Source organism: Haemaphysalis longicornis, unplaced genomic scaffold, assembly GCF_048455015.1.
Source record: "Haemaphysalis longicornis isolate Haplotype H1 unplaced genomic scaffold, Haemaphysalis longicornis Haplotype H1 scaffold_3, whole genome shotgun sequence".
NCBI lineage: Eukaryota > Metazoa > Arthropoda > Arachnida > Ixodida > Ixodidae > Haemaphysalis > Haemaphysalis longicornis.
In genome coordinates, this window is record NW_027526335.1 from 223,664,562 (window position 1) to 223,808,740 (window position 144,179).

A 144,179-nucleotide genomic window follows, 5' to 3' on the forward strand; every position below is an offset into this window, starting at 1 on the left:
TCACAGCATCAACCGGCATCATGAAATTACGGGGCCCTGGTTCAATGCTCAAGATGAGGATGGGAGCTCACCTCATCTCCCGGGGCAAACGCAGAAGAGTCCCTTGACAATCCACACCTGCAGCTCAGGTGTCAGTGAACATTCTAACAAACGTGTGCACTGTAATGCTCTCTTAGGCCACACATCTGAAGCCTCTGACTGTGAGTATATTGGAAAAAAGAAGATCTCGCAATTTATGCCAAAAAAAATGGGCCCTGATGGCTCAAACAGTTACAGTCTTTGCCAGATTTATCTAGGCCAAACCTAAGCCTTCCGGACCAGAAAGATATCAAACAATAAGCTTCAACCAAAGGATTTGGTAACAGCAAGAAAAAAAGGTGCTCTAGCTTTCCAGCAGAAAACGTTTCAGCCTCGCTCAAGACGCCAGCTTGTGCACTGAATTTCTTGCAGCCTGTGCACTTTATTCTTGGCAAAGACTGTACCTAGAAATGCCAAGATTGATTTGATTGATATTGGGGGTTTAACGTGCCGACGCAACGCAGGCAACGAGGCGCGCCGTAGTGGAGGGCTCCGGATTAATTTCGATTAATTCCGGATTAATTCCCTGCCCTTATCGTGTGATACAGCCAATGGTCACGGCCGTAGCGGCGGTGACGGCTGGGAAGGTGATAACTCAACAAGGCTTGCATTGAAGCAGAGAGCTCAACTAAAGGCAACTGAAAGAAATGTAAATACGTAGGTACGGTAAAAAAGACTGTGTGATGTTTTTTTTAGCTCCACACCTGCTTTTGCTCGCTTTCGACCAACGTTACTTGATCGCCTTGTGGTGTTGGCACCAATTTTAACCTGAAGAATTGTGTTTCTCTTGCCAACCTAAAACCTAAGCTGCTGCCCTAATTTTTATAATTCATACGGTGTTCTTATATCTTTTATGCGGAATATTTGATAGCTTGGTTGTGACCTTATTAAGCTAAGCGTCAAATTACACTGCATGTCGTCACAGCTATACGTCACTGATTGCTCACGTGTTTTTTACACAAAAAACATGCCGAATTTACCGTGAATTTATGAAGTCAAGAATAGGGCCCCTGAAACTCAAATGGGCAACGCCATTGTTTGGTAGTGATAACGATAAAATTTGCAAAGCCAATCCATATCCATTTGAAATCACGCTTATATATGCTGCTGGCGCTGCGACGTCATGTATGCTGTCGCGACTGCAACGCCTTTGTTAAAGGAAAAGAACTGTATTTAGATCACATCACATAAAGACCACTTCTGACCGCCGCCATCATTCTTCATCGTTCTCTTCTACTCACAGCTGAGATCACTTCTTTCTCATCTAGGGAATAAAGTTCCAACATATGCGTTGTGAGTGGCTGTCATTGCAGTTTTCTTTCTGCCATTCATCAAAGTCAAAAGCAAAAGTAATGTTTTCCCATTCAGTCTAGAACCCGCATCATCCCATCTTTATTCCGTGCGCACACTCACGATAAAAGCGCTTCCCTTCCCACGCCAGTGAAAGGATAAGACAACAGGTGCCGCTCCTGCCACAAGCGACACGAGTGCTCCTGATGACTTAGCAGCTATCTGCAAGTAATCTTCTCAGTTGTTGCGCAGCAATATGTTTTGACTGAATTTTGCCCCCTGCAACACTGACAGTTATCAAAAAACAGTTTGCTAATTGCTGGTACATTTGTTATCTGAACAAACACATCGTAATTTGGTCACTTCATGCCAAGCGTCCCAGAGAGTTCGCTCGACCATCTCTGATTAAACTATAAAAATTCATGGTTGAGCACTTCCGTCCACTATTTATTCCCCTAGCCAATTTTTGGTGGGGAAGAAATTTTTCTGCCTCGTACAGTCATTTGAAAACCACGGCTGTGATGAAAACCTACGTTGCGAAAAAAACTCGCAAAAATAGTAGAGTAATATGAGGAACACAGTGAAATAATTAAAGGTTGATTGATTGATTGTGGGGTTTAACGCGCCGACGCAACGCAGCTGATGAGGTGCGCCGTAGTGGAGGCCTATGGATTAATTTTGACCACTTGGGGATCTTAAACGTGTGCCGAAATCTCGTACACACGGGTGTTTTTGCTTTTTGCCTCCATCAGAAAAGCGACCGCCGCGGCCGGGAATCGAACCCGTGACCTCGTGCTCAGCAGCGCAATAAAAAAAGGTGATAGACTAATTAAACCATAATTAAAAGTGCGCTTCCTCGCTACAATGCATTGACAGTTGCTAGTGCATCTCAAAATGGGCTTTGCAGTGAAGCAAAGTGGCGTTTTGGAGCAACATTTACACTTAGCTATTGAAATTTTTCTAGAGACAATGCAGCTGCATATATTGTTTAAATGCCTCGACTTTAATGCCTTAGCTTCGAATATCGCCACCGCCACTGTCGTGTGGTCAAGACAGTCCTAAATGACGGCAAGCGATTTTACGCAGAGGTCCCGAGAATCCTGAACGATGGTATGCCATGAATAGGAGTATCGTGGCTTGCGTATACACCCATGGTACGATTTTGGAGCGTCTTGCACGAGGAAGCTCTGCGCGGTATACAACAACATCCTCCCGCTCATTTCTCGGCTGGTTTTTATCTCTTGCAGGAACTTTGGAAAAACTTAGAACTATTTCCTCCGGTATGCAGAAAACACCCGTGATCCAGGTTTCAACGTGGAAATCCTAAACTTTGTCCACATCTAGAGCGCTCTCCAAAATGCTCAGAAGGGCATCTTTGCTGGGACACGTCGGGCAGCAACTGCACACTGCGTTTTCGTTGTCGATGTTGCACACAACTGCCGACAGCAGCAGTCCTGCTGTAGTTTGCCTGAAGCCTGCGACACGAAGCACAGGGTTGAAGTTTTGCGCTCTGTGCCCACGCAAACTGTGTGTGTGCCACCATTCCGGCCGGGCGCAGAACTGTGACCCAAGAGAATGCGCACACTCAAAAGCACGTTTTTTCCCACTCCTCGTACAGTTCTCTCAAGTTTAGCACGAGAAATCGCTTTTGGTGACCGCGTCTTACCCTCTGGGCAGACAGTGCGAGACGGGATCGTCCGCAAAATCTTACTGAAAATTTCACTTCTTCGCTAATGGGGCATCCCGATTTCATTTTAGGTGCACCAATAACCCTGTCCTTGCTTCTAAACTGCATAGCTTCACGCGTCTGTTGCATAAAAGTGCGCAGCAAAGTCGTAGATCGTTTGCAAAAAAAGAAGTATTCCCCAAGCAACTTATGCTTTTGCTCGTAATTCAAGTTTCAAGTTTGTTTATTGTGTCTTTTTCATTTTTACCTAACGCATGCACGAATGTCTCGATCCTTAGCCTATCGGCTAGTAATCGATCCATTAAAAACATATCACAAAGGAATCAGGGATTCTACGTACAGGATGCTACGTACAATCACAAGTTTGAAGGAAATGCAGTATGCACACTGTCAACAAAAAGCATGGGTAGGAATAGAAAAGACGCATTTAAGATTATTGCAGTGCCGAGAACTAACAACTAAGTGGAAAAACTACACAAGGTTAACACAACCCTCTGTTTCCGGCACCGTGGAAGGCCCGAGGATGCATGTGGAGACACATTGGCCAAGCTGGCAGCATCGCACGAAGTCAATGAAACACGCGGTGAATTGACCTGCACTGACGCCCCAATTCTCCGCTGCCGCGCAGGAAGTGTTGTTGCAGTGAAGTGGACTTACAACCCACCGTCTGGAGCCTTGGTGGGTGCTCAATATAAGAATTATTTTCTCGCCCAAAACAAAAAGTACTCAGATTACGCTTTCTGAAATAAATCCCTTTTGTATAATGTTTCAAATGAGCCTAAGCTTGTATTGTGACGACCACCACACCGCCCGAGAATTGTCTGAACACAGACAATTCTGCAAATTTCTCAAAGTTCTTGTCTTTATCGTGCTGAGACTACCAGTTTCCCGGCTCCCATATTTTTCTTTCACACTTACTATCAACAACATAAACAATATATGCAGCTGCATTGCCTTCACAAAAGTTTCAATAGCTGTAAAAAATGTGCAAATATTGCTCTGAAAGGCCACAAAGCCCATTCTGAAACACTAGCAACTGTAAATGCATTGTAGCAAAGGAGTGCACTGTTTTGTTTATCAACTGCAATTATTTCACTGTGCTCTGCATATTACTTTATTTTTGTGCATTTTTTTGCATTGTCACCGCCGCGGTTTTCAAATAGCTGTACGAGGCAGAAAAATTTTCCCCGCCAAAAATAGGCTTAAGAGAATGAATCGTGTAGGGAAGTGATCGACCGTGAATTTTTATAGCGTAGCTGGAGATGGTCGAGCGAACTCTCCGAGACGTTTGGCCCAATTTCGACCCAACGAATGACCCCATTTTATGTCATTCCTTTTAGGAGCGAAACCCCTTAGGGGCTGAGGCTGTTGGCATCTCCTGTCGTCATCATCGTAATCGTCATAGTAACCGTCGTCTCACGTAGTCACGGTACTGAAACACCGGGAAACTGGTTTATGCCTTGTGCCAGAACGTAACGCGTACTAAAAAACACCGGGACACTCGTTTACGCCTCGCACTAGAGAGCTTCATGCTTCAAAGACACGAGACTTTTACAGCAAAGCCGTATAATGGTTTCATCTGCATTGGCAAAAACGAAAAACGCCAAGGCGCCAAGAATACACTTACACACTGCATGCTTCGCCCGTTGTAAAAGCCAATCTATCATTGCATAAAAATAAAATCACAACCATTCCGCCCGCAGGTGTCAGGGTGTGCACCGAAACAAAGGTTCACGACGAGCGAACGGTGAGAACGCTGGAAATGTGAAGTGCCAGCGCACAACCGATTGCAGCACAGCACAGTTGAAGAGCCCATGCCCTCCAGCGGTTCACAATGCTCGATTTGGGGAACGTGCTCGCTGCTGGTGCGACGACTCCTTGGCCCCAGAGCCACAAGGGAGAAGTCGGCATGGATGTGGACACCCAGGACTCATGATCCCAGCACAGCACCCACAAAGGCACCAGGCGACTGCACCCTGGCCACATGGCACAGTAACACACGCATGTTCGGCAGTATCCCAGGAAACATGAGCGGCGGACGTCAGCCGCACCAACCATCGTGCAGGAGGCTGCACGACGCCGCCTGCACGACGGCTGCTCGAGTACAGCAGACGGATGAAAGCGGCCGAGTGCGCGGGAATTTCTGCAAAAGGGTCGAAAGGTGGGCAAGTTGGTAGTGGGTCATCTTAAAAATAAACAGCAGCGCGCAAACGAACGGCGACAACACTGAACAGTTCATGAACACATGGACAACACTGCGCTTGTGTTGTCTTCATGACTTGTAGCCCCGTTTGGGCGCAGTTGTGTATTTTTAAGACGGGAATTTTTAAGACGTGACGTGAGAAGATGTCAAAGGACGGATCTGGGTGAGATACTGAGGCAGGGCGGGGTCTGGCTGTGGCGAAATGTATACTATGTACTACCAATGTGGAATGTACAGTGCAGTTGCAGCCGGCAATTGCAACTCGCGTATCATCAACACTGGCCTGCAGGAAACGGAGCGATGCCAGGTGGGGCAGTGTTCACCAGAGACGGAGGGCATAGCCTTGGGCAGAGTGCATCTCAAGACTGGCGACACGCACAGACACAGCAGGGCGTGTTACAGCTGTGCCCTAGTTCCCCCGCCAACAGTGTCGGCAGGCAGCGCTGTTCTTGTGCCCCCCGAATCCCCTCTGCCTGCCGACCGACAGCTCCCCACCTGGTGCCCCCAGTGCAGAGTGGGTGGGCCTCCCTGTCCCTGGCTCCTCAGCGGCTTCTCGCGCACTTCACAGCTCACCAGCTGGCCCTGGCTGCAGCCTGCTCCAACTGCCCATACTGCTAGCCCCTGCGGACTACCTCATGGGTGGGCGAACGAGAAAGGAAAGAACTGCCAACACACACGCAGTGCCAGACAGCCGAACAACGCATTCGGGAAACACACCGTGCCAGCTTAGGCCCAAATGATTCAACTGCAGGCGTGTTAGCAACCACAAAGGTGCCCATTCGGATACAGCTTTCACACAAGATCTGAAGGCGTCAAGACATGGCTCGTAGGACACAAATCACTGCACTAGTTGTACTTGAAGGGGTGCAAGTACAACTAACGTTTGGCTTTGGGCTGCTTGGTTCATCACAAGACAGTGAAACAGTGCTTGAACCACGACAGTAAAAGTCCGTGTCCTCTTGTGTCCGTGTCCTCTCCTCTTACTGTCTTCGTTTAAGCGCTGTTTCACTCTGTTATGGTGGAAGTACAGTGTGCCTGCCCTGCACGCCTCCCCCTCACAGTGCTGTGATGTGGCTGGAAGGCACAGCCATATCTGCCTGGGAGGTGCCCGGCTCGCACAATGAGTGCACGTGGGCAAAAAAGTGCGCTCAATACGCGGGCCAGTATGCGGCGGCACACAGCTGGGAACGAGGGGCAGAGGCACACCGCCCCTTTCCGGGACCCCTTGGGCTGTGGGTGCCCTGCGGTGCTGGGTGGTGCCGAGGAGGACTCCTCTTCTCCCGGTGCTCTTGCCACGAGAAGCAGCAGGGCCTGCTCAGTCTCGCTGGAAGGCCCTCAGGTTCCAGAAGCGCTCCCCTGCACGGAAGACAGAGGGGGCGTCCCTCAAGGGGCCACAGGAAACAGCCTTCCAAGGATGCCCGGCTTGCCACACCTGCCACAGAGGGCTGTGAGACGGGCCAAAAGTGCCCCGTTCTACTGATCCGCATGGGGAGGCGAAAGGAGCCTGCCACACAGCTCAGGGTGGCAGAGCCACTAAATAACGGCACCCAGGGGAAGAAGAGCCTAAGGCTGCATTTCATGGTGGTGGTAATCACAGCGTGCAACCGTTGTCTGCCCCCTCAAGCTTGTTCATGCAAACTCACGGCGGCATTCTACAAACCAAGGTGTTTGCTTGCATTTTTTCTCTCAAACTGCAGTTTCAGTGTGCGCGAAGCTGAACATAACTTTGTCGTCGCCAGTCACAGGGTTGCGAAAGTCGACGAACCTACGCTGTAGACTACATAACTAGAGCATGTTAGAAGGCATGTTCAACGTTGGACCATCCTCCACTAAGCAAAGATCGCAGGCGAATACGAGTAATCACTTCGCAACAAAAGCGAACCGAATTAACAAGCGAGGGCTAAGCGTCCGAGTCCCTGTCTGTTCAATACAAGCAACTATGGAAGGGTGCTGGCACCAAAGCTACGATTGCCAAAAATGGACGACTAAATTGATGCTCAGCGCCAATAAACTACGACCTTGCCTGCAAATAGTATTACTATATGTGTTTGCAGTGAGACACAAAAACATTTTACTTTTGGTCATTTTCTGTTCATTGTGGCGCAGCTGCCTACACTGGCAAAGAGAAGGCGGAGAAGGCGCATAATGCCAGCAGCCCATGGAAGAAAAAGCTTTTCTTGCCTTCATGCTATGGCCGTACGGCTAAGCCAAACCAACTGCCATAGCCGCTCATAGCCTTGGAGAAACCGAAACCATAAATGCCTTGATAAAACCGAAAGCACGAAGTTCAGTTAGGGTTCTGGGTGCTGGGCATCAAGGCGGTCGTATCTCGCGGCTCAATTCAGGCGCTACGACGCAGGACGGCGATGATAAATGAGTTTGGTGGAACAGGGGCAGCTCGGTGCAGGACGGAGCGGGTAAACAGGTTTGGCGCTCAATGGCGCAGCTGTTCCACCCGTCACAGGTGGAGCGGCTGAAGGAAGCAGGGTTTCCTTGCGACCTTATCTTGGCAGTTGGCGAGAAGCTTCTTGTCGAGTCGCACACCAAGAAGAAGACATGCGAACGGGGCACGTGTTTCCAAACGCTTCGCTCTACAGAGCACCCACGTGACATGTGTGATGTCACTGCGCGCGCTATTCTTCTGAGTGCCTGCTAAAACGAGCACACTGTTCGGGCTCTGTAGCCCTGACGTAGAGTACCGAGTATTGGCGCTTGGCGGCTTGGGTTCGAGTCCTGTCAGGGCTCTCTCAATTTCTATTTCCTTGGCTAATTTTGTTCTGATTCATATTCTTTCTAAACCCAAATCGGCGTGTTTTTCTTTTTTTGTGAGTAATAACGGTGATTTGGTACATTTTAGGTCACTTTAGGTTTGCGGCCAATAATCACCTTTAATTACCGTTCTCCACCAGTGCTCTGTGCAGCGAAGCGTTTGTAAATACGCGAACGGGGCAAGGGTGACAAGATGGCCGTTCTACTTACGTCCACACTGTTTGGCACAAGATCAAGAAAGTTATGAAATGAGGGGGGGGGGGGCGTTCATGTTGTTTTTTTTGGCACCTAACAAGCTACACAAGTTGTGCAAGTGTGTAAACTCTGAAGAAAATAGACATGCGGGGTGCTGGAAAAGACACGAGAAGCACTTTGTTGACTGCCAAGCGTGCATCGTCTACAAAATCCCCTTGTCCTGTGGGCAATCATACATTGGCCAAACGGGCCAATGCATTAATGATCGACTAAGGGAACACGCCAACAGCCTCCGCACTTTTACCGGCAGGAACCTGGCCACCCACTGCAAAGACTGCAAAGGCACGCCTTGAAGCATGCAAACTGATAAGGTGCTACAGGAGTGCGCGCAAAGGGAGATTTTCGAAGCATATGCGATCCTCAAAAAAGGTGAGGATTGCGTCAGTTCACCGTCGGTGTCTCTAGTAAGCACCGAGATTGCGTATCTTGACAGGACTCTTGGGGGTGATTTTTAGTGCCCTTGGACTTCCCCGGCCCTCGCCTTGTTTTGTTTATGAACGAAACGATTGCGCATGCCTAGTGTCAAGTTTCTTGCCCCTCCCGTTCAGTTTTTTGGCTGTGGTTTCAGTTGTTTCTTGGCTGTTTATCTTCCATCCTAAACAGCGCTTAACAAAACAACGACGAGAAAAAAGGGACACAGGACGGCGCCGTCTTGTGTCCCTTCTTCCTCGTCGTTGTTTTGTTAATTAAGTGCTGTTTAGGATGGACGGGTACCAACTAGCCCAGCTGTCGATTCTGTTTATCTTCATTCTGTGCCCTAGGTTATCACACATGCATAGTTTACAGTTTCCTTCATTATCTGTTTTTCACTCAAATAAAAAATAAGTTGCTAGTCTGTGCCCGGGTTGCCTAGTTGCCTCCTCTTGTGTCCTCGTTTTCGTAAGATTGTTAGTAGTTTGGACGACAGAGTTCTGTACCTGCTCTGTTGTAACTAACTAAAAGTGCATGTGAAATATACCACTGAGTTCCTTGCTCAGATCTCCCTAATGCCATCCCGGCGAAACCTGGCAGGTATGCCCGTGGCTGCCCCCCCAGGCAGGAGAAGGAGCAGACGACAACGGAGCAGGGGCTGAGCGATGCAGGATTCCCACATAAAAGCAGCGGACAGGAGGCAGGGACAACCAGGCTTGCTGTGCCGAGGTGGGTGTGGGCCACTTTTAGCCGAGCGTCACTGGAGGCGAGGGTGAGCCCTGGTCCCGCCAGCTGCCTGCTTAGTGCCACCTGTGTCCTGGGCCCCGCAGCCCCCCCTTGCGGCCCCCAGTGGCTCACCGATGGTGCGCACTCTGCGGCCCAGCTGCCGCAGCCCTCGGCCCGACTGCTCCAGGTCCAGCAGGTACTCGGCTGCCCGCCGCTCGAACAGCCCTGCACGGGGGACAAGGGCACGGCTCTGCATGCACGCCACGTCTCGGCTGGCACAGGATCGCCGCTCAACAACGCTGGCCAGGCATTGGAACGCCTCGCCAAATGTGTTCGCCATTCGACTCAGTGCGCAGCGCAGCTTTACCATTCCGAGTACTCCAAATTTACAAACACCACCGCAGTCCCAGCTGGCTCTGCCGCACGACTCGCCAACTACCAAGCTTCACCACACCGCCGCGGGTCCCCGTGGGTTGGCTTTCTCGCACGGCACCGAAGACGCGCAAAAGAGCCTAGCGCGTGCACACCTGCCAGCAAGTGCAAACGCATGCAAATGCGTGTTTTAGAAGCTCTGTCATATACAGTAGACTCACCATGATCGAAACTCGGGTAAATCAAAGTTTTGGTAAATTCAAACAAATTTTAAAATTTTGGTTGACCCGCTACGTTTTCAATCCATTCTAAAGCTGCTTAATTCAAACTGCTTCACGACGTAAATTTGGTTAATTCCTACTTTTGCTTGTCCTCGTCGGAAAATATTTGCTGAATTCGCTGCTTCTGGCTTCGCATTTGCACCCTTGTATCACTAACCGTCACAAATGAAGCTGATTCCCTGCAAGTCAAAGGAATACACTGGCTCCTCTTGCTAGCACCACAAACTCTTTTTTGTACTCTCATGCAAAGACAAACCAGTCATCAATTCGTTGTTGTTTTCCAAGTGTGAATAGCACTTCCGTACTGCGTGTAAGTGTCGTATTGGTAAATATGTGAATGTTTCATTACAAAACAAGCTGAAGTCGTATTTATGAGAACTTCCGATAATTCAAACAAAATCCTGGGGTCCCTCTGTGTCTGCATTATCGCAAGTCTACTGTATACTGAAGCAAAAGGCATTTGTATTGCAGAGCGTTTGATCATGTCACAGTAAGTTTTTACTACTGGATTCGCTGCAGTGCCTAGTGTGACATTACCGGCCATCTTTTCAACAGCGCCAGAACAGGACAAAACAAGTGGAGACCAGACGAACTCTGGCCCACAGCTGGTCCAGTGGCGTGCAAAAAACCCTGCTGCTGCACAGCCCATAACAATCAGCAGCCACCTTGTGCTGTCCTCCAGTGCAGGTCCTGGCGAGCATCTGCCACAGAACGTCCTGTGCGCACTGACAGCAGCCCCTTTCGCAAGACCATGGGGAGAAGGAAGGTTCCTCCCTCTTCCAACCCAAATCACAAAGCACCTTTTCTGTTCACCCAAGCTGCTTTCACCTGCACTGCAAATAGGGTACAAAGCTTTGGTGTTTTTTTTTTTCTTTGCCATGTTTCTCGTACATAGCTAAAGGAGATAATGGGACAATTTTCACTCATGGGAATTCTCGTCAAATGCCAAGCACAAGTTGAGGAAAGGATAAGAACAGGAAAGAGGCCTCAACTGAGCTTTATTTTTTTCCGAACGCAAATATATGGCAACAAAAAGCACCCCTCGGCACTACTGTATTTACTCGAATTTGGGCCAGCCTCGATTCCAGGCTCACTCCCAAAATTCGGAAGGCCCGGAAATTGAAAAAAATTGAAGGAAGCAACGCATAAGACATGGAGGTAGCGAAGCTGAATGCAACCTTCCCGAGCGTCACGACTGCGGCCCACCTGCTGCTTCTTGGCATGCAGCAACAACCTATACTTTATCATTGTTCCTATAACTGTGAGCTTCTTTCATTTGTTTGAGAAGTGATAATTATTGGACATTACCTTGCAGACGTGTACACTATCTCGTTCCGAGCAAGTGTTGCCATGATAACGGCAAGTGCTGGAGTTTTACCCGCCACGGTGGCTCAGTGGCTAAGGCGTTGCGCTGCTGAGCACGAGGTCGCGGGTTCGATTCCCGGCCGCGGCGGCCGCTTTTCTGATGGAGGTGAAAAGCAAAAACACCCGTGTGTACGAGAGTTCGGCGCATGTTAAAGATCCCCAGGTGGTCAAAATTAATCCGGAGCCCTCCACTACGGCGCACCTCATCGCCCGCATTGCGTCGGCGCATTAAAGCCTACAATCAACCAATCAAGTGCTGGAGTTTTTTTTTTGCCAATCTTGGCCAAACTCCCCAAGTGGGTATGCTTGGCTTGACAAAAGTGCGCCGGGGCCGATGTGCGGTTGCCGAAAGACACGCACACATGAGCACTAGGCATTTTCTTGGTTTTGTTACAATTAAGATTTGCTAAATAGTTTCACTGTTAAAAATATTCCCTCGAATGTAAGCCAAATGAGAAAGGCATTTGACTGGGCATTTGAACATGCTCTTTACTACACTTGCAGTGCTTGTCACAGCATGTTCATTGCTCACTTGTCATCGTGGTTCACATTGCTGTCCTCTTCCCACAGCACACTGTCGTCACTTCCATGCAGCGAGTTTGAAATGCTGCCCACACAATTAGCTTGGACGGAATTTCGTTCCACGATTTAGTTCGCCACTTGGCTGCTGCGAAGCGCGCTTGAGGAGCCAGTCAGTGCGACTTGGTAGTCTTGCAACATCAGCCCGTCGCTGTGATGCTTCCACAGCCTGTCCTTCACTCTTTCATGACTGTGCCTATTTAAAATCGTTCAATTTAAACGATACCTTGGGAGCCCCTTTTCATAGCATTCCAGGCATTGGTGGAACAAGTAAAGCTATTTGGAGTTAGCTCAGAAAATGCCCTTTCAAAATCAGTTTGATTTTCATTTTTGCAACAAAAACGTGATTTCTGACACGCATTTGCATCACCTTAGTGTGTAAAAGGGGCGTGGTCATCGCGCATCACTGCTACCAATGAAGAATGTGTGCCACTCATAATCAGGTACTCTGCTTCAGCATTTGGTTTTTGTTATCAGGGCACCAATGTTGAATCGACAAGCGATTTTCAATCGTCAGGTTTTCACTGTGACAGTAATAATCCCTGAAATCTGAAAATGTCAAGCAGTGCCTGTATTCAAAGCTACGTTATGATTTTAGGCAGTTTTATTGCCTTTGCACACATTGTTCTAAGGACCATTTGCGAACAGTTAACAACAGTTTCGGTTTCATTTCTGCATTGTGAAATTCATATTTGGCACTACTACGCAGTTACCCAACTTCAAGCCTACCAGCCATGGCGCCTTGAGCGTCAACAACTGATCCTCAAAAAAAGCACACCGCTCCTGATTTAACCCCACCCTAACCAGATTTCTGCAATAAGAACTTCCGATGCAAGTCAGAAGATAACATCCAGTCACCAGATATCAGTTCCGACGAGGAGAGCGCTTCAAACCAGCCTTACACACCGCCAGCTGTTCACCTGCCAGTTTTGTTTCCATACGAGGGTATCTCCGGGGGTCTAGTGTTGCTACTTACTTGAACTGTCTATTCGGACAGAGTCTCCAATACGTTTTGTACTGTTTCATTTCAAAAGTGTTTAGTTGCGCTGCAATGCAGGAGGCTACTCGGCCAAAGTTTGCAGAGCACGATTCTAGCACATCGCACCTTATTCCTGCAAGCAAAGCTATAATAGCTAGTCAGAAGGCGATAATAAAGCGCAACTTTATGTTTGAGAGATAACTGACACTGAACGTCATCAAGCATCAACCACGGAGTTCCGTTTTCAACTTCATGCATGTTTTTTACACATCGCGTGCTTGTCCCAAATACTGTGCTGGCCATAAATGCAAAGCCAGTCATTGACAAGATGTTTTTAACGTGACATGGGGACAGACTGGTGCATCTGATAATGTCAATCCGCCAGATTTCTTCCAGGGAACCACCTGAAATTGCCCATTTTGAAATGGAGGCTGGGCTTCACCACATGGCACGAACACCACACAAACTAACATTTCTTTTATATCTGGCAAACTGATTCGTGCAAGTCGGCCTTTTTTCTAGGGCGTGTTTTTGAAATGTTTCCCTACAAAATGTATATTATCCTCCTCAGTTCCAAGAATGCACAAATACAAAAATCTTTTGTAACACATTCATTCGGTTCATTATCCATAGAAATAAACGCAAAAAAATTACAATAGCAAAAAAGCAAACGAAAGTTATAGAATTTGATGGTACCCATTTGGGTACTCTGGGTCTCAGTGCATGTGGAATGCAAGGACAAATACTTTCAAAAATGCTACAGTGCTTCAAAAATGCTACAAAAATGCTACAACACACTTTTACTCCGTTCATTATCCATAGAATTAAATGCAAAAAAAAAATTACAATAGCAAAAAAGCAAACAAAAGTAATGAAATTTGGTGGTACCCATTTGGGTACTCTGGGTTTTTCTTACCCTGTGGACGCATTCGAGCGCGCGCCCGTTGAAAGCCAATTTTGCCGCCTGGCTTTTCAGAAATGCCTGAACACATCGCGCCACCTGGGGGGGCTTAGTGAAAGCTAGACATGCTTTTTGCGGGGAAACAACTTTGGACGCGCTAATTTTGAATGGGGGCAAGCTTTTGCCTTTATTGTTATGGTACCCATTTGGGTACCCCGGGACTGAGAAGGTTAAAATTTTTTTCTACTACTGGTGGTTTGTTATACACAACTCCTTTTTTATTATTGTCTTCGACAACTTGACAAAAATTTTGATTTTGATATTTTTTTTCGCAACTATGATGTATGAAAACATTTGAAAAACTGGTGTTATTGGAAAGGCCGTTAAATATTCTGCATTTTGTGTTCCTGTAATTAGTGCCTAACCAATTTTTTTTGGCAGAAAAGAAATCTTTTCTCGGACCCCTAAAAATCAGTCAATTTTCCCACAGTCGCAAAAGATTCAAATGGCTTGTTGATGGACCTATCGAGCGGTTGTAGCTGGCCCGTCATACCGCCGGGTATTACCACAATGTCCGTACCGCTTTCTGAAAGCACAAACTTCCCGGCATCTCTCGCGCAGCCACGGTGGGAGTCAAGAACCAGGAGTGACTTCAAAAAATCACCTCCAAAAATAAATAAATAAATAAAAAACGTCTTGTTGATGATTCCAACTTTCTAATTGCGACACACTGCGCCCAGTGCTTCCACACACTCGGCCGTGGCCACAGCACTGTTGGGGATGGCAATACAAATGGAAATATTGTGGCGTACCACAAATATTGATTGTGGGGGTTTAACGCGCCGACGCAACGCAGGCGATGAGGCGCGCCGTAGTGGAGGGCTCTGGATTAATTTTGACCACCTGGGGATTTTTAACTTGCGCCGAAATCTCGCACACACGGGCGTTTTTGCTTTTCGCCGTACCACAAATATGCGGCTGTTGACGTCTGAAGGTGAGCAGATGGGTGAGCCTTTCTGGCTGTTCCAAAGGAGCTCAGGCGTTGGGTTCCAGTAGAGTGCCAGTCAGTGAGGCGTTGCATGTGCGCTTGTGTGGAGCTACTTTTACTTCATAAGCTTGATACAGTCCACAAACTAACAAACTAAAGGCACATTCTTTCAGGCACGACTCGTGCCGTGCCGTTCAGTTTCAACAAAACAAACGAACTGTGACGACTTTCCAGCAGCTGGCTGACTCACTCTGTCAGAAGGTCGGCGAGCCGTGCAGTAGCGCAGTCAAGCTAAGCCTGCTCGAAACGTCATACGGACAGCACTTTGGGATTAATTTATATGCCAAATAAAGCCACATAAATGCACTGAAGGTGGTCAATACATGGCCGAGGGACTCCAGAGTACAATTTGCACACGTAATCCCACACTGTTTACAAATCACCTCAGTGTCCCTTTAAACAGCTGAGCCCTGGCCTGGCGTTGCCAAATGGTTTTCGCCCCATCATCGGCGACAGCACCACTCATGCACCCATTCTCATGAGTTTGCATGACGACGTTTTTAGGAAAAACTTCTTCAGCTGGAAGTGTCTCCCGCTTAAAAATAACTGTGCTACAACATCACGGTGGTGTGCTACTTTTCGTAGCCTGCAGTTTTCATTTTCACTTGTTTTGCACCCTTCCCATTCACTGTGTCGAAATACACTGCTTTCTGATCAGCGTTACTGATCTGGCCCAGTCTGTACTCCTTTGCGAGCTCCTCCATAATCACACAACGCTGGAATGCGACTAGCCTCTCCTCAAAGTCAGGGGGCGGCTTTTGGCACACACACGTCCACCGTCGCAGGCTGAACCCGATCTGCTTCCTAAAATGAGTGACCCAGCCCCTCCTGGCCTTGCAAATGTTTGCGATCTCCCTCTCCACCATCACGGACATTCTACTTCCCCTTTGCTTCCGCATAAAGTCAGCAACATCCTTCTCCACCTTGTGGTGTTTCTTGGGTGCTGTGAAAGCCATTCGCTTAGCAGCGCAATTGCTTCCTCCACGGGCGCATGTTCTTCTCGTGCCCACCAAAGTGGCTCTGTGCTTGGAGTTCTCTCCAGCCCCAAAAGAACCCCCTGCTTAGAAGCCACCGCTTGGTGGGTGCCACTCTGCACGAACTTCTCCTCTCAAGGTCAGCGATCACAGAACATTGCGTTCACAACATTGGAACAAGCAAGATAAAGCTTGCAAGCTGCAAGCTTGTGGACGCGAGATGGCACGCAGTGTTTATTGGTGACAGAAAAGCCGCATCCTCGAATCCACAAACGACGTTTTAAAAAATGTACTGCCCTAGATTCGAATAAATACAATTAGGCGTGGCATTGACAGTTGTTTTACGGGGGGGGGAAGGAATACTAATACAATGGCGACTTTGCGCGTGCATCTGCAATGTTACCGAAGTTTTTGACCTTGATATGTGAAAAACTCAACCCTTTTTCTTTCCCCAAACTTTGTTGAGGCAACACGGTCCCTAGCACGTTGTTCATTGCCTTTGTGCATCACGTGCTACAGTCGAACACAAACATATCCAACTCCAAGGGGATCGCGAAATAGTTCCGATATATTGACAATTCGATATATAAAATATGCCCATCTGAAGTTTCTCTGAAAACTCCGCACATCACTGAGAGCGTTTCAAGGTCGCGACAAGAGGTAGCTCACTGTACAGAAAATTCGAACCACAGCACAATGACTGCCGCACTTTATTTAAAATAAAAAAAGTCTGTGAGAATCACTTGCTTCTTCTTCTGCATCCCAAAGTTCTCCTTTTTTTTTTTTTTTCAAGCTGACTAACGCCGTCCCAGCGAGAGAATCCGGCGTTGCACACTGGGCCACAACAGTGGCGAATGCGAACTCTGACGCAACCTCGGCTGCAGTAGGAGATTTGGAACGCTGTCAGGGCCGCTTCTTCGGCATCGGTGATGTCTGCCCCACGTCGCCCATAGTTGTCAGCACTCGTGTGCCATTGTATCCTTTGGAATGGGAATGCTGACAGTTCCCTAAATGCACCCTCGAGGCACTCAGCACTGTCGTCTTCGGTATCCCAACACCTCCCATCTGGAGGCAAAGCCCTGTTTGCACGTGACACGCACTGGAACGCCCGGGCCGGGGCCTCCGCGGCTACAATGCCTTCACCTTGACGTCAGGCTTGATGCGCAGAATCGCGCTAAAAAATGCTGCGAGAATTTCGAATACAGTTGAACCCCACAATAACCGAACTGTTGGGGGGGGGGCAAAAATTCGCTTTTGCGGGAATTTCATTGCCGCAAGAATGAAACACGAACGACGGGAAAATCGGCCACAAGTGGAACATTTATTTCCGAAAGTCAATTATGTTATTTTGCGAGAATTACCTCGCAGCAACTTCACAGCTCAGCTCTCACACTACAAGTAATTCACTGACAGTCGTCATCATGTCAACGACGGGATCGTGTCAAATGCACCCAAAACATCCCGCGGGTTCGCCTTCCCTGCACGTTTTTCTCCTTGGCCCTCGGCACCGGGCATGTCCGAGCATGCAAGCCAAGTGCAGCTTCTTCTGTTGAACAGTGGCACCTCGTTGTTCCAACGCCGTTCACAGCACCGCTTTGTTGACGTTCAGAAAGGCCACAGCCGTCGCCGTTTTGTTTTGCGCACATGCGCCTCCTTGCTTTTCAAAATAGCAGAGCGAGCAGCAGGCGGCGTGGAGCAAGTTTCCAAACTCGTCGGCGCATCCTCCCTTTCTCCACTTGGGCCACCGACTTGTGAAATGATGGTTGCCTTATATTTGGGGTAGTTCGTTTTCGGGTAAAACACGGTTCTTGCACCCCCAACATGTTCCAGGAGAATCGGGTCCAACCCAGTTTCTTCCCTGACTGGACCTTTCCACATTGCACAATCGTGCAACGAACGTCTGCCACACCCGACCAGTACTTGCTGGAAGCAAGCTTCACAAACACACCTTTTGAGCTCGCTGCTGAGTGTTGGCATGACTCTGCCACTCGCTACAAGCCCCGGCTGGCAAATGCTGCACTGGCCCAGCAAACCGAAGCTGAGATGTGGAGAAGACTTTACCAGCTGAGATGAGTTCAACGATCGGACTGGTCTCGAATGGAGACCGACATGCCGCGCACGCAGGTGATAGTGTACGCGTAGACAAGGATGTGCAAAAAACTTTTTCTGGACAAAATGCTTCGTTTCTTAATTATCAATGTTCTATATTGTCATGATTAATGGTTCATTCACTTCCAAGCTATTTCTAAACCAACTCCAAATTTCGAAGAGTATTTGACAGGAAACCCTGATTACCAGCTTAAAAACGAGCAGCAATTTTAACGCATTCGAGTTGAGAAGCTCATGATACCTCCTGATAAAATAAACTGAGTGTATTACTCAGTAGATTTGTAAATTTAACCTTAAAAAAAAAAATGAATTTCAGAAGAAAACCTGATTTCTTCCCGGTTACCAGTTTGAAATATATCACCTGGTTTTTAACCCCCCAATATACGCCTCGAGCGCGGCCTGTAGGGGCGCCACTGAAATCCCCCTAGCGGCCCGCTTCGAAAGCAGGCGCGGGAGTCCCCGGCCCGCTCCTCACTGTCGCCGTAGCTTTTGGAGCTCGTTCAAGACAGCGATTTACCGTTTGTCCGCGTTCGAAATACCGAATAACGTGGAGCAGGCACTCTGTTTGGAAGAGTGGTATGTTCACGAGAGTATAAACGTTTATGAGGCGATCTTAGTGAGATCTATATGAGCGCCGGGCGTGTGTCACAGGCCGGCGTCCCAAAGCCAGAATTTGCATGCAGCTGATTGCAATTCCGCTGCCTTGAAATTTCGTGACTGTGTCTTCGTAAGCAGTGTTTCCTCCGATGGTCATCTAGCGGCCATACACACTATGATGTGAATCGACTTTGTGCACTTAGAAAATCTAGCGGAGCACTCATACCTGACAGCACGCAAGTTACGCCTGCCAATATCACATATCAGATATTGATCAGTACCATGAACAAGCCAATGCGGCATAAATTTCACAAACATTGTACCAAAGAAGTACGATGGATAATGCAAAATTACACTCCGGAGTCAGCACACGACGACAAATTTAATGCTGGGTCGTCTTGTCCCGAGGTGAGCGCTCGCAAAGATTCATCTGTTACATTTATCCTCCACGAGAAGCGCGAAGATGGGCTTATAGAGTAATCCGCGTCCGTGACCAAACTCTTCTTCGAAACACCGTCATATGAGTCATGACACAGGGAGACTGCAGAATCTAGCATAAACCGAAATCAGAGACCCTTATCAGATACGACACTCTTCCAACGAGCCCGTGTGTACGAGATTTCGGCGCGCGTTAAGGCTCTAGGTGGTCAAAATTAATCCGGAGCCTCCACTACGGCGTGCCTTATCGTCTCCGTTGCGTCGGCGCGTTAAACCCTGCAATCAATCAATCAACTCTTCCAACGACACCTCGTATCGCTTGTGAACTGCCTACCCTGTATTCTTCAAAAAATGAGTCCGTCGAGTGATCAGCCGTTTTTCAAGGCGAAAAACAAACGAAAAGGGAACACGCAGCTTGTGTGTGTGATTGCTAAAACGTTCATTCGTTGATTTCGCTCCGCATTTGTAAACAACGATAGTTGAGCGTCCTCCTCCTAATCCCCCCCCCCATGTCTAGCGAAATATCAGTGCATTTCGCATCTAGTTGGTCTGGTGAATACTACCTTGCTCAAACAAACGTCTTTAGCATTTCAGAAGCTGCACTCGTTTTTTTTTTATTCCCGTACGACTATTCTATTTATTCCTTTCTGCAGACCATTCATTTTCCCGTGGTTTCATTAACATATACCTTGGTTCTTACTATAAAGCATGAGTGGGCACATATCTGACTTAAGATTTTCTTTTCTGTACTTAACATTTTCGCGTGGCTTATATTCCCATAAAAGGCACAAGTTTTTGTCAGCTATTGGGTTATCACGTCCCCGAAACATATTTTTCTACGACGTACATATTCGAAGCAAAGCCGCATTTGTTGTTTGCGCTGCAACACGAACCAACCTCTTACAGTGCCAATGTCAGGTCTAAACGAGGCGACAATAAATAGAATTCACTTGTGCTGACGTGTTCGAAGGTGACAGCGGTGATATGCTGCTGCCACCGCCGACGCCCGCAAGAGCGGACAAGAAGCGCGCAGAACCGCCTCACCGGGTAGCTCTTGTTGGCGTTAGAGCGCTCTACCAAGACGCAGCTGTTTTTTTAAGTGCCCTAAACGTGCAGTTAGCTTACAGACGTCACCATAACAAGTTGTTTAGAGCGCGGAAAGGCAAAGAGAAGCGAAAGAAAACCAAAACACTGCATGACCACATATCAGCCACGCAGCGCTAATCCCGCAAACGCCGCGGAGAAGCGGCGGCAGGCGGCGCAGCGATCGCGAATCTCGAGGCGTATACAGGAAAGATAAAACCCAAAAACGAACAACCCTACTTGTACTGTAGCGATAAAAACTTTCGCTGCTGGGCTGTGGAGGTGAGAACAAACGTGCCGACTGCCGCCTACACAACAAACGTTCACGTGCCGTTCAGTGGTAGCGGGCTAGCGTAGCCCGAGCCAAAGCCGCACCATCAGTTACCATGTGTCGCCCCTAGGTGGTGTCGCTGCGAGGCTGCCTCCACCTGCTGCACGGTAAACAAATATGGCGGCTGCCTGGCGAAAGATTACGCACTTTGAGTACGAAAAAATGCGCATGAGCACTTTTGGGACAGTGTTCGCCTCAAATGTGTAGGTAAACTGCCGACTGCTTTCCAGAAACATTTCGTTGCCGATACGAAATGCATGGGCATTTATGAACATTCGCTGAGGATGCAAAAACCGAATTGCTGTGGGAATTTCGTAGTTGTGGGATTTCGTTATCACAGTGATGTGATTGGGTCAAATCATTTTGGAGCAGCAAAATCGGCTTTTGGAGCAGCCAGAATGACCATTAAGATTTGAGAAATATTGCCAGAAGGGAGGCAAAACAACCGAGAGGAGCCCCAAAAGCAGCATCCTGGGCACACAGAAATGTTTAAACAAGTAAAATGCCTTTGGTGCGTACGAGTTTCTGCCACACAGATGTCTTTTAGCAGTGACTATGAAATGCCTCGAGACAAGCACCGAAAGAGTTCGTGCGAGTGTGTACACGCATTCACTGCATGAGCCAACAGATCATGAAACAACTTGAAGTTGTATTTAAAGGAGCCATGAAGACAAAATACAAGTTTATTTAATTCTAAAGATTTTCTGTTTTATAGTGCCCCCAGCGCTTGTCCGGATGCCAACGATGCTTTATTCACTGAGAAATAATTCAATTTAAGTCAAAATTTTGATTTTCCCGCTAAATCGTGCGTTTGCGTTCTGCAATGACATCACAGGAACCGACCGCTATGCAGCCAATTGCGGCACGGCCGGACGCAACTCTCCTCCTCCCGCGCAAAGCCTCGTTTACCATTAGGCAACCTAGATGGCGCCACCATACTGTGGCTAGCCGTTTTCTGCCTTTGGTTTGTTTTTGTTCAGGTAGAAAATACTCGCTTCGTGAAACACTGCGCTCGCTCAACAGATTAGGTCACGTAAGACACCCTTGCTTGTGTCAATCGGGCAGTGTAGCCTGAGACAAACCGAAAGACTCGCAGTCCCGTACAGCTAAACCAAGCATAGTACGCGCAGTACCAACCGCAGTACGCATCGGTACTTCTATGTTTACGTGCGATTTCAAAAATTCCACGGTTTGTCCCACGATTCTTACTGCTTTAAAAAGAATGTGCCCTAAATTTAGGCGCAAATAGCTCGTATGGCAAGCTTGTAAGCTCTGCCTAATTTGCGTTTGCTTTCACCGGCCTCCGCCAATCACAGAGCTGGCTCAAATGACACCATAGGTTCTGTTGCGGGAAATGAGCTAGTGGGTCGCATGACCATTCCCTTTTAGATGCGATGCTGAGAGCATCTCTTGTCGGCGGCCCTGTCCTTCCTGCGTTCGTCCGTCGTTGTCGTCGGCGTCCGCACTCTCCTCCGCTCACCGCCTCTCCTCTCCGATAGCGAACACTCTCTCGCGAGGGGCATTGGTTTGAATTCGATTGGATTGGCTTGGCTTGGATTGGATTTGGATTGGATTAAAGTGGATTGTGTTGCGTCATAGCCGCAGCAGACGCACTGGCGCCGGCGCGTGCCCAGGTGAGAGCGAACACTCTCTCTCAATATCTGTGGTGTGCGGCCCAGCGCGCTCTCACTTCGCCGGTGGGCGGCGCTGCGCGCGGTGCTGCGCATGTGCAGTACTCTCTCTCTCCGCGGTCTCCTCTCCTTCGGGCGCGCTGCACATATAGCCGGTGTGCCGCTTTCCGGCGGCCTTTCGGTCGACGGTTGCTCTCCGCTTGCGCTTGAACCCCCCTCAGCGAGGGGAGGTGGGCGTAATTTTTTTTCCTAATTCTAACGAGGCAATCTTTCGAATGAACCAAACTTGTGTTTTCTCTTCGTGGCTCTTTTAAAAAATGACTACCGTGAGGAGTGTGTATTCATCCATCAAAGTAAAGGCACCGCAGGGTTTGATCACTTGCGGCAGCCTGGTAGCTGGTGCCCTGAAATGAGCACAAGGGGACTTCTCTTCCCTCAACTGTGGAAGCTTAAGGAGCGCAGGATCTGCAAAACGACACTGTCAAAAGGCAGCCGCGACAGAATGTACCGGGTGCATTTTATGTAAATGCTTCTAGCACCCAACCTAAATGTCTGCTTCTCTCCACGTTCCCAAGACGAAATTGCATGCTACGTGTCCTCTCCGACTTCTACACTCGCTTTCCAATTTGCAGGGGACTAGGTTTGCAACAACGGCCACTCTATGGCTTTCTTTCAGCGGTAGGACTCTGTCTTCATGAAGTGCCCACCCAGCATGTGAAAGAGGGTCACCTATTATGATCATTGAGTAGGTGGACCAACAGGTAACTTATTTAAAACGAAGACAAAGAAATCAGTGAAAACGTCGACCACATTCTTCACAAAGAGTAGCTTTGCAAGCAAAGTTTTATCAGAAAATGCTTTCCTGAAGCACTCCTGCAGCATTCCCCCTGAACGACATGTTGAGTCAAACACGATCACTTTCTTCGAAGCTCAAAACTGTTCAATGAACCGGCTTACAGCCAGTCCCAAATTAATTAAGCCATCTTGAACTGTATTCCCTTTCCCCTTTCCCGCTAGCTACCCTTGCAATGCCCTCTCCATCTCGATCCGTCGGAGCTAGTCACGTGAATACCTGCCAAGCTTTAATGCAAAGCAGATAGTAAAGCGCGAACCGCATGGCGCGTTTTTACATGCAGTTCGTGCACGTCGGCGTTGTGTGCACGATATTTTCACGGCCGCATCGACGATATCGCGCCCGCGGCACCTTCTACCTCGGTCAGAAACTGACGCGCGACGCACGCGACAGTGGGAGGAGCTTGCCGACTTGCCCCAATAGGGAGGCACGCGCCTCATGGGGGAAGTTTCGAAGCGCTCGAGATAGACGCTCAGACAGAGATGCTTAGGCTTACTACTTTGGCAGATATTGCAGGGCGCTTTCACTGGCGGCGCGGATGACGTTTTATAGTACCGTTTTCGCCCACATTATCAGCTCCTTTACAAGCACAAGCAACTTCGTGTGTGCCTTGAGCAGCATTTTAGAGAGCGGTTAGAAGCAGTCACTCAAGATCCCCACACCACTTCGCGGCCCAAGCCGCCGCCGGCCACGCCGTGCACAGCTTGCAGGTGTTCCGTGGCAGCGGCAGCGCGCCTGTGGCGTTTGCACCACGTTTTCGCAAGCAGAAAACACTCCAAGATTCCATCCTCTTCAACGCTCGTGGCATAAAGAGCACGCCACATCGAGGCAGGCTGGCGAAACGAAGCTTCGGCGTAAGATTGACGCAGATTAGTTGAAATCAGAGTCCTTGTAGCAGGATGTAGCAGGATTTACCTCTCGGCGCAGTTAGGCGCAATTGGCACAGCTATCACATCACTGTCATCATGGGGTTTGACTGTATGACTGGAGCCAATATCTTTTCACTGGCCTGTACTCGTCGAATAATGTCCGCTTTTGTTGCTAAATCGCAATTCTTCCATTTTTTCACGATCATGGGTCAGGAATGTGTGTCGCAGACAAAACAAGCACGCACCCTGCCACATAGGCCCCCTGCGCGAGTCAAGCATGCGGCAAAAGATGCCACAAACCGAGTGCTTTCGGTCGGTTTCCCGTCTTTGCACTTCGCCTTTCCCATCTTTGCCTTCCGCACCCAATCACTTCCTGTGTTCTCGCTGCCATGCTAGCGTGTGAGCAGGTGTTGACGGCCATCGTGGCGACAAGATGATGTGTCTTTTTCACCGAACGCGGCAGCGCCCGTGAGGAGTCATAATCATCACAACAACCCCATCAGAAGTGCAGGGCACTTGCGGCGTAGCACTCAATATATCGAAGTTGCCACGATTGGGAGTTCGATACACACTATACAAACAGCGCTCTACTTTTGCACGGGATTTCCAAGGGGATGTTGAGACTGTTCGATGTAGACAATTGGATATGTCCGCGTTCAACTGTGCAAGGAACTGATGGGGAGCGTGCGATGCATGGTTGTTTGACTGCCAGCAGCCACGTGCCGAGCGGGACGCACTCACCCTTGGGCAGCAGGTGGTGCTGTGGGGTGCGTGCCAGCTGGCGCAGCCGCTGGGCCCGTTCGCGCAGGAACTGCTCGAAGGCCTGCGTCTCCACAAACCACTGCAGGAACAGCTGGGTGCCCCGGGACGCCGGCGCCCGCACGAACGCCTCCCTCTGCAATGGCACGTGGGCAGGAGGGGGCATTTGGACACCGGGCGAGCAGGGGAGAGCCTCCCTCCCGAGAGGGCCGGCCTGTTTGTCGGCGGAGGCAGGCACACTGCGCGCACGAGGGCCTGCTAGCCCGTTGGCACCACACAGCCCGACACACGAGGCCCCAGAAAGTGTAGTCACCCAACACACACAATACCCGAACCTACAGGGCGCTTTCTTTCGGGGAGCTGCTGGTTGACAGCGTAGTAGCTGGTGTACTGTTCCAAAATCTACCCTCAAACGAGGAAAAGTGGCGAGGAACTGGAAAGTTTAGAAGTATCCGTGTCCATTCAGAACTGTTAGAACAAACCACTGAGCACTTTCGATTTGCTTCATGAGCACAGGCCTGCTCCCTCCACGCCGGCCGTTGCTGCCGCACGATTCTTGCACTTGCACTTGCACAGGCACTGCTTATGAGGTTGGGAAAAGCCAGCGAAAAAAAAGATGCAAACAGAAAGGGCAGAGAAAGACGCAACACACACGCTGCACTAGCGACTGACAGTGACTTGAAAATCAAAACAACCGGCAAACAACTTATGCCAATGCGTGCGTAACAAGTTGAAATCTTTTGAAAAGATGCTATCCATCTACCTAAATTTTATTTTTCCTCCCTTAGCCTCGTAGGAAGGTGAAGCCTTCTCCCTTTGTGCTTGCATCCTTTCCCCACTCAAGGCCAACAAAGGCAAAGAGCGCCATGACAATGGTAAAAGAGATGAGAAGGGTTTGTAAAGGAGGCACTAGTTTAAAAAACTTTACTCAGCGGGTTGGTGTATAGAGCCATAATTAAAGCATAGTGAGTATACTAAGATAAATGGCGTATAGGGTCATTTTAAAACAGTGAGTGCAAGCACCTAAGGTGTAAAGACTCAGGTTCCACCACCGTTTTAAAACACATAATGAACACATAAGGTTATGGGCTATATGATATGTGTTTTAAAAAGTCTACATATGCTAGGTAACTTAAAACTTTTTTGTAAGAGAACATTGGATGGTCTGATAAAAATATTGCAGGGTGGAAGGGAATGGCATATGTGTAAGCTTCATTAAAATGACGTTTCCTTTCAATGTTGCACATGCCACGCTCAATAAGCATATGAAGGACAGAAATTTGACCCCCAAATCTATGGCACATTGGCTTGTTTGTGTCGGTTAACAAGTATGAATGCGTGATGTGCGTGTGGCCAATTCTAAGCCTGCATAAGGCCACCTCTATGGATCTGGTGTGTTTCTCGGCAGGAGGCTTTTTATTTTAGGTTTAATAACATGTAATTTATTATCAATTGCTTTACCCCACTGCTGTTGCCAGTGGTTTCGAAGCTTCCTCCTCACAAATGGTTTTAGGTCTTGCTATGGAACAACGTTTATGTCTATGGTGTCACGAACGGCAGATTCTGCAGCACTTTGATCGGCAGCTTCATTTCCCGCAATGCCACAGTGGCCCAGAACCCAGCACACTGTGACAACAAGCTTGAGACTATAAGCCGAGTACAGGGCTCTTAAAACATCATTAAAAGTTGGGTTTCTACTAGACTTCAGAGATGAAAGCTTTGAAACAACACTCAGAGAGTCTATGTACAGTGGAATCTCGGTCATACGAATCTCAAGGGGCGGCAAAAATATTCGTATCACCCGAAAATTCGTATCATCAGAAAACGAGAAAAAATGGAAATGTGCTGCGCATGCGAAAGGAAGCGGCAATATGGCGTCGGCTCTTGCCGCGAAGAGGTGCAGGTAGCTTCAGCAACACCTTCTAACCTTTTGTTAAAACGAAGCTCAAGGTGTAAAGTAAATTGCTCATGCGGGAAAGGAGCTGACATCTACGCCAAATATCCACCGCGGAGGTGGCCCAGCCAGCTGCTGCTAGCGCTCCGAAATTGCCGCAATCACAATGAGGCGCGCGTCTCCCCATTGGCGCAAATCGTGAGGCTCCTCCCAATGCCGTTAGCGGTAACCGAGGCAGAGGCTGGCGCCTGGGTGCCGGGCTGAATCGTCAGCGCGGGCGTCAAAAGAACGCGCGCTCATCGCCGACGCGACGCGCGCACACGAACTCAAGCGTGAACCGCATGCGATTCGGACGCGTCGGCGTTTGCGCGCGCGTTCTTTTGACGCCCGCTCGACGATTTCGCCCCCACGTCAGATTCTACCTCGCTCGTAAAATGACGCGCGACGCGCGCGGCAGTGGGAGGAGCCTGCCGACTTGCGCCAACGGGGAGGCACGCTCTTCATGGCGGCAGTTTGAAAGCGCTCCGGACAGCCCGCTGGCCGGAGATGTTTAGGCTTACCACGGTGGCGGATATTTGATAGGCGCTTTCCCTAGCCGCGCGGACGATGCTTTACAGTGTCGTTTTCGGACTCATTATCAGCTCCCTTACTTCATAAGCAACTTCTTTTGTTCTTTAAAGAGCGGTCAGAAGCGGTCGGTCGAGCTACCCGCCCTACTTCGCGGCCGTTGGCGCCGCCATGTTGCCGCGGCTTACCGCGCCGCGCGCCGCATGCGGGTGGTATTCGCGGTGGCGTCAGCGCGCATGTGGCGTGCGCGGCGCGTTTTCGTGAGCAGAAAACGCTCCATGCGGTTCACGCTTAATGATTTTGTGCCTGCTTGCGACCAAGGCCACACGGCCGCACAAACACTCCCGCCTCCCGTCCACGCCGCAGTCATCTGCTCGCGGCTCGCGTGTTCGTATCACCCGCACCGGGTGATAAATGCGAGCGGATCATCCGAATTTTTTTACATTGCGTACAATGCATTTTGGCCGGGGAATTTCGAAAATTCGTATCACAACGAAATTCGTATCAACCGAATTCGTATCACCGAGACTCCACTGTATATGACTGAGCTCTTAATATTGTGTTGGAGAATGTGGTTCAAAGCTAGCAGGATACCATATGCCTCTGCAGTAAATATACTAGTGTTCCTGTTCATTGTTTTGGATGAAGTGAATTCGCAGCACAAGACACAGCTGCAGAAGTATTCGAGGCATCCGTGTAGAATTCATCTGCCTTGTATTTGTCCCGTAGTGACAGAAAGAAGCTGAGCAATAACAAAGTTTGGTACATTTTTCTTTTGTATTTCTCATAAAGACACGTCAGATTCAATTGGGCGAGTGTCCCACGGAGCAACCAACTCATGAATAGAAGTGCAGTAAACATCAGTAAGAGGAACTTGGAAGTCCTATACGAGGCGTGACACTGCTAGAGGAAAGGGAGGTGCTATGGATGGTCGTTTTTCAAAAGTTGAATACTAGTGTTATTCTTCATGATGGTGTTCAAAGGGTGTTCCTTCAGAGAAGTGATCTTTGCAGCATACATCACAGCTGTGTTAGTGCGCTGGTACTTTAAGGACCACTGATTGGATTCAACATGAAGGGATGGAATGGGGCTCGTTCGATATGCACCTGTGGCCAAGCGAAGCCCCAAATTGTAAACTGGGTCCTTAGGGTCGAATACTTTCGAAGCGAATTCGAATAGCTGTCAAGTATCACTAAGCTTCCTGTCACTGAGACACTGAGCTTTCGGTCCAGGCGGGACCATCCTAAAAAAGTTCTACAGTAAAATCTCGATGATACGAATCTCGCGTGACCGTGAAAAATATTCGTATCATCCGAAATTCGTATGAACCAGCACAGACCAAAAACTGAGCACTAAAAAAAATTTTCGTTTATTTTTTTTCTTACTTTCGCGTGGAGAAATCCGTGACGTTTTTTGCTTCTTTTTAACCTCCACATCGCCGAGCGGTATTTCTGGACTTTCGTCTCCTCACTCGCGGTGCCCAAGCTCATTACAGGAGCGTTTTTGCACGCGATTCATGCGCGTCGGCGATTCCGCGCTCGCGATTGCCTGTGCCTCGGTCAGAAAATGACGTGCGAAGCGCATTGCAGTGGGGGTGGCCTGACGATTTGCACCAATGGGAAGGCGTGCACTTCAGGGCAGCAGTTTCGAAGTGCTTGAGACAGCTGGCTGGGTCCGCCGGAGATATTTAGGCTTAGCACCCCGGCAGATAATTCATGAGCGCTTTCCCTAGCGGCGTGGATGATGTTTTATAGCACCGTTTTCGCCCACATTATGAGCTCATTTACCGCACAAGAAACTTCGTGTGTGTTTAGTGCGGCATTTTAAATAGCGGTTAGGAGCGGTGGCTTGAGCGCCCCGCACCACTTCACGACCGAAGCTGCCGCCTGGTTGCCGCGGCCGGCTGTGCCCCGCGCAGCGTGTGGGTGGTTTCGCGGCGGCGTCATCGCGGCGGCGTCATCGCGCCTGTGGAGTGTACGGCGCGTTTTCGCGAGCAGAAAACAACAGCCCGGCCGTTCCTGGAGGAAGAGCGACAAAGATGGGAGAAAGAGCCCGTACTTCGTCGTCGCTTGCTCGTTTGGCAGTCGGGCACCTCGCCAGCTCATTCGTATCATCCGCCGGGCTGCGCAGGCCCGTTCATGAGAGCCAAAATTTTTCCCATTGCAAACAATGGGACTTATCAGCAATTCGTATCACCCAGAATCGTATCATCGAGATTCCACTATATGTATTGGGTTCGCACCCATGGACGCATTTGCCATGTCACTTAACTGATTGAAGCAACTGATGGCCACTGAAGTTCAAGAGCAGAGTGCAATCAGCACCTGCACGCGTGTCACACGGTAACCAAACACATTGTTTCGTTACTGTTTACAGCAGCCTCGACTACCCTGACGAACATTCGCGCGTAAGAAGGCTGCGACAACGCTCTGATTGAGGCTTAGCTTGTCTTGGCTCCACATGTAGTCAAGATGTAGGACTGATGTCAATGGCACTGCGGCTTGCCTAACGAAACCACAGCTGGAACGAAGTTTTGATATTCGTTCACCCCGAACACTTTGAAATATCGGAAATTTTTAATTCGAGTCAAAGCGAATTCGAATATTCGAAGCTCCCGAATATTCGCACAATCCTAGTTAGAATAGTCTCTGGAGCTACCCGCGCCACGCTGGGTGGTCTCCCCCGCTACGTCAGCGTGCCTGTGGCTTGCAAGGCAAGTTTTTGCACGCAGAAAACGCCCCATGCGGTTCACACTGATGCCCACATAGATGGTTAAGCTTTGACAGAAAGAAAAACGGTGTGCCAGCAGTGTATGTGTACCACGTCTTCATTTGCAGGAACCGGTTCACGCGGTTAAATTTTAACTGTGAATTTCTATGCAGCGAAATTACAATGCAGCAAAGTAAATTACGAATTTTACCGACTTCATTACATCAAGATCGTCTGACTGTATACAGCTGGGCTTCCAGGGCCCCACACTGGCTGCAGCAATCTACTCAGCGCCGTGTGTTCAGTGTATGAAAAAAATTCATAGAAATAAGCAATAGGCCTTAGGGCCTCCCTATTGTTACGGGACACAGAGCTAAACACTCGGCCATAGCTCCAGAGCACCCACACCCATGGCGATTGGGTGGCACAGGTTCAGCTCGAAATGTCATGGCTGCGTTGCAGATGGATTCCTTCTCTTTGCACACAGACTGCTTCCCCCCAAACCATTGCTTGTCCCATTAGCCCCGCCGCCACGCAACGCAACAACACTCGAGGCGACGAGCCAAGAGTGGCTCCCCAGGAATGCATTCGTGTCTGGGGCTGAAGCCAACTTCAAGGAGATGCGCATAAGCTGGCTTTTCCACATCATGCATGCGCCGTGAAGCATGGCCACGTACGTATGGTTACAGCCCCTCTTTGTACGCCTCTCCACCACCAAAAGCGTGCTGCCATGCGTGGCGTCTCTCTCATCCCTGACATTGCGCAACGCCACGTGGTCTTCGACTGGCGTAGCCACGCTGTAAGGAAACGTCACAGCCGCCTCCACCCACCCATCGCGGGTGTCAGTGTGGGACACAGAGACCGGGCCACTGTCCTCGTAATTACATACAGCACACAGCCAATCCCAGCAGCTTCCCAGGGTGGAAGGGCTCTCATATCCTGCCAGTTTGGGGCTGCCGCAGGTCGTGCCTTCTTTGATGCTTTGCTCGGGCAAACATGCGATCGTGGTTTCCCTGTTGCATCACTATAATGTGCGGGGATCCGCTCGATCCCCTTTCCTCTGCTCCCGCGAGCTTCAAACGAGCACGCTTTCCTGTGCCACACGTGACGTCAGCTCACGGGACGACGCGCCGGCAGGCACCATAGAGTTTCTTAGTAAGTATACTAGAGAGGAAACTGCGCCTTGTAAGCCATGTCGTCATGGGGGTTCATGGGCTCAGCATGACAATTGGATTCTTAAGCGGTTTTTGGGATTTGCTTTCTTCACTATGCATTAACACGTTTACGAGCTAGAAGCTGAAATCCTTTCTGTTCTGTGGTAGCCGTGTTCGGTGAAACAGCAGGCAGCGCGTGATCGCACCTGATGTTGCTCATGCCGCAGTCGAAAGATGCATGACTGAGCGGGTAATATGCCGCCGCGAAATTTGTAGCCGACAAAAAGAAGAAACAAAACGTACTCCGACGAAGACAAGACACGACCACAGGGATACGACTGATACGGGTGCTTGTATGCGTCCTATCTTGTCATCGTGCATGACTCTTTAACGCCACGTTTTCTTTTTTCTTGTTAAACTAGTTGGCGGTCGGTGCACCGGTTCACCACGAAGGCAGTGTTTTAATACACACGCTCAAAAAACTTTCCAAACTCTTCAAGCAACTTATTATTTGCAATAATGGTAAAATTAATAAAATCAGAATGTCTACTGAGTTCCCCCCCCCCCAAATATTAACCTTGTTCGAAACTAAAACCTTGGCCTGCGGAATAGCAGGCACAACTGCTCTGGCAAAAATACGCTTTACTTTGGTTTTCCTCAGTTTTAAAACAGCCTGTTTTTATTTTCCACTTACATAATTGCACACTATTCTCCGCGTTTTTGTGGCACTTTGTTTAAATTTGCGGTCACTAAAACGTTTCAATCCAAGCCAATGATGAAACTAAGGGGAGCGCGATGTATAATGGCGGACCATGACGACACAGACGGCCTTGATGTGAGCTGCATAGACGCTAGCGCCAGATTCCTCTCTAGTGTATATTGTAAGAAACTCTATGGTGGGCACCAACTGTCCCGCCGCGGCTGTCGCTCCTTCTCACCTGGGAACCTGCCTCCTCTCCCCCGCGCCTTATAAGCGTGGCACGCGCGTTCCGCGGGTCTCTCTCTTGCTCTTGGTTCGAGCGCTCGGAAAGAAGATGGAGGATAGAGTGTAGGGAACGCGCGGGATCGCGGCTCGCATGCACCCTCGCTGCCACCCGTCCGGACCGGGGCCCCAGACCCCAATCGGACGCGCGAGGTAGGCTAGTCCAACCTCGGCGGCAGCCCCCGTGTTGCCTCAGTCGTCGCGGCCCGCTTGAGGCCCGGCCTTGAGGCGCACGTTGATACAGTGTAGTTCTTAGCCCTGTCAAGGCGATCAGTATGCGCTGTACCACTCGGCCAATAAAACCCCTGGTTCGTCCTGGCCCTTTGGAGCATGTCGTCGTCTCCCTCGTGGACGCCGCGAACCTCTCTGGGGAATTTTTGATGGGTCATTTCCGGGCGTGGGGAAACACCCTGAACCCCACTTAGGCCTGCTGGGGCCCATTGTGCCCACAAATGATAAGCAAGTGCTCTTTCAGCTTCAGCTGGCACTCGGCTGCAAGCGTGCATGCGACTTCGGGGTGCAGTGTCCCACAAAATAAAGGCAGTGCATTGGAACTGAGTGAATACGTGCATGCTGGGCAGAATGCGTGGCACACACATAATTTGTCACTCGCTGGAATGTTCCCCACTCTTCCAGGATATCTGCGCATTGCCAACTATTAGGAAGCTTTTGAATATGCGCGTTTTTAATTGCACACACTTGGAATGAGGAGAATGCCCAATTTTTACTCGAAGTATTCGCATATTTGCACAGCCCTCCTCTCTCTCCCTCGGGCGCACAAGGGACAACTGCCGTTTCGTGCCCAGGCCTCTGCCCTCACAGCATGCGAACTAGAACACAGAGTGGTTCAAACGAGCTGCCAAAACGAAGCAAAAACAGGGTAACCACGGGGAATGTCCTGAAGTCTTGCGATCGTCTCGTCTCGCCGCCACACAGTGGTCAGTGGCAACTTCACCTTCTGGGTGAATAATTCAAAAAAAAAATAATAATAAATAAAAAAAAAATAAATAATCATAAAATTATTTAAAGATATAAGCAGGCAAACAATTATTTAGATAAATAATTGCCATTTTTTTATTCTACTGCGAAAGTGTAGAGGAATTCCCAGTATTCTTGCGATGGCGGCGCCGCCATGCGGTGGCCACCAACAACTCTCGTGTCGTCTGCTACGTGAACTTCTGCGATGCGCAGCCGTTGCATGGAAGATAATGCACCCTGTGGCTTGAAGACAGCGCAGGGCTTACATGTCAAAAACCAGGTGTGAAGCGAGTAGTCCTCTCGGCTAAAATATGCACCAGTAGTGCATCAGTTTGTCAAATATATGTTTCATCGCCTAATCGGCCCTCGGTTTCTAACATTTGAGGAAAAGCGCCGCTGGGCTCTCACTAGAACCTCAGTGCATGAACAAACACTTATGAGGTGAAGATTCAGCAAATGTGACATTGCATAGAGCAAAAGCATGTATAGGCATAGAGTTTCATGCAATAATGATTGTATTAAACTCTATGTGTATAGGCAGGCGTTACCCCGTTTACCCCGTGTATTACAAATTCGGTGCTAAGAAAATTGCGGTGCTGTTTTTTTCTTCTAATCGCAAACCACAAAATTGCTCGTGATTGTCTGTTCCAAGGAAGCACAAATATTTATTTAACTGTCAGATTATGACCATTGCATGACGTGCCGAACAGAAAATAAGTACTAAAGGTCTATACAGTAACCCCCGAGTGTACTTACCCAAGGTTTCGCGGACATTAAAAGAACACAATGGCACTGGTGGGAATCGAACCCCAGGCTTAGGCGTGTGATATTCTACCAGTGTGCCACACTTTGAAGTCTTGCGATCACAGCGCACGAATTTTACCCGTTTTGTCCTTCACTTTCGATGTACTGAAAGTATAGACATTTGAACCACTCTGTGTTCCAAGTCCACTCTACCGGTGGGAAGAAAAAGGCTGGAGCCGTCGTCAGAGGGGGCTCACACAGACTGCGCGCATTCAGGGTTGGACACAGCGTCCGTGCGAAGGAACTGAGCGGCCAGCCGAGTTGCCGGGAGGGCCCCCACCTGGAAAGAGGAGTCCTCGGGGGACAGGTGCTGGTCGCAGTGGCCCACCAGCTCCACGAAGAGACGCACACAGGCCTCCCGGATCATCACGTCCCGCACGCGCCCCGTCGGGTCTGCAACGCACACCACAGGGGCTGCATGCACTCGCACTGGAACAGGCTTCTCGACGCCCCACAACCCCCACATTGCCAGAGGAAGCCAAAAGGGTCACCTTCAAAAGGACTGCACGGCCAAAGAGAATGACACACCAAAGACAGAGAACAAAGATTCATTTCCAAAACTCTGCTAGGTTACTCCGCCGAGCCTAAACATGCATCAAATGCACAGCGCAGCTCCTACAGTGCCAAGCGTGGCCCACTGCTCGCCCCCCTCTCTACAAGTGCTGCTCCTGGGGTCCTTGGGACTGAGCATGCCCAACCGTCTTCTGTTGGAGTAAACTGCCACACTTTGTTTGCCTGCTGTTTGCGAAACCAAGCGAGCACCGCTTTGTCCATGTCCAACACTGTTTTGTTCTGCCCACGTGCGCCATTTCCAAGTGAACCCGGAGAGGTGGCTTCGCTTTTCGAAATGGTCCAAGCGATTCCTAACTCTTCGGTGCCTCTCCCAACTTGGGCCACAAACCTTGTCGCGTGGTGATAACACCTGTCCCCTTGATGCCGGAGGAGGCATCTTGCCGACAGCAAGCGTGCCCATGGCCACACACCGTGTGCACACACCACCAGGCACAGCAACAACTGCACGTGTGCGGCCAGTGCTCACTGCAGCGGTTCAGGGGCAAGGAGGAGAACAGCAGGCCCCGGTGGTGTCGCCCCTGCCTGCGGAACCTGGCTGCTAGGTGCAAATGCCTCCGCCAATTCTCATAAACAGGAACGCCAGCAGCCACCGAGGACGTGCTGTGGCAGGAGCTTACACAATCTGAGTCTGCACAAAATGAACCTGAGCCCTTTTCGCGTGATGGCGGGTGAATTACACGTGAACCGGAGTTGCAGCAAATATTGCAGCAAATTTCAGGCAGCGGCACCGCCGTCCAAGAAATTTCATTGCAGAGAGATATGGAAGGCACAGGCCTCTATGGGCATTAGCAACAAAAGTACTTCTCCGCTGCAACACCTTCGTAGTCTCGGGATCTTGAGTGCGACTGAACTACATCAGGCCCCATGGGAGGCATACTGGAGGCCACAAAAACGTGCATTACATCTGGTTGTGCACTGCAAGCGGCCAGGCACCAAGTCCCGCACATACACCCACGTAGCCCGAGGTTTCTTGCCAGGTTTTTATGATATGGAATTTCTGCCCCATACTACTATATGCAGACCTGAAAAGTTTTCAGCCTGGACTCCCATTTGCGGATTCCGTGTTCACCAACATGAGGCTTTTGCACACTCCGCAATAGCTTCACCTGCGCTTTGCGCCACGCATTTATCCGTTGCCATTGCGACTGCACCCGCTTCATTGTGGCTACTCTCACGTCGTGTTCGGAGCCCCAAAGCTGCACTCGGCTGCTTTCAAAAGGAGAGTGGCCCTCGCTGCAGGAGGCAGTTGGGCGTGGACTTTGTGGGCTAGCATACAGGGTGACAGGGGAGCCCAACTAGCTCTGCTACCGAGCACTATTTAAAGGGACACTGAAGTGAATTTGTCAAGCTCCCGTTTTTGCTTGCACTGCGTAGACTGGCTCAAATTAGCCCACTTTTCATCGTTTATCCGGTTGACAAATCGGTAATTATTTTACAAAGCGCCAAAGAAGAAAAACTACCATGCACGGTTTGCGGCGGCCGCACCAACTAAAGCTGTGACGTTGGGAGGAGCGGGACCGTGATTGGACGATGCCCAAGGTGAGCAACCAAACAAGTTTCGGTTTCGGTTTCGGTTCTGTAAAACACAACCTGTGGCGTTGTTGGATGGGCATTCTCAATAACTCGGTAATCATCGTACCGCGCTTCTGCCATGTTGTCAGCTGTAAAAATGCATAAAGATAAGCCTCCCAGGACGGCTTGGAATCGTAGCATTCACTAGCCGAGGCCTACGCAGTGCATGGACGCCCTCCGAGTACCCGCAGACGCACAAATGTCATGCGCTTCCCCCCCCCCTCCCCCCTATTTGGAGCTTGCCTCACTCATGCCTGTACCGTAAAATGCGTGTTCGCACCAGGCCACCAGGCCAAGGGTCTGTTCATTCTGGCCTGTGCCCACTGCCCGCAAGCAGTCGGTGCTTATGGACAGCACGCCAACGAGAACTCGCTAGCGCGCCAGTGCCAGCCTGCGCGCGTTCTGTGAACTAGTTCGTGGAGCCATGAACGTTGCGGCCCAAACAAAGGTAAACTCAATGTAGAAAACATCGGCAGAAAACAAAAAAGTTAACCTACAAAAAAAAAAAAAAAACAGCACGTACCCGCGGGGACTCGAACTCGTGACTTGCAAAACACTCGGCGGCGACATAGCTGCAGCCTTAGACAACTCGGCCACGAGACGGGCTGCGCCGACAATGATAATATAAGGTATATATTGTACAATAAGTTTACATTTTTATTTAGTTTTGGCATTTCAAGCAGCTTAGGTGACTATTTGTTGTATTGTGCTCGTGCAGTAAGCGTCCCCCGAGTTTCCGCAATAGCTCACGTCTAGCAATTGCATTTCGTAGACGGAAAAGCGTTCGCAGATGCGTAGTCGTGCTGCTGACCGCTGTGCTTGTTCGCCCAGCGCAAAAAAGTGCTTCCCGCACCCTATTTTTACGCTGTACGGTAAAAAATATCAGTTGATTTTATTTCCTTAGTACCTATATTGACTTCGCTGACTCTTCTCCCGCCTTCAAGAGGCCTTATATTTTCCTACTGGCGTACCAGTCAGCGAAGCGTCGCATGTGCGCTTGTGCAGCGCGCGCTTGTGTGAAGCGACCTTGACTTGGAGCTAGATACCGTGTACAAACTAACCAAGTAAAGAAAGGCCCATTCTTCCATTCATAAACGTGTCCTGGCTTCGTTTCAACTGAGTGAACGAATTGCGACGACCCGTCGGCGTCCGGCGGACGAAACGCTGGGCCGACTGACTCTGTCTGAAGGCCGGGGAGCCGTGCAGATAGCTCAGCCAATTGAGAGCTCGGCTCCTCTCGACGTCACACGAAAACGCCGCAGAAAATGGGCGAGCGTAAAGAGAGGAGGACAGCATTTTCGAATTAAGTTTTCTACTAAATAAAAGCGCGTAAACGCGCCCAGAGTGGTCGTAACATGGCCTGGGGACCCCGGACTACAATTTGCGCAAGTAATCCCGCAATGTTTACATATCACTTCAGTGTCCCTTTAAGGGAAATCCCCAAGGTGGAGTAACTTTTTGCGAAAGAAAATTTACCTGAAATGCGGCCATACAGCCACAAAAGAAAGCTGCACAGCTTTGTCATAAACTCCACAGTGATAGACAAATTCATCCTGGCCCACGATTCCAGGGCAGTTGCTCTACTAACTTAGCCACCCAGAAGGCTAGCCATTTCAGCGCAACCAGATTTAGAAGAAATCCCCAAGGTGTGGTACATTTCTGCAAGGGAAAATTTGATTAGCACACTTTGAGTTGTTGATCAATTCACTGTCGCGCTACAAATGGCTAGCGTACTAGTCAGCTCAGTTGGTAGAGCGTCTGCCCTAGATAGGCGGTGGTCCTGGGTTCAAATCCAGGACCAGGACAAATTTTTCTTCAACTGTCAAGCCTCTGAGAAAGCTGTCTAGCTTTCCTTTGCCCAATCCGAGGACTTGCACACGGTAGACAGGCTCCAGCTTTGGCAACCAAACTGCCGCGATATTGCCTGGCAACATACAGACAGTGTGCGAAGTACCGACAACAGTGCGACCGCCGCTCCTCACGGCGGAGACTCGCTCACTCAGCGCCGCAAGGGACATCTGCCACGGGACGCCCGACTGAATCATTGGGGGGCAGGGTCTTCTCCTGACCTGCCCAACATGGACACAATCTGTGAACTGAACCCCCACCCACGTCCAGACGTGGCTCGGTGGAAAGGGGTGCTCCCCCAGGTAGGAGGGTGCCGCCGGAGCCCGACCTGACTGGCCAGTGTCGTGGGTATGGCACACCACACATGGCCAGCCGGGTAGCCAGCAGGTACACGCCTGTGACGCTCACCAAGATGGCCACTCCGAGGACCAGCGAGACATGTGCAAAGAACGCATGGGGGCCTAGGAGGCCCCCACAACGAGCACAGCCTTCGTGGTTGGTGGAAACCGAGGGAAGCCTGCTCTTGGTTTGCAGTGGCGTGGGAACTAGATTCTATGGGCCAAGAAGTGGAGCGTTTCCAAGCGAGCTGCGTACCTCACTGTCAGCATCGAGATGCTGCTGCACGCAAAGGCAAGGGAGATTGCTATATAGAGAGAAAGGCACCCAGTGGGCCAATTTAAAGGAGCCATGAAGACAAAATACAAGTTTGTGGTATTCGAAAGATTTCCTGTTTTATAGTGCCCCCAGTGCTTGTCTGAATGCAAACGATGCTTTATTCACTGAGAAATTAATAATTTCAAGTTAAAATTTTGATTTTCCCGCAAAATCGTACGTTTTCGTGATCTGCAGTGACATCACCGGAACCAACCGCTCTGCAGCCGATCGGGAAGCCTTGTTTACCTTTAGTGAACCTAGATGGCGCCACCACACCGCGGCAAGCCGTTTTCTGCCATTGGTTTGTTTGTGAACGTATTTGTACCTGGCTTGTTTTGTTCGTGGAGGCAATCGTTTCATGAAACATGGGGCTCGCTCGACAAATACGGTCATGTAAGACATCGTCGCTTGCGTCAATCGGCCAGTGTCATCTGAAACAACCCCAAAGCCCCGCAGTCCTGTGCAGCTAAACCAAGCATAGTGCGCGCAGTACCAACAGCAGCATACGCATCGGTACTTCTATGTTTACGTGTGGTTTTGTAACTCCCACTGTTTGTACCACCATTCTTACTGCTATAAAAAGAATGTGCCCTAAATTTAAGCGCAAATAGCTCGTTCGCCAAGCTGACAAGCTCTGCCTAATTTGTGTTTGCTTTTACCGCCCTCCGCCAATCGCAGAGCTGTCTGGTATGACATCATAGGTCCTGTTGCGGAAATGAGCTGGTGGGTCGCATGGCCATTCCCTTTTTTCCTAATTAGGTAGCCTATTTGAGCGAAGTTCACGTTTAAACTGGTGTCAGTATGATTCTAATGAGGCAATCTTTCGAATGAACCAAACTTGTGTTTTCTCTTCATGGCTCCTTCAACCGCTTGCCTACTGTAGACAAGCTGAGCTCGCCCATGCGGGCTGCACTGCTCCCACAACGAGCTACACTCACCCGGTGTCACCAACACAAGTGCTTGCGCAATACCACAGCCAAGCTTCCCTGAAATATTTCTAGTTTAAATGGAGTTCAACAGATGGCGCTGTAAAAATTTTAAGAACGTGCTCAAAGCTCTCACCTATGTGTTTTGGTTGAGAAACGCTTTGATGCGGGCAACTGGAATTTACAAATGGCGTCGTCCTCTGTGCGCACATACCAGCACCGTCCGCGCTCCGGAAAAAAGAAGCAAACGCGTGTTTGCAGAAGTTTCCTCGGACTTAGATAGTGAAGAGCTTCCATTCTCATCCGAGAGTGGAACCAATGACACAGAGCAGCACACCTTCTCAGCACAGCCTCTCAGGACGACGACAGCATGTCACCGTGTCGGCAGTGAACGCCGATAGATGTACACAAACCCAGACTGGCATCTCCAAGGTTTGTTTTCACGGTCAAGTCTGGCCTGAATGTACCTGTGAATGTAGCTGTGAGGATGGAAATTGTGTGCAGTATCTTGAATTGTTTTTGACTGTCCGCGAAACGAACCGCTACGCTGAACAGTTTCTCGCTCAGCACAACTTGAGCCAAGCGATTTGGAAAGAGTTGATGTTAGAAGAACTGAATGTGTTTCTGGCAATAGTTATTCTTCAGTAGATGGTTCAAAAACCAGAAATTTCGAAGAATTGGTCGAAAAGAGTGATTCCCCGAATGGCAATCTTCAATGATCCCATAAGCCGAAACCAAAACGAAAGCACTATTCCATGCTTTTAAATTTGCCATACCAAGACTTTTATCTAGAAATGCCACAAACATGTGCCTCACTTGTCATTGTGTTTTTCTGTTTTTGAAATTTTGAAGAGACATTTTCTGCACCAAAGGACCCAGGATATGGGGCAGTGCAGTGAACCTAAGTTTCTCTTCATGTTTAAAAATTTATTTTGCACGTACCTTAGAAGTGAAGTGGCTCTTACTAATTTTTTGGCTGTTTCAAGATAGTACATAGAATCGGTTAGGCAAATGAAAAAAAAAAAATCGGTATTTCTGAAATCATTTTTCACAAAAATCCTCAGTATGGAGGGAAGGGTTAAAGGCAAGCAGATGCTGGCTGTGTCGGTTTATGCACCACAGTTTTCTTAACGCTGGTGGAGTGGATCGGGTGCGGTGGGGGGCCAGGTGCGACTCGTGCCAGACGGCCGAATGGGCCTGCATCCCCGAGGAGCTCAGCCGTTGGGCGTTCAAGAAACGTTCCATTGCCACTGCCCCCGATGGCACAGAAGAGAAGGAGGACCTTGCAGGCGGCCGAAAGGGCTCCCTCACCAGTCATGCTGTTGGCGAGGCTGAGGGCGTTGCACAGGGAGCGCTGCAGCTTGTCGGGCAGCACGCCCCGGTTGTCCTCGTCCTCCCGCAGCAGCGCGCCCCGGTCCACGTCCACCACCAGCACCTGCGGCACACAGCACTCGCCCTCAGCGCGACAGGGCAAGCAAGCGTGCTGCCTCTCCCGGGGCAGTGCTCGGGAGTTTTGTCCCTTTTGCGTCCGTTTTATTGTGACAAGCATCCCACTGTAGGCAGGCTTTGGATCGATTTTTCCGCAACTGTTTTCGCAAACACATTTTAAACAACTAAACCTATTTTATGCTATACTTCATGTGTTTATTTGAATGTATTTTGGAAATCTATGCATGATAAGTCTTTCCTACGACGAAATTGAAATTTTTCACCACATGAGGACAAATGTTGAACGATGGCTGCTGCACTTCCTGTGGCAGCAGAGCATAAAGAATGCTACGGTCAGTTCTTTTGCACTTGGACCATGGTTGACTTGGACCGTGACAATGACTGTGTATCAAGATCATAAAACTCTGTTTTGCATTTTCACATTGACGCACTTGCGGCATGCTGACACGAACTTTTCGCTGCCATTTCTGTAATACTTTCAGAGTGACATTGGGATTTTCGCTTCTTACCTACGCGTCCCCCTAGCACCAAGTCTACAAACATTAGGCTGCTATGTGCATTCATCGAGTAACAATAAATTTTATAAAGTCCATGCTGAGTGCTTGTGAAAGTTTGGTCGCCTGCTCGGCAGCTATCAAGCTCGCTGACGACCGTCTATTCCACTGTGTGATGGAGATGGCGTAGTTGGTCCAGCTCATGGACGGCTGCAACAGCGATATTGTTTATTCGTTACGGACCGCTGACCGATAGCCGCCGGTAGCGAAGAAATGAAGGGCGCATATCACTCGGCCCTTGACACTGAACCCCGGTGCCACCGGCCAAGTTCGTCTCACAGCTCATCACACAGCCACCGCCCGGTCGTCTTCAAGAGGCGGAATGCTTCTGCAGGCATTTCAAACGGGCTAACATTACTTATTGCCCTCCTGTTCCGCCAGAGAGCCAACAAAAAGGCGATGACTGGTAAATTTATATTAGAACTGCCAAAATCGTCTCATATTGTTTGCTCCGAGTAGCTGTGGCTCATCACAGCAGCTCCGCCGTGCTTGCATTGCGTCACATTCGGCCAATGAGGGCTTGCTCAAAACGGACACTTCTGAAATGGATACAGAACAGACAAAACACGAGAATACCACGCCTGAGCTGCTGAACCCAGGCTGGGCCTTTCATCCTCCACCCGCACAAACCCACCCCACCAGAGTGCAGGTGCACAGAGAGGCCTCTCACCACTGCAGTTGTGGCCGTGCCTGTACGGACTCGCGGTTCACACACGGCTCAAAGACATGAAAGCTCGCATTTCGGAGGCACTGCTAGCAGAGCAATTCTCACTCGCAGGAGACGAGAGTCCCTCAAAGAGAAGCCATACAAGCAATTCTGCAACACCAAGTATCTATTTCTATGTTACCACTTCAACATATGTCAATTCAAAAGCGTTCTAAATTTCCAGGTGCTGCCATTCGATTCAGTCCTGAATGCACGCCCCAAGACCTCGGCAGGTGAACACCTCTCGACAGGGCATTCAAGGGGATCAGATAAGGAGTCCAAAGGTTGTGCACCCCGAGGAAGATGCCGGCCCCACCTCCTCCCCAGAATGCAGCAGTGTCCCCGGGTGCACTGCTCATCCAGCGGCCCCACCACTTTTCCGCCTACCACTTCTCTGCGACCAACTTTATTTATTTATTGCGAATACTGCAGGTCAGATTTCCCGGCCCAAGCAGCAGGTGCAACTGGCAATACACAAAAACAGTGTTACAAAACATGCATTCATACTAAGAAACAAATGTTTGCAAGCGAAAAAAATTATATCAAAAATACAATGCTGGTAAGTCCATGCATAGCACACCTTCCACTTACTCAACGACCAGTGAAGTGGTTGGAAAAGCTTTTATGCTATGTTGGGAAAAAAAAGCATGTTATGCTATGCATAAAACTACACTGGTAACACAGTCGTCGGCAGGCAATGGTGAGATTGTGGAGCCCAAGTTCATTTCTATTGTAACACCACATTGGCAACAAGGATGCCCAATGCGGTATCGCTGACCCCACCGTTCCTTGAGACTTTGGGCACGGCAGCGATACTTCGGCACTGAAGGTTTCGGTTGTTCCAAAACTTTCTGCTCGCATGCAGCACCAACAAGTGGTCAGCAACCCATTTTTGTACTTCCCAGAGAGTCGGCAGATTTTTGATGCCCTTCCGGCACTGCCCCCAATGGCCATTGTTCAGTTCAGGAATGGCCGACACCACGCTGCCGAAAATAGTGACGCACGGGACACAGTTTCACTACTGTAGCACGACTGTAGCAAGCCCTCTGGGCCTGCGCGATGCTGCAGTGGACACACTGACAAGGCAATCCCACAACGTTCGGGTTGAGCATCACCATATGCGTTTGCGACCCGCCGCAGTGGCTCAGTGGCTAAGGCATTGCGCTGCTGAGCACGAGGTCGCGGGTCCGAATCCCGGCCGCGGCGGCCGCTTTTCTGATGGAGGCGAAAAGCAAGAACGCCCGTGTGTACGAGATTTCGGCGCACGTTAAAGATCCCCAGGTGGTCAAAATTAATCCGGAGCCCTCCACTACGGCGCGCCTCATCGCCTGCGTTGCGTCGGCATGTGAAACCCCACAATCAATCAATCAATCAATCAAATCAATCAAATCAAATCAAAACCATTTGCGTTCGCGTCTCCTGCTGCCCAGTCGGCTCTGGCGCCCCAGGAGGCGGCAGCTTCGCCACTACCACCGATGATAGCTCTAGTTCGTCGCTGGAGTTGTATACCCACAATTAAGGAAAAAAGATTTCTGCTCGAGGGCGATGCATTAGCACACCTTTGACCATGCAGTAGAAAAAGCTGCCTTTGGCAAGCAGACCCACCAAGAATATGGAAGCTCTCGCGAACCCAGTTCACTGCATCCTGCAATGGCAACTGTGCACCGGGAACCCCATTTGGCTCCCATGTGTGTTATAAATCAGCATCGCGTTGTAAATACTGGTTCGTGAGCGTGAGGCACAAAACTTTGAACAGAAAGAGAATAATAGTTGCAGAATTCGAAAATCTTGTTTTCAGAAATTCACTTCTTTGTGATTTTTTTTTGGTGAAAATAAAACAAAAAAGACCAACTTCAGTAAACGTGGCACTATGTCAGTACACATGTGAGCTCTCTTGTCTAGCTGCTGGATAGGGCAGCTTGAGCACCACCACGGATGCGAAAGGAGAAGCACAGGAAAAGATTTTCTTTTGTATTGCGATAACGTGGTTATTATACTCAAGCCCACATGCATATGGACATAGTGTTGCTGAATTTATCTTTTTGTTTAGCCCGTTATGTTGCTCTTGTTTTTTTTTTCCAGATTATAGGGCATGTGACTTTCTCTGTACGTGACAAGCACAAGGGCGCTGTTGGCCAAGGCAATAAGAAATAAGAAGAGTGGCTCCCCAGAGGCGCCTTCCTCTTGCCATTTCATCGGACAAGTGCGGAAGGCCTGCCACAGTGAGTGGAGAGCACCAGTGCACGCATTTTTCAGCTTCAAAATACATGGAAAATGTATCACATAGTACTACATGTTCTGCATCCGAATGAACAGCTGTGCTTTGGGCGCCCCGAGCGTCCAGCAAGCAGTACTCACGGGCCCGGTGAGCAGCTCGAGCATGGTGTGCGCGAGCGAGGCGTGCACGCCCAGCAGGTAGGGCTCCGTCGAGGAGCACTGGGCCAGCAGGCTGCGCGGCACCAGCGGAACGCGCACGTGCGGCCACCGGAACGGGTACACCAGCGACTCCACCGACGACACCCAGCCCCGCACCAGGCTGCGCGGGGGGCACAACAACGGGCCACTGCAGCGCACAGGGCTCGCCCGGCCCGCCCCAGGACTGCCCGGGGGCAGTGCGAAATGGCAAACCACGCAAGCCGTCCCTCCCAAAGCTAGGCAAGCATAGGCAATTCTTCAGCTAGGCAAGCATCTATGTGGTGGCCCCTTCATGCAAGACTCCAGTGGCAGCAGCAGACCCAAGGCACATTCCCACTCGCGACTCCGCCACAGCTGTGGCGCGGCTGTGTTCAGCGGAGCTGCTGCCCCACCTGGCCGACTTCCCCAGTGCTTCCACCATCGGCACTGAACGAGGAGTGCCTTACAGCGCCACCGCAAGAAGAGGTGGAGGTCACTCTAGAACAGTGCCCAAAGCATTGCGGGTTGTGGGAGGACCAGAAAATAACCAACTCAAGCAGGCTCTTTTCGACATATTATTGCAAAAAGAAGTACACACGTTTGCAATTATGCCACAACACTCACATCCCGGCCCGCAAATTTCACATCTTTTCACAGACGCACAAGTTCTGACGCCTCTGAGCTCTACAGTGTTTACCCCTTGCCGATAGAGATAGAGCAAGCCTGCAGGTAAACCTACCGACCTGCTATCCATCTAGCTAGTACAAAGATTCCTTGCTTTTACAAGTCAAACAGGTTTCTCCGCACTGATGACTCCCACGCTGTACGCTCATTAGTACATGCATTCGCTAAGGCCACTAACCAAAGAACCAAGGTGCATGGGAAGTTGCTTGCCCGCCCGATGGGCCGCATTGCCGGACGCAAACAAACCTTTTGTTTCCAGCTATATCAGCCCACTTCGTGGCCACGATTGGCTATCCGGTTTCGTGATGCTGTGCGCAACGAGAAAATTTGGGCCGAGAACGGTCTGCTCCACCATTGCAAAGCGGCGAAAAGCAACGACGGCCGGCTCATTGCTTGGCAACGTCACGCGAGGTGCCGCATCGCAAGTGGGAATGTGCCTGTAATCGTAGATTGCCCCCATTGCCCTGAGGAATCATCAGTCCAGTAATGCAGGCAATACCGAAGGGAACGCCTTCTTCACAATAGGAGACCCTGGCCATGATGGGCGCAGGCAGTGTCTCCTCCCACCCAGCCGGCCATCGGGCCGCTTGTTCCCCGAAAGAGACGCACTCGCAGCTGTCCGAGACCAGGATGAGGCGGCGCTCGAGGACCAGGGAGGAGACCATGCGCAGCAGCACGGCCGGCTCCACTCCCAGCAGGGGCGTCAGCTGGGCCTGCAACACCCCCAACGCTCAGACACTCCGTCCCCACACGAGTACAAGGATGTCTGCACCCTTCGCCCTGGCAGTGCTTTTCCAAGTGCGCCTCAGAGCAGGTGCGAGGGCACGCTTGGCGAGGGTTAGGGGACGGACCCCTTTCTGGGGCAGCTTTGGCAGCTGCAGATGCCAGTGGACAGTTGCTCATACGTGCAGCGACGAGTTTAACAAGCTGGCCGGGAAGCAAAGGACGAGTCTCACACCCAGCTGCACTTGCGCCACAACAGGAAAGGCAGGAAGGCGCTCTTGAACAAAGGAGCTAAACACAAACTCAGCACTCAGATGGCTCTGCTAAACTCAGCCATGGCACAGCTCACAAACCACACCCTCCCTAACAAATGAGTCCTCCTAAGGCTCCCCCCAAGTAGAGCACAGTAGAGCGCAAGTTCTCAACACAATTAGTAACACAAACAGTGCACTGATCATCACACCAGTTACAGCTTTCGTCTTGCCAAAAAAAGAAGCATGCTAAATGTGATGCCAAACTGGAAAACCTTGTAGCGTATGTTAGAGCGTACGTTGGTGTTAAACTGAGGTGTCGGCCCTTTGGAGCCCCTCGGTGAGCTGTCTGTGACGCGCTGCCCACTTTTGGTGGATTTCGAGGCTGCCGTTGCCAAGCGCAGGCAGCTCTGTGGCAGGCCCTGCCTTCCACGCTCCCTGGCCAGCACGGGGGCACTGCAGGGAAGCCCAGGTGTTGTGGCCCGCCATGGCCGAGCTGTGTACCGGATTTGCTCGCGCAATGATCGCACTTTCTTTAAAAAAAAATCGGTATAAATTTAGGGGTGCCTTCATTGCGCGGGGTAAACATTTTGCAAAACATTTTTGAGCACAGAAAACGCAAGAAAGTTGTGGGTGAAAATTTTTGCGATAGTTCTTGTGAACATAATAAAAATAATAAATAAAATCACAATAAGAACTCTGCACACCGCTGCCAGCCGCTTTGCAAAGTGACACAAAACGCCGTGTTTTCATGAATTACCGAACGTGCCGGTGCGAGTTTGCTGCGAGGTGCCAACAGTCCAACGAATAAGTGGCTGCCACTGTTACAGTGTGGGACATAAAACAGACATGGCTGCCGGCTCAAAAACCTGAGAGCGTTTTTTTTTTTCCCCCTTTGTATTGCGAGTATATTTCTCCATTTAGTGAGAGTTTCTTCCTCATCAATATTGAACGCATGCTTGCCGATACCGCCAATATGGGCAAGTCTGCGGCAATAACGTAGCCATGTTCTCTTCGAAAGGGAAGGAAACAAAGGTACGCACGACCATCACCAGCTAGACTTTGCACACATACGACATATTGCTGTGGCTAGTTCAGGGTGCGTTCATTGCGCGGGAAATAAAAAAAAAAAACCCAAATTGGACGACACACTTAAGGGGGTGCGATCATTACGCAAGTGCGATCATTATGCAAGTAAATACGGTAAGCCGCGTAATCAACGGCCACCGGATGGTGCCAAGTGCCCCACAGCACTTATGGGCGCTGTCTGAGCTACTGTGACATGTCTTAGTTTGTGTGCTCCCGTGCTCTCACGTGTATTACGTTTCGATAAACAGGATGACAGCCTGCCGCTCGCTCATCGTTCCTTTTGGCTCCACAAAATCCAACCAGCTGCTGCCCTGCAGCCAGCCCCCATGGCCCCCCGGGATGCAAAGAAGGGCTCACCCAGTCAAACTGCTCGTCCAGGGGTCGGGTGAAGGCGATGGCCACGTCCCCTCGGCCCTGCACAGAAGGGGCTCTCGTGACCCCCCCACCAGTGCAGCTGGCAACTCCCCCAGGGGGCTTTGTCGCCAAACCCTAATCCTGTCTAGCGGGCACACCGGAAGACAGCATTTCATCGTAACATGTTCCGTCCCTGCATTCCCCTCACAGGGAACATAGGGAACATCGCCGCCTTCACTGACAGTTGTAGCACACCTGATACAACAACATTCTGGGGTAACACCCAAACCTTGGGGGCCGGTCTAGGATTGAGGCCAGCCTAGACTTGAGTAAATGTGGTCCAACTCTGCAATGAAGTCTTCAAACTTCAAAATACCTTGAAAATATCCTCCAGTTTTAAATAGTGGTATTCAGTTTAAAGCCAAATGGAATATTCTGTTGTTCACTTTGATATTTGAAAGTTTTGAGTAGTACTTCTGCATGCCTAGGAGCTGTGTTTTTACAATGATTGAAGTTTTTTAATAGCTCATCAGTTTGCTCATTAGCAGTGCTTTTGTCTTTTTTTACTCTTTGTTAACGGGGTTTCACAAACACTCATCATACAGCCAGCCCTTACAGCACTGAGAAATTGCGGGAACCAAAATTTATAGCATCAGCTCAGGCAATTGCACACTTATATCAATGCTCCGCTTGTACGGGGATCTGCAACCACAGTCAAGCATGGTATTCACCATTTGCAAGTGCTTCATTTAATTCCTTATTTTTAAGCTTTGTGAGATGAATGGGTAAATACTCTCAGAACACTGCACAGTTTGTTTAAAATAGAATTCTCGAGAGCAAAGACTACTTAGGTATTTATGTCCTTGTTCCCGCATTACTTGCAATTCCTTCAGTGGCGCGTGTCGGGGCAACGTGTGGCAGTGCTCCCCTGGCACCTGGTCCAAGCAAGCCTCCTGCTGAGCCTCGTCGCTATGGCATGCGAAAGTTATCGCTCCTTCTACTGCGAGCACTGGTGACCCCCTCTGGCGGGAAAGAGCCCAGCGGCCACACACAGTGAGCAGAGCTCCTCCTCCCGTGAGAGCCCCACGCACAGCCCCTCCTCACCTGGGTGGCCGGCGGCAGCCGCTGGCAGACCATGCGGCAGCCGGGCGAGGGCAGGCCCTGCTTGGCCAGCTGGGACAGCAGCTGCTCCCAGCCCTCCCGGTCCAGGCTCAGCAGGGGCCGCTCCAGCTGGCCCAGCAGCTGCAGCAGCAGCAGCAGCACACGCTGTTGGCCCTGCCCTCCTGTGCTGGCAACACTGGCTGGGAGCACAAAAATCTCGAAGGGGTCCCCAGTGCAAGGTCCCCTCGGGCAAGGGGAACACAACTGGCATGGCGGCACCAGAGCTGGTCCTCATACGTACGCATGCACACGAGTCGGGTGCCTGCGGGCATGCCGACCGTGGAAGCTGCAGTGAATTCCGGCTCCCACCAGACAGAGCAGAGACAGGACAAGCGCTATAACGGTTTATACGTACAGATTAAAAACACAGAAGCCAAAACAAACCTTGTCCTTCATCCAGTCAGCACTTGAATTTATTGTGACCAGCACGTGCCAACACACCCAACCCTTTCCCTTCTAGGAAACCAGAAAAGTAGACAACTCTTCTTTCGAGTCGCCAAAAAATTCTTGGTGGGAAGAAGCCGAGGCTCAAATCAAATTACACGATTACTAAATACAATTACAATTCACAACTCAAATGTTGGTACCCACCTGGTGCCATCCTATTTAGGCTCGCAGTGACCCCAAAAAGATAATTAGAAGGATAAGAATGCATTCGGCAGGCATTCTCAGATAATGAATGGCAGCCTACCATTGCTCCTGAAGAGGAAAGTGTATGGCAACTGCATCTTACGGTACTCACCTACGGGGCACAAACTTGGGGGCTCACTAAGAGGGTTCAGCTTAAATTGAGAACAACTCAGCACGCAATGGAACGGAAGATGATAGGTGACACACAAGAAGAGAGCAGAGTGGGTCAGGGAACAAACGCATGTTAAGGACATCTTAGTAGAAATTAAGAAGAAGAAATGGACGAGGGCAGGGCATGTAATGCAAAGGCAAAATAACCGTTGGTCATCAACGGTAACAGAGTGGATCCCTAGAGAAGGCAAGCGTGGCAGGGGGCGGCAGAAAGTTAGATGGGCAGATGAGATCAAGACGTCATGCGGGGATAAATTGGTCGCAGTTAGCACAGGACAGGGACAATTGGAGATCTATGGGAAGGGCCCTGCAGTGGGCGTAGACAGGCTGGTGATGAGGATGATGATGCACTCATGGTGGAAAAGCAGTGGAGCTGGGGGTTGACCTAGCTTATTCCGGTTTTGTTAAGGCTTGCTTGATCCAGCGCACACATAGCGGCATCGGGAGTCACACCCTTGGTGTGTTTCTACGCAGTGTGTTTCTACCACTCAAGCGAGACTTAGTGAGGAAGCCCAAGCCACCGCGTCTACCTTGGCTTCGGCACGATACTTGGGGTTGGATCGTACCCGTCTCAGATGTTCTCGAGTAGCAACACAATGGCACTTGCGCTGCGGTTGTCCTTCCTTGGAAGTGACACACTTCTTTGGCCAACCCGCATTTTGCGGGAGTGTAAGCAACATGCTCGGCGCAGAGTCACACGAAGCGCAGTGACGTCACATAGCGAGAGTCTGCCCAGGTCCTCTGATGCAGCTGCATGAAGGTTGTGCCGGGCACCTCCTGGAGGAGTTGTTTCTTAATTTAAGGAACAAGCGCAAGCTCTGCTGTTAAAATGTCCTCATTGAAACCTCATTTGCCTTTCGCAGAGGTGCCTTGTATGATCAGCCAAACAGACTTCTTGAGTTCTAGACATAAAAAAGGACATCGCAGATCCTTATGAATTCAGTCGTAGCATGTGCACCTTTAAATTGTGGATTAAAGCTTCAACGTGAGCTCGCAAAAGTTGAGTACGTGCGTCTGAACTGGAAGGTGAACTTTCATCTTTGGTGATTTAATGTCGCGTATCCACCGCAAACAGCACAAAGGCTGGAGAAGGTGAGACCAGCTCGATGCATATAAAGTTGGGCTGAGGAACTCTACACCTGAAGCTGGTTAATGGGACCTTGCATTGACAAGATTAACAAAAACTGTCGTGCTGCCGCGTAGGCATAAAGGCACATATAAAAGCACTGTTTTTACAAATGTGTTGCATCATTTTTGGCCGAGATAAGATGGCATGGTAGTTAAAACTACGCTGAAAATGCTCACTCGCCTAGAAACTCCCGTACATATGAGTTAAACGCAACGTAGAAAGTTTGAATATGGACCAACAGTCGATTCTTAGCCAACCAATCAGCAATGCATGCGGGTCACTGCATACAGATGACCTCATGCATATCCACTTAAGCAGTGCACAAACGTGGTGCGGGAACGTCGACTGGAAGGATGATAGATGGTTAAGCTGGTGGGATCCTTGCGTCAGCTGCCATTGCGCAATTGCTCGGCGCTTTCACCGTCTTCCTGAAAGGTCGGCTGGGCCACTGTGTAGAGCTGCGCAGACTTCTCGAACTCCTGCCTGAGGCTGTAACAACCGTTATGGTGATAAAAAAAGGTCACGTGGCGGTTGCTTCGTCCTGTTAGGGGGGCTAGCCTCACCTCATTGGCTCTTTTTGAACAGGACGTGAGCCCTTGCTCGCCTGTAAGTACAATGCGTGCCTCGTGCGGGAGGCGGATTGGGGAGACGCTCTCCAGGATGGCTAATGGCTGTGCTACACGCTAACTTTCAATTGACAATTAGACTCTCGCCCACAACTGCGCCCCATGTACTTACAATGGGCCAGTCGATAGACAATTGGTTCAACGGCCTTCAGAAGGCCTTTGAAACAGCCGTGTAGCACGAGCATGAGGTATGTGACACTTTCTGTACAGCCCGGCAGCACCTCTGTTTCGTTGGCAAAAGCCCACCACTGCCTCCGGCTGCTTGCTTGTGCCTTAGGCTGCTCCCTTTGTCCTGATGCTTACCTACAGGCCGCGCCTAACACTTGACGATCATGCTGTGCGGTACATGCCTGTGAGTGGACTGACTGTGAGTGGACTGACTGTGTCTTTCTCGTTCGAGCTGACCTGGCCGGCAGCGTGTGCACATCGGTGCGCCCTGCCCGCTGAACCGTCTGGCCAGTGCGGCAATGAGGCGCTCACTTCACCTAAAGGGAACTATGTACTTACGTGTAACCCGCGTATCTGGGATAAGTGCCTTCTCTGCATACCCTGGGCATATTCCCTTGCCTCCACCTGCCCAACAGGTGGTGTTGAGATGGCGTGGCGGCGTTTCCGTCTCGCGAGTGTGCTCAACTAGCTCGAACCCACGGTGGTTCCTCGCAGTGTGTATGCCTCGTGTAATGATGATGGGTTACGCCTATTGTGAGGAGAGACCACAGACGGGAAGAATGATAGATGTGCAACCTTGCCAACAGCGCCACTAGAAAGCTGCCCCAAGCGACTGTGCGGTGGCCCACCACGCTATGCCACCGTGGCAGACGATGTGCCATGGGTAGCACAAAACTCGGACCAGCTGGCGGAGGTGCAGAGCTCCGAAACTGAGTTCAGTAGAGTTGCCCTTGAGTGCACAGTTACTACACCCCCCCCCCCCCCCCCCCACCAGCAGGTGCGACAAAGCAAGTGGCCCCGCTGCTGACCTGGTGGTAGAAGGCCGGGGCAGACACCCTGGTCGCCAGGCACAGCACCACGGGCGTCTGCACGCTCCCTGCCAGGGCTCCCCCCGGGCCCTGCACAGAGGAGGGGAGGGCTGTCCACACACCACCCAGCCAAGGCACCCCTGGCTGCACCCCCGTGCCAGCCTGGCCACCGAGCCCAAGTCTCACGGGTCCCACCAACCACCACACAGCGGGATGGCCCAACCTCGTTGCTGCTCAGTCCCGTTTAAAGCACTGCACGTGAGTTTTTCCTTTCGTGCCCACTTCCCATATGTACTGCAAGTTGGGGCTTCCCTCTGGACGCGGCTGCAGAAGCAAAGTTCCTCTCCCTAGGCAGCACCCTGATAAGGTGCTCACACTTATCAGGACTCTAGGTAAGAGAGCCCAGATTGACATGTGCCCAGTTTGCTGGAAGTGGCCCTTCTTTCTTTGAACCTGTTATGTTCTCGTTCTTCTGACGTGGCTCATGAGCGAAATTGTGCACTCGTCTAGCTCTGTGCTCCTAGGCACTGGGACAATGCAATTCACTGGCAAGAAGGCGCTGACACTGCAGCGCTCTGGAAGCTGCCCACGGACCCTACACATGCACAAACCTTACACCAGGCACTTGCATCAGTTTTAGTCCCAACTCTTTCCACCTGCTCGCACGCCCTTCCTGGAGGACTGGGCCCTCCCAGCAGCCTCAGGGGCACCAGTCCGTCCCGCTAGCGTCCAGGCAGCTTGGGAAGGGACGGGGGGGACAGCGAGGGCCTGTGGCTCGGGGCCCACTCACCCTGGGCGTTTGCAGGCAGTGGAAGAAGGTCCGCTCTCCGTTCTGCACCAGGGTGAAGAAGAACAGCCGCCTGGGCGACAGCAAGGGCGAGCTCAGCACCACGGCCCCCTCCCCCAACCTGGCCCCACTGGCCTTTCCACCGCAGTTTCCTTCTGCAGTCGAACATCGCCAGCCAATGCCTCCAGCACAATGAGAGCACGACATAGTTGGGACAGAGCCACCGAAAGTTATGCCTGCCCAGCAAGGGCCACAGTAATGGGCACCAGCAGGAGCACACGCAAATAAAAGCAGCGATGGAGACAATGCAAGGACACGTAATTTCAACATGCCCCACGCTGACCCTGCCTTCATTGCCTCACCCAACGGCACAGCAGTCGGCCGCAAGCCACTGCACTTTGTTCAGCGCACCCCGAGGAATCCCAATCTGTGCACACCAGGCTGCCAGACTGAACTGCTTTTCGTTCCCGTTTCTGTTTTGTCCCATGATGTTTCATGCTTGCACACAAGAAAAACTACGTTAAAAACATTGACAATTTTGAAATTATTCTAAGGAACATTACGTGACACTTATTAATGTTTTGTAAAAATTTTCATGAAGTAGCTCAATTGCAGACAAAAAAAAAAGTCAGAGGGCACCTAGCCACTCATTGCCGCATACCTCTAGATGGCGCCGCAGCAAATGATGGTCCCAGGTCCCACCCTGGTCCCCAGAAACTACACGCTGGCAGTCCTCAACCTGGCACCCACGTTTGAGTGAGACATCGCTGTAGATGAAAAACCTTCAAGCGCCATTTCTTTTGGGGCGCCCCATAGGGCTGAAGTATACAACTGCTAGGTGCGGACACACCGAGCCTCCAATAAACCAATGTGCTGAGTGTGTCCACTCAATGCTCGAGCACGCCACCTTGGTCTGGGACCCAAACACTACAATTCCTATGAACAAATTTGAGGCAATCCAGAATCCAGGTGTGCGCTTTGTTACTAACTGGCACGGTTGTGATACTACTGCTGCAAGCTTAAAATGCTCAGTCTTATAAGCACTTTAAAAGGCCCCGCTGCACTTTTTCTCTGTGTTTATTTGTGGTGGGCGGTCCCACCCATGAACATAGCGCGCAGCAGCGAGGACACAACAGCCACCGTCAGGGGAAGTACGCACACTGGCACCACAAGACACGTGCTCTACCTTTGATTAGTGCTGCCGCCGCGGCCTCTCGTGGGTGTACATGGAAATTCATATGTTCAGTGCCACCAGCTGGTGCAAGTTACCACACTAATCTTAAAACAGACTGTGTGAGAGAAGCAGCAACAAATCAACATCAGCATACCTCCAGCAACCCTCCCCTCCTTGCTGGATAAATCCCGATGAAGAAAATTGGGTGAATATCCATGGCGCACGCATTCCACGCATTTTTCATGAAATTATTACAGACAGGAATGCCCTGCTCGACATTGTTCTTCTTTACACCCCTCATGAAATGTTTTCCGCTATGCTCTGGTAGCACTAGTGCACAAGGGCAACATGATATTTCCGTTGAGTGAGCTGCTGTATTCTGCTGCTTTTGATGTTATTGTGTATGCTGCTGAACCCAGGCGAAAAAAACAATTGGAGGCCCAATTTGACTTGTCGAAAACACAATTGGGTCAAATGGAACCATTTGCATTTTCAAATGGTTCTATTTGGCCCAATCGTGTTTTCAACAAGTCCGATTGGGCCTCCAATTGTTTTTTTCGCCTGGGAACACACCAAACACTGTATTTTTTCCTGTTTATTAGTATATGCAATGTTTGAGATTATTCATGTTTATTGCCATAGGATAAATGCAGGTATTTTATTAAGTAAATGAATTAATAAGGCCATGACATCTGCATCACAGTCAGATGCGCGCGCGGCAACCGCACGGGGAGCTTCGAACCATAGAGTTTCATATTAGCATACAATTATAGGCGTAGCACTGTCCATCGAAACAGATGGAGAAATTATGGAAACAGGCCTGCCAGAGCAGAGAGGACAGCAGCAAGACAAAAGGCGATTTTGTGCCAGCGAGCCGGTGCAGTCTCCCACCTTGCTTTCAACAATGTGGCACATGAGGCAATCCTCTGAAACTTGGCTAACACAGGATGCGAGGAGAGGGCCTACAACTACACCGTTGACTTTCTTGCCAACCTCAGAGCCATCCTCAAGATCTAAACCCCCCACCCTCGGCTGAAAAGGGACTCCCCCAAGGTTCGATCCTCTCCCCATTGCTCTTCAACACTGTGCCTCCCAGGGAAACAGGGAAAGGTACCAAATCTGAGCCATGCCCTATATGCAGACGACATGACCCTCTGGACTCGCCCCGATTCCCTAAGGAGGATTGCAGGATGTGCTCCAGCTCACCGCTGAGACTGTGAACCAATATGATAAGAACTGTGGGCTGTCGTGCTCGCCACAAAAGTCTGAGCTACTTGTGGTGAGGAGGGATACTATCGACAAAAGTCGCTCTTGAAAGGCATGACATCAGGGCGAGCAAGACTATCAAGATTCTTCTCATCTGGGCGGATGGTGAGAACAACAGAGCTGCACAATAACTCACAAAGACCACCGAGCAAATGACACGCAGGGCCACAACCGACACAGAGGTATGAAAGAGGGTGACACAGTCACACCGCTCAATTAACACACGCTGCTCCATACGTCACCCTGAGCAAAACAGAACAGGACAAGCTTGACGTGCTCATTCGGAAGTCACTAAAACAAGCACTACGAGGGCATCGGCGGACAAATTGCTCCACATGGGGCTACACAACACCGTGGCTAAACTATAAGGGCATGGCTCGGTCACATGCGAACGAGAAGTCCAGCCCCAGCCACAGGCCATCTTGTAATCTTCGCGTCAATCCATTAAACTGCAGCCCAATCTTAAAAAATAGCCACCCGAACTACCATCAGGGCAACAAAGAAACGCGCCAAAGCACTAGACAAGATTCATTCCCAAACTGTGCTACCACGGCGTACACCGACGCAGCCCACTACAACGGCAAAGAAGGGCATGGTGGCTGTGGTGACAGACGGACCGGAACACCTGACCAGTGCGTCCATTGCACGAGCACCAGCTAAAGAAAAGAAAGTACTTGCCACCGCTCTCGCCCTGACGCGAACAAGCACTACCACCACAGTCACGGATTCACAAGAGGCATGCTGCAGCTCCCCACCAGGCTGGGCGGCACCCGTGACGCTAGGCATCCCAGAAAGATGGACAGGAAGGTCGCAACGGTGCGGCCCACTCCTCCGTGACAGGCAACAAGCACACCCATCTCACGGCCCCAGATCTCGCCCACCCGGCCGCGGAGGAGACACGGGAGCCCATGCCCCTCACAGCATTCCACAAATGTACACGGTAGAACAGCACCACACCCGGGGCTCACAGAGAACCAAGAAACCACACTCCGACTGATACAGACTCGCACATTTCCCCATCGCATGAGGATGCACTTGTTACTCCCAACACAATTCGACGCCCAATGCAACCAGCCAGGCACTCTCAAGCACATTCTATGGGAGTGCAACAATAACCCAGCCCTGCCATCCCCTTTCCCCGTCTGTTGAGCAGTGGGGGATACTGCCGCCCACCTCCCTACCTCAAGATCAACTTCTGCTGGTCGAGAGGGCCAGTTGAGCCAAGATAGCGCATGGACGCCTGAAATAAGGGAGCACCCCGCACCTAATGCACAATAAACACTTTTGTCTCTCTCTCTCTCTCGCTGCATGGAAGTTGAAATGAATCCTGAAACACCTTTAAAGCAAAATGATTTTTTTTCTCTGTTTCGCTCCTGCACGAGTTAATAAATGATGTTCCGTTTTCGTCTTTGTTCCGGCCAAAAATATTGTTTCTTTTGTGTTTTATTTTTCGGTTCCGATGTTCGTTCCATTCCAACACCATGGTGCACGCAAGGAATCTGTGCATGTAGCCACACTAGCACGTACCTGCTCTAGCATAAATAATCATGTTGGGTGCATGTAATGAAACACTCGAACAAGTTAAAGAGCATAACTACCTTGGACAGGTGGTCAGTGCTGATCCCAACCACGAGAAAGAGATCCGGCCCAGAAGAGGAGTGGGCTGGCATGCACTTGGCAGTTTCTCACAAATTATGAACACTAAGCTACCTCTATCCCTCAAAAGACTAGAACGCAACAAAAGTGTGCATACAGTGATCGCATACGTAGTGGAAACAGGGCACCTTACTAAACAACTAGAAAGCAAATTTAGGTTGGCCCAACAGGCCATGGAGGGAATACTGCTTGGAGTAACACTTAGGGACAGAAAACAAGCCTACTGTATCAGGGAGCAGATTTGAGTAGAAGATATCGTAGCTCTGATTAACAAGACAAGAAATAGACTTGGGCGGCCCATGCAGCGAGACTGAATGACGACCGATGGGCCACCAGGGTGTGGATACCAAGAGACGGGACTAGGATGAGGGGAAGGCCAAAAACCCGATGTAGGGACAAAATATTCGAGGCAGAGAAGAGCGGTTGGAGGTCAATGAGAGAGGCCTTCGTCCTGCAGTGCACCCAAACAGGCTGCGCATGATGTTTTCGAAGTTCCGAGTGAACCAACAGCGGTTTCACCAGCTGATTCCTGCTCCACCAGCACCCCCCTGCCTCAGGTGCTGCTCGAACAGCCCCCCACAGGCCCTGCCAGTGCACTGACCTGTCGGGTGCGGCCGCGTCCTCCGAGTCAAACGGCTGCGGCATGCACAGGTGGGAGACGACCACGGGGTCGTAGCCGGGGCAGTCCAGCTGCGAGGGGGAACACGGGCAGAGAGGGTCATTCTGCCGTCCACAGAGCTGCTCACCGAACAATGTGCTCATCAACACGACAAAACATGAAGGAAGCTTACAGTAATGCGCAAGACTTGGAAGTAGCGAAGCTGTACGCAAACTTCCCGACCAATGTGAAAGCAGACAATTGCCGCCAATTTGCTTCTTCACTGCTGCCATAACGACCTTCACTCCATGGTTGCCGCTTTAAGTGCAAGCTTCCTTTATTTTCTGGGAAGTGATAACCCACCACCTTGGAGAGACTACGACTTGTCTCTGTCGTTCCGAGCAAGTGTTGCCATGATAACGGCCCGAGCTGGAGTGTTTCGCCAATCTCCCAAGTGGGCATGCCTGGCTTGCAAACGTGTGCCAATGACGCTGGGCAGTTGCTGCAAGGCACACACACATGAGTGCTCAGTATTTCCTTGATTTTTCGAACTGCCCGGCGATCGCCACAATTCCGGCCAATCTCTGCACGTGGGTAACGCTGGGCGGTCACTGTGAGGCACGCACGCACGAGCGCTCAGCGTTTTCTTGGTTTTGCTCAGCGGTAGCCGCGAGGCCTGTGCTCACGCTTGGCAATTTCTCGGTATTTTTCACTGTGGACATAAAAAATTACGACTTGCTAGAGAGCTTTGCTCTTAATAAAAGTTAGAACTGCTCTGTCATACCAATTACCGTGACACCAGTTTTATCGCAAACTTCAAACAAACAATCTGGGTATTAAGGAAAACATATTCGGCAGCGGCGACTCCCTAGCCACCTTCCAGTGTTTGTTGTGCGACATCGCAGAATCTTCCTCGTGCGTCTCGTGGCCCCCAACCACAGCCACATGACTGCGCAACGGCAGTGTGGCCTCTAGCTCCGTGCGATTGTGTCACTGTGACATGCAGCTCACAGACCAATACCTATTTTTAACGCAAATATTAGAGAGTTTTAGTATAGCGTTTTAGCTGTAGCGTTAACGTTTTGCGGGCCGCAATCGCGAACGGATAGCGCCTCGTTATGCTACGGTTAGCGTGCCCGCTAACGCTATGGGCGCGCTAAAGTGGTGCTTTCCGCTACACTAAAACTCCCTATTTTCAGTGCTGGCCTCTATTGTTTCACCGCCAGGGTGTTAAACCACAATAGGAACCAAACCGGAATTTTTGTCTGAAATCAAAACCGAACCGAACCCGCATTTTTTCCGCCATTCTGGAACTGAACCCAAACTGGAATAAATCGAACGAACTGTTCCGAACCGCTTCCGGGAATGGTTAGAGTGAATGTAAAAATATCAAGTTGGTTGGGCCAACTTTGATATTTGGGGTCCTTGGCATTTGTAAATTTTGCGGCCCTCTCCCTCTCAACCAATCAGAACATTTAGTTGCACACACAAAAGCTGGAAAATTTTCAGGTATAAAATGTCCTTCTTTATGCTCGTATTGTGCTGTTTCTTGCATAAAATTGACATCTCACACTGAATTTAGTAAATAGTTGCTCAGGGCATATTTTGTATTTGTATTAGGTAAGACGGTAGGAAGCAACTAAACTAAAAGAAAAAAAGGGTGATCAACTGGTTTGATGCAGAGAATATCCAATAGCATTACTCAATACCTTCTCTCCCGCTGTGCTACCTTGTAGTACCAGTGACCACTACCAATGCTTCTGCATTCACTAACCCATCCTTACTAGAAACCAACCGCTGTCACCTGTTGCTCAAGTGTCATTAGCAAGTTACTGTCGCTGCTGTTTCCCCACACTCAGCGAGTCATCACAACCGTTCCTTCCTTCAACCAGTCATCAGCAGGTGGAAGGCGGGGGGAATGAAATCCCCGTACACGCTTGCCAGGTGGAGGTCGGCACCGCTGCTGGACAGCTTTCCACTTCTTGCATGGCTAATGGTCCCGCGTCAAAATAGAATGTTGTTGAAACTATACACCATTTTTCTTGCTAGAGGTGGGCGCCGCCATTTGCTTTTCCTGACCAGACGCTGTCACCGTCCATGAAGCGACCACCAAAACCGCTGCACTGGGCTGCTAAGCGCTCCATTCTTTCCGTGCGTCTGCTCGGTACCTGTGCATTACCGAGTGAACTGTAGTGGTTTGGCGTTAAGTTGGCGGTTGCAGTGCTTGTGTGTGTCTGTGTTCTGTTTTGTTTCCACCATCTGCGGATGGATTTTAGGTCCTAATTTGCTGCCAGAGCGGAAGATGCCGACCCCGGCTGCTGCGAGCAGCACTAGCACTGTTGGTGGCGCTCCGCAGTTCCGCGATGCAAACGCACCGGTATGGCACCAACTGACATAGAAATCGATAACGGGGAGTAAATACGTGTTTTCAATGCCACCGTACTTGTTATGTTCACCGATTAGTCATGTTTACGGAGGGGGGGGAGGGAGGGGGAGAGAGAGAGAGAGAGAGAGAGAGAGAGAGAGAGAGAGAGAGAGAGAGAGAGAGAGAGAGAGAGAGAGAGAGAGAGAGAGAGAGAGAGAGAGAGAGAGAGAGAGAGAGAGAGAGAGAGAGAGAGAGAGAGAGTTTTATTATTTGCAGTAGGTTTAAGGGGTCGGGGTGGCCGCAGGCTCCAGCCTGGCGGCGACTAGAGTAGCCCTGTCCACGAGGGAGAGTTTACGGAAGTGCGGACGGCGAATGCGGAGCACACACAGCATATGTGGGTCGCGCTGATCCGCGCTCGCAATGGACTTTCGACGAGGCGATTGCTACGCTGTTGACATTGCACTGCAATATAATCTTTCTTAACTAGACTTATGACAGTTACTGACGAAACGAAATTACCTGGGTGGAAAAATAACACGACCGCACAACCAGTCAAATTACTATTCGAAGGTTAAGCCAAAGGGTCGACGTTCGGGCGAGTTAATATTGGTTGATCATGATCGTGATTATTATTGACCTAACTCTGCGCAGCACATGTGGCCTGTCGCTCGGAGCCCACCTTTGTGGAACCGCTGCTTGCACCAAATGCTTTACGTGATCAACAGTAACTGCTTTGTAATTGTAGTACTTTAGATTCCGTGACAACGCAAAAGGATTAGAAGCTTTTCCTTTGACCGTGTTGTGAACAGGTTGAGCTATTTTCCAAACGAAGCGCTCACGTATCTCGAGCTGCGTTTCCACATTCGGCTGCCTGCTTATCCTGCTATCGACCAGCAGTGTGCGATGGAGAAAGTTATCTTTTCATATCGTTTGGTAGTGTAATGCATTCGCCTGAAAAAAAGTAAACAAAACGCCGTGATTTTAAAGGTTAGATTAGATGAAAAGGGGATTGCTTAATGCCAATCGTCTATAATGACCAAACAATATATGGTATTTTAAATTGACTACAAGGAACCAGAAGTTATCGTAATGTTGTACTGTATTGGCGCTCGTGAAAGATTCTCAGGTGGTCAAAATTAATCCGGAGCCCTCCACTACGGCGCACCTCATCACCTATGAAGCGTCGGCGCGTTAAACCCCATAATCAATCAATTAATCAATCAACCAATCAATCAATGCTGTATTGTAAAGGTCAAAGTTACTTCTAACATTTCAGGGGGTTCTGTTCCCTGTCGCAGCTTTGCAAATGATAAATGGATTTTGCTCCGTCTGCTTGCCGTCGAAGTGCCCCCAACAAACCCTGGAGTTGGTCGTTGGTACAAAGTCGCAGTTGCGATTTATCAACGGCGTCCACCGATATCTCAATTCGGTGTCTGTTGGGAAGCGATGCAGCAAAAACACGTCGCAACCGCACTGCATTTTCTCCAGACAGTGCTGTGCAGATGCGTGCTGTCGGCGACTTTTTCTCGCTTTCTCTGGTTGTTCGATAACCCACCCCCGCACAGTGCTGACCAAGCGACGTTTGTGCCTTGACCGGCATCGCAGCAGAGGCTAAAACAGTTGAAAGTTCCGCAAAAACTAAGCACACGGTGCGAAACACTCCTCAACTACGCAGCAGAGCACCACGCCGAGCGATGTTAGCAGCCCAGTGCGCACAGGCAACGCTGGTTCGGCGGAAGCGGAAGGCGCGCGGGCCGCCGAGAGAACTGGTTTGCGAGTATTTTCCTCCTTTCCCGGCTGCTTATGGAAAATGGTGTATAGGTACATGAAAAGCGTAGCAGACCAACCAATTTTCTTTTCACTGTGAAAGCATTACTTCCATACCTGAGCAAAAATATGTGCATGTGCGCGCATGTTTGCGTGTAGTGTGTGCGTGCACATGCGTGTGTACGCATGCATGTGGCAAGATTTGGTGGTACCAAAAAGATGGCGCACAGGCAGGCCCTGTGGTGTCCAGAAAAGTTGCCTGCCCACCAAAGAGGCTGCCAAGAAGGCATTATTTGGAGACTAGGTGTGGCCCGTCACTGGTCGGGAATGGAGCAAAAGGTGGTGGCATGGCGGCTATGTCGAGCCTTTGTTGTTGTTTTCCTCAAGAAAGAAACTGCGGTTTATAAAACTGTGGGCTTCGAGCCAAGAACAAAATTAAACTCGAACGACTGATTCGACTAACATGACTAAATACAAACTCGCGGCCATAAAGAGTAATGCTTCCATACTCACAGACGTCCCCAGCCTTAAGTGTTCCTGCTAACCTTTAATTTTGCACCAGTTAGTGTTGCAGTGGTTGGCCTCCCATGGAAAACACTTTGCGGTGGATTGTACAGCCAAGTTGGCCTAGTCAACATTTACCCAAAAAAATCCTACATTATCAATTTGTTTATATAAATAACTGACAAAGGCACAAAGAAACAAGAATGCAGCACACTGCAAAAATAAAACACTCCCGCTTTTTTTTCTCTGAACTCGTTCAAACCAGTTGAACCAGTTTGAACCAGAATGGAATGGTGCTTACAAAGCAAACCCAAAAGGCCTGAACCCAGACCCGAACCAAAACCGAAAAAAATTCCAGTTCAATGCCGTGGTCATTGCTGGCATTGTGGAGCGAGAAGCTGAAAGCTTTTCAACAATGCCGGCCTTTTTAAGGTGTCCTTCGTGGCTGCAGGAATAGAGCTGAGTGGTTGCCAGCTGGTTCAGCCAGAAAGGCTCGTTCTTGCCAACTGAACAAGGTCGTCTTTGCAAAAAAAGCTGCGGCCAAATCTGCGACTGCGTTTAAAAACATGTGGCGCGCATTGAAGCAAGAAGTGCACACGTAGTGTGGGCCTCCCTGCTGCCACAGCCCGATGTTGAGTGCTTCCTTTTGCAGTGCCCGAACCCCAGGGCATGCCCGGCCACTTGCCCTGCCAGTGGCTGTGTCTTCCAGGCTGTGCCCACACGCGGTCCTCACTCGCACGGGAGGAGGCCAATGAAGCAGCCGACTGTTTCTCCATGCTCGGGGCGTGGGAACAGTGCTTGTGTGTCCAGCACACGTGCCCCACAAAAGGCCGCTTGGTTTGCTCGAAGAGCTTTTAATGCTGCTGCCTGCTGCGCACACTTCTTTCCAGCAGACGAGTCCCGTCCCCCCACCAGCAGCCCACCTGAGGGGGGAAGTGGTGCAGCACGTCCGGCTGTGGGGTGCCCACCCCCGCCAGGGGCCGGTATCCCACCAGCAGCGCAAACTCGAGCAGCGGGCCCGGCGCCTCCGTGCAGCACGCGGGGTCCTCCGGGGGGTACAGGGCCGCCTGCGGCCGCAGCAGCACTCCCTTCAGGGCCCCGCCCGCCCGGCCTGCCTCCCCGCACCACTCACCCGCTTGACGGAGCGCACGTACACCAGCCGCTTCTCCAGGTCCTTCGCCGACACCTCGCTGCCGCTGTCCGCTGCACAAGGAGAGGGAGGAGAAACGCGTCCACCAGGGCACGGCCACGGCCCAGCACCCCCTCCAGCAGCCAGGGAACAGGTGTGCCGGCCTGCCCGCTTACCCTGGCCGCTGGCTGCGACTCCTCTTCACAGCGCTCAACCATGTCCCACAGCACCCCCAAGATAGCATCCCTTGGTCCAGCGCAGCAAACATCACCCCACACACTGGCAACACAAGGGCAGCTAAGGCCTGCAGCGCCACTGTCCAGCAAGCAAAGGCCATACGAGCACCAGAGGAGTGTTGGGCAAGTTGCTTACAGAGAAACTACAAATGGCGAGACAGCGACTGATACGCGCAACCTGATGTTACCTTTGAACAACAAACTCGCCTCAAATAATTGACACCTTCAATTCCAGCGCCGTTGAGCACAGGGGTATCAGATAAAAACGTGTGCCTGGAATGTGCGCGGTATCCAACCTTTCTTGTGTCCTGGCTGCACACTCAATCCGCTCATGCCTGACCAAAAGGCGCTCTCAGTGGCTGTCCGCCAGGACTGCATGCCACATGTGTGGCCCATTGTGAGTCGAGGACAAAAGACCTGCTTTTGTGGTTGGAGTGCCTATCCTTGGTTGCATCAGGTGGGGTTTGGTGCAACACCCCCCATGCCATTTTGGCTGACAGAGCTGAGGTTGGTTCCCAATCCTGGACAGTATCGACGGGCAATATCGACTGGGCAATATTGACGCTGGGCAATATCGACGCTGCTTCAAACAGCCGAGCTGCCTGGTCGGCTTGCTCGTTGCCAGCCAGGCCCCAGCGGCCAGGAATCTGGTGCGCCCTGTACAGAGCTTCCAGAAGGGCCACAAACATTGCGTTCCTGCTGACCTGCCTGCTGACAGGGCCATGGGAGCAGTGAGTGAGCCATTGTATACACTTTGGTTTGGGGGGGCCCCTGCCAGGCGCTTCTGCTGTGGATACGGCAGCGCTCTGTTTGTTTGCTGTTTTTATAATGCAGATGCTCTTTCCGAGGCATCTGTGAAGGAGAACAACTGGGAGGGGCCACAAGTGCTGCTGCCATGCCGCTGGTGCGCCCTAGTGTCCATGTGCCCCATATGCCGCACGTTTGTTCGCTGTTCTTCTGCGTCACTGAAAACGGCTGGGCTATGCGAGGTCAGCGCTGAAGGAGGCACCTTTCATCGAGGAGCTACACGGGTGTGCAAGGCAACCTTCAGGACACCAACAGCACCAAGATGCGTGCGCTGGTCGGTGCTCGAAGGACAAGTGGCCTGCTTCAGCACCAGGGCTCACCACCGGGCTGGTGCGTAATGTCCTGCTGGCCAAGAAGCCGATGTCTACAGTGTGAACAGCATCAAGCACCTTCAACGCTGCATTAACTCTTTCGCTACCGCGCCTATCAAAATCGATCAATTTGATCAATACTTTCAGGAGCGCTTTTTCATAGCGTTCCAGCCGTTTCTCGAACACGTAAAGCTGTTCGGAGTTAGATCAGAAAATGGCCTTTCAAAATCAGTTTTGTTTTCATTTTTGCAACGGAAACGTGATTTTTGACACGCTTTTGAATCACCTGGGTGTGGAAAAGGGGCGTGGTCATCTCGCGTCATGGCTACCAACGAAGAATGTGTGCAACTCCTAATTACTCTGCACCAGCGCTTGTTTTTTGCTATCAGGGCGTGAATGGGGAACTAGCAAACAATTTTCAATCATCAGGTTCGCGCTCTGACAGTAATAATCCCAGAAATCGGCTGAAAATGTTAAGCAGTGCCTGGTTGCAAAGTTACTTTATGATTTTAGGCCGTTTTATTGCCTTTGCGCACGTTGTTCTAAGTACTGTGGTAGTTCTACTTACCCCAGGACCATTTGCAAACAGTTTACAACAGTTTCGGTTTCGTTTCTGCATCGTGAAATTCATATTTAGCGCTACTACGCAGTTACCCAACTTCAAGGCTACCTGCCATGGTGCCTGAAGCGTCCGCGACTGATCCTCGAACAAAGCACGGCGCTCCTGATTTTCCCCCACCCTAACCCAATTTCTGCGATAAGAACTTCAGATGCAAGTCAAAACGTCACATCCAGTCGCTAGATATCTGTTCCGCCGAGGACAGCGCTTCAAACCGGCCTTACACTGCCAGCTGTTCGCCTTCCAGTTTCGTTTCCGTGCGAGGGTATATCCGGGTGTCTAATGTTGCTGCTTAGTTGAACTGTCTATTCGGACGGAGTCTCTGATAAGTTTTTGTACTGTTTCATTTGAAAAATGTTAGGTGGCACTGCAATAGAGGAGGCTCGTTGTGCTGATCTTTTTCAGCGCGCAACCGCTACTTGGCCAAAGATCGCAGGGCACGATTCTAGCTCATCATACCTCATTTTTGCGAGCAAGGCTACAATTGCGAGTAAGAAGATGATAATAAAGCTCAGCTTTATGTTTTGAGAGATAACTGACCGTGAACAAAAACAAGCGTCAGCCACGGCGTTCCGTTTTCAACTTCATGCATGTTATTTTCCGCATCGCGTGCTTGTCCCAAATATTGTGCTCGCTGTAAATGCAAAGTCAGCCATTGACAAGATGTTTTTACATTATGTGGGGGCAAATTGGTGCCTCTGATAATGACAAACTGCCAGATTTATTCCAGGAAACCACCCGAAATTGCACATTTTGAATTGGAGGTTGGGCTTCACCACATGACACGAGCACCGTGCATGCTAACATTTTTTTTTTATATCTGACAAACTGTTCCGCGCAAGTCGACATTTTTTCTAGGGCGTGTTTTGGAAATGTTTTTCTACAAAATGTATATTCTAATTTTTTTTCTACTACCGGTGGTTTGATATACACAACTCCTTTTTCATCATTTTTTTCGACAACTTGACAAAAATTTTGGTTTGATATTTTTTTTACAACTATGATATATAAAAACCTTTAAAAAACTGGTATTATTGGAAATGCCGTTAAATAATCTGAATTTTGTGCTCCTGCAATTAGTGCCTAACCAATTTTTTAGTAGGAAAAAAATGTTTTCTTGGACCCCTAAAATTAGTCAATTTTCCGGCGGCAGCGAACGAGTTAAGGGCTGACCGGGGCACCACGCATCTACAGGGTGTCCCAGCTATCATGCACCAAGATTTAAAAAAAAAGCAATGGCGTTACGCAAAGAAGACCTAGTGCGTAATGTTTGCAGTACTGTGGATAGTAATTTTTTGTTAACGATACTTAACTAATTAAATGTAATTAATTATGTAACTCGATAAGTACTGTCCTAATCACTGAAGTGTCAATGAGGCACTTGTAGGTACCCATGAGGGGCATCTAACTGCGGTATTTTCAGCGACGAACTAATTGCGTACTCATTTATTCTGGCTGATAAAGAAAACCCGCAAAATATGAAAAATACCACAAAATGGCGCTTCCGCGCGCACTGTAAAGTAGCGTCCCCAAATAAGCTGATTGAAAGCAACTGCTTCGCCTGTCACCCGCCTGAAGAGACAGCGCATCACCTTGATAATGGCATGCATGGAAGCAGCAGCAACAGCAAGATTCGCGGGGCGCATGTGCAGATAAGGCACAAACTCGGTCGCGATTTATTCTTTCTTTCTTTTGTTTATTTCATTCTGGCTAACTTAGAGGCAGCCTGCTTGAGGGCACTGCTTTGCGGTGCGCGCTAATGTGCGCGGAGGCGCCGTCACGTGGAATTTTTCATATTTCGCGGGTTTTCTTTATCAGTCAGAATAAATGAGTACAAATTAGTTCGTCGCTGAAAATACTGCCATTAGATGCCCCTCATGGATACCTACAAGTGCCTCATTGACACCTTAGTGATTAGGACAGTACTTCTCAAGTTAGATAATTAATTACAAATAATTAGTTAGGTCTCATTAACGAAAGAAATGCTGCCCGCTTCTCCACAGTACTGCAAACATTATGCACTAGGTTTTCTTCAAGTTATGCCATTACTCTTTTTTTAAATCCTGGTGCATGATAGCTCAGACACCCTGTACACTCCAAGCGAGACAACACACTGTACAAGTGTTGTACAAGTTCACAGAAAAAGAGTTTCAAAATTTGCAGGCCGCTCCGTTACAGGCCGCTCGGAACTTGTTTGGCGACTCTTCGCCAGGTGCACAAGTCGTCTCCTCGGAGGTACTTTACGAAGTGTAGGATTTCGCCATGGTGATGTTAGCAGCATAGTCTACTTATTTAGACCAAGTTTTGGAAAGGAAAAATTTGAGTGCAGCTATGACTCGACAAGCATGGTGACGTAAGCGACCATGCTGCTTGTGTCAGTTGGTCAGTGTTGTTTCACGACGGCTCTGCTAGCGGTGTAAGCCTGCAAGTGCCGCACTGCAGTGTTTACGTGTTCGTTTGGAAGTTTACTTGTTCACCTCACCATTCTTACTGCTGTAAAAAGAATGCGCCCTACATTTAAGTGCAAATAGCTCATCAGGCAAGCTCATAAGCCCTGCTTAATTTGCATTTGCTTTTGCCGGCCTCAGCCAATCGAACAGCAGGGCCTATGACATCATGGGTTCTGTTGCGGAAAATGAGCTAGTGGGTTGCATGGCCATTCCCTTTTTTCCTAATTATGTAGCTTATTTGAGCGATGTCCATGTTAAAAGTGGTGTCAGTATGATTCTAACGAGGCACTCTGTCGAATGAACCAAACTTGTGTTTTGTCTGCATGGCCCCTTAAAAGAAGCAACAGGCTTTCCGTAGCACTTGGTGCATCACGACGCAGGTGCAAGGGTCCCAAGTTTTTACTCCTCTAACTTAATCACAGGGTGATTTCAACCGTGTCTGGCGATGGGAAGGTCGTAGGCTGGTGCACGGGACAGTGTTTGGCGTCAAGATATTGCTTTGCATTTGGTGGAGCGCAGTTTAGAACATCGAACAGCTCTCACTCTTGTCCCGCACTGTGCTCCGTCAGGCGCCAGCATGGCCAAGTACCGCCATTTCATGGAGCCCAACGTAACACACACAGCGGCCCACACATGGCAGCACAAACACAGGGTTGCCCGCACGCATGCCCCACCAGTAAATGCAACCTATACAGGTGGCATTGCAAAACACAACACAAGGAAAACGGTGGCGAATTCCAGCTCTGCACTTCCGACAGCTTTCCCATGGAGTGGAACTGCTCTCATTTCTTTTGAAGCGCACTTCCGATGCAAGTTACATGCACGAATATTAAATATGGGTTCCGCGAAGGGCTAGTCTTGAAGGGAACGGAATCTGAAGACTAATGAGCCGAGACCGAAATTAACCCAAGTTTCCGAAGTAAACAACTTCTTGTCAAGGAAGCATTGCCTCAGTCGCGAAGCTAGACATGTCATAACGTCCCATGTACCATAATGGGGGGAAACAAAAAAAAAAGTCCGACCACAAACCGCAAACTACATCTTCATGCAGCCGTGCCTTCTTATCTAGAGGGTGATGACTAGGGCAGCTTGAGTGACCACATTATCAAGATGCAAAAAGAGAAAAACTTCCTTTCACATCCTGACAACATGGTCGTGCTCAGGATGCCTAGTCAGCCCCCTCTAGATAAGAAGGCATGCTGACGTAGTTTGCGGTTTGCCAACGGTGATGTTTTTTCAACATGTTACCTTCTTTTCTTTTTTCCGTCACGGCAGCTGGCGAGGCATTGGCTCGCATGTTCAAGAGACAAGGGGTGCTCATCGTCCACAAGCCGTCACGGGCCACCTAATCCCCCGCCCTAAAGACCACGCGACAATGGACAGAGCTCCTGAAGTGGTTTACCGCATTCCCTGCGCCAAGTGCCCCTCTTCATATATCGGTGGAGTCAAAAGGAATAGGCAGCACAAAAATGACACCAGCAAACAGAACAGAGAACGCAGCGCCACGGACAAGCGCTGCAAGTCGGCCGACCACAAAACTGACTTTGCCGAAACAGCCATCCTCGAGATGGAAACGAACTGGAAGATGAGGCCTCCCCAGAGCCTAAATGGCTTGCTTGGAATGCTCCTGTCTGTGTACACACACCGGCTGCCTTCCTCAGCGAGGGGCTTTGCGAGAGACCCACAGCACTGACAGGCTACAACGACGGCACAGCAGTCGCCCCTGAAGAAGGAGCTGAGCCGACTCTGAAACGTCGGGTCTCCATACCCTGCACGATTGGTTTGTAATTATATTTCCCATTTGTAACTTCCCAAACCGACAGATTTCTGCCAAATGTTCACCTTCAACTTCCTTCAAACTCTGTTTTGTGTTGCCGCTAGCCAGGAAAAGTACCCACTGCGCATACAGTTCCCTGTCTCTGCCACCACACAACTCTTACAGCCACTGCCTCTAGTTGAGCCTGCAGTAGAATTTGTTTCACGGTGGAGCATCTTGGCAGTATAACGGCCTGGCTACCCGATGGTGTTCCGGCCGCCCTTTCTGTACGAGCCAGGCAGGGAGTAGTGCTCCTTGGGGACACGCCACCAGCGGTGCCTGCAGAGACCGGGCAGCTGGACAGGTCGCTGGAATGGGCCAGAGCACGGCACTGGGCCGCCTCCTGTTGTTTGTGTCGTGTTTGCCTTGGTGCTGTTGTTGCGAGCGGCCGTGAGCAGTCTTGGCACACGTGTTGGGCTCTTAGACGCAGTAACAGCTACATAAACACATCGGACGCTTCTCAGGTTGCGCATGGGCTTCGTTAATATGGGCGCTTTTTGCACCCCTGTACGCCTGGCTCCAACCAATTTGAGTTCGAATGGAATGATCAGTATCAGTGTTCATTGCTGCCAGCTTAAATCAACAACAAAGGTTTCCACACCAACCTTAACGTGTGTAGTTTGAAGGGAAAGGCGCTTACACACGACTTCGATTGCCATGTGGCCGTGGAAACGTTGCAACAGTCCACAATTGCTTTCTGCAATTGCGAGCTTTGTGCCTTTTGTTTCCACAAGTGACAACATGAGAGCCTGAGAGTTGAAGCGGAACTCCCGCGTTTGCGGAGGTCATTTTATCGAGTCAAAGTAACTCAACCCCCTAACACTCCCAGCTACAAATCCTCCCTCCCCATTTCAGCACCCGTGTGAAATAAAGGCTGGCACCAAAAGACAGCCATGGCGTTAAAAAAATATGGCAGAGTGTTAACGTCAATGGTTTTTAATGCATAGCATCCACCCCCGAGTACCTGAACGCAAATTGCGCAATGCCTTGTGAATACATTTTTATCGTTACAAGAGTAAATTTGGATCACTCAAAGAAAAAGAAACAAAAACCTAACCAAACATAACCATGTCACTGTCCAAGTCATTCAACTTGGACAGTGACATCCAAATCTTCCAACTACCATCCGTTGCAGGAAACGCACGAAAATAATAATATATATTGCAAATAAATTGGAATAATTGGAAAGTTTGGAATAAACTTAACTCAATTTTGAATCGTAAAACTGAAGTACCACATACTGTGCAAATCCATAAAGATGGAATCGAAATTGCCGAACAATTAGTCCCTGATACTTTTAATGAGCATTTCACCAGCATAGGCAGCAGTAACTGCGATCTCAATGCTTGCCGTTTTATCACGACCAACTCTGTCGACACTATCTTTCTTTATCTTACCAGTGAATCAGAGGTACAGTGTAGACCATTTATAACGTAACCGCTTATAGTGCGGGACCGGATATAACGCGGGTTTTTTTTACCACCGGTCTGCCTCCCATAGAACTCGATGCATATGCATACCGCTTAAGATGCGGTTGGCCGAAGCACAATACCGTTTATAGTGCGGTTTTTTGAAGGTCTGCTGATCGACCGGCGCAGCTGGGGCACCGTTTTAAGGTAGCAAAAGAAAGAAGCAATGATGAAATCAGCCATCCGGCGCAGCGCGCACCCCTTGCTCTCCTCTAACTTCGACACAGAAAAAAAAAAGGCACCCTTTAGTTCGCGCGTACGCGATAACCACAACTGTCCTTGCTTGATGCACCTCGGAAGATAGCGACTGACTCGGCCGTCCGCGCGCTGCAAGTTGTTTCTATTAATCGTGAACCACGGTGTCCTTCTTACACCGTGTCGTGAACCGTCTGGCCCGTTTTCGCACACGAATCGTGCACATCGGCGTTGCGCGTGCGTTTATTCATGCTCGTGTCAGTGGGAGGAGCCTGACGACTTGCACCAATGGAAGTTACGCACCTAATGGCGGGAGATTCGAAGCACTCCGAGCCGGCTAGCCGCGCCAGAGATGTTTAGGCTTATCACCGCGGTATTTTTTGATGGACGCTTTTACAAGCAGCGTGACTTTGCGCCCACATTATCAGCTCTTTTCTTGCGTGAGCATCTTCGCTTGCGCCTCGTGCGGCATTTCAGCGAGCGGTTGGAAGTCCTCGCTGGAGCTGCCTGCACCGCTTCATGGCCAGTGCCGCCGCAATGTTGCCGCCTCTTACCGCGCCGCACACACTTAAAAAAAAAATTAAAAAAAAAAACGCCAGTTGTATCTGCGCCGGCGTCGCCGCGCCTGCCAACGTTTGCACGTTGTCGCGAGAAATCGCTCCACGCGGTTCACGCTTTAAAACGTTGCGCAGATAAGCCACCGCTCTTTCCCTTTCCGAACAAGCGAGCCGCGCGAAGCCCAAGATTTCCATCACCAGCAGTACGTCGCGCTGATAAGAGCCGCCTTCGGCATCGTGAACACAAGGTGAGGTAAAAAAAAGAAATACCGCTGGCGTTCTTATCATGTCCTGCGGCATGCTTCACAGACGCTAAAAACGGAGCCGTGGTCTTTCAAAACACAAGCACAACGGAAGCCGCGCTCGCCGTTTGTAAGACCGCGGTTTTGCAATGCGTAAGACCCTGCAGCAGCGGCTGATGTTAAAAATAATACGAAATAAAGACCGTGCCTTCGTTTTTAGGTGCTGCGTGTTTGGGTGATAAAAAATTTAGGATGACTTGAGGTAGGTGTCGATGTGGTTGAATTCGCGCATGTTTTGGTTATAGTACGGTACCGCTTATAGTGCGGATTTTTGCGGCCCCGGCGACATACGTTATAAGCGGTCTACACTTAATTTGTATTTTCCAGGGGATTAACAATAGCACTACCTGTGATGCTGACGGCCTGCAAATTAAACCAGCCAAGTTTGTCATTAATGTAATTGCTCCAGTATTATTTTATGTTTATAATCTATGCCTGTCATCAGGAACCTTCCCTCAAAAAATGCAAGTGGCGAAGGTTCTTGCATTGTTCAAAAAAGGAAATAGAGCATCGGTATCTAACTACAGGCCGATTTCAGTACTTCCTATCTTTTCTAAAGCTTTGGAAAAAACTATCTTCAATCGCCTATCCAACTTTCTGGATAAGAACTCAATGTTATCGAATTGTCAGTATGCCTTCAGAAAACGAAGGTCGACACATCTAGCGTTACTTGAGCAAAAAGAATTCATTCTGAAAAACATTGAAAAACGACAACTTACATTAGGTGTTTTAATTGACTACAGCAAAGCCTTCGATAGTATAAATCATAAACTACTGCTCGAAAAAATGCGTTACTATGGTATCCGCGGCATAGCTCTAGAACTTATAACGTCATACTTAGGTCACAGAAGCCAATTTGTTCAGGTAAATAATCTCCGCTCTAAAATCAGACAACTGCACTTAGGCGTACCACAAGGCAGTATTTTAGGGCCCCTTCTCTTCACCATCTACATTAATGACATCGTGAACGTTGACACTCATACAAAATACATAATTTACGCCGACGATGTAACTCTCCTTGTTTCATCTTGTGATGTCATGCAGTTGGTACAAACCGCTAATGAAGTGCTTGAAAAAATACACAGGTGGTTAGCGGACAACGGCTTAAGAATTAACGTAGATAAAACGGAAGCGATGCTTTTTCAATTCAAAAACAGAAATATCCTTTTACCGGCTGATATTATGTTAAACCACTCCAAAATTGAACTGGTGATGTCTGCAAAAACGCTAGGTGTTTTTTTCGACCAAGACATGTCTTGGAATACACACATTAATTTTCTCGCAGGGCAACTTTCGCGCATAGTTGGAATGGTATATTCTGTACGTGACCTTCCATATAAAGTCAAGTTACTGTTGTACAATTCACTATTTTTAAGTAATTTTAACTATTGTTGTCTCGTGTGGAGCACAACTTTTCTGCAACTAATATAAATGGGTTATTTTTGCTACAGAAAAAAATTATTCGGCTTCTATGTAATGCACGTTACGATGCTCCTACTGCCCCTTTGTTTAGTAAACTTTGTCTACCTACGATTCAGGACCTGCTTAATTAAGTACCACTTAGCCTACACATATACTCTAGAACGCAAAAACAATTCTAAGAACATTTCGTTGATAGCTAATCTCCAAATTAATCATACGCCCTATCTGACTAGACTGTCTGAACGTTGGAAAGTTCCTCGCCCACCTACAAACTATACTTCGCAGATGATTGGGTATACCCTTCCGAAGTTGTTGAATGGACTTGCATTTATTGGCTTTGATATTAACACATGTACAAAATCCATGCTGTTTAACGTGTATGTTCGAAAAGACTATGATGTTTGGGAATAGTTCCTTGCTGTTTTTGTGCGGTTTGTTGCGTATATTTTTTTTATCGCTATTGCCTTCACGTCCTTATATCCACTTATTGATGCGCTATGTATTGTAGTTTTGAACATATTGTATTTTCCGTGCTAGTTTTTTTTGTCACCCACAAGCGGTGTCCATGTATCGCTTTTTTTGTTTGTTTTCCCCGCCGCTGTTGTGTCTGTTGTTGTTTCTGTTGTTTCTGACCATGAAGGATGTAGGGCTCCGTCAAGTTGCTGAGTGAAACTTTTTACCCTATTTTCCGCCATAACGGTGTCCGTTTATGGAAATAAACTTCAACTTCAACTTCAAATTAATAAATCACAGTTCTATGTAATTCTGCGCTTTCATGCGTGTCTGAAAAAGAACTGAGAACGGAGTGACAAAGTCAACCTGTATTCTGATCCTGCATTCTCACGTGGTTATCTCTGTCTGGATTTAGGCATTTAATGCCTCCGAGAAAACGCAAGGTTGGTGAAACAGGAAAATCGGACAAGAAATTTCAGACATTAACACTTACGCAATTCTCAAAATTGCTGCAAATTTTTACGCCGTAGGCTTTGTTTGGCCCTACAACTTGTGACAGCAGTTTCAGTGCAGTGCATGCGATGCAGTTTCTGTTTATCGAAGCGTAGATGGCAGCTTGTGGAAAACACGACCACACCAAGCAATTGTGAAACTGAGGGCCGGTTTTCGGAACCCTCCTGTTTCTCATCTTTCAGCCATGCAGTAATTGTTTTTTGAAAAACCATTATCCAACTAGCCAGCAACCCAGACTTATTACAGGCTTTTCCCCATCAAGCAATAACATTCTACTGACATGCGGCATCTATTCTGGAAACGATTTACGGTGGCTGTTCTAAACGTATTTTCGTAAAATCAACCGCATTTCTACTGCAAGTAGTGAGGTTACGTAGCACCGTCCCCCAGCCTTTTAATTGGGAGGTCCATCGCCGCAGCATGCTTGGATAGGCTTCCCACACCGGCTTCGCAGGAGAATTTAGCGGTGCTCCAAACTGCAGGAAAAATTTGCACTTCAGCTCGGCTTGCAGGTTGGCGCACTGAGCGTCGTCTGAGATGTGCAATTACTGAGAATGGGTGCAAATCACACACATGGCATGCCTCGTAAAAGTCGCCTTCACTCTCAAGATTTACCGATCTGAAAGAGTCCTGGTGGTGGTTATGCAGGCCTTTCAAGCCGCACCCCCGCAGAACAACAGAAAGCATGCACGTGTATGACGGGCCGGCCGCCACTGGCATGCCCCTGCCATGCAGTGGCCGCCCGGTCCCTGCGGTCGCCCTCTGACGTCACCTCAGTAGTTTAAAGGCCCCCTGCAGTCCGACTGGAGCACAACACACACTATAATATCGTGAGTGGCCTTGGCCGTTCTACCAGTGGAGCCCCCCTTGGTGCCAGCTGCCTGGGCTGCTTGAGTTCATGTGCACACCATCATCGCCCTTAGCTGACGCGCGAGCACTTTGTCCTCACCCCTGCATGCACTCATCATCATCCTCATCATGTGCTGGTTCCTCGCTCGAGCTTCTGGATGAACAGCTGCCCTGGGCATTGTCCCCTCCCCTCAGTGAAACTTGTCCTCCTGTCAACATGAAGAAGCTCTTTAGGTGCCAGAACTTGTTTCAGCAGGCCTTGTCACGTGTCTGCACAGTCAACATTAGTGGGTAATCCCATGCAATGTGCCACGATGGCGGGACCTCATCGGTGCATGCCCATTTTGACCCTCCTCTGCACAGGACCGCCATCCCGGGTCCTGTCCAGACCTTTGTGGCTGCCGCTGACCTGTGCAGAGTGCACAATGTGTGCGCAGACACGACTGCCCTACGAGGGGCCACGGGGCTTGCCTTGTGCGTCCCCACCGGGCGGGGCTTCCTCCGGCCGCTTGCCGCCCTTGCGCTCGGTGAACGACTGGTGGATCGCGTCCCGCACCTGCAAGGCACAACAGGCCGTCACTGGCGGGGCACGACACTCTCGTGCGAGCACCCACACAAAACCCTGTGCCCTCGCCCGATACCCTGCGCACAGCCACCTGTGCTGCGCTTCAAAATTACGGAAGCCCCAAGGAAGACCGACGCTGTGGAGAAGCCAGCCCCATCCACCACCGCTGCCCCTGCACGCCAGCACCTTCAGCCAAGCCTGCGTCGGATGAGATCGACGAGTACTTGCCCAAGGCCAGCCGCACTTCTTCGCTTACCATAGCCACATGCATGCCGATAAAATTTGTGGGTCCTCCAGGGTACACTAGATGCAGAAGCTTTTGGAGGTGAAGCGGCAAAAGTGTGAAAGACCCCCAATGGAAAAGCAACGCCTGAAGAACCAGACCCAGGACGCACTTGCACCCTCCCCGGCTCCTGAGTGAGCCTCGTTTCCGCAAACCTAACGTGCCCTCAGTTCTAGTGCGCACCCAATTTCCACGGCCAGGAAAAGGAAAAAGCGCAAAAGCTCTCGTTGCGGGGCACAGTTTACGGGCGCAAGAAATTCATTTCTCACTGCCCTAGGATCGCGCTTGTAACTTTCCAGTTGCAACATACTCTAAGGGCAGTCATGGTCTGTTACCACTAAAAAATAACAGTGTCACAGTTACAGTTACCTAAGCCGAAAAATCAACTCTCTCACAATACAGTTACCGAGTTTCAAAGGTAGCTTGTTACAGTTACAGTTAATGTGAAAAAGTAATGTCGCTACATTTCATTCACTGTATAAAACCTAAATGATACAGTTTATTTAATAGAGACGAATGAAGCCATGCAGGCAGCCAAAAGTACACGTAAAACCCGAGAAGGGAATCTAAAAGGAGGCACACTTAAGCCCAAGTCCAACAATGTTTACGCCTCATTTCATTCCAACAACTTTTCTGTTGGAGCCCTCTTGGTGTCAGGGAATTTCCTCGCAAAACTCATTGTAACTTAGGACGAGTTGTTTTTAAAATTTGGCATCCGAGAGCTTTCCCCTCTTTCGGAAGTGTATTTACCAGCTTTTCGTTTGCTTTCACTCAACTCAAGACAAAGGAAATGTTTTAAAAATCTTTTGTTTTCACTCAACTCAAGACAAAGGAAATGTTTTAAAAATCTATTAGAGACCGAACTTCAACAGGGAAGATAAGCCTCTTGGTTAGCTCCTCCCCTAAAATTCAAGGGCAGCTGTGTTGTAAAAAGATGAATGGTGGAGAGGATATGTAGAAAGAGTGGCCTTTAGTGATCTGCTGCTGGAGCATTTCATGTTACAGATACTGCATAAAAAAGCAACAGTGTTGCAAACTCACACAGAAAACAAGCGCAGTAAGAAACAGAGGAAGGACAAAGAACTTAGAGCTAAAGAAAAGATAGCTGTTATCCCATAAAATCTCATGTTATTACATAAAATCTCACATAACCTCAAGAAAGTTGGGCAACGGTCAGGGGACAAGGTCGTGTTCATGGTGCCTAACAAGCTTCTGGCCTTGTCATAGGCAGCACGTCACTGTTTTTCTTGTTTCGCCCATCGTTATGATTTTTTCCTTTCTTTCCGCCTCTCTTCATGCTAGCCAGACGTGTTTATATGCGCTGGTTCTGCAATAAACCTTTTGTTGAAAGTTAGCGCTTGTCCTGTCCACGCCTCATCCTCTGTTTGTTACTGCGCTTGTTTTCTGTGTCCCTCCCTCGGTGCCTGTTTCCCCTAAATTCCCTCAGCCACCGCCACCCGCAAGTTGTGGCTAAGAGGCACCTCGCAATCAGCCACCACCCGTCGGGGCACAACACCACACTGGATGTGGTCACCATGGGTGGGCAGCCCAACAAAGACACCCACCTTTCACCCTTCTGTGCGGGGGCTGGCCCATCCACCCACGTGTGAGCAGCATTGAAGACTGCATCGAACAGGGTCAGGCCCAGTCCCAGGCCCAAAAGGGTACCATAACGTTCATCTTAAGCGCAGAAAAAAACAGGGACACAGTAGACAAGGACAAGCGCTTGTCCTTGTCTACTGTGTCCCTGTTTTTTTTTCTGCGCTTAAGATGAGCGTTATGGAATACCAACTAGCCCGAACGCAAGCCCTTCTCCAAAAGGGTAGCCTGCCCACGTGCGGCGGGTGATTTGTACCCCGCACAGCGGGTGTCGCACTTCCCACAAAGGTGTCGCTGACACACGCTAGTGCTGAGGTTTCAGTTTGTGGGTGTTGCACATCAGAGGTGCCCTTCCTTCCACAAAGGCACATGCCCCTACAGCCAACTCAAACTAACGCCACCAAGTTAAACTGCTGGCACACTCCAGGGCTTGGGTCCATCAAGGTGAATTTGGTTGAACCATAGTGAGCTTGCCCGCCTGGTGCGAGTTGCCACTGCTGCTGCAGCCTCCCACTTCTTCCCCCTATTCCAACTGCCAGCACCAATTTGCAGTAGTGTCAACTCTGTGTGTAGCCTCCTACATTCAAATCCCCGCATTACTACAGTACCATACCATGGAGCCAATTTACGCTTAAGTTGTGCCATTCACCGAGTCCAGCTGGATGCTGCCATCCTCTGCTATTTTTTCCCTGCTGCTGTCAGGCACTCTCATTCATACTCTTCAATCGGCCTGTGTGGCTGGGGCCATTTTGCGACAACCATCTGAAAGCAGAAACAACTACCAGGTACAATGGTCGCTGAGATGCGTAGGCAGCCCTCAGTTGAGAGACACAGGTAAGACAAGCGTGGCACTGCCGGCGCCCAGGGCATGCGGGCGGGCGTGCGGGGGCCTCACCAGGGAAGTGAAGGCCCGGGCGCCCCGGCGAGCCCCCGGCGAGAGCGCGCCCTCCTTCAGCACGGCACCCGAGATGGGGGAGCTCTGTGAGGGGAGGGAGAGGGGCCGCAAAGCTCGCTGATTGGGTCATGCACGTTGGCCTCAGCCTCACAGAGAACCGCTTCCCTGCCATGGAGGTGGAACCTCCTGGGGTGCTGCGCCAGCCTGGCTGCCCACAACCGGCGGCCAGGGTGCACAAGTGCGTCGCAAAGAAAGCTCGGGCTCGGTGGAACCAACGTGGGGGCAATGGCATGCTGCTAATTTCCCACGACCCCAAGGAGCCAAACACCGAAAGGACTTCCCCTTTCTACGTTTGCTCCTTTAATAAGCAGCCTGTTAAATTTCCAGCCAGCTGTTTTTCTTTCCCCGCCTGCAATCTGCAATCTGCCGCAGCCCCACTGGGCCACAGATTGGGGCACGGACTCCGTGTGCCAGCAGCGCTGGTTCAGTGTTCCTGTACCCAGCAAGCTGCAGGCATCGCAGTGCTCTTCCGTGACACAGTGTCTCCTAGGGCAGGCTGGGCCCCCTGGTGCCGCCCACCCTGTACACCCACCTGCCCCAAAGAGTGCCAGGCCCCAAGCTAACATAGTAACCACAGCACACTGGCGAGATGAAGGAACAGCAGGGCTGATGTCTCTTGTATTTTTATTTTTATGAGCATACATGAACAAGATTAGGATAACGTTATTAGCATTTCTCTTTTTCTAAACACATTGACTCAGGAAGTGCAATACAAAACTAGTGCCAGAAATTAAATGTCATCATTTATAGTCTTAGCATACTTTTAACAGCATTTGTGCTGGTACGTATGAGCAAAATGCGAGGGTTTTCAAGGACTTTCAAGGCTCTCTGCATGAATTTTTAAATGCACCACTGCCTGTTAAAAATCTAAATAAGACCATGTCCAACCGAAGATGGAGGCTTGAAATGATAGACGGCTTTAAAAAAAAATGACAAAGTTACTGAACCCAGCATTTGAACAGGAGAAATTTTCAAAACATCGGCTCTAGCAATTTCCCCTCATGAACAATTTCGCAAAGTTACTGAATGAACATGTCGATGCGAGCTAGTTGCTACTTCATCGAGGGAACAGGTTAACAAAAATGCGGAGCATGCCGGTGTGCGCGTGGTCTTCAACGCTCTCAGCAAACTCGGAACTATGTGCCGCGTAGTTAACCGCTGCGGACCTAGGCCTCCTGTCTGCAACAAGAAGCATGCCACTACGTTTGTAGAGTGTACAAAAAAAGTAGTGCATCAGATTCCCTTGAAGTGCGGTCGTGTAAATGTAGGACAAAAGGGGAGCATGCGGCGACGCTGAAGACGGGAACAGGAAGCAATTTGGCACTTCACTGTAAGACGGAATGCAAGCCATGGGGCTGCGTACCAGCGTTCGATAGGAGCCGAGTGTTAGTCATACCGCAAAAAAGAAGAACGGGAAGTGTTTGAGGCCTACGTCATCAAAAAGATAGGGGACCGATGTGTCAGCAAGCCTTCAGTTGACCTTCTATCGAGCGAGGTGGATTATCTGGACCATTAGTAAGGCAAGTGCTGCCGCTGTAATCATTTTCACACGTGGTGCAACTGGTATTCTATGGTGTTTTTTCGTGCCTTTATAATTGCTTTCAAAGCAAATAAAGCTCACTTGTTAGTGCGCCCCTTTCCTTTCTGTTTTCCTTCCTCCAGTCGTGCCTGGCGCTTAACCTGTTCCCGTGACGTAAAGTTACACAGAAAAGCACTTTCAGTGTGCTACAAAATGCACACTTACATTAGCTATCGATGGCCAACCAAGCAGCAAACACTCGTTCAGTCCTTAGGTAGCCTTATGTTGATTTTATGCGCATTAAAGAGAAGAATTCAAGAAATTTGAGGATTTCAAGCGTTTGTGAAAATTCCAGAACTTGAGATCTCAAGCATTGAAAAGAAGTCTTTCAAATTCAAAGCTTTCCAAGTTTTCAATGACCTACATGACCTCTGTCTTGAGCTAAATTAAGTTAATGATACTTGGTATAATTAGTTTAATCCTAACAGACTAACCTTCTTCGCAACAGTTGCCTCGGATGGCTTCCAGAGCAGCAGTTTTATGTTATTCTGTAATTACCTATGATACCGATTTGGATAAAGCTCCCCACATTTCACAGTGTAGCCCGAGCAGTGAAAAGCCCGTTGTCCCATAATTGCTTTCACAGTGATTGTCAAATAGCTCGAGTTATGAGCCTGGAAGGGTATTCCCCCGTGGGCGCTGACAGTAGGGCGAAAAACCCCGACATTTGCAAGGCCCCTGCCAGCCATTGTCAAGAAGTACTGAACTTGGCATGGGGTGCAGTCATCTTAGCCGTCAGACGTGATATGCACTTTTTCTTACGATGCGAAAGACTGCGCAGTAGCGCACGCAACCCGATCTGCTTTTTGTGCGCCTGAATCAGGCCATGCAGGTTCTGCTGCTAACGTAGCTGAAGATTGATGCCACAATAAACAGCGATTTCCATTCCCAAAAGGTCCAGAAGAAAGGTACCAACAAAGTGCATTGTTAAGGCAGGAGTGCCAATCTCCTCTTTGCTCCTCCAGTGGGTCTACCCCGGGCTCTGCTGGCAGGGTGTGGGAAACCAGGGCCCCGCAGGGAGGCATGTCAGCTGGGACGAGGGGTCTGCTGGTTCCCCATTACGGCAACAAGCAGACGTTCCCCGTGTTAGGCAGGCAGCTTCTCCAAGAAGGTCTCCCTGTCGTAGATCATCAAGGTTTAGTGGCCCCGAATGATGAGATGATGATGACAGTGGTGCACACCTCTTCTCCTCCTCACCGCCTCCGGGGCTGCGAGTGTGGCGGCATCCAGCTCTGGACAACGTAGCTGCTGTACTCGCCTCTCGAAGACCTTGCCTTCTTGTAAATGCACTGAACAGGCCCATTGGTGCACTTCTCGAAACCGGGCTAGTGGCCACAATAACGGGGCGTACTGGGAATGTCCACTAGCACCATGTCACTGAGTGATGCTGATGGTGGCTGCAGCAGATACTGATGTTCCCGTCACTTCCAGAAGTCTCCCACCATTTCCTGCCAATGTTGTTGAAAGGGCCAGTGATAGTCGTTTGCATCGTGGCTTCTTACCGTGTTTGACAGCGTCACTACTTCTGGTAATGTCATCAGTTTGTTGCTGACCAAATAAGAAGTACGCCAGCGCGATGGCTACGGACTCACCTTCGTCATTATCACTGTGCGTGAATGTGAATGGGCGTGAATTAAGTACCCCTTCAATCTCAGTCAGTACAGTTGCAGGTTCTGCGCACAGGCAGCTTTGTCCCCAAACCTTGTGGAGCGCCATTTTTTCCGTTCCTGTCCACCATTCTAACCAGCATCCCCACCATGAAGCCACTCCTCTTATGAACTTCCATCTAACTACGAGTCACAATGAAATCCCAGAAGTCGTCTTGTGCTGGCACTTGCCACATTTTTCTGCAGCTCCCAAGACCTTCTCATGAAGACGTAACTGGAATGGAAGTCCTTGCCTCCTTGCACTGGAAAGCCCGTGGGCATTCGCCGGTGAGGACACATCCGAGACCAGCTCCTCTTAAAGAGTGCCTTTTTCTACTGGAGCAACCTGATGACCTCGCCTACAATTGTCTGGCAAAATCAAGTCCTCTAGCGTTGAGCAGTTTCTTCTTTTCAAACCTGCAGGCGGGAAGAAGCAGTGGTACGACGTCGTGACGGGTTTGGTGCGAAACCAGGCACGTAGCAGGCACAGGTTGATTGCTTCTCTTTGCTGCTTGATGAGCTTTTGGAAGACGAAATCACCCTGAAGTTTATTATTGCCGTTACTCCTATGGGCATAACTGCACGATGGGCAAAGACCAGCTCGGCAAAGCGATGTCTACTGGGAAGTACCTTCACATCCCAGCTGGCAATGAGGTTTTGCAGCCTTCCCCCAACACGTAGAATGCCGCGCTCATAAAAAAAACAGGTGCAGTGTTGTGTTACCCATAACTTGGAAGTTTTACGAACTTCCTCCCCCCCTATGTAATACCCCAAAAGGGGCCTTTAAGGGAAAAATAAATTATGATGATGACGATGATGAAAGCTGAACGGCGACATTTTTGCAGCCTACTTCTCTCTTTGGGAAATATTTCCATCTGAATTTGGTGGATCCAGTATCTCTTGGCTCCCAATATTTCTTCAGTGGCAAGGATGCTTCGTCTGGCATCCAATGTTGCCGACAAAGCACAACAGTCGTGCGATAACACGGACGCTGCTAAGCTTGGCTCACTCATGCAGCGAGCCAAACTGAGTGGCGTCCAGCAGTGGGAAGCGCTACTGGCGTTGCAGCCTTCGTGCATGGGATGTCATGTAGGTCAGAGGCCGTGTAGGCCACTGAAAGACTTGGAAAGCCCTTGAATTTGAAAAACCTGTTTTTAAGGCTTCAGATCTCAACTTCTGGAGTTTTCACAAACCCTTGAAAATTCTTGAATTTCTGAAACTCTTCCCTTTATTATGCATAAAATCAACAAAAGGCTACCTAAGGACTGAATGAGTGCTTGCTGCTTGGTTGGTCCTATTTAGCTAATGTAGGTGTGCATTTTGTAACACACTTTGAGACGGCGGCCGATGCATGACAACTGGCCATTCTGACAAGTCCTTGCTCAGCCAGGCTGGCCCCTGCCACCAGCTGACGTCGGCAGCCGATGCATCCAAGGAGACGCCTCAGGTCAGCAGGGTTGGTTTCCCCTGGACTATGATGCCAGCTACAGCCTGATACGCTGGACAGGATTTCCTTGATGCGGTTCTTCACAAAGACGTCTATGGTCGAACATAGAATGACTGCAGTTCAATGGCAGACGACGACGCCTCAAAGGTACAATGACTGACTGCAGCCTACCCAGTCCACATGAAATGCTGCACTCTTGGCATTAGATCATTGCAGGCTGTATGTTTCAGCCACCTACTCCCTGTCAATGCACCCATTAGCTCCAGTCGAGGCAGTCGCAGCCTCCACAAGGGCTCTCCTTGACTTGGCTCCATCAGAGCACCAGTCACATTCCCACTTGCATCTTCTACACAAAGGTATGCACAGGCCCCATGCTTGCATCAACGAAAACGTGTAGCTGCATGTCATGTGGTTCTCAAAGTCCATAAGGACGTGGAAGCTAGCTCAAAAAAAAAAAAAGTGTCGCCGTGAGACCCACTTGCTGAAGTAACCATGGTAACAATGATGCTGTGAAGAAACGCAGGCAGAACCACCAATGTCAAAAATGGTCAGTCAGTCAGTAAACTTTATTGACGGGAAAGTTAGGGCTAGAGAAGTGAGTGGAGCCCTTTTCCCAGGGCCCCAGTTCCAGCTGCCCCGACCTTCGCTCTCTGGATCACCTCTTGCCGAGTTCCGAGGGTTAGGGTTGCCACCTTTCCCCGAAAAAAAAAAAAACAGCCCTTCAAGGGGAGGGGGCGCCTGGTATATAGAATGTTTAATTTGTGTTGAAAAAAGACGCCATGTTTTTCACATATTGTAGCACTTTCTTAGAGAGAAATCAACATGACGTTTGTACTGAAAGTGATTGAGAACTTGGTTATTGCTCTGTATGTGCTTCACTGCAAAGTAATCGCAATTGCTGACCGCGGCGGCAGCATTTCGTTATTTTGTTCCTCCCTTAGGTCCCCCTCCATCTCAGGCAGCGCGTGCGCCCGCGTATTTTCTCTGCTCGCGTGTCTTTGCACAGCTTGTCGACACATGTTTGTCATCTTAGTTGTTGAATTGACGCTTATAAAACGCCAAAACAGACATAATCACGGCACGAGGGCGCTGTGTATGTGCAGCAGCGGTGGTGGAGAAATAAAGGGGGAAGGAGAGTGGGTGCGTTGCCTTCGCAGACGGCAAAAAATTGCGCCAGTGGAATGAGACTGAGCGGACGAGGTAAAGAGGAAAAAAAAGAGAGCTTTCGACCTATGTTAAACGAAACTAAATCTACATTGCATTCACTGCCTTTGAAGACTGAATCAAGTCTGATTGTTTGTCACTCACTGACCTAAAGTGGGTAAAAATCAAACGTGTAGGTAGCGCACTACAAGGAACGAGTTACTTCTACCTAGTTACTATTTTTGGCAACGAGTAACCTATTTAGCTAATTATTTTAAAAAAGAAATGGGTAACGTACTTAGTTCCTCTAGGGCAAATCAATGAGTAACAGTATTTCTGTTACATCTGCAGAGTACCGTGTAAGTACAACACTACTTAAACGGCCTCGTTTTTATTCCAACCTGTGGATGCGTCTGTAGGCACATCGTGCTGGTGTGTGCCTCGAAAGCAGCAGCAGCACTGTTGTCTGCTTTGCGGTTGTTCGGGGCGTCATTTCTTTTGTGAATGATGCCACGCTCACCACGGCCTCTTTTCACACCATTCAATTCACGCAAGTGTCGGCGCACTGCCTGAGAAACCAACAGCCAGGATTACCCCGGGATCATAATAACAAAAGGTTTAGGTAGTGCAGGTGAAAATACGTTAGTCATTGATGTTGAAGCCGACCAATCAATTTGCAGATAATACAAAAGGCAGGAAGAAACCGATGCATTCATCACAGGCCGTGATTCACGGCTGAGGAAGAGGGAAACATAACTGGTGAAACCTTTGAGAGGCAGCTACTGCTTAAGTGCAACGACTACTAAAACAGAAACGATGAACCATGAAGCAAAACAGTTGTGCGTTTGGTCGTCTAAGTAAGGTGAACAGTAACTCGTTACCTTTTGGGTAACTCACACATTCCTTTTGAAAATCGGTATCGAGTAATCTACTTAGTTAGTTTTTGAGCGAGGAACAAGTCACGGTATTATAATTACTTTTTTGGGGTAACGTGCACGTCTGGTAAGAATCAACTGGCTCACAGCAGTGCAAACCCTTAGGTCATGCAGATTCTGCTGTGGAACCTCCGTAAAAGAGGGCGAGCACTAGGAACACCGCTTAATATTTCGGCTGGCTTTAACAATATTACTGGCTCATGAAGAACGAGCCTTTTCCGAGCAGGAGTTCCCCTCAGCCTCAAGCAGCACTCCGCATCGACATGGCCATCAAGAAACCTGGGAATTTGGTGCTCCCACACTCAACGCGCTCAGCGTAGCGCTGCTCCATTGGGCTCTTAGGCATGGAAGGACACGAATCGGGAGGCAAAGTCGGCTCTTTTTCCTGGCTTCCCGTGCTTATTGCAAAAGTACGGGCTACTCTGCGCGGCGAGGACTGCAGTCGTACCACCATACCATGTAGTGCAGTTCCCGCGGTGCACTGGCCCCGTCGCACTGCGAAGCACTCCGGCCCGGCTTCAGGGCGCCGGGCTCGGCGTAGATGTGTTCGTCGCTGCGGCTTCGCCGAAGCCCTGAGGCACGGTCGGTGCCCGCGGCGCTGCACCGCGGCACACACACCTCGTCGTAGTCGTGGCCGACCGACGCGCCGTCCAGGGAAAGCACGATGTCGCGGCGCCGCGCAGACACGCCGTACAACGGGTTGTCACGCAGCTTGGACTCCGTGTATATGTCGTGTGCGAACGTCCTCGGCGGCTTGACAGGCGGAGCAGACATGACGCTTCTGGAGGGACGCGCGCCGCTACTTCTCGGCGGCGTCGCCGAGGCGCGCTCGTACTGGCGAGCCCGCTGCAGAACCCACGTCCGGTTGTCTTTGGCGGGAGCAGCATCGCCGGCGGCTTTCCGAAAGCCGCCGCGAGCCGCACCTCCGGATACGGGCCGATCGGCGGCGCCGCTCCCGTTCCTCCTAGCATAGCTGCTGTCCACGCGGCGCTGATTGCGCTCGGCGACCGCGTTGGCGGCGCTGACACCGTTCGGGCGCTCGGGCGCCTCACCGTTCCGCTGTTCCTGTCCGCCCGACTCGAACTTGGTGCGCAGTTTCTGCACGAGCGCTGCCGGCTCGGTGCGCGCAAGCGGCGTGCACCTCTTGAGCCTCTGGGGCCGCCGGGGAGTTTGGACCTCGGTCGCTCCTTCCCACCGCCCAGCGCTCATGCTGTTGCGGCACGGTTTCTTACGGCTCCCCGAGCCGTGGACACATAGCGCGATCTGGGCTGCGTACGTTGTGGCTTTGTCGCTGCGTGCTTGCTGGCCCCCGGCAACAGCTGCTTCCACACATGCGGGAGAGAGCCGACTCTGCACACACGAAGGGCACACAGAACAACAGGTACCATGAACCGTACTACAAAAACTGCTAATGCTGCCAATGCTGCTGTCGGCCGACTGTCGGCCGCTTTCCCGATTAGCACGCCGCGTGCGATTTATAGTCGGACGCACGTTGAAATTGCCACTTCGCGCTTGCGACGCTAGCGACGCTCATCCCACAGAACAGGGAGGATTTTAGAGAAGCAAAGGTCTAGCTTTGCCTGTAGTGCCAGAAAAAGCGTAGTGGCGGCGTCGTGAACTACCCAGTACGCCCCCTTGATGGCGCTGTAAACACGGCTTTGTAAACATGGCGGATGCTTTTTGCACAGGCCGCTTGAGCTCCTTAATAACATGGCTGCCCTCGCACGGCGGCCGCCGGCTCGCTGCTCCACGGCCGGACTCGACTCTCCTCCTCCCGCGCGCGAAAGGGGCGTCGAGTCCGGCCGTGGCTGCTCCTGCTGGCTCCTGGCTGGCACGCTGGTCGCGTGTTTACTTGCGCCGCGCTAGTGAAGTGATGTTACGCCAGGTGACCAGATGGCCTCGACTGGCACAGACCACAGTGAGCAGCAAGTGAGAACAAATCGTTTATTGACATCCGCAAGTTTACAGAGGCCAGGACATCATTTCATTTCGATCGCTGCAATTGTACGTCGCTTTCGTGACAACATTTTTTTTTTTTTGCCATAACAACTCGTTCACTTGCGCTAAGATTTCGAACGAAGGGCACAAATGAAGTATTGACGGCGACAACGGTTTCCTTTGCACCGTCTTTCTAGCGGAGTGCATAACACTCACCTTCTGTTGGAAGAATCGAATATTCTGGCCTCGACAGCTGCCTTCCGATGCGGAATTTCCCACATTTGTCATTCCACAAGCACTCAATTCCCGTGTTTTGCCAGTCCTCTCAACAATTGATGGACGCAAAAGCACATAACAGCAATAACAGTCACGAAACCGGTGCTCCGCGCACATTGAAACGGTCGGCCGTTGCAGCGGTTTCAATTTGAATTGGCGGCTTTGTGGTTGCGAATTCAGAAACGAGGTGGTGCACCAGTCGGCTGTTCGTAAAAAGTTGCGTACATTTTTGCTCAACGGATGTTTGATGCGGAACTTGTTAATAGTATTTTTAAATAACACATTGTAAGCGAACTGTGTGGGCTCTTTGAGTCACGGAATGAATGTTTTGTATTCTATACCAAAAGTAACATTTTGCCTGCGCCGTCTGGTGGGCTTGATGGTCGAAAACAGCGCTTTAGGTTGGTCACGTGGGGCGTCGATTTTTACGCCGCCTATAGGGAAGACAGGGAACGTCCAAGCTTGAGAGGCCTGCTCATCCAGAGTCGGCCCCTGGTGACGGAGTGAGGAACCGCTCCTAATGGGGATTTCACATAGAGTTAATACCACGACCGGTCGTGGTTAATACCCTCTGACTGGATTTCACGTTGTCCGCCCGTTCTCGCAGAGCTTCACGCAAGACGCGCGCTGTTCACGACAAAAAAAAAAATTAATGTGAGTACTTGTTTGGTAGTAAGCAGCGGCCTGGACTCCCCTATCTGCGGATTTAACGAGAAACGCGATAATCAGCGGCCATTGTGGGATTACTTGCTCCTTCCGCGAAACAACGTGGTCATCGCTTCCGCGCGGAATGAATGAGCGCAGCTAAATAGCTTATTCAGTGGCTCTAAGTGAGACCCTTCGCAGCATGCTTACCGACGATCTACCTCCTCGGTAACGGTCCAGGGTGTTGCGTAATTGTTATTGAGTGGCAAAAGTAGCTACGTACCCGCCGCGGTGTTTCAGTGGCTCTGGCGTTGTGCTTCTGAGCGCTTTATTCAGTAAAAATTCAACTCGAAAATGCTGTCGTCCTCTTTGTATCCTTCTTGCCGATTTCGTTTCCTCTGACGTCTAAACGAGACGGCTTGGCTTGACTGCGCTACTGCACGGCTCGCCGACGCTTCGACAGAAACAGTCTGCCCAGCCATCGCCTCCTGCCCAGCGTTTAGTCGGCCGGCCGCCGACGGGTTGTCGCAGCTTATTCACTCAGTTAAAACTAAGCCACGAGACGTTCATGCCTGGAAGAATGTGCCTTTAGATTTTCAGTTTGTAGGCTGTATTAAGCTATAAGTCCAAGTCGCTAAACACAAGCGTACATGCGACGCTTCGCTGACTGGCGCGCTATAGAAAAATCTAAGGCCATTTGAATCAGAGAAGTTAATACAGGTGCTAAGGACTTAAAACAGACGGAAACTTTTATGGTACAGCGTAAAACCAAGGTGCGGGAAGCTCTCTTTGCGCTGGGTGAACTATAGCGCAGCGGCCAGTAGCGCGACTACACATCTGCTAATTCCTGTGTAAGGAAAGCGGTCGCTACTAGAGATGAGATATTTGTGGAAATTCGGGGCATGCTTACTGCGCGAGCGCTATTCAAGACATGTCTCGGCAAAACAGCGCAAAAAAAGACAAAGACGGAGAGGGATACACGGCAAGGCCCAGGCAGCACAGAATGTCTATAGAAAACGCCGTATCCATGGATTAAATGTCAGAAAGGGATTTCAGAGGAAAAGACGGCTTCTAGAAGTCAATAATTGCAAGCATGGTGTACGATATGTTTGGCTGGAACGAAAACGTAACAATATTAATTATTTAGGAGCGAAGCCGAAAAAGTTTCGTTTCGGTTTGAGTGGCAATTTCAGGCATATAGATAATATACTAGAGATAATAATATATTTCAGGAATCATTTCAATTTCCATTCGGCGAGACGAAAAATTGCATTAATTTTCTGGCATAAAATCGTCTTTCGTCTTTCTGGCACCCACTCTTCGAAAGGCTTGCTGCCTTATAGCTGCCTGCTCCCATACTCTCTCCGTTTGTTCCGATAGGCGCAGTCAGTAGTATTAACTCTATGGGCGCAGTGCTGAGCTCCACGCGGGATTGCCGCGGTCATCTGGCTGTGATGCAGACGTCACGGCCTTATTTATTTGGTTAGTTTAATAAAATACCTACATTAGCCCTACATTGTTTAGGGGGTGTGATACATGTTATTAAACACTTTGAATGTTTTGGTGGTGTTGTGAGCGTATTGTGCGGTGAAACAAATAAGTCTAGACAGATGTGTTGGGTTCTTAGATGCAGTAATGACTACGTAAACTTGTCGGACGCTTCTAAAGTTGGGTACGTATACATGCCTTGCACCGACGTCACAACGGGGAATGCTGGGATGCATAATCTCCATATTGGAGCGCCGCCGACGCCGCGGATACCCTACACGGCGCTGTCTCCCCGCGGCTGTGGAAGTGGCAGCGACTGGACGGCGTTTCCACAATGGTGTTGTGCGCTCGGCTGCTCGAACCGTAGCAAGTCGAATTCGAGGGAGAAATCGGCGAACAGCAGCCTATTTCGTCTGCCGAAAGTTGTATCAAATTAGTGTGAACGGACGAAAGACCTCAGTGCGAGACGGCGAAGCCTGTGGCTATCACGCATAAAACGTGCCGATCTCGATCCCAACAGCCGTCACATTCGAGTCTGCGCGCGTGCCCACTTTGTGACAGATAAGCCAGCAACGTCTACAGCAAACCCAAGCGCCGCGTAAAAATGTAGAAAATGTGTATTTTGTGCTTGTAGGCAGGCCAGCCAAGATTCGGGACGAGGCACACCCTGACTGGGTGCCGTCGCTTGCGCTTGGCTACGGCACCAAAGCTCGTTGTACCGATCGTTACGAACCAGCGAAAAAGCGGCGCACAGGGGAAAAGACCGCTGAGACCGACGCAGCCACTGCGGCGTCCACGCAGCCGACGGACCCCAGCCACGGCGACGACGTTGCAACCGTTCCAGATAGCGACGAAGTTGACGAGAACGAAAATGAGACAGGTCACTAAACTGGAGGAGTACACAAGATAGTTCACGATGTCTCCGTGCGTCACTTTGGGAAACTCGGCAACATCGGTCACGGCCGGTGTCCAGTCCCGGCCGCAGCGTGTAGGGATCCACGCTGTCCCACATCCGAATATTTTCATCGTAGCGTGCGCGGGCGCTGATCCCACCGAACAGGGAGGATGCTGATCCGATCAGCTGCGCACGATACGCCGCGTCGAGAGCCTCGACTCTCAAAACTGACGGCATCTTGCTCAGAAAGCGGTAAGCCTGTAGCGCGTCGGGTGCATCAGCCGAGAAACGTACACACACTACGCATAGCGAGCGACGCGCGGTGCTCCAACATGGGCGCAGTAACTACGAGTGGGCGGAAGTGACGTCACGTGCAAGCCATGTGATGGCATGAGCGCTTTTTGCAGCGATCTCCGCTTGGCTTCACCCGTTTTGAGTACGAATAAAACTACTAATAGTAGTATTATTTTCTTCTTAAATGCACTAACGGCTACGCAAACTTATTGGGTGCTTGTAAGGTTGGTAATGGGCTATATTGACACGAGCGCTTTTTGCAGCGCTCTGCGCCTGGCTCCGCGCGATCTGAGTAGGAATAAAACTATTAGCAATATTATTTTTCATTTCTACCATTGTCAATTATCCTCACTGGTTTCAATGAGCACGGTGTCCACGCCAGCCTTAGCGCTGGGATATACCTCGATACGTGTGCTTTAAATAGAAAGGCACCTGCATACGGGATGGATTACCGTGTAGCCGTAGAAATGTTGCTGTAGTTTACACTTCATGTAACCGTGAGCTTTGTGCCTTCGGTTTTGGTGAGCGACACACTGACAGCATGGGAGCCTGAAAGCCGAAGTGGAAATCCCACACTTGTGGTGGCCATTTTATCAAGAGCCAAAGTTATTCACCAACTCAACAGCCCAAGCTACAAACCATCCACCATCCCTCCTCCCCTTCCCCTTTTTACCACCTGCGTAGAATATAGGCTGGCACCGATAGTTAAAAATTGTGGCAGCGTTAACGTCAGCCGGTGTTTTTTAATGCTTAAGTACTCTTTACAGAGTACCTAAAAAAATCGTGTAATGCCTGGTTAAGACACCAAAAACGAGCGATTAGTTGCATCAAATATGGGTGCATCAGCCCGAGTCCTACAGCACAGACACATTTCCGACACGCTGGACAAAGTTTAGATTTGTAGAGGGGGGCATGGAAGTTCAAAATTAAACAGCAAAATCATCTAGCCCTCCGTCTAACGATTATGATGGTTGAACGCAAAGCTTAAATTTCTTCCTGCGAAATCGAATGGGAAATTGTCAAAGACGCTGCGATCAAAAGACCAAACTGCGTGCTGGTCCAATTCGACGCTCAACTAGTCAAAGCTTAAATCCATAAGGCAACCAAGGAAACCCATACAATAGAGCTTTGCGATGATGATGATGAAAAAACTTTATTATAGTCGTCTCTGTTAAGACGGAGTCACTGCTTCGGAGTGGCAGTGTCCTCGTCCCTTCAGACGGCGGTCAGGAACGCATGGGCCCTGGCGGCGTCTTCCGCCAGCTGGACGACTGCTGTTTGGGCGTCGGGTTGGGAGCTAAGCAGCGCGGCCTCCCATTGCTCGTGCCTCGTAATGCGTACATGTGGTGTCTCCGGTTTACTGGGACACGCCCAAACCATGTGTTGGAGCGCGGCGGCTGCGGCACCGCACCACTTGCACTTATCTGTGTATATTTCTGGAAAGTTTCGGTGGCACAGGGCGGGGTGTGAGAAGGTGTTCGATTGTAACCTGCGCCATGCAACCGATTGCCTTCTGCTAAGTGTACGATGAGCCGCTGGAAGTGTACGTCGGCCTAATCTATAATGCTGGGTAATTTCTTGATATGTAGCCAGCCTGTCCCTCCCCCCCGTCGATGACGGCACGTTATCTTCGAGGTCGGCCTGGTAGCTGAATCCTCGGGCCGCTTCGTGTGCCATCTCGTTTCCCGGGAGAGACGAGTGTGCTGGTGTCCATATCAAACGGATATGTCGTGAGGGCAGGATTGGTTTGCTTTGAATTATCTTGGCTGCAGCTTTGGATATTCTCCCTCGTAAATAATTTCGCACTGCGGTCTTGGAGTCGGAGATAATGGTCGTGGCCGACGTGCCCGCAACGGCCAGAGCGATGGCTACTTCTTCCCCAATTTCGGGATTAGCCTCTGTGACGGAGCATGATGCGACTGTATTAGCCACTGCCGCTCTTCGTCTGGGGTAGTCCGCCGTGTCAACGTAGCAGACTTCTGAGTTGGAGTGGTACTGCTTGTGAAGTGCCGTGGCTCGGGCCAGCCGTCTCTCTTGATGATGCTCCGGATGCTTATTTTTAGGTAAAGGGGCCACACTGAGGTGCGCGCGTAACTCGTCCCCAAGCAAAATTTTTGTTCCGTGTTGGTCTGCATAGGAGATGCGGAGAAGATCTAAGATGGCTCTTCCGGTGGCGCTTGCGGCTAGTCTGTTGTACTGTGCTGTGCGCTGGGCTTCGACGAGTTCGTCTAGGGTGTTGTGTATGCCCATCTCCATCAGTCGTTCGTTAGAGACTGAGAATGGGATGCCCACTGCCAACTTGATGGCTTTGCGTATAATACGCTCAACTTTTTCTTTCTCTGTTCGAGTGAGCTTGAGGTACGGGGTGACGTAGGTAATTCTTCTTATAATGAAAGCATGCACGGGACGTAGGATGTTGCCCTCTTTGAGCCCATGGTGTCTGTTGGCTATTCTTGCAATTAGCCTACTAATTTGAGTAGCCGTGTTTTGCAGAGCCCGTATTGTGACCGTATTGGTTCCCGTTTCCTGTATGCGGAGTCCGAGAATACGCATACACTCTGTTCGAGGAATGCATCTTCCCTGTAACTGAACCTGCATATCCGGATCATTTCTCGGCCTTCGACCGGCTGCGGTGGGTCTGAAGAAGAGGATCTCCGAATTCTGAGGCGAACACGCGAGTCCGCGTGGGGAGACGTAGTTTTCAACAATGGATAAACCCTCCTCGTCGTTAGACGAAGGTGTGCATGATTTTGCAAGCGTAGGTGGCAGCTTGTAAACCGACCGCAGCATTCAGTTGTGAAGGTTTCGGGCACCCTCCTGTCTTGCGTCCTTCAGCCACGCAGGAATTGGTTTTTAACCATTTACCAACTAGCCAGCAACTATTGCAATTCTTGTAAAGCAATGCTTCTCCACGACAAGCAATAACGTTCTACTATCATGCGGCACGCTGTCAACGATTCCCGATGACTGTAGTAAGAGCATTTCTGTGAAATTAAACACGTTTCAGCCGTAGGTAATGAAGTTCCGGAAGCGTCGTCCATCACAATTTGTTTTGAGGTAAATCTTAGAAGACACCCCCCAACTTTGTCTTTCGCTTGTGCACGACGTCGACGCCGTTTCGTCATCAACTGCCCAAGGCCAGCGCCGCAGCATTCGTAGATCGGATGAACACACCGCCTTTGTGGGAGAATTTAGCTGCAGTATACTCCTCGATACGCGAAACTGCATGCAGGCATCAAAAAATTGCATGAAGCAACGAACTTTCACTTCCAGCTTGACTTCCAGCTTGGCGCATTGAGCGTCGTCTGCTATTTGTAAATACTGAGTATGGGCGTAAATAACACACATGGCATGCCTCGTGAACGTCACATCCTCGCTGAAGATTAACCGATCTGAAAAATTCCCGTGGGGTTACGTACGCTTTGCAAGCCGCAAAGCAGAAAAACGACAGAAAGCCATGCACAGTTACGCTGCGCTGACCGCCACCGGCATTCCACTGACGAGCGGTTCGCCACGGGCGGCGCTGTTCGCTGAAGCGACGGTGGTGCGGCCGCCCGGTCCCTATAGCAAACTGCGCCACGATTAGTTCGATATAGTCGAACCCGCCTAAAAACGAGTTTATTGTTACGAGTTCGCAATACGCAGGAATCCCCTTGCCATCCCCGCATGCAGAAACGAACAAAATAAAGTATGTCGTTACCATACACAAAACAATTCATTTATTGCAAATTTGGCCGTTTTGCAAAGGGTCTTCTACTTTCCGCCTTAACGCTGTAACTGCCTACTTAAAAAAAAAAAGCGGTGATTTTTGCTTTCTCTTTCGTTTTGGCAGCGTCAACTACCACAGCATTCTTTACACGAGACATTGTTTGCACCAGTTCGAGTCCGTGTCCTTCAATATCGAAGAAATATCGGCGGAGGTCATCGACTGCTGTAATCCCTTCATTAAGCGTCGAACGGCTTTCACTGGCGACATCCTCTGCCTCCCAGGTGCTTTTCATCAGCATTACGATGGTGCTGCTGACGGTGCCCGCATCCGAGAGGCTTACAGTGACGGCAACGTCGTCGTCGACACTCAGGAAATCTTCGAAGGACACTCCTTTCGGCACAGCATCGGGGAGGTTGGCGAGCTGCCGTCTTGGTCCGGACTCACTGGCTGGGCCGGTTTCGTCGTGAGTTCCGCGCGTCGGGAACAGTTACGGAAAGTGTCGGGTGTCATGTCACTCCATACGAGGCAAAATGTCTCAGTCGCGGCCTTTGCTCAGTGGTCGCGGCCAATCAACGTCTCAATCGCCGCTCTGAGACCATGCATTTTGGCGGCCATTCTAGGCACGCCAAGTTCGATATATGAGATGTGGAGTTCGTTATAACGAATATATTTCGCGTGTATTTCCGTAACTGATTTATTTTTGTTGGAAATATAGCATAATTCGCTCTATCCGGGTTCGTTGTAGTCGGGTTTGACTGTAGTGCCTTAACGCGCCAGTTTTCGTAGCCTCCTGTGAGTGAAAAAGCGGTGGGAGAGAATTCACGTAAAAGCATTGCTCTCTGCCTCTGCCTCCTCCGCCGCGTTGGCAGCGTCCGCATGCGTACGGAGGCTATGGCACGGCCGCTGGACGAAAGGCGCACTCTCATCCAGCGGCCGTGGCGCGCGCTGGTTGGAGAGTAATCACTTTTGGCGCCAAAGGCATAGACTGGTATAGAGTTTGGGAGCAGCCGTGTTCTGCGACGCCGACACTAGAGAGCTTTAGTAGAACGGAAAGCACCTCTTTAGCGCGCCCATAGCGTTAGCGGGCACGCTAACCGTCGCGCAACGAGGCGCTATCCGTTTGCGACTGCGGCGCGTAAACGTTAACGCCACTGCTGAAACGCTGTACTAAAACTCCATACTGTGGTGGAGCCTCTTTGTGCATCGCTCTCGTAGTATACGTGCAGAGAACAGGGAGGATTTGCAGTTTGTGCCGGGTCCATACTTCGCATTCTGTTCCGCCAGATGTGAGCGCCGTGCTATGAACCGTAAATGTTTCTGATATATTTTTGGCAGCGATTGCGAAGGAGAGCTTTATTTTATTTCCATCCACAAGCGCCGTTACGTTGCTTTGGCGTGTGCAGTTCCGCGCTGTTGTGAAGTATGAAAGTGTTGTATACGTAATGCCGTGGCTATAGTTATAAGCAGGAAGTGTTTGAGTAAGCAACTGCCTGCACCTCGAAGTGCTTTGGTTTACTTGAGCGACAACTTGTGCTCAATCTTGGAATCATTTGTCAGCAGCGCTAAGCTGCGCTTCCACCGTTGCTTGCGAAATCCGGCTTCAAAATTATGCGATATCCTTCGTAAGCCTGCATTCACCCTTAGTATCCCAGCTGGAGGGTCGTACGCAAACATGCGGGTTCGTTTCACTCCTTATGAGAGAATCATGTCGTCCCACGTGACGAAGTGCCTGCATGACAAGGCGTCGTGGGCATAGTGGGTGAATGCACACAGCCATTGGCGCGCCGTAGCGTGTCCGTGTTTTAATGCCGATAAAGCCCAGCAAACCGCCTACAACGTGCGTGTCTCTCTTCTCTAAGCGGAACTGCGCTTTTACTTGCGCCTGTTTATTCTTTTTTTTTCATTGCAGCCATTAAAATCCACAAATTGCCGGGTGTTGCGTACGCAGGTTCCAACCACGACCTGCTTTGTCTTAGAACTGAGAACCCGACGTCAACATTGCGACATGCCGTCCCAGCCCGATGATGGACGTGGTAAGCGTAGTAATTACGCCAAATCCCGGTTCGCGACAATGCTCGTTGGGCATCATTAAATTAAAGTAGTGCGAAAATATCGTACGACTGGTATTTTTGAATATTTTGAGTGATTTACAAAATATATCAGCTCGAAACATTATTTCTTCCATGCATGCCAGCGTTGATTTTTTTTTCTTATTTTTGTTCTATCTATTTACAGCTGCTAAAAAGCTTTCACCATTGTTCTCATGCGTGCGTTTTTGACTTCTTTAATTTCACAACCGGAGGTTACTTCCTCCTCAAATTTCATGTGCAAAACTTTAAGGCTTCTGTGTTGCAATGCGCTTAATGCAATGTGCCTGTTTGCAGCCTTCACAATGGTTCGGTTCCTGATGATTGATCGATGAAGTGGAGGCTGTACCTTCTTCACGGGTATGGGACAAGATTCGCTTTTGGCCGGTCGCCTACAGTACCACAGGGCTGAAAAAGGCAATCACTCCATTTGACCAACCGGACCCTTCTTTCAAAAAGCACGACGTACGGGTATTTGGCACAGCATAGCAACCTCGTGGACAGTGTAACGTTAAATGACGGGGCAGGGAAAACTGCTCTAACGCAAGTGGGCAGTCTTTTTCCATGCCCTTATTATTCGGGGTAACCCAAGGTGGTAGAGGAGGAGGAGGAATGCCGTTAATGAATGAAGAGAAGTCAGCCTGGCAGCGAGCTTGGCTTGCTACTCCACATGAACATGATGTGCGAAAGTGAAGAGAAACGAAGACACAAAAACTCATACAGACACTACGAAAGCAAATAAGCACACAAACTGACCAATGCAGGATCACACACACGGCGCACAAACAGAAGTGAAGTTAAGGCACACATTCACAGAGTCACAAAAAAACAATGGACTGTTTTTGTGTAATGAAGCTTCTGGCACGTGCAAGGAAGAGAGAGAAACCAGTGAACTGTGTTTTGAATGGTAATGGTATTTTTGTGCTCAGTACTTTCCCCCATTGCTTGGTCTCAAATAAAATGTTTTCTCAAGCCAAAGGCCTTTTTATTGCGAATGCGTGCAGCAAACCGGCCGCATTCACGCCATGCGTCACCTCCGGGGGAAGGGGGGTGGGGGGAAGGGTAGTAGGGGAGCGGGTTAATGCAGCCGTATTCTACACGCGTAAAATTCGGCTCTCAATACCACAAGAAACGGATTCTTATCGTATTTCCAAACCCCTTTTCTAGACCGTAATTATCGAGAGGTCTTTAAACCATCTAAAATGCCGATTGAAAAGTCACATTGACAGACTTGTACAGCTCTTGCAAAATCCCACTTTTAGACCGATTTCCGAAGACGTTTTAAAGCGGGTAAATAAGTTGTTTAGATATAGTAATACCCCCGGGACATTAGAAGTGATTTAAGACATCTCTAAAACGCCGCGAAAGCGTTATCGGATTGTCTGGGATGTTTACAAGCCGTTTCTTTCGTCCTGAAAGATCCTGATAGAAGTGTGCTACCTAAGGGACTGCGCTCTGGCTTTGTCTTTGCCTCATTTTTTTTCCGCTGCTGCGCCTAGAATATGTATCAACACGCCCAGTTTTCCACGTCAATCAAGAGGAGCCGTGTAAGTTTCTTCGAATGCGAAAACTAAATAGCCCCTGACAGCGCTGGCTTACGGCCGAGTTGACTTGCAGGTGTTTATTTTATTTATTTATTTAGGAATATTGCAGGCCAATTCTTTGGCCCTGGCAGGAGGGGCATTACATAAACAATGATAAACAGTATTAATTCAAAGAGTATCACAGTGGACTACGCTAGTACAATGGGCAGACATAATGCCAAAACAAAAACAGGTAACATAATCATCGTCAACACTGAGAGCATAAGAGCGTAAACTTAATAAAATGCAGAACACAAAACCCACAAACCATGCATAACCTAATAAACCAACAGAAAAGATGGAAGAAAAAGAAAACAGCATAAAGTGCAATAGCACCTTAATAACCAGAAAATAGCATGCACCGACACAACTGCGGTTTCTACAGATCACTAAAGAAGCGTTCCAACTCTTGTAAAAAATTGTTGGAATTGACAACATTTGGTGGAAAGTCATTCCATTCACTCACCGTTCTGGGAAAGAAACTATACTTATATGAATTAGTCTTCGCAAAAATAGGGGTTAGGGCATGTTTAGCAGTGTGCCTTGTTTTTTCGTGTCAGAGCAGGTTGGATAAGATTCGTCTCATTTGGAGCAATTTTTTCTGAAAGAAACTTGTGAAGTAAAAGCAGTCGGCTTATTTTCCTGCATGTTTCCAGTGTAGCAATGTTATTATCCTTCATAATCGATGACGGCAAATCTGTCCTTTTGTGTTTGCCAAAAATAAATCTTACGGCGCCTTCCTCTGTACGCGCTCAAGTTTTAATATCTCCTTCTTAACATGGGTCCTTCTTAACATGTGTCCTAAAAGCCTGCCCCTACCCGTCAGGACCAGGGGATTTACCGTTATTGACGTTCCCTATTGCCTCTTCAATTTCACCCACGGTTATAAGTGCATCAAGTTGTAACATCGCTTTCTAGCTGTGGCAGTTGCGTGAGGAAAAGACTATCGAAACAGGCTTTTTGTAAAAGAAAAGGTCTTGGCAATGTTGAAAAAAGGCGCGTTAATTGTATGTCGTGTTGTTTATCAGTAATTGCGTAGTGAAACTCTAATCGGCTTATCTCGTTCCATTTTGCGTGGCGGTTTTCATCCGCGAGTGAACACTTCGTTGGCATTTCGCCGGCCGTGTAATTTTCTGCCCGTGGTCTTATCAATGCTCATATTTTCCGGCTCAGTCTATCGCTGCTATTATCGCTGCCTTTATGTTACGTATGTCAGTTATGAACGTTCCCGGCTCATTAGCTTCTTCAACTGTCAGTCGGGTTAGTAATTCTTTTAACTCGGATTCCTTCTGTTTTTATTCAAACTTCGTTTTAGTAGAGCGCTCGATAGCAACTATTTTGAAGTGCTGTTTGAAACGCTCCGATTTTTTGATCAAGTTATTGTGTTCATTTACATCGTCAAGTTCTCTGTCCTCCTTTAACATTTCAAGATACTTTTCGTCTTGTGGTAGCTTGATATTAAACTTCCTGAGTTGGTAGTTAAATTTTGGTCTTCATTGCTTCACCCTTCCTACCTTGACTGGTAGTAGGCAACGGTCACTGAAGGATACTTGTTCAGCAGCTAGCGTATTGACTGCACGCAGGGGCAAGATTTGACGATAAATAGGTATATTCGGTCGAGACGGGCATGGCTTCAGCCTTGGTAGTGGGTATATCTAACCGTATGCGCATTACTAGCCAAATCTATACAACAACTTCGAGTCGCAGGTTGCTCAGGCTTTCTCTGAGAAACTCAGCACTGTAACAGTAAGGGGCGTTTTTCTTCCTCCTTCACGGCGACCTTCCTCCTTCACAACGATCTTCCTCCTTCATGGCGCAATTAGAGTCACCTAGCAACATGACATGTCTGTCACAATCGAGCATTATGATCAGGCTCTCGAAAAAACACTTTCGTTGTTTCACTTTGGTAGGAGCATACACCCCCACTGCCCCGAACTGTAGCCCATCCTAACAAAAACCACAACTAGTAAAATGACCCACTCGGGAGGCCATTACCCCTTGAACGACACAATTCGGCGACTTCCTTAGGAAAATGCAACAACCCAGACGTACCAACGGCATGGCTATCGCACACGTCAAAACACCCATTAAAAGGCCAGTGTGCTCGCTTTCTACGTTGCTGCTGTCAGTGTGCTCGCTTTTTACGTTGCTGTCCTGGGGCCATATTCTCGACTGTGAGTTTGCCGGAAGTCTTTTCTGATTGGCTTCCAATTTTGGTCACGTGCTTCTGGTTGACAAAGCGGTTGTGTGTGCTCTCGTCATCTTGTAGTTTCATGACGTTTGCTGGCAACAGTTCTCAAGTTTGCCTTGTTTCTCTCGAATGAAAGCGCATAATTCTTGGCCGGCAATGAAAAATGTAGCGGACACGTCAACTTAGCCCGGTCATAGCTGTTTAACAACAATACGGCTTGTATGTCACTCCCTCTCGGTGATTGGCTGAGAATGCTTGACGTAGTTTAAACAGTCGGCGGGAACGCTTAAGTCACACATTAGACAGTTTTGGTATAGCGTTTTACCTGTGGCGTTAACGTTTGCGCGCCGCAATCGCAAACGGATAGCGCCTCGTTACACGACGGACACTTGCTAACGCTATGGGCGTGCTAAAGTGGTGCTTTCCACTATACTAAAACTCTCTATTGGCAACTTCAGCCTGCGTAAAAAGGACGTGATGTTACTTACAGTTTGCAAATGGCAGCTGCTGTCGTCGTGAAATAAGGCAAAAAATTTCACTGACCTTTGGCACCGTGAAATCCCCTTGAATTTGCAGCAGGCGCAGTTCCACACGACGCGCGGTCTAAAACCGTTTTCTAGCGGAAAAAATAGGAGGTTGTTTCGAAGGCAGCGATAACGGGCATAAAAATACCGTCCCGCTATTAGTTTTTATGTTTGGCAATAAAATAGTAATTATTTTTTTGGTGGAAAAATTACATAAGAGGGTAGTAGAAGCCTTTCCATTCTCCTAAGAGTAAGGTGGCGGGTCACGTGATTGAACGCAAGAGAAAAATAACAAGGAAACTGTCTGTTTATTAATTGCTGCGATAATTGAGGTCGAGATTGACGAATGAGTGAATCAGCAGTATCGGTACGCTCCGCCGTTATCAGGCGTAGCGTTTCGCTGCCCTTATGCGTCATAAAACCGACGGTCATGGCCGTGTTTTTTTGTGATCACACCATAGACTTGCTAGCAGACGATAGCATGGTGCCGGTGACGGCCGGGAATGTGATAACGCAACAGAGCTTGCAATAAAGCAGCGAGCTGAGCTATATTAGTAAAATCGATTTGGAAGAAATAAATACATACGGAAAAAAGATTGTGTGATGTTCTTTATTTCAACATCCGCCTTTCGCTCGCTTTTCAACCTCAACTGGAAAGGGAAAAGGCCTAGCTCCCTTTCCATGACGTCATACGATAAGGCGGCTAAGTATAACTGCGGAGCAGAGTGTAGTATTGGGTAGTTGGTGATTCATCTTAACAATACAGCGCAACAGAAAAACAAAGACTTAAAGGAGTACTGACACGAAATTTTCGTGTTACGTTTTTTTCGCTGCTATGCGTGCTGTCGTAGCCGGGGTCCGGGGTCTCGGGGGCTCACCGCATCCGACCAGGATTGACGGGCCAGGGCGACAAGGAGAAGCAAGAAGGTTCATATACAGTTGGGTTACATGGTCAAGATACAGGGTCGAGTGCCAAACAAAGGGCCTGCACGGTCTTAAATAGAGTTTCAGGTCCTTGTACGGGGTCTCTGGCTCTAACCGCATGAACCAATCACAGCACGGGCACCGTGTTACCAGGGCCCCTGTTATTGGGCCCTCCGGGGCCTTTCACTGGGGACACACGAACCAATCACAGCGCAGGCTCCGTGTCTCCAGGCTGTCGGTCCGGGGTTCTCCGGGGTCTGCAAAAGTGGACCCACGTTCCGGTCACGGCGAAGGACGTAGGAGAGGGGTGCCGACCTTGACTGCCAGGCTCTCCAGAAGGGCGCATTCCTTCTCGTTGTTTTACTGTTTTGCAGTATTCTCGGTGTTTTCTCAGCGTTCGACCCGTGCTTCGAGGAAAGACGCTTGCTTGGCTTCCCGGGAGCTCTCCGACCCGGTGGAAATGGTTGCTGGGTGCTTTGGGGACGATTCCACGAGCAGCGCGAAATACACTTGCGAAGCAGCACATGAAGGCTCCGAAGTTTTGTTGTCGGTCTCGGTCGCTACAGTGCCTACCAGCCCACTAATCATAGAATGACAGATTTGACGGTCGAGCGCAGCGTAAACATTCATTTACGGCGTTGTTTATTCGTGCCAGTTTCGGTTTCGACTGAAAAACGTCGAGCCGCCGCCATAACAGGATGTATAACATGACGTCACCATTCTTGCCGCATCGCTGCCTCTCTGGAAGCGCGCGCGAGCGAGCGCACGCGCGCGCCCAGACCGGCCGAAGTCTTCGCCGTCCCCACAGGCCCGGGCAGCATGACGTCAGTCCCAAAACCATGACGTGTACACACGCCCGAGCAGCGCGCTCCAACCACAGCCAGCACGTCGGCTTTGTCACGGGAGCCCCGACGTCGGCAGTTTGGGGCAAGTAGCACATGATGTCATGTCGGCCCGCTCTGGGCTTTCTCGTGCGGGCGAAGATTAAAATGGATTTTAAATATGTTTCGCTGAACTGTTGCTGTTGAAACTTGCTGGGAGATATCTCCTGATAAAAAGGAAGCGTTTTACATAGTTATCACAGCATTGAAATTTCGTGTCAGTACTCCTTTAAGCTGAGGCACACAGGACGAGCGCTCGTCCTGCGGAGCGCTGATTGACGGCGCGGAGCGCTTCGTAATAACAATGAAGTTCAGCAAGATTTGTTGACGGGGCATTGTTGACGGAGCATTGCAGAAATTGCGAAAAAAGTGGGTGCAGGCCGCGACTGAATGAGATCAAGATTCTTGGCCGGGGCAGCAGCGATGTCGTGCGTGAGATAATGGAAGCCTTCCTGATAAATAATGCGCACAATTGCGTGAGTGACACATCTTTGGCTTTGTATAAAAGAGAGTCTGAATTGTTGAAGTCTTGTCTGTAGGGTTGACGATGAACATGTTCTTTCTTGGCGTTTTGCACATGTATGTTCGGCAATTGCGCCAATTTGTCTTACATTTGGAGGCGTAAGCCCTTGAAAAAATAAGTTGTTAGTTGCGCTCGTCCTGTTGTCTCCTCTTCGTGTCGTCGTTCCTCGCAATCCTCATGGTGTCATAACAAATCTTGCTGAACTTCATTTATACTACAGCGGGCCCATCTTTCTGTGTTTCGCCTTTTTGTGTTCCATCGTCGTACCCTCCAGCGGAAACCTTGGTCAGCTGCATCATCACAAATTCCGTGCATGCAAGAGTCATTTCCTACTGCCTCAAGAACGGGATAACATCGGTTGAAGTGAGTGCCCTTTTTGGGGTTGTCAAACCTTCCGTTGGACATTGTAAGCGGGTGTGTAAAATTATAAGGTCTGAAGTGTGGAGACAGGTTCGCCTTCTTCAAGACTGGCTGCGCATTGTGTGCTTCACTCGCTACTCTACTAGCCTAGGGGAGCATATGCTGCGTATCCACATGCAGAATGCCGCGATTTACACGGAGGCGCTGTGGAATATCACGCTACTGTTGAAGTTGACGGACAGGCGGAAAGATGTTCGACGAAAGGTGACCGTGACTGTGGTATTAGACGTTGAAGTGCCTGAGCCGATTATGGACGTACTCGAGAAAGGACTAAAGTACAGCGAGGAGCCAGATGTGCAAGTTCATGAATTACTTGCACTAAACAGAAGAATCGCCAAGAAAGCTGACGGTGAGAGTCAAGAGCGCTGCCTTTTAGAAGGGGTGGACAGCTTAGCGAAGACAGTTCACAAGCCACGATCTACTGAGAAGCGACCCTTGAAAGATGTTCTGCACTTTTTTAGAGATAAGAACCTGCGCCTTTTACAGGCAGACAAAGACGGAGGTTTTGTTGTTGTACCTGAAGGTGTGTTTGCTTGGGCGTTCGAAGTTGGCCGGTAGGAGGCTCCGTACATGCGGGGAAGACGCCTGTGCTAGAGGATGGTCAGCACACCGGGTTACGTGACGGAGGCTGGTGCGAAGGAACTCTTGGGCTTGGAGTGTCTGGGCGGACATACACCTTGCTTCGCAGAGAGTTCCATTCGTGGATGTGCACCTTGGAAGGCCCATGGCAGATGCGCAGAACTTGAGCCTGTGCACACTCTATCACTCTGAAGTTTGTCTTAGACAAACCAATCAGCGCTGGGAGGCTGTACCGCAGAAGACCAAGGAATAGTGCCTATAAAGTCGTAGTAGCGAAGGCACTGAGCAGCCCCATGTTTTTCCCGTCAGCACCCGGAAAATGGGCACAAATGAGTGCAGTCGTTCTCTAAGGATACGGATATGGGGGGGCCCAAGATAGTGAGCGATCTAATGTAACTCCGAGAAATTTATGGTTGCGAACGTACGGTATTTCTGTTTCATTTATGACCAGAGGATAGCGGGATAAATCCCGCCTCGTAAAGCCTGCCTTTCCGCCATGGAAAGCTGCACCATGGGATATAGGCCTCACCATACCAGGTATAGGCAAGAAATCATCTCTGCCTGAGCCAGCCTTGCGATACTACACGCTGGAGCATATCAGTTCGCGTTATCTTGGTCACGTTCAGGTATATACAGACGGATCCGTGAAAGTCTGACTCGTCAGCCATTGGAGTTTGGATTCCGTCGGTGGGACTAACTGTGAAAAAGAAACTCAGTCACAAGACGTCGTCCACCTTCACTGAGTTAACTGCTCACTCCTGGGTGGCACTCCTTCACATCACCAATAGTCCCGCTCGACAATGGGTGATTTTTACCGACTCGCGGCCTGCCTTGCAAGCACTGATGAAGCCATCCCACCGCTGCGGCCAACTTGTGTGTGAGCTAAACGCATTGCACACACTAGGGCTACGAGACGGGCACCGCATCTCGCTTCAATGGCTACCAGGTCATTCCGGCATCCAGGGGAATGTCATCTCTGACGCAGCAGCGAAAGAGGCGCACAATCTGCCTGTGTCTATTGGAATCCCGTATTCCAGACAAGACGGAAGTTCGGCCGTGAATGCGCTTGGATGGAAACTGCAGTTATCAGATTGGCAGGACCCTCTTAAGATACCTTTGCCTCTGCACGTGATTGACCCTCAGCGCTATTTCCAGTTTCCGCGAGGTCTGCAAAAGAAAACTGAGGGTGTCCTTTACCGACTACGCCTGAACGTTGCCTTCACTGGTAGTTTTCTTTTTAAGATAGGCTGGGCGGACTCGCCATTGTGCTCTGTGAGAGACGACATGCAGCATGTCTTGAGTTACTGCCCGAAGCATACAACTCAACGCGAAACACCTAAAAGAACTCCAGTGCGACTGCTACGAGGACACTCTTTAGAGCTGCGTCACTTTCTTGGTCCGCGGCAAAATCACGCTGACGTGGCGCGAGGGACAAAGGCTCTCTTAACTTTTTTGTCTGACACGGGACTAACCGATGTTCTTTAAACTTGGGATCCTCAGATTTTTTCTCCTAGTGCTGTAATTTTTTTTCTACGTTCCGAACTTATTTTATTTTCTTCTCCCTCTTATTCATTGTTGGTGCGCAATTCTTCCCCTCTTCTTTTTTTTTTCACCTCACTATGTTCACCCCCATGTTCACCCCCAACGGCAAGCCCCGCCGTTTGTGGGGCTAACCTCTTCAGTATTCATTAAAGTTTTCTCTCTCTCTCTTTGAAGGTGTGTTGAGGGCAGGTCAGGCAATTAGTAAGAACTTTAGACAGGTTAAGAGGGGTGTCACGAAAATTAAAAGCAAGGCCATGAAGTTATGCAATGACCTGGGACTGGCGAAGGTAGCATCTGGTATAAATAAATGTGTAGGCAACTCGTTGGAGGTATTTTTCCAGGCCAAGACACATAAAGCAGATTTGTCGTTTAGGACAGTGGTTAGTGAGAGAGCCTCTTGGAAGATCCAGGTCAGTAGGTTTCTTCAGAAACATTTACATACGCTAGAGGTGTGTGATCTTTTTGCTACCAGAAATTCAAAGGATGTAAGTTGCTTTCTTGAACAACACCAGAACATAGGGTTCGTGTTTTCTGTCGATGTTAAAGACCTCTTTTATTCCGTGCCTGATGCTGAACTGCTCGAGTCTGCTAGGTCCTGTATAGAGGAGAACGGTGAGGTTTCGTTTGAGAATTCAACAGGGATGAATGTAGGTAATTTTATAACTTTACTTGAATTTTATCTCTATAGCACTTTTATTACTTTTGACAATAGTTTTTGCTTGCAGCGTCGTGGTATATGTATCAGTTCGTGTGAAGCCCCTGTCAGGTGTAATATTTTTGTCTTGTCCGCACCCTTTAAAAACATCCGCACCCTAGCGGATGTTTTTAATGGGAACAAGGTTCTAAAAGTTTTTAGGTATGTGGATTATTTTTTAACTTTTTTAAAGAAGCAGAATCAATTGAGCTACCATGATCAGATGAGCGGGATTGTAGATGATTTTACAAAACATGGTAAGGGGCTGACGTTTACACATGAGGTTCTGACAGAAGAAACTCTACAGATCCTGGACATAGAAATGTCTGTTTCTGAAACACACGTGTGTTGGATGTATCATCCAAGAGTTGCAAAGGATCTTTTACCTTATCAGTCGGCGCATTCAAAGACCGTGAAAAGAGGTATTGCTGCAATGTACCTTGAGTGAAGTCATTCTCGCACAGAATGGAGGAAAGTTTTAAAAACCAAGTGTCCCGGTTGGACGATGCTGGCTTCCCCTGTACGATCCTGGCGGCGATGAGTGAAACACTCCTCCAAAAGACAAAAAGAAAAAAAAATGGGCAAAAGGGTTTAAAAGGATGGTGCGAAGCCAGTGGTGGTTCCATACATGCATAAAGTAGCCCACAATTTGAAAAATGTGGCTAATAGGTACGCAGTACCTATAGTGTTCTCTGCTCCTGTGAAGCTGGGACAGCTTTGTTCTCTGACTGCAAAGGAGAAAACCAAAAGGAGCGGGTGTGCCAAAAAACATTCCAAGCCCTTTGCGAAATGCGCGAAAGGCGTCGTTTACGAAATTCCACTGACATGTGGAAATGCCTATATTAGCCAAACTGGGCGCTGCGTGAACGATCGTGCAGGGGAGCATGAGCGTTAGAACTAACTTGACGGAGCATTGCAGAAATTGCGAAAAAAGTGGGTGCAGGCCGCGACTGAATGAGATTAGGATTCTTGACCGGGGCAGCAGCGACGTCGCGCGTGAGATAATGGAAGCCTTCCTGATAAATAATGCGCATAATTGTGTGAGTGACACATCTTTGGCTTTGTATAAGAGAGTCTTAATTGTTAAAGTCTTGTTTGTACGGTTGACGATGAGCATGTTCTTTCTTGACGTTTTGCACATGTATGTTCGGCGCTTGCTCCAATTTGTCTTATATTTGGGGGCGTAAACCGTTGAATACATTAGTTGTTAGTTGCGCTCGTCCTGTTGTCTCCTCTTTGTGTCGTCGTTCCGCGCAATCCTCATGGCGTTTCAAGTATCAGACCAACTAGCCCGTCAACAAATCTTTCTGAACATGGGTTTCAATGGGGCTTCCAATGTGGAATTGAAAAACTTCATTAATTCCAGGAAGTCTTAACAAGACCCTGGTGCGATTTAGTTGGTTCATGATCTAGAAACTTCAACAGCGCGAACTGACAGGACGAAAGACGACAGACACAAACGACGTAGACGGGTGCTGACTTCCAACTGTTTATTTCAGAGCGTCCAAGCATGCTTAAATCTAAAAAAAAAACACATACGAAACTTAAAACCATGAAGAAGTAAAAAGAAAGTACATTTGATAGCGGAGGGAACCGGTTAAAGGACACCTTGTAAAAATTTTATCTCTTTATCGTACAGTGACAATGATGGTGTGCTAATACATTTTTTTACCCGCTTTGTTTATGTAAAAGGCTTCGATAATCTCTCTCTCTCTGTTTTATCAGAGGCTCGTTTGAGGAATTCGGTTTTATCTATTAGTGGCTCACACCCGCATCTTTTACAATGGTCGCTCATGTGCCCACCTAGATTGCTACGTACAGCAAGTTGGTGCTCACGTGCCCTATCATTAAAGCATCGGCCTGTCTGTCTGATATATGAAAAACCGCAGCGCAGTGGTATCTCGTACACAACGTTGCGCACGCAATCAGTGTAACGTTTTTCATGTTTCTTTGTGCAACCGCCCTTGGTTTCTTTCTTTTCCATCATTGGACACAGTCTTTGCAATTTGCACGGGGCGGAAAACAACACGTTCATCTCGCCGCAACCTTCTTGACGTTATGCGAAATGCGGTGAAAATAAGGAATAACGTGCGTTGTGTTACGTTCCAACTGAGCACGCTCTTTTTTCTTTCCTTTCACCTTTTGAAGGAGGCTTTCACAAACATTTTTGGTAAAAGCTGCAGGATAACCAGCGTTTGTTAAGCGCGTAGTCTGATTTTTAAAGCTGACGTCAATTTTATGCTGACACGACTTAACGAGTGCAGCTTGAAAACAGGTTTCTCAACCCCAAGAACAAAAAAGTGCCTTCTTCCCTTTGACAGTGCCCATTCAAAGTTGCTCAATTGAGCAACTTTGAATGGGCACTGTCAAAGGGAAGAAGGCACTTTTTTTGTTCTTGGGTTGTACATGTAAAAGATGTGATCAGGAGCAAATTCTAGTTCCAAATCCAGGAATTGAATTAACGTTCCTCACGGCTTTTCTAGAATGAAATTTAATCCTTTGGATTGAGAGACAAATGTTCTTCCCTTCACTTCTTCAATTACGCTGTTAAGGTCAGTCACACAGGAAGTGTTTAAAAACACCAAATAGTCATCTACGTATCTGTAGGTTTTAACTACCCAGAGGTCACTTTTCTCATCGGCCAGCTTTGTTAGCGACTGTCATGTACTTCGTCTTCTCGACGGATACAGTTAGACCAACCTTCGCTGCAAATGCCTGGATAACTTCAAGAGCCTTCTGCAGCGCTGTATACTGCATCTGTACGTTTTTGTGCGTCGATCATACTGTGACATCATCCGCGTAGATGAGGAAGCGTGTGTGCTGCACAGTGTCGAGCTGCCACGCTAAGGGAATAAACGCAATGTTAAAGAGTATTGACAGCTCCCTGGGGGACACCACGCACTGAGTGAAACAGTCCTACTGGCTTCCCTTCTACACGGACAGCGAATGTACGGTTTTTTAAAAAGGCGGCCATGTAATCAACCACACGACGTGGCAGGTCCAACTCAAGCATAGCACGTATGATAGCGTCGTGGGATAGATTATCATACGCCTTCGAAATATCGGTTGCCAGTATTGTACGAGTGGCGTGGCTGTAGGAGGACACATTCAAGATGTCTTCGGACAACATCGCCAAACCATCTTCCGTGCCAAGACCAGGACGAAACCCGATTTACAGTGACGCCGGAACTATATTTTCAGTGGGGGGGCTGAAGCAATTTTTTTTTTTCTCCGGTTTCTCTTCAGTTTCACCCATCAAAAGCTGGTGTACCTCGCTTGCCGCCGTCACTTACTGACAAGCATTACTGATAAGACAGAAAAAGCTCGGCGTCGCCTTTCAGCCTCGGTAGCACTCCTCAAGGATCAATAGCAGTCGTTTCTAGTTTGTCTCCTCCACTCACTCTCAAGCCTTGCTTCCCCCGCCACGGCGTGACGAGTCAATCCCCTTTTCCGACCAGACTGACTTGGAGCTGCGCGCCCCTCTGCCGCTTTCTCGCGCGGGGAGAATGACCCCACCAGGCAATTATCGTCTCTTTGCTGCCGCCTCCTGTGTCTGCGCTACCGTAACCTCGCCACTGGCAGTTAAAGTAAGACACCATTAGCTATTGTATTTCATGCGTTTCCCGCAACACGCCGATGGGGAACGGTGAGTGCTTCTTCGTGGAAAAATACAGAGAAAGAGCCCGGATGGATTTAAATACCCGATTAAAACAGAAAAGCCGCCAGAAGAAGGGGTCAGTTCGCGACCCAAAGGTTCAAACGGCTCGTCTCGTCTCTCTGCTGCCGCCGCCTGTGTCTGCGCTACCGCAGCCTCGCCACTGGCAGGTAAAGTAAGACACAATTAGCCATTGTACTTCATGTTTTCCCTCGACACGCCGTTGGGGAACGGGAGGGCGCTTGTTCGTGGAAAAATACGGAGAAAGAGCGTGGATGGATTTGAATACCGGATTAAAACAGAAAAGCCGCCAGAAGAAGGGGTCAGTTCGCATAGTTATAACCCGACCCGAAGGTTCAATGCACTCGTCTCTTTGCTGCCGCCGCCTCCCTACAAGCAGGTAATGTAAAGCACCATTAGCAGTGGCGCAGCGCACCTACGGGGGGGGGGGGGGGGGGTTCTTATCCACAAGAAGGGAGATCAGCCTCCTCTCGGTGGTGTGTTGGTTGTTTACCAAGGTAATAGTTAACCGCATAAGCGACAGCCTAGATTTCCAACAACCGAGGGAACAAGCCGGCTTTAGAAAAGGACGACAGATCACATCCATGTCATCAATGAAGCAATTGAAAAATCAGCGGAGTATAATAAACCCCTTCACATGGCATTCATAGACTATGAAAAAGCGTTCGATTCGCTAGACACCGCAGCAGTGCTGGAAGCATTAAAAGACCAGGGAATCGAGGAGACTTACATAAGACTCCTAGACGACATATATAAGGGGTGTACGGGCAGGAAAATCCTCCACACGAAAAGCGAAAAGTTTACGATCAGAAAGGGAGCACCAAAATTGTTCACAGCATGTCTGGAAAATATATTTAGGAAGCTTAACTGGGAAGAGGTGGGATTACGGGCAAACGGAGAATTCTTGAGCCATTTGAGGTTTGCGGACGACATAGTCTTGTTCAGTGAGACTGCAGAACACCTGTAAAAAATGCTTCAAGACCTAGTCAGAAAGCTGGGCCATCGGATTAAAGATAAACATGAATACGTCTAAAGTAATGCTAAATAAACATGCTGGAAGCACTCTCTTCCGCCTAGGTACCGAAATACTAGAAGAAGTAGAAGATTATATCCATCTTGGACAGGTTGTCAGTGCTGACCCTAACCACGAGAAAGAAATCTGGCCCAGATAGGAATGGGACGGGGTGCATTCGGCAAGCACCCCCAAATATTCAAAATTAAGCTACCTCTATCACTAAAAAGAATAGTATACAATCAATGCGTACTACCGGTGTTGACATATGGGGCGGAAACTTGGCGCCTTACTAAACAATTGGAAAGAAAACTTAGGTCGGCTCAACGAGCCATGGAACGAATAATGATAGGAGTAACACTTAGGGACAGGAAACGAAGCCTCCTGGATCAGGGAACACGCTCGAGTAGAAGATATCATAATTCAAAATAAGAAGAAATGGACTTGGGCAGGCCATGTAATGAGACGAAATGACAACCGGTGGACCACCAGGGTAACTGAGTGGCTACCGAGAGACGGTACCAGAAGTAGGGGAAGGCCGGTAACTCGATGGAGGGACGAAATACGAAAGTTCGGAAGCAAAGAATGGACTCGAACAGCGCAGGACAGGAGCGGATGGAAGTCAATGGGAGAAGCCTTCGTCCTGCAGTGGACTTAAATAGGCCGATGATGATGATGATGATGTTGTTGGTAGTGGTGGTGGTGGCAATTATTCCACGTCGCGATGCTGAGTCAGTACAATACCTATTGTAACCCCGCACAAGAAACGTCTGAGACTGCAGGCCTAGGGAGACGAGAAAACAGCTCCCGCTTTTTTTTACCTCAGCGCAAGTTGCAGCCACGCAGACCAGTGTCAGCGTGTCGGTTCGGTAATCCGTGGCTGCAGCTGTCACGTTTTGCGAGTATTATCAACGCAAAATTGGCTACTCTCACGTCAGTGATGGAGCCAAATTTATAGAAACTTGGAGACCGTAAGTTGCGCAAAAAAATGTCAATGAGGCAGGAAGTAGGGGGGGCCGAGCCCTGACATAAAAATGCTTGGGGGGGCTCTGACCCCCCTTGCCCCCCCGGTTCCGGCGTCCCTGCGATTTGAGCTGGGTGATATTTGCGATGCTTCTCCAGCCACCAAGAAAGACGTGTCGCCAGCATTCGTTCTGCTAGTTTGCAGATGGTGAGTGTCAAGGAGATTGGGCGGAGATTTTCTAATCGGTTAGGAGGTTTTCCAGGTTTAGCTAAAGGGATAACTATTGACTGCTTCCATTCGGTCGGGATTCTTGAGGTTGTCCAGGTTTCATTAATTATAGCCAGAATAGTATTGAGGATATCTCCCTCCAGGTTTTGGTAAACCTCGTACGGTATACCATCCGGGCCTGGGGTGGTACGCTTTTTGGAACATTCAATAGCGGCGAGTAGTTCCGGAAGTGTAAACGGAGTCTCCAGGCCGTCCGTGTCTACCGCAGGAGGAGGGGGATCTTGGGAGAGCTTGTGTGGCACATCGTGTAGAGGGAAGAATTGTCGAGCTGCCCGTTCGGCAAATCTTCTGGAGTCTCCTGAGCCGCAAGGCGGGAGCTTGCCACCGGATCGGGTGGTCGACGACCGTTTTTCATTGCACGGAATGTGCTCCGAAGTGTGCGATTTGATGTACGGCCATTCATACCGTCGCACCACCGTAGCCACCTTTCACGGGAAAGAACCTTTTGGTATTGTCGGGCTTTGGCTGTAAGGCGGTTAACCCTGATCCTGTCCGGGAGGGAGTCCGGATTTCTCCGAGCAGCGATATCTGCTCTTTTCCGTGCCGCCCACAAATTAAGGAGGTGCATGTCAGGGTTCGGTTTGGACTCCTCTACCCACGTTTCAATCGTAGCCTCCTTTAGCTTTGCAGTTAGTGTACTGTGTAATGTAGATCCCGATAGTGGCACGTCCGCAGTAAGTGAACGGAATTTGTCCCAGTTGGTAATACAGGCCTTCCGCTTGACTTTGGAGGTAGTGTGCGGGCGTAGATCAATAAGTATGGGGAGGTTAAGAAAATTTAAGAAATAAGAAAATTTTACCCAGCCCTCTTCATAGCGCGAGAAATGCAGCACGCGCGCAGCGAAAAAAGCACGTGCCGAATAGGCCGCCGGCCCGGCGTACTCCCCCTCCGGGGAGAGGGCAGCGCTTCCCTCGCCCGGCAAACTTTAGCTTCGCCTCCCTATACGATTATAACCTCCAACAAAACAAGCCATCTGCAGAGAAGGCGGACCAAGGAGGGTAAAGCGCAGCTCTCTCCCCTCCCAAATCACCCGGGACCAGACGATCAATGCCTCCTCTACACCGACGCTTCACGCACAGGAACGCATGGAGTCACTGCATGGACCAGCCCCACTCATCCCAGCATCGAAGGCAGTATTCCCTACGCCTCTGCCACATGCACCCCAATCCTGCTGGGATTGCAGGCTATCCACGACGCCCTACTATGTGCAGCCATGGTCACTACCATATGGGTCCGTGCCCACACCCCACTCAAAACATGGAAGGAGAATTGCAGAACCAATAGCCGAGTCAGGATGTGACTATGTATTGTTTCCTAAGTTATCGTATGTAGGCTGTTTTTTGTTGAAAAGGCATGCTCCCGAAGATGTTAGGAACATCTCTATCAGGCGACCTCGGGAATCCGGGCTCGGGCTCGGGAATCAGGCTCGGGAATCCGCGCGAGAAGAGCCCCAAAGAGAATTAATTAATGTCGTCTATTAGAATGAAAGGTTCGGGTAACTGATCTACCAGACTCTAGAAATCTGAGCTCGAGAGCTGGGAGTCAGGAGGGATGTAAAAAGAGCATTGTGTTATAAGCCTATTAAAGATTATGATTCGAATGGCCACAGACTCTACGATGGTCTGTAGGTGGACAGTGTGACACGCCAAGGATTTTCGGGCAATGATGGACACACCACCTGAGGATGTGCCACCAACAGCTCTGTCCTTCTTAAATACCATGTAACTATTCAAGAAATGTGTGTGCCTGGAGTGGGTTTCTTGGATACACATCACACTTGGCTGATTGGCATGCAATAACTCATAGACATCGTCAAGGTTTTTAAGAAGGCCTCTGCAGTTCCATTGCATCATATTTTCTCTTCCCGTTAATTAACAAGGCTTGGCTTGGGAGTGGGCTAGTTGGTGTTTTAACATCTTGAAGTGCAGAGGTGCGCTGCCTGACACGAAAACATAGAACTGGGTGAAATACACAAAAACAAACTAGGGGAAGCGCAAGGTAAGTTTACAGCGACTGGAATATGTGCGTGTTTATGTGTCGACCTTCGGGGCTTGAACTCTTGGAACGGGTTTTTCACCTGGATGCTGCAGCCCGTTCTTTTTGCTGTGATGCAAGCCTTTGCTGTGATGCAAGCTTTTTGCTGTGATGCACGACATAAACGTCGAGCCGTTCCGGCTCGACGTTTATGTCGTCATCAGAAGCAATGAGGGTGCCCTGCGATTAGGACACCCTCTGGTGCCCTTCGTTGGAGCCGCGACCGCCGAGGTCATGAGGGGCGCCCCGGGTGGCAGAGGCGGTGCGGTGGGTGTGGGAACGGCCGCGGGTGACTCCGTTTCTATCTCCTCCGTGCCCTCGCGTGTGCTTTGGGCCGGTGGAGAGCAAGCAGTGGATGCAGCGGCATCGCCGAGTGACGTGGTTGCCACCACGGCCGCTGCTCGCTCAGCAAGAGGTGTGTGGGCGGGACGGGCTGTCAGAGGCAACCCGAAGGGGGGCGGAGGTGGGTCTGACTCGCGGTACTGGGTTTCCGCCGAAACGAGACGCCGCTCCGCCACGCGGCGAGCCACGTCGGCGTACCTCCCCAGGGGAAATAGACGAACCCCTTTCGCGCCTCTAGGAAGGTGATGTTTTCTGTGACCTTGATGTTTATTTTTTTTTTCTCAAGGTTGAACCGCTCGCAGGTTCGCGAATATGCAGCGTGAGGTCCTTGGTAATCAGCGTAGACGATGTACAGTCATCAGTGAGGTAGTGTTGGGCGCACTTGGCGTAGGTTGCTTGGCCCCGACACGAGGTTAGTACCGTGTCCGAACCGCTGGCACTTGTAGCAGCGACGCAGATTCGGGATGTACGCTCGGACGGAGCCCCAGATGAAGCCTGCTTTAATGGATTCCGGAAGTGTGGAGCGATTGAATGTCAAGATTGTATGCTTTGCGGGGATTCCCTGATTATCGCGTCTGATGGTGATACGCCTCACTGAAGTTACACCCTGATCTTTCAGAACTTCCGACAGATCAGCTTCGGTCTCATTCATTAAATCTGTCTCATAAATCCCACCCTAAGAGCTGTTGAGGCTACGGTGGGGTGCGACTCTGATGGCCAGATCTGCCATGCAGGTTTGGGTCAGGAGGTTAGTGGCTTGTTGCTGGGTCTTGACATTGACTAGCACTTAACCGGTGAGGAGTTTCTTAGCGTCGAACGATTTTCTGAGGATGCCTTCCAGGAATTCAGTGATCAGGAATACGGACTTGGAGGAAACAGGGTTTGTTTTGTTAACTGCCTCGGTAATCAAGAATGGAGGATAGTTGTCCGGTTTCGGAATGTTGGTTGTTGGAAGGGATGGGAAGGAAACTTAGGTGCGGCCCCTTTTCAGGGACCAATCACGTTTTCAGGGCAGTTTTACATTATCGATATGGCATATGAAAAAGCAGGGGACGGGGGTACTGTCTTCGTCAGCTTTACCCTGATAGCTGAAGAGGTCCCGGAGCTCCCTGCTTAGTAGAGAGATAAAGAGCCCATCCGCCGGAGCTTGACCTGGGTTCCGACGGCCAACGTTTCAGGTTTCTAACCCTTAAGCACATCGCCACGGTAGGTTACAACTTATGAACGGGGGCTCGGGGTCCACGGTATTGCCAATACCGTCACCAAGAGTACTCAACGTGCCCCGTGCGGGGCCGTTTGCTGTTGGACAGCGGAAGACAGCGGTCATTCATTAAAACTGGATTGGCAAAAGAAATAGGCGCTAAAGTAATACGAGAGCAAAGGCTAACAATCGGTTCATTCGGAGGACACGAGAAAATTAAATACATGGACGTAGTTCAAGTGACTGTAGCACCCCGAGACAAACGAACAGAAACAGTAAAACAGCTTGACGTGTTATCGCACAGCAGGCTGCCTGCTCCCAATCAGAACATCAACGAAAAAATGGAACTGCAGCTACGAGTAGCGGACGACAGGACCAAGACGATATCCACAGATGCGATACTACTCGTTGGCTCCGATTATTATTGGGAGTTTCTTACTGGTAGAACACATCCACTTGAAAGTAGACTGATGACAATCAAAACAACTTTAGGGTGGGTACTGCAAGGTCATTCGAAGAAAAGTAATATGAGGCTAACGCAAACCAATCAGTCATGTTTCTGGAAGTTGAAGCTGCGGAAACGGAATTTCAACTAGACCTACAGAAGTTCTGGAGCCTGGAATAATTTGGCATCACAAAACCCAGTTGCACTACTTAAGAAAGCGAAATCATAGAAGAATTCGAGCGGAAGATAGAGCAGTGAAATGTTCGCTATCAAGTCAGCTTGCCGTGGAAGGAGGGAGTTAATTTGGAGACGAACAAGGAAAACGCCATGAAAAGGCTGTTACAACCGACAAAAAGGTGAAAGAAAACGAAGCCACACTGCGTCGCTACGACTATGCGACCTCCGAATATGTGACATTGGGAGTCGCGGAAGAGGTTCAAGAATCCTCGGGACCTCTCACTGGGATGTTACTACATACCACAGCAAGCGGTTATTCGTGATGACTGAGCCACGACAAAAGTTCGTGTAGTATTCGACGGCTCTTCACACACGCAGAAGGGTATGTCGTTAAAGGACAACCTGGAGGCAGGACCTAACTTCAATGAAGGCATGCTGTCGTTGCTCATCAATTTCTGCAAAGAAAAGGTGGCCTGCTGAACAAGATCCGAACCTGGCGCATGACTAGAGACACGTTCGGCACAACACGGAGCACGTTTCTTCTTGCAGCAACAATAAAGCAGAACCTGAAACAAGTGTCTGAAAGGTATCCAGAGACGACAGAAATTCTTCGAAAGCCGATCTACGTGGATGACGTAATCCTTGGGGCAGCTACGTTTGAGAAGGCAGTCAAGCTGTACAAAGAGGCCAAACAAGGCTTCAAGGAGGCGGCGATGAATTCAAGAAAATGGACACCCAATAAAGAAAGTCTCAACCAAATAATCGATGAAAACAAAAAGGATGATGGTCATGTAAACATCCTCTCGAAAGGACACACGATGCTTCTTGGTGTGATGTGGAAGCACGCAAAGGACGTGAGATCCTGTCTTGTGGAGAACTGGGCTTAGCGACACATGCTTGCCCAAAAGGACAGCATTACAAGCAGCAGCCGAGATATTCCCGCTTGGTTTGTTATCTTCATATACGATCTGCGCCAAGGTAGGCTTTCAAAGACTATGGAAGACTGACGTCACGTGGGATGATCCACTCCCTAAACAAGAATGCGACGAGTGGAGAAAACTGATGTTGGAGGCGGAATTCCTAACAATTGCAGTTATCCTAACTGCAATTGTTAGGAATTCCAACATCCTACGCAAGCAAGGACAAATCAGTGGAATCGTACAAGCTTCATGTGTTTGCCGATGCGAGCCCAGCAGCATACTGAGCGGCAGCATACACAGTAATGTTGTACAACGATGGAACGAGAGAATCTAAGCTACTGACAGCGAAAAGCCACGTAGCTCCAATCAAAGAATTGAGTTTGGCAAGACTTGAACTGATGGCAGCAGTGTTAGCATCAAGGCTGAAAGAATACATATCGAGTCACTTGAACGAAGCAGTTCAAGATATATAGCCTGCTGGGCCGCCCTAATGATTGTTCTTCATCGGATGAAGGGGGCAAGCAAAAGAGATTCATTCGTCACCAACAATCTCAGAAATAAGAGACAAGACATCTCAAGCAAGCTGGTCGTTTGTTCAAGGTGAAGACAATCCGGCGGACCTACGAACACGTGGAGTAAGCGCAAAATCATTGATGGAATCGAACATCTGGTGGAATGACTTAAATGGCTGACCTCAGATGAGCAGGAAAAAGCAGCCACGATAAGCACGTAAATGACGATCGATGGATGACCCGCCCGAAGTACAGTTCCATAAATGCACAGGTATGACAGAAAGCAAACCATGGTCATGGACGTCGGAAATTACTCATCACATGGGCGGCTTCTACGAGTAACTGCATGGCTATTCAGGTTCGTAAACAACGCCAGACTGGGAAAGAGGTGACAACTGCGGAGACATACTGGATAGGACAAACTCAAGTACTGACCTGGAGACAAAATCACAGCAATGTGGCAAGCGCGAATGCCTTTGAGATCAGTGGACAGGAAGTCTACTTGGACGATGAAGAACTCATCAGACTAACATTACGCTTGCAATACAGCCAAGTATCAAGCCGGCACGCCATCGCACTGCCAAAGGACGCAATTTCCACGGAATTGCTGATACGCCACGTTCAGCACGTGACGTCACGTACTGGTGTTACACGGCGGCGTTCAAGCGACACTCGCGCAGCTAAGCACCAAGTTCTCGAGTTTGCAAGGTCGCCAAGACTTGAAGCGAGTCCTAAAAAATGCTTAGTCTGCAAGAAGCAAAACACAAGACCTGCCAGTCAACCAACGCCTCCACTACCGGCGGACCGGGTCAACGAATCGTTACGTTTCAAGTGACTTCGCAGGTACGCTTTATGCGAAGGGCAAAGATGAAATTATAAGGCAGTACGTGGTAGTTATAACCTTCGCAGTAACGAGAGGAGTGCACTTGGAGGCGACCAACGGCATGTCCCCGAGCAGTTTTTTGCAGGCATTCAGGCAGTTCACAACTCGACGGGGTATTCCTACCGTAATCTACTCGGACAAGGCTAGAACATTTAAAAGAGCTAAGAAGGAGATAAACAGAATGCTCGAAACTATCAGGCAGTAACAAGTGAAGTATTACAGTAGTGTTCAAAACATACAGTGGAAAACGATAGCCGAGTGCGCCCCATGGTGGGGAGGTTTTTATGAGCGCCTAATTCGAAGCCTGAAGACGTCGACGAGAAAAATATTATCACGGCAGACAACTTTAGTGGAGGAGCTACGAACAATTTTCGCCGAAGTTGAAGTAGCTCTAAACAGTCGCCCTTTGACTTACGTGGATGGCGAGCCCAATGAGCCCATGCCACTAACGCCGGCAGGCATCATCGGCAGACGCCAACAGCTTTACGATGGACAAGCGGAGACACACAGAGTAGATGTTGAAGAGAAATGGAGAAGTCGATGCCGACTCGTAAGAGCTTGGTGGAAGAGATGGCATCAAGAGTACATAAAAGAAATTGGAGCAACTGTCAAGACCAAGACACGCCACGCTAAACCACCGTCCATAGGAGATGTGGTGCTAATTGAAGACCGGGGTCGAGGACGTTTTGGAAAACGTGCCGAATTGAGAAAAGCTACCCTGGACGCGACGGAGTGACAACGGCTTGCCTTCTTCGGAGGGGAAAAAAGAACTTCTCAGAAGATCGGCGAATCACATCTTTCCTTTGGAGGGCTGCTTCAAATGACCCGTCAAAGCGCAGCGCGATGTAAGTTAATTGGCCGTGCGGGAGCTTGTTAAATATCATCACCAAGGCGCTTGAAGGCAAAAAGCAAGAATATTTATCCTTCGCGTGACGCCATGCTACATCTACTTTTTCATGCCGTCACTGGTCTCGCTCGTCTGAGCAAGGTGAAAGGGAACCGGGAGAACCAACTGGTACGGGCTGGAAGTGTTCTCTGGCTCTGGCTTTGTCGAGTCCATAGAACTGGTGCAGCGAGTGAATGCAAGTGGTTCATTGCAAGAACAAATCAGTAGAAGCACTTAATAATGGTTAATTTGAGTACAGATTGAGTACCAATGGGTACAGATGAGTATGAGTGAGTACAGATTGAGTACGTACGAGTACGGATTAAGTACGAGTACTCGTGAGGACTAATCAGTTTGAGCATCAGGGAGTACTACTACAAATTAGTATGTGAGGACTGAGTAAGAGTGATTTTGAGTTCAGACAGGCTTTTTTAGTCTGAGTTTGAATGAGTGTAGCGTGAAGGAATAAAATTGTGAGTTTGAGTGAGTTCTTTATGTTTTGCCGACCTATGGCTCTCGACGAAACGATTACCACGCAGTTGACATCGTAATACAGTAGGATCTTACTCAACTAGAGTTATGACGATTGCTTATGGGTATGAATTAACTGTAAAGAAAATCGACGGAACCGCACAACCAGTCAAACCACTATTCCAAAGTTTCGATCATGCTTGCGCACTGTCGCTCGGAGCTTGCGCACTGTCGATCTTCGTTGACCCTCTGCTTGTACTACGAATGTTTTACGCTGTCAGCAACAGCCGTTGCTGACCGCGTAAAGCATCTGATTGTTCCTCAAGCATTGTTTATAGGTGCTCTGCAGTCTCACTCAGCAATACTATGTCGTCCGCAAACCTCAAAAGGCTCAAGTATTCCCCGTTTATCCTTAATCCTATGTTTTCCCAGTCTAGTTTTCTAAGTACCCCTTCCAGACTTGTCGTGAGTAGTTTTGGAGAGATGGTATCTCCCTGTCTTACTCCCTGTGGATCGGAAATTTATCGCTTTGCTTGTGGCGGGTTATCCTGCCTGTGCATCCCTTATATATGTCTTCTGGAACTCTTATGTAGGTTTCCTCTGCCCCTTGGTCTCTTGGGGGTTCTAAAACGGCTGCGTTGAGTATGGAATCAAACGCTGTCGCGTAATCTATAAATGCCATGTAAAATACTTTAGTGTACTCTGCGGCTGTCGCTGACCGCGTAAAGCATCGCAGTGGTTATGTGATTACGTGATTATGTGATTCCGTGATTCCGTAACACGCATAAAGGTGAGAAACTTTTCTTCTTTTCCACATTGCGCCCAGGTTGATCTATTTTCCGAATAAAACGTTCGCATGTCTCGAGCTGCGCTTCCACATTGTGCTGTCCGCTTGTCCTGCTATCGAACAGCAGTGAGCGATAGAGAAACTGATGCTTTCATATCATTCGTCTAAAACAGTAAGTAAAGCGCCGTAATTTTTAAACATTGTAGGATGGATGACATGGGGATTGTTAGTGACGCCGATTGTTTGTATTGACCGAACAATGTACTTCATTTTAAATTGCAATGATTCATTTTAAATTATAATAATGCTATATTGTTAAAAATCAAGTTATTTACTAATAACTATCTAAGGGGGCCAATGTTGTCACCCTTAATTATTCACAACCTTGTGTGTGAAAGTGGATTTCGCTCCGTTCGCTGCCGGCCAAGCGCATCAGCCTGACACGACAGTTTGTCGTCGGTACGAAGTTTTTGCGGTTTATCCACGACATACATCGATGCCTCAACTCAATGTCTCTGGGTAGGCGACGCAGCATACACATGCAGCAGCAGAACATTTTCTCAACTCCACGTCATGCGCATATGGTGCTGGCGTTTCTTTTTCTTTCTGCTTGTTCCCACGGCCGCACAGTGTGGCAAGACGAAGTCAATCCCTTGAAAGGCATTGCGGAATGGGCTAAAACAGTTGAAAGTTCTCGGGCTTCTCCAACCCGTCCTCGGACGGGTTTGGAGGGGCTCCGACACGCTCTTAATGCCCCCAAACCTACTACAAAGTACCGCAGAAACTAAGCGCATAGTAACAAACGCTCTTGCAGTACTCAGCGGAGCACACCACGCCGAGCGATTAGCAGCACAGCGCGCGCAAGCAACGCCGGTCCGCAGGAAGCGGAAGGTGCCGCCGGAAGCAGAAGACGCCGCCGGAAGCGGAAAACGCGCATGCCGCCTTCCGCTTCCGGCATTGCGAGTATTTTTCTCCTTTCCGCTTCCGGTATGCTAGTATTTCTCCATTCCCGGATGCTTATGAAAAATGGTCAGGACAGCCAAGTTGGCCGGGCGAGCGCAGCGCCAGCCGCAGCAGACCCACGCAACTCTGGGTCGGTCCTGCCGCTTCAGAGCCCGTGAACGCACCTTTGCAAAAACGTGTGCCATAACGTTGTTTCCGTGTATATCTGCAACGAAGCCATGCAGAAATGTTACATAGTGGGGAGAAGCCTCCAAATGAAACAGGGCGCTGATAGAATGCTGTCGTCTTGCTGCAGAGACGTGGGTTGCCCCAACTGAGAAGGCTTTCTATTCTCCCGCGGATTCCTCTTCTCCTCTTTTTTTTTTTTTTTTTTGCAGATATGAAGCTGTGGTTATAGTAACTGCATCTTGAGAAGCCCACAGCAAGCGAGCGCAATTACCTTCTGCGGTGATGGTACGAGCAGGTTGTAGCGGGCTGGTTAGAAGGCTGGTTAGCAGGCGATAAATACACAAACGTGCGCATTAAATTTGTTCTCAACGAGGTCCCTCAAACGCAGCTATAACAGCGTAGTTCTACACTGCTTAATCTAATATTTCATGTGCATATATCGCCCTATTAAATACATGTTACAACGAATGGGGCGGACACTTAGGGCGTTGAGGTTCGTAAATGTTTCGTCAGCTATGGCAAGATAGCATAAAATAATCGTCTCTGCTTGCAAAAGAAACTATGTAATTGTTCTCCAAGCCACTGAATAGCTAAGGAAAAAAGACGAGACATGCAGCAATAAAAGTGTAAAATATATGAACGCAGGACGAAATTTTCGCGCTTGAGGAGCAGGAGAAACTTTATTTATTGCATGCGTTGTGATTGTGGTCATTCCGGACCACTGAAGGGTGTCCTTAGTAAACAACTCCCCCCCCCCCCCCCCCCCCCCGTGACTTTTGCTGCAAGTGTGGTGACGGTAATAAAATCGCTACTATTTATTTCTAACAGATGTCTCATGCCGGACCCATTAGAATGGATAGAAAACAATCAACGAATATGAATACAGTTGAACCTGGATTTAACAAAGTCACAGGGCAGCGAATTGTTTCGTTAAATTGGGAACTTCGTAAAATTAAGTGAACAACAAATATTGTTCGAGAGAAGCCAAATTTATTGCCAACTGACAAAGCTCGTAATTTTCGCCTGCGCGCGCTTTGGAAGCAGCGGGAGCACAAATTTATCGTTGCTGGCCAGTGAAGTCAAAGCGTCCGCGGCACCCTCGTGTTCCCCAACAAACCACCTCAGAAGGTCGACGGCGTCCATCAACTGGCTTGGAGTGGGCACGAAAACTTCGACAGTATCCGAATCGCTCGCATCTTCAGACTCCTCTTGAGCGGTGGAAACGAGCTGCACTACCTCCTGGTCGTCGAGAACTTCCGTTGTGTCAAATTCGGTGTCTGCGTCGGTGTTCACGAAGTCGTCGAAGTTCTGATCTGCGGCCACCTTGTCACGCCGGCGAAGCTCTTCCCAACAAATGGGCGATGCATATTCCTGCGCGCGTTGCGATATTGTGGAGCCCGACACACCCTCAGAAGTAGAATTTTGAGAGCCAACATGCCGGAAACAGTTCAAGGGCCGGGTTGGTCTCCACGATTTTCCCGCAGTGATTCGTTAAATCGAGTTTGGCGGCGAAGTTTGTTTCGTTATTTCGAGTTCATAAAAGCATTAAGACTATGGGCGACTGCGGGGGAATTTGAATTTGTTTGTTAAATCGGGAAAGTTGTAAAATCGGGTTTCGTAAAATCGAGTTTCAACTGTATTCCGTAATTTTTCCGATATGCCTGCTTACGCGATATTCTGCTGATTCCTCCCCTCGCCCCCTCCTTGCCCAATTGAAGTTCTTGTGATAGCCTCGTGAAGAGTTTGTTTTTTCGAGGACTGTTTTTATACAGCTCGCGTGCTGGAAGCCCCCGGAAGCTCCTGGAAGCCTAAAAAAATTCTTGGTGGAGGGTGCGACATAGAACGAAAGCTACCCATTTCCCCCCATTTTATGACGCTGGAAAGGGGATATTACCTGTCTTGCGTTGCTCCTGCAGAACCGAACGACGATACATGAAAGGCAGATAACCCGTCGAGCCTGATACATCCTTGTAATATTTGACTGATGTTATAATCGAGGTCATGGATTTAAAAACGTCATTGAACCGAATACAATGTCTCCAGGACTGAAAAGTCCTCGGGACTTCGTATTCGATCGTACGTTCCGCTATACACAAACAAATGTGAATTTCGTGCTGTTACATGTATGAAGCATCACATTCGGATCAAAGACAGATACCCAGGAGGCACAGAAAGTGTGTCCCAAGACCGGCCCGTCTACGGCCGCTTTCTGGCATGTCCGGCCAGCATCCAGGTTCTGGCGCAGCCACTGATCATACGTTGAACGGCGAACATTCCAAGACCAGCGCTTCGGCATTTCTCCGGCCGCCCGTGTTCAGACACAGAACGGCAGGTACCCTGCTGCCATATATTCACTTTACTTTCGGCTGCCGATGTTCAGAAAGAGAACGGCCGAAGTACGGCTTTAAGGCATCCGCTTTTCCTTCGGGAAGCAGTGTTCAGCCAAAGCACGGCAAGCGACCGGCCACAGAATATTCGTATTCTTGTGGCAGTTGGTGTTCGAAAGGAGACCGGCCGGAGTGCGTGTGCCGTGCATTCGCACTTTGAACGGTGAACCGTGCGTCCGGCCGCAGAATATTCGTTTTCTTCGGGCAACCGGCGTTACAAAGGAGAACGGCCGACGTACGTCCCCAGAATGTACGTTTTTCATTCGGTTAGCGGTCTTCGGCCGAATTACGGCAAGCGAACGGCCGCAGAATATTTGGCAACCGGTGTTCAGGAGGAGACCAACCGACGTAAGGTCTCTGGTTATACGTCATTCTTTCTGTAAGCGGCGTAAAGCCGAATAACGGCATGGGTCTGGGCGCCGGAGCTCAGGCACTATTGGTTGGAAGGAGACCAAGTGGTGTATGACCGGTTTTTTTCCCTGGGTGAACAAAAAGTCGTTAGGGAGCCGAACGACGGAGACGCGCTGTTCATCCGCTCGGTGTTTCTACGTTGTAAATCAACGAACTTCGTTCATCAACCTGTAATGAGTGGTTCTAGCTGAACGGGCAAGGTGGAAGGACACACTGAACATTACCAGGTAGCCTTTTAGGCCATCGGAATGCCATTTATTGCCCCGAGAAGACTGTGTCACGCCGACACGTGAGCTAAGCCTCGCAAGTCATAGCCGCTACCACGCCTCGCCCGCCGGCTTCGTCGACGCGTCAGCTCGAGGCTACTCGACCCCTCGAGAAGTCGAGAGCATTGGAGACATCGATCCGGCAGAGATGTCCGAGCCGAGATGGCGGTGGTTCAGTGAAAATAACTGTCCTTAAAGGGCGTCGAGCAAATGGCCATCGCGCAGGATCTCAACCGGCCCCATGTCAAGGACTCCCCACCAAAGAAAGGCAAGGGCACGCAAAAGCACAAGTTTTCGGCTATTCTGACAATAATGCTTCGGCTATTCTGACAATAAAAGTTGTTTCCTCCTCCTCCTCAAAGCTGGGCAGGCTTACTCCCTTCGGCTCATCAAGCTGAGCATTAACAAAAGGTATGTACAGTGTGCGAAATTGGGTCCCCCGAACCGGCCGTGTGGCAGTTCTAGCTCCGTTCGTCCCGATCCTTCATAGCTACCTTCTGTGCGCAATACTAATCAGGTCTCTGTTTTCTTTACAAATGCTCGAAACGTCCTGAACAAATCCATTGCACTGTCCCGCACTATTTATTCGTGTGCGGCCGACATTGTTGTCTTAACTGATACCTGGCTTTCGGCGAAAATTACGAACAATGAAATATTGAACTGCGAAAACTCGTACTGTTTTTATAGATATGACAGAGACATTCGTTCAGGGGAAAGGGGGGGGGGCGGCGTTCTTACTGCTGTTAACGAAGTGTTTGTTTCACATGTAATACCGGTTGTCTCGTCGTTAGAACTTCTTTATGTGGGGGTGCACATAGCTAGCCGTGAATTCACTACTTGCGTTTGCTACAGACCACCCAGTGCCGCTCGAACCTTTTGCGGCGTTCTTAACAAACTGTTCACTAGATATTTCAAGTCCCCACTTCTTATATTCGAAGACTTTAACTTTACGAATATAATATGGCGCCATGATTCTGCAGCTGTTAAACACAACTCATCTGAGCACATGGAATTTGTAAACCTACGCTGCGATTTTAACCTCACGCAAATTTTTCACACTCCTACTCGAACTACAGGCTCCACAGCTGACACCTTAGACCTAACCCTTACTTCTAAAACCTGAATTAATTTGTACTATCATGCCAGAAATAAGCGATCATTCCATCCTCGATTTTACTGTGAAAGAGCAGGTTCCCTGTAGGAAAGTTTACGAACAAATACAAGACTATGGCAGAGCCGACACTGCCTCAATAACAGCCGAATTAGAATCGTTTATAGAAACTTATTTCCATAACTTTTCAGCACACAGAGTAGACGAAAACTGGTTACTGTACAAAGATAAACTCTTAGAGCTAATCGATCGATATGTACAAAAAAAAAACTATAATAACAAATCCTAGCTCGCTTTCGTTCAATAACTCGCTTAAACGCTTGCGTAACAAAAAGAAACGTACATTTCGTCGCGCAAAACTAGCAGACCGAGCTGACCATTGGCACATTTATCACACCATAAATAATGAATGTAGCACATCTGTAGCAAGTGCGAAAAAAACGCGCTTTAATGACACATTATCGGTGCTATTACAAACGAATTCGCGAAACTTTTGGAACACTATTAGAGGCACCAAAAGGAACCTCATTCAGTTGCATCATTCAAACGCTCCCGTCCCTTCAAAGCAATGCTGTACAATTCTAAAAAACGCCTGTGCCAGTGTTCAATTCTTCTCACCCTGTCAGTACCCACCTTTATTTTACCGTTGGATCCTATTTTTGTGGACTGTCGGCGTTGAAGCATTAATTAGTAAACAAAATTGCGTCCTCTCCTGGGCCTGGAAACGCTCGAATGAACTATTGTTTACTCATGTATTTTCGGTCAGAAATTTTTCAGCAGTCGCAGCGTTGTGGTACATCGCCTCGTGACTGGAAGGTGGGGAAGGTGGTTCCCGTTCATAAATCCGGTGATGTACATTCTCCTGAAAACTACCGTCCCATTTCACTTACAAGCATACGTTGCAAACTCCTTGAACATATAATATATTCACAACAAGTTGAATATATTGAGTCGAATTGTATTTGTTCACTTCTTTCAACATGGCTTTCGAAAAACTTTCTTTTGTGAAACTCACCTTGTAGCCTTTACTAATGACCTTTCTGCAAATAACGACCTTGGATTTTAAACTCAATACTTTTTGTCTTCGTGAAAGCTTTTGACTGAGTTCCTCACATTTCATTCAATTTCACATTTCACAGTTCTTCACATTTCATATTTATTTTCAAGCTCAGCCAACTAAACTTTGATCCCCTACTACTTGCATGAATCTAGTACTCAACTCAACACGTTTTTGCTAATGACTGCACGTCTCCTACTTGTGATGTAACATCTGGTGTTCCGCAAGGACCGGTAGTTGGGCCTCTACTTTTTCCGATATTTATTAACTACTTACGCGACTGTGTTAAATTCTAGTTCGGTAATCATGCTCTGCAATTCGTCCCCCGAGATACTTAGCCAGGCAACGACATCAGCAAATCTGAGGTTACTGTGGTATTCTCTATTAACCCTTATGCCCTGTCTGACGCCCTTCCTTCTTGGTATTTTGCTGCTCTTCTTATGAAAGTTAGATCAGCAGATGGCATCAAGAAGTTTGCCTGGATAAATTGCTCGCAGTTAGCACAGGACCGGGATAATAGGAGGTATGTGGTAGAGGCCTTTGCCCTGCAGTGGGTGTAGATAGGCTGGTGATGATGATGAAATAATTATTCACGCAACATTTTACGCCGGATGATTTACGAATGGCAGTGTACATGTAGCCTGTACGTGAGGCGATGGCGTGGGATAAACAAATTAAGGGCAATTAAAGGAGGCAAAACAAGCACCAAATTGCACGTCCGCTGCCTGCTTAGATGTGTACCTCTATATTACATTAGCCACATACACGGTGCGTGGCCTAAATATTTGCATACGGTCGTGACTGTGTTCGTTATCTTCTAGTGCAGTGATCGGCAATTCAAGGCCTGCGTGCCAATATTATTCTTTCTCCAGCATGTAGTCAGAACCTTTATTCTCCCTCTGGCGCTTTATATCTGGACGCATACACGCCAGTTTTGGCCTCAAATGGGCTTAGACAAGAGATAAGAGCAGATAATTGATTGGTTCCATTTGGCATTGTCCCGCATCTTCCCACTTAGCCAGATTACAGTCAATTATCGTCACCTATTGTCAATTATTTTGAATTCGCCGAATTGTTCCTCGTTGCCTGCATAGCCCCCCTCGCACCCCCCACCCGATTCGCCATCCGGCCCTCCGCCGTGTCGGCTTCATGCAACTCAGCCCTGCACCGCAAAAGGTTGCCGACCCCTGGTCTAGCCTGTTAATTGCGGACTGGGAATAGACGAGGCAAAAGCGTAATTAGATAAATTGAGAGCAAATAAGAAAACAGTACGACCACTCAGTTCGCTAGGCCGCTTTGTTCTACGTCCCCTACTTTCGGAATCGCAAAACAGATTTGACGCTGCTGACGCTCGCTGCATTTTGTCACTCAGCCAAGACACAATAAGAAAGCAAGCTAGCGCTGCACCACGTATTCGTAACGGCGGTGCAAACAGCCAGCAGCAGCAGGAGCAGTGCACGCTTAAGTGCACAGATGCGCGAAAGGGCAGCGCACCCTGCCAGACGAGCCTGTGGTCCGCCGGACTCGGTGACTTACAATCGTCGCCTATTGCATTAGGCCGGGTTCAGACTGTTGCCGCAACTGTCGTAATAACTTTAAAGAATGACGCCATTTCACGTTTCAGCCAATCGAACTGCGTGACACGCCGTTTTTTTTACGTCCATAGATCACGCTATGTCTTTTGCGTCGGTAGTCTGAACATAGCCTTACTCTTTTTCAAAGCAAAGCTTTACTGCTCTCGTTCCGCGGTTTCGCCGCGGGAGCGCAAGTTCACCTTTTGACCGCAGACACACGTCCTGCGACACAACCCTTGAAGGGCATCACGTGGCTTGCCGGCACCGCTTTCGGCGCTGCGCACAAGACCCCGTCATAGAGAAATCTCTGTGGCCCAGTTTTCAGTCGTTCTGCACAACTAGCGGCGACCACCGCGGCGGATGCCGCCGATCAGCCGATAGCCAGTCGACCAACCCCACAGCCTGCTACGCATGCGCTATTGTGTGTCTCGGGCTACGTGACTCGTCTTGCGCACGGAAGAACGCCGCGCTTGTTGTGCATGAAAGCGAGGCCGGTCCTCCTTCTGCGTGCGTTGCTGACCGAACGGCTTCGAGCCGTGGTCGGCGAAACAGCAACATGTAAGGTTACCCAAGCGAAAGCAAAACTCAACCAGACTAAGCCAAGCTTTTTCTTTGCATATGCGAGGTTGGCTGAGATGAGCCGCAGCCATTTATTAACACGAAAGTGTTTTATGCCCGGCAACACACAGATCTGACCGGCGTCATATCCGTCACGGGAGAGAGAGTGAGAGAAAACATTTTAATGAGCTCAAGTGTGAGAGTGGAACCCTAGTCCGGGAATCCATGCGTTGCCCTCGCCGTCTTGGCCCGTGTCACCAGGAGAGTCTGGTCCTCCGGTTGACAGCTGGTCAACAGTGTCTCCCACAGCTCAGGAAAGGAACAGGAGAGGGGTGGTAGGGCTGGGTTGTGAGCGCATTCCACAGTTACATGCTGGAGGGTACCTAGCTGCGGACAAAACTTGCATAGCGCGGTGTACTGTGTGGGAAACAATAAATTCATTCGAACCGGGTGAACGTACGTGCCTGCTTGTAATTGTCGGAGTGTTATTTCCTGAGCTTTGCTGAGGGATGGGTGAGGGCACGGGAATTTTTGTCTGGTGGTCCGGTAAAATTGAGTAATTTCCTGATAGGTGAGAAGTGGCGTCGGAGCTGCGGTGACCTCTGGGGCTCGGTGGGCCAATTCGCGAGCCTGTTGGTGGGCGAAGTTGTTGCCCGTTACAGAGGCATGGGCAGGTGTACAAACGATCGCCACTCGGTGAGATGGACGGTATCGCTGAAGTAACCGCAGGGTCGTTGGTGCAACCCTCCCTGAAAGGAAACTGCGGCAGGCTGCTTGAGAGTCAGTGATGATGACTCTGCTGGAGCATTGGATGAGGGCTAAGGCAATGGCGAGTTCTTCGGCGTCTCGTGGGGATGTCGTACGGATAGATGCGCATGAAGTTAAATGGCTTCTGGTTGTTGTCACTGCAACCATGGTTTGGTTATCAGCGTAGCTCGCCGCATCGGTGTAGGACACGTCAGAGCGATTGCCATATAAGCGTTCATGGGCTTGGCTGCGAGTGGTCCTGCGCTCGGGATGGAGGTCGGGGTTCATATTCTTTGGCAGAGGTCGCACAGAGATATGTTCACGCCACTCGTCTGACAAAGGGGCCAGGTGGGTTTGTTCTGCACAGGGCCAGTTGATGCATTGCAGAACAAAGCGGCCTGCTGGAGTGTGTGTCAGACGGAGGCGCTGGCTTGCGAGATGACCTTCAACTAGTTCCTCAATAGTGTTGTGAAGACCCATTTCAAGAAGCTCGGTTGTCGATGTACTCATACGAAGCCCGAGTGCTTGTTTAAATGCCTTCCGAATGATCCTGTTTAGTGCTTCAATGTCGGATTCGGTTAGGGCCATGTATGGAGCGACATAGGTAAGGCGAGAAATGACGAAAGCTTGAATTAGTCTCATTGTGTCCTTTTCTTTCATTCCTCGATGCCGGTTAGTGACCCGCCTAATCATATGCACGACTTGAGCTGACATATTACGCAGTTTTGACAAGGCAAAGTCGTTTGGGGTATTGCCTTGGATGGTAAGGCCTAATATCTTGAGTGAGTGGCTAGGTTTGATCGAATGGCCGTCAAGAGATATTTCGATGTGCTCGACGTGGTGTCGTAGAGGGTGTTTCCGGATGATGACAAGTTCTGATTTTTGCGGTGAACAATGTAAGCCACAAGCCTGGGCGTAATTATTGACTTCTTCGGCTGCACGCTGCAATGTGTCCTACAGCCCACCGAGAGAGTCTGTGTCAGTCCAGAGGGTGATGTCGTCTGCATACAGTGCGTGGTGAAGATTCGGAATCTGCTCTAGCTGTTTTGTTAGACCCAGAAAAGCGATATTGAAGAGGAGAGGAGACAATACCGAGCCTTGTGGTGTACCCAGACTGCCAAGAGAGATTGGTTTGGATTTTATATCTCCAATTTTGAGCACAGCCTGGCGACCTGTGAGGAAGTCCGAAATGTAGGAATAAATTCGGTTGCCACAGCCAGTATTATTAAGGCGGGAGAGAATCGCTGCGTGCGCAACGTTATCGAAGGCCCCTTTTAGGTCGAGGGCCAAAATGGCTCGAGGTGAGTGGCAGGTGCAATTACCTCTTCTTTGAGTCGCAGCATAATATCCTGGGTGCTTAAATGTTGTCGAAAGCCGAACATTGTTTTCGGCATTTGGTTGGTGTCTTCAAGGTATGGCTGCAGCCTTTTGAGTATAATGCGTTCCAATAGCTTCCCCACGCAAGAGGTAAGGGAAATAGGCCGGAGATTGTCTATGTGTGGGGATTTGCCCGTTTTAGGAATGAAGCGGACTTCAGCGGTTTTCCATTGAATAGGTAGGCGGCCAGATGTCCAAAATTTATTGAGATGTTTAAGAAGAATGGCAAGTTCATCATCACCTAAATTGGCCAGGAGCTTATAGGTTACTTGGTCAGGACCCGGGGCACTCCTTTTCTTGCATTCCGCCAGGGCTGCTTCCAGTTCAAAAAGTTGGATATCTCGGTCCAAATCTGCGTTGGGAGTACCAGAGTACGGTGGCGGCGGGGATAGTATCTCTGTTTGGAGGTATTTAGCCGTTAAGTCTTGAATAAGGTGTTCTGGAGTTACGGGGTAAGCGTGAAGAGTGCGGGCCATGTTTCGATTTGATTCCCCCTTGCTGTTTAGGGGGTCAATAAGGTACCTAAGTAGGTTCCAGGTTTTGCGGGAGGTCAGCTGAGTGCCTTGGAGGCTGTCGCAAAGCTGCAGTCAATTTTCTTTGCTCAACGACTGTGCATACTCCGCCGCCTGTTGACTGAGAAGAGATATCCTTCTACGGAGCTTCCGATTGTGGCGCTGGCGTTTCCATCTACGGGCAAGGCTATGGCGTGCTTCCAAAGGTGCAGCAACCTCGCATCCACACAAGGGATCTGGTAAGTCGTGGTTACAGCTCGCGTATGAGAGTGAACTGTCTGAAGAACGTCGTCTATCCATGCAGTGTAGGACTGATCGGGATTTGGCGAATGGCTGCACAGCGCCTTCCGAAAATTATCCCAGTTCGTAATCCGAGTTTTTTCTAATCGTGCCTTGTAGTCTCGGTTACGCAACAGGAGGTGAATAATGTCGTGGTCTGAGCCTAAGTTAATGTGGGTGGATGACCACGTGACAACGAGCTGGCCCGCCAACAAAGACAAGTCTGGGGTGGTGTCCCTGCAAGTACTGGTGCCAGTTCGGGTCGGTGTGTTTGGGTCGTTCACGATGGTGAGATTAAGCTGCTCAATGGTCGAGGCAACTTGCCGACCTTTTTTCGTGCTGTACTTGTAGCCCCAAAGTTGATGGTGCGCATTGAAATCTCCTAGAATAAGTACCGGACGGGAGCCAGTGACGTCGCCGGAAAGAGTACCATTGACGCGGCTGCGCACGGATTTCAGCCACGTACTCTCTCGCCGCAAAGGGAGGTACGCAGCGCTCTACCCACTGCGCTACGAATCCAAGCGAAAGTAGGTCTACGAATGTACGTTATATCTTTCCCACTTCTTTCTTCATTCAGATGCCATCTAGGAGATGCTGCCGTCTAGGAGAAGTGAAGCGAAGTAGTTCATCATGACGCTAATAAGCGCCCACAAATGGCTCCTCCATGCAGGAGAGGCTCCTAGCATCTCAATGCATTGCTAAAAGTGTGGAGGAAGTGACGTCATTTTTGTTGGGCCCATAGATAGCGTTGTCTAGTTTTTTACGGCCGTGGCGACTAAATCGGGCCAAATGCCACGAACAATTTTTCACGACGATTTGACTCTGGCTGCCTCGCTACGCTTGCAACACAGCGCAGTCGCTACGGAAGACGTTTTTAGATTAGGTCAGTTTGAAAACTCCGCCGTTGGAGGCGGCCCCAACTCTATGCCGGCCGCAGCGGCGCTGGCGTCACCTCAAGATTAGGGTGCCTCGATGCGCACCCGCTCTGCTGAGGGTGGCGCCGCTCTTGGAAGGGGTCGCCGCCGCCAAGACCGGTTCTCAGGAGGCGCTCAGGAGGTTGGTCGGCGGGCCACGGCGCTCTGCCGTGCCGCTGCTGCCTTCGTAGTTCTGCCCTATTTCTGGGCGGGTTCAGCCCATTTTAACTGCCCCTTTTCGGACCATATCCGTAAACCAGGTTAGCCAAACAGGTGGGCTCCTACGAATACGAACAGTTTTAATCGAAGACCCCCGCGATGGCTCAGTGGCTAAGGCGTTGCGCTGCTGAGCACGAGGTCGCGGGTTCGATTCCCGGCTGCGGCGGCCGCTTTTCTGATGGAGGCGAAAAGCAAAAACGCCCGCGTGTACGAGATTTCGACGCACGTTAAAGATCCCTAGGTGGTCAAAATTAATCCGGAGCACACCACTACGGCGCTCCTCATCACCTGCGTTGCGTTGGCGCGTTGAACCCTACAGTCAATCAATTAAGTTTTAATCGAAGCATAAAGTGATAGGAGTACGTTTTCGCGTATTATGAACGATCGGGCCTTTAACAACGACGGGATATTGTCGCTACGCTCTTTCCTCGTCCCAGAAACCTATTTCGACACATACTCGGGGGCTTCGGGAATACTGTCAGCATGGTATCTTTTTCAAGCTGGGGAACATCACGCGGTATTTCTACTACGTTACCTAGCAAAGAACCGTTCTTTGTGAATACCCCCGCGCCATTGTAAGTGATGGATACGTCAACGCGTTAAAACGTGTGTGTGGTGTAGGCGCTCCGCCTCCTTGTATGGCTCTTTGGAACCGTCTTTGTTTGCAAATTTCCCAAGATGTTGTGCCCTGTACGTGTATGTAAATAAAGCAGCTTGAACCGGTGCCTTCTGGCCATTCGCATCGTTGATCTGGAGGCCCTTAAGCGCATGTCTTCGCGGCCCCCTCAGTTACGCTCAGTCAATTTGGAATCAGTCAAATGTAAATGCAGAATAAAAAAATCCCATGTGCACATGCATACGAAGTTTTTTAGCACCTTCAGTCAACAGATACAGTGATCTCTCCTTAAGGATATCTCGGAATATCGGTTACGTCGAAACTTTTTCTTACCGTGCATATACCTGCCATAGGCCACATTTGCCTCCCTTTATCTCGAAACGTCTTTTCGGGGGATCACGAATACCTCGAAAAGTTGACAAAGAGGACACAATGCAACATCGCCTGCGCAGGCAGCTGATAGGGTATCGGTTAACGCTTAGTTCCATTACGCTCCGAACACCGCCACGAACGGCAAATTTACGAGGGGTACGCGCTGTGCGAGGCCGATGTCCCGTTACCGGAATGATGCCCAACGCCTACATTGTTGATATAGCCGGGGAAGATGCATCTGATCATGTGGACGACGAGGAGCCTCAAGTGGTGTCTACAACGGCAGAAACAGGGAACACATATGCTTTGCCTGCTTCGCAGCAAAATAGAATATAGCGTTGGCGACCAACAATTGATGTTGCATTGAGAAGATGGAGAGCGCCTTTTTGGGGCCAGATGCGAACACGAAACGGGCGATCATCACACAGTTCTTTCTTCCGGAATACCTAATAAAAATTGCTTTTCCTGCAAATTATTTTGCTTATATTCTGAAAGCTTCTCTGTGCATTGGAGCATTTGTTACCAGCACTGGCTCTTATTTCAGTGACCTGGCCACAAATTTTCGGCATTTCGCTTAACTCGAAACTCCGCTTATCTCGAAATTTTCAGCGGATTTTAGGACTTCGACTTAACTAGGGGTTACGGTATTTCAAGACGACAGAAATTCGGATACTATCAAACCTCTTTTGCGTGGCTGTAATTTTCATGAATACCGTGATTTGAAACGTTCGCCAGCATTAGGGGTACTTAATAAAACCAGGCTGCAAATCAGTAAGTGCGATGGCATTCTTCATTGCACACGTTCTTTTTGATCGTCCATACACTCGGAGTGCATCGCGAAATGCACGCGGGGAGAGCAAAAAGGCGGAATTTTTGTGTTATAGCGACTAGTATATACGCGGCTGTTTGAAAGCAAGAAGCAAAAATATTGAGGTTTTCTGGTACTCCCACGACCATTGCTTCATCCCCCCTCCCCCAATCTCTGCCCAAAGTATTTAGGAACACGTTTTTGCTGGTAAAACATTTCCCTCAAGCTTTCGCTTTCGCTCTGGCCAGCCTGCCAGCCGGCTACGTGCTTGCAACCATCAATGACATTCGGGAATAACCCGGTAGTTTTGATGTGGAACAAACGCTGTTTCTGGCGCCGCAGGGAGCTCTTTTTGAACGGGATCTCAATGTCTCAACTTTGCTTAAAAAATCATACACCCCTCTGTCTGAGGACAAAGATGGTTGAACGCGAAGCTTTCTTGTGAGCGATTCGTTGTAGTCTGAGTTTGGACTTTGGCTCGCTGAGCTGTGACTTTGACTCACACGCTTTTTGGACTTATGATCGCACCGGCTTTGACATCGCCCCTTTGCCATTGGATTTCACGCGAAGAAAGCATCGATGCGGAATTATACGGAGTGGATGATTTTTCTGACTAATTACATGTGCAAGTCTATGCACCCCTCTCCAAATTCAAACTGCTTGACCGTGATAGAAATGAGCAATGAGATAGGCGTCGGCTTCATAACGCGATGAACCCAGGTTCGATTCTGACCCCGGGAAGCGTTTTTTCATACCACTTCACTCACAAACATGGTACCGTCGTCAGAGACAGCTGGCTTTCCTGCAATGCCTTTTCGATGCGACATACGCCATCAGTGAGTCGTAGAAAGCTTCACTTTAATATGGTTCCAGAGGCGGTAGCGAACGGGCTACGCCCGTTGCTGCGGTTTCATCCTTCGGTCTCACTCCCGAAATTGAGCGGCCGCAAAGAGGCTCCGTGGGCTGATTCGCGAAAAATTCGGGGCGCGAAATTAAGGGGTCTTATAGTAATTGTGATGAGTGGCTCGGAGGGGGCACAGTGAAAGTAGTGAAAGAAGAATCCACAACGCGGGAGACACCAAGTGGCCGCTGGCAAAAAGACACCACGGAGAACAAGAAGACGAGGGCGTGGTGCGAGCAAGCGCTGCGAACCCGGGAAGTGCAGGCTGACCGAGACAGGGCACGGTTGGACTGGGCATTCCCACGTCAGACGTCCGGTCGACGTGCCGTCCGCTACGAGACCGTCGCCATCGGTGACCAAGGCGAGCTTCCGTCTGGGTGCGGCTCGGGCACGAGTGATAGCAAGGCTCTGCCGCGTAGTCACGTTCCGGCTCGAGCCAGGGTTTCTGCTGCTGCGAGGCTGACGTTCGTGGTGCGTCAGCGGCTCCAGGCTCCTGCTCGGACCGCCGGGTTGCTAAGACCTGGCCACGACTTCAGGGCCTGGTGTGCTTGGTCGCGGAGGTGTTCCGGAGCGTCCCACACCAGCTCGTTGGCGACCTGTTCGTGGAGCGGCCGGCTAAGTTTGCGAACCTCACCCTCGACGACCACTGCGCCCCAACAAGACGTACCTGTGAGCCGTGCTCAACGCAACTGTTTGCGGGCCTAGCGACAGCCACTGCCGTGGAAAGTTAACCGAACCCGCTTTGCGAACGTTTTTTTAGTTACCTTCATTTCCTTGAGTGGCTAAATATGTTGTAAATACATTACGTCCTGTGTGTGTGTCCGGCATTCATCTCATTGGGTTCTGCACTATCCTAGCGTAACAGTAATATCGTACCTTCGCTGATGTGCCTCTTGCCATTCGATTTCACCGCTTCAACTGGCCGACAAACCCCGATGCCCGCTCGCTCTCCGCGGCAGCGCGCGGCACAGGCCGGCCGGCGGCCGCTCGGGCGCTCCGATTGCTCGCAGCGCCCTCTGCGCAGCGCTGTGCGTGCATCAGCGGAGCTATAGTGCCTGGAATATACTTCTAGGCTATATAGCGGAGCCGACACAGCCTCCCATAGAGAAGGCGCGTGGACGGCAGACTAGCAAATATTTCTCGGGACCATACTAATCGACCAGATTTAGGGGAAATCCCCAAGGTGGAGTAAGTTTCTGTGAAGGAAAGTTTGACATCCACCTAAATGCAGCCATACGGCTACAAAGGACAGCTTTCTCAGAAACTTCGCAGTTGATAAAAAATTCGTCCAGGATTCCAGGATTCCAGGAATTCCAGGATTCCAGGATTCAAACCCGGGACCAGTGCTTAACCGGAGCAGTCGCTCTACCAACTGAGCTAACACCTGTCGATTAACACCTGCCCTTCACTTTGGGTTGTTGATCAATTCGCTTTCGCGCTACTAACGACTAGCCTCCTGGTTAGCTCAGTTGGTAATGCCGCGCTGCTATGGGGAAAATGTGCTCTTGTGATGGGAGGTCAGAAGCTCAGTCAGCCACGCATTGGAGCCGAAATAAGAATGCAAAAAAAGCCCCACATCAAGCTTTGCTGAAGTCCATCATAAAGCAAAATTTTCAGCCCCGATCTGGGATAATGCCGCGCTGCTATGGGGAAAACGTGCGCTTGTGATGGGAGGTTAGAAGCTCAGTCAGCCAGGCATTGGGGCCGAAATAAATAGGCAAAAAAAATTCCCCGCATTTCCCCGAGGGGAAGAATGTGAAAGTGCGAATGCACTAGTTGAATTTGCGCAGTTCGGTAATGTTCGCAAAAGAGAGATCACACACACACACACAACTACAAAGAAAGAAAGATGCATTTATTCACAGACACCTATTTGTGTTGTCGTTGTACTTGACTGCTAGAGCGGATCTCAGCTTTGAAATTTCGTGTCAGTACTCCTTTAAGCGGGTGCATTAGCCCTTCTCACGCCCGATTCCTGGCCAATCCCCCACGTGGGTATGTGCCATGTCAGCGGCCAGGCAGCGCGCGCCCATCTCCCCCCGTTGCCAAGGAAGACGAGGAGATTCCTGGCCAATCCCGCACGTGGGTATGCTATGCGGACATCGCCGGTGGACGCAGGTTCAGGGTCGTTTAAGAAGTGCATCGCACTTAATAAAGCCCGACATTAAGCTTTACTGATATCCATCATGAAGCAAAATTTTCAGCCCCATTCTGGGGTAATGCCGCGCTGCTATGGGGAAAACGTGCGCTTGTGATGGGAGGTCAGAAGCTCCGTCAGCCAGGCATTGGAGCCGAAATAAATAGGCAAAAACAAGCCCGACATCAAACTTTACTGAAGTCCATAATGAAGCAAAATTTTCAGCCCCATTCTAGGGTAATGCCGCGCTGCTATGGGGAAATTATGCGCTTGTGATGGGAGGTCAGAAGCTCAGTCAGCCAGGCATTGGAGCCGAAATAAGTAGGCAAAAAAGCCCGACATCAAGCTTTACTGAAGTCCATCATGAAGCAAAAGTTTCAGCCACATTCTGGAGTAAAGCCGTTCTGCTTTTGCGAAAAGACCAGAGTCCAGAACCCGTCGAACAGTCCCATCGAACATGAGGTGTTTATTGACACATACCCCAAAGAAAAGAAGTAGTTTGTGCGTGCGTTCAGACTAATTTGGTAGGAAACCTGCTGTCCAATCTGCTTAGGTATGTGCCTGATTTCAAGCTACGAACCAAATACATTTTCTAACATCCTCCCGCCGGCGAAAAGAGGAGTGTTAGCTGGAAGCTTCCAGGCGATACAGATGTTGCACTGCACGTCGAATACGAGATCCGTCCGACTTCTTGAGAAGACAAAGACGAACTCTGTTGTCAGAGCCCGGAAAAGGTTTTTCGATCACCGCCAGATCCCAAAGCGACCTTGGTGTTTTCTCGTTCCCAATGAGGACGACATCGCCAACTTTAGCGTCGCTTGAAGATGCATTATGTACAGTGTGGCCGGATGGCAGCTGCAGTATGTATTCTCTACGCCACCTACTCCAAAAGGCATCTAGTAACTCTTTCCGTCGTCGCCAGCGTCCCCGAAATTGTTCTTCTGGTGACCTCTTCTGGATCTCTAAGATTCCACCTTCCGGTACCGACAGCAGTCTTCTGCCGATCAAAAAATGTGCGGGAGTTAAGGGTTCCTCCTCTAGGGACCAGGCGGCACAGAAAGTTTGACCCAAGACCGGCCCGTCTATGGCCGCTTTCTGGCATGTCCGGCCAGCATCCAGGTTCTGGCAGCCACTGATCATGCGTTGAACGGCCAACATTCGGCAACCAGCGCTTCGGTATTTTTCCGTCCGCCCGTGTCCGGACGCACAACGGCAGCTAACCGGCTGCCAGATATTCAGTTCTCTTACGGCTGCCGATGTTGAGAAAGAGAACGGCCGAAGTACGGCCTTAGGGCATCCGTTTTTTCTTCGGGAAGCGGTAATCGGCCGAAGCACGGCAAGGGACCGGCCACAGAATATGCGTATTCTTGCGGCAGTTGGTATTCGAAATGAGACCGGCCGGAGCGCGGCTGCCGTGCATTTGTTGTTTCAACGGTAAACCGCGCGTCCGGCGGTAGAATATTCGTTTTCTTCTGGCAACCAGTGTTATGAAGGATACCGGCCGACGTACGGCCCCAGAATATACGTTTTTCATTCGGTTAGCTGTCCTCGGCCGAATTACGGCAAGCGAATGGCCACAGAATATTTGGCAACCGGTGTTCAAGAGGAGACCGGCCTACGTAAGGTATCTGGTTATACGTCATTTTTTCGGCAAACGGCATACAGCCGAACAACGGCACGCGCCTGGGCGCCGAGAATTCATGCACAGACGTGTTTGGAAGGAGACCGATCGGTTTTTTCCTGGTGGGAGAAAAAGCTGTTAGGGAGCCGAACGACGGGGACGAGTTTTTCATCCGCTCCGTGTTTCTACGTTTTAAATGAACGAACATCGTTTGTCAAACAGTAATGAGTGTTCTCGGTGAACGGGCAAGGTGCAAGGACTCACTGGACATTAGCAGGGAACCTTTTAGGCCATCGAAATGTCATTTATTGCCACAAGAAGATTGTGCCACACCGACGGTTGAGCTAAGCCTCGCCAGTCATCGCCGCTACCACGCCTCTGCCGCCAGCTGCGTCGACGCATCAGCTCGAGGCTATTCGCCCCCTCAAGAAATGGAGAGCATTGGAGACATCGACCCGGCAGAGATGTCCGATCCGAGATAGATGGAGATGGTTCACTTCACCAGAATAACTGGCCTTCAAGGGCGTCGAACAAGCGGCCATCACGCAGGAGCTAAACCGCCACCATGTCAAGGACTCCCCACCAAAGAAAGGCAAGTGCGAGCGAAAGCGCAAGTTATTCTGTTTATAATTAAATTGCTACAAGCAATGTTGCACTATGTTGTTGGTGATAAACGTAGAAGAGACTCGCTCGTGCATTGGTAGGATCAACTTCATGCCCTGCACTGTGTTACTTCATGGGATTTTACGACTGCCTATTTAGAAAAAAAATTGTTTTAAATTTGCGATAACAACAGAGCCTTGTCACTGACGAAGCCTAGCTGTTAATTTACTTCCGATGTTTGAAGGTGAGCTTAGCTACTCTTGGGATATGACTCATTTGGTTAAACACAATCGCCAGCATCCTAGCAAACACGGATTTTGTCAGGATTTTCTTCCTCAACGCAGATTGTTGAGTTCACGCACGATTTGGCTCTTGCAATAGATAAGCTTAAAGTGGTTGACTGTATATTCTTGGACTGCAAAAAAGCAAATGATGGTGTTCCATATCACCTTCTGCGTAGTACATTTCATCCTATAAACTGATGAATCGGTTTTTGTATTGTTATTACTATTGGCCCTATAGCTTTGTTCAAAAGTACTGTGTAGTTTACCGGACTATAGCGAATGAACGTGATTCCGTGTACCCGCAGCTTTATTCGAATTTAATAACATCCTGGTGTGCTGATTCAGACAAGTTTTTGGATGTTAAACAGTGTGTTAACGGCACCTTTACAAGAAAACCTTCATTCCAATTGAATACGTATACCGTAAATTATGCTGCTGTGACAACGGCCGAGGAATATAAATACCTAGGAGTTTATTTAGGGAGTGGTTAGATGTTAAATAGGCAGGTTCACACCATAAAAGTTACGGCTGAATTTGTTTTTGGCTTTCTGAGACGAAATTTCAGTCAACCTCCATCTAATAGAAAAGAACAACCGTATTTCACTCATGTGCGCTCAATCTTGGAGTACGCATTAGTTTTCGTGGATCCCTACACCAAAGAGCTGGTTGATACGCTCGAAAACATACAGAATATGTCAGTGCGATTCGTATTAGGTAATTGTCACGCTCAACTTAGCATGAGAGAAAGTAAAAGTAAACTGAAATGGCAGGACGTGAAAGATCACAGACGCAACCACAGGTTGAACTTTTTTCGTAATATCTATCAATCGAAAACTGGAATAGAAGGGGAGAAGTATGTCCAAGCGCCATTCTACATATCGCAAAGTGGGACCGCTAGCTTAAAGCAAATTATTAACTTTCCTTTAATGGTGACGCCTTGCGCGATTCATTTTATTTTACATCAATACTGCAGTGTAATTATCTTCCACGTATGATTGCATTAACTGTTTATATTGACGATTTTCAGCGCGCTTTGTAGAATTATTTTGTTATTTTGTCTCATATTTAATGCTTAGTGTTATGTATCTCCCTTCTGTAATGCATGCAAAGGCAAGCAGGCATCAAATAAATAAATAAATAAATAAATAAATAAATAAATAAATAAATAAATAAATAAATAAATAAATAAATAAATAAATAAAACAATGACTAAATAAATGAATAAAAATAAACAAACAAATAAATAAATAAATAGTAAATAAGTAAATAAATAAACTTCCAGAGGCGCAAGTTTGCCTCCGACGGGTTGAGAACCCTACGCATTCAACCTTGACCAATAAAATATTTATTGCCTTATTCGTTGCAGTATGCAAGGTTTCCTGTATGCATGCTACCATTGCTATGTTATTGGTTTAAAACAAATTATGTAACTCTAATTTTACGCCTTATCGCGTGAACACAGAGGGATACAACTGCAGCCACCTGAAGCAGGGCGTCATTCGCAACGCGTCTAGAATTTTTTGAACGTAGTATGACATTGGAAGAAAATTAAGTGCTTGTGGACTATTAAGTGGTGTGGACGTATGCTCATGAAAACAACATTAAAATAGATTGAAAATGAAAGTACCTGTTCGCTCCTTCTTAGGATCAGCCCTGCGCAAGATCATAAGAAAAGTTGATCGAGTAGAAAATGTCTTTGCAAGAAAAATGGGCACAAACTGGACATACTTTTTTGTGAAAGAGTTATATTAAATGCTCCTGAGTGTTTTGTTGAGAACCAAAACGCTTCGTAAAGGCATTCACGCCGGTTTTATATACATCAAAATTGGTCAAGCAACTGTTATAAAAATAGTTTATGTAGTCATAGCATGAAAGTGTTCCGGAATATTGCCCTAAAAGAAATTGGCTAAAATCGGCGCAATTTATCTCTCTTAAATTCAACCCACTAAAGTATGGTATGCGCCCTACGCCCCCCCCCCCCTTTCCTCTTTCCCCGTTTATTACAGGTAAGCTGCCCCACAGAGGATATCAGGACCTGGACAATACATCTATTCAAGCTCTACAAAGAACTGAATATTTCCTGTGTTCGGCAGTAAAAGAGGCACAGCAATTAAAGGAACGACAATTTATGAGCACTGTTTAATAAATGAATTTTGCTGTCAACTGAGGCTGGTAATTAAGCAAGGCTGCGTTGAAAGCTTGACGGCTGGTGGTTGCGCGCGAGCTCACATTGATGTGGCTGCATTGGACGCAAAATGCTGGGTGTGTGCTGCTGCTGCACTGCGCGAATGAGTCATCTGCTTGCGCGACATGCAGTGACCGGCCTCAATACAGTTAACGTACTGTGGCTGAACTCCAATACCCGTATCACGGCCGTATTTCCGGCAGCTTTAGTCCGGCCGGAGTCCGACGACCGCATCTCGGCTGTCCTCCGGCGGCCGTACTTCGGCCGTACACGGGTGGCTTTGGAATGGCCGGAGTGCTACGGCTGGAATATGGCCGTATGACCGTAAGCCGGTCGACTGGCCGACGGACACTGGCCGTTGGACAGCCATGGATGATGGGAGTACGGCCGTATACGGCCAAAAGGCCCACATTTGGACATGGGCCGAACATGGCTGCCGGAAAACGGCCGGGCAGATAATCACCGGCCAAAGTACACCGGCTTGAGTTAGGCCGTACAGTCCTGTGCTGCCTGGGAGGGTAGTCAGTGGCCGCGAGTTATAAGTAAAGTGTACAGTTCATCATAGTCAAAACAATTGGCTTTTAAAACTTTTCTCAGTGATTCCTTGATCGTTCTTGTAAGTCTTTCCCAAAATCCGCCCCACCAGGCAACTCGTTCGGCTATGAATTTCCAGTGGATTTGGTTTTCCCTAAAGTACTTCACTGTTCCCTCATCTCGTATCGTCCTCCAAATAGTTTTCAAATCTTTCGAAGCTCTTTTGAAAGTGAGACTGTT

General features: G+C 49.3%; 1 protein-coding gene across 3 annotated transcripts; it reads right to left on the reverse strand.

Annotated features, from left to right (window-relative positions):
* Nucleotides 1-6,427: 6,427 nt before the first annotated feature.
* Nucleotides 6,428-101,294, reverse strand: LOC144176010 (DENN domain-containing protein 2A-like). 3 transcript variants are annotated; one of them, XM_077705106.1, is made up of 18 exons: nucleotides 101,194-101,294; nucleotides 86,001-86,894; nucleotides 78,735-78,818; nucleotides 75,864-75,948; nucleotides 63,397-63,467; nucleotides 63,188-63,331; nucleotides 57,632-57,720; nucleotides 52,938-53,007; nucleotides 52,148-52,237; nucleotides 48,558-48,695; nucleotides 47,457-47,513; nucleotides 45,646-45,749; nucleotides 44,317-44,494; nucleotides 40,561-40,684; nucleotides 33,957-34,069; nucleotides 24,571-24,724; nucleotides 9,552-9,644; nucleotides 6,428-6,614 (listed from the first exon to the last, which is right to left on the reverse strand). In XM_077705106.1, the coding sequence occupies exons 2-18, from the start codon at nucleotides 86,751-86,753 to the stop codon at nucleotides 6,574-6,576; spliced, it is 2,388 nt and encodes a 795-aa protein (XP_077561232.1). In that variant the 5' UTR covers nucleotides 86,754-86,894; nucleotides 101,194-101,294; the 3' UTR covers nucleotides 6,428-6,573. The 3 variants fall into 3 exon arrangements, with proteins under 3 accessions (XP_077561232.1, XP_077561231.1, XP_077561233.1); XM_077705105.1 differs by lacking the exon at nucleotides 101,194-101,294 and having other exon boundaries at nucleotides 86,001-87,044; XM_077705107.1 differs by lacking the exons at nucleotides 78,735-78,818; nucleotides 101,194-101,294 and having other exon boundaries at nucleotides 86,001-87,044.
* Between the last annotated feature and the right edge of the window lie 42,885 nt (nucleotides 101,295-144,179).

Coding starts and splice junctions, on each gene's coding strand:
- LOC144176010 (XM_077705106.1), bottom strand. CDS start 86,753: ATGAGCGCTGGGCGGTGGGAAGGAGCGACCGAGGTCCAAACTCCCCGG. Junction 45,750..47,456: donor TGGACGAGCAGTTTGACTGG/GTGAGCCCTTCT, acceptor GGGGTGTTGCAG/GCCCAGCTGACGCCCCTGCT. Junction 6,615..9,551: donor CCGCAGAGTGCGCACCATCG/GTGAGCCACTGG, acceptor TCTTCCGTGCAG/GGGAGCGCTTCTGGAACCTG.